Source organism: Ascaphus truei, chromosome 18 (genome assembly GCF_040206685.1).
Source record: "Ascaphus truei isolate aAscTru1 chromosome 18, aAscTru1.hap1, whole genome shotgun sequence".
In the NCBI taxonomy this organism is placed as follows: Eukaryota; Metazoa; Chordata; class Amphibia; order Anura; family Ascaphidae; genus Ascaphus; species Ascaphus truei.
The window spans coordinates 19,594,227-19,738,405 of record NC_134500.1 but is presented as its reverse complement, the minus strand read 5'-3'; the positions used below and the strand labels follow the sequence as shown (position 1 = coordinate 19,738,405).

At 42.4% G+C, this 144,179-nt stretch overlaps 3 protein-coding genes and 1 long non-coding RNA gene across 4 annotated transcripts in view; 1 reads left to right on the top strand and 3 right to left on the bottom strand.

Annotated features, from left to right (window-relative positions):
- LIPC (lipase C, hepatic type) overlaps positions 1–13,611 on the bottom strand; it is a 79,330-nt gene extending 65,719 nt beyond the window's left edge. The window contains exons 1-2 of the mRNA XM_075575795.1: positions 13,462–13,611; positions 12,808–12,944 (exon numbers count right to left, since the gene is read on the bottom strand). Of these exons, the coding sequence (XP_075431910.1) occupies positions 12,808–12,889 (82 nt within the window). The 5' untranslated portion in view covers positions 12,890–12,944; positions 13,462–13,611. The remainder of the gene's footprint in view (positions 1–12,807; positions 12,945–13,461) is intronic.
- A 23,658-nt stretch (positions 13,612–37,269) lies between these two features.
- Positions 37,270–81,548, bottom strand: LOC142469003 (tetratricopeptide repeat protein 24-like). Its single transcript, XM_075575794.1, has 9 exons — positions 81,442–81,548; positions 73,856–74,536; positions 72,847–73,062; positions 71,862–71,990; positions 69,350–69,471; positions 63,816–63,935; positions 61,415–61,479; positions 57,217–57,342; positions 37,270–37,886 (listed from the first exon to the last, which is right to left on the bottom strand). The coding sequence occupies exons 2-9, from the start codon at positions 74,517–74,519 to the stop codon at positions 37,784–37,786; spliced, it is 1,545 nt and encodes a 514-aa protein (XP_075431909.1). The 5' UTR covers positions 74,520–74,536; positions 81,442–81,548; the 3' UTR covers positions 37,270–37,783.
- Positions 64,376–104,773, top strand: LOC142469004 (uncharacterized). Its single transcript, XR_012788934.1, has 4 exons — positions 64,376–64,463; positions 95,732–95,846; positions 100,513–100,628; positions 102,223–104,773. It is a non-coding gene; the product is annotated as an uncharacterized LOC142469004 (long non-coding RNA).
- A 10,851-nt stretch (positions 104,774–115,624) lies between these two features.
- AQP9 (aquaporin 9) lies at positions 115,625–141,674 on the bottom strand. Its single transcript, XM_075575792.1, has 6 exons — positions 141,386–141,674; positions 131,447–131,573; positions 123,171–123,308; positions 120,824–120,942; positions 119,161–119,378; positions 115,625–117,551 (listed from the first exon to the last, which is right to left on the bottom strand). Exons 1-6 carry the CDS (start codon positions 141,542–141,544, stop codon positions 117,377–117,379), a joined length of 936 nt encoding a protein of 311 aa, XP_075431907.1. The 5' UTR covers positions 141,545–141,674; the 3' UTR covers positions 115,625–117,376.
- Between the last annotated feature and the right edge of the window lie 2,505 nt (positions 141,675–144,179).

Sequence of the window (144,179 nt, the reverse complement as noted above, 5' to 3'; positions counted from 1 at the left end):
AGTTACTGTAGGTCTTAATTTACGATCTACAACATGCCTCATAACACTTCATTACCCAAAGGAAGTCGAATGGCACTTCAAATCTAAAATAACATCATACTATGTGTGGGATGCCACTAATATCTCTTCAGTCGAAGTGAGAGGTGAGCAGGTGTCAAGGATCTTTCTTGTTTACCTACAGGGTATAGTTATTATTTTTTTTCATTTGAGAGGTAGCAGAGTAATATTCTCAGATTTTTGTTAGAGTACCACAGAGGTATTTTCTCGTCTCCTGTGCTCTACTCATAACTGTCTCCTTTCCAACCCTTCCAACTCTACTGCTCTCAGTCTCTCACCTTAAACCCCTTTCCCTCACTGCACCTACCCTGTGGAACTCCCTCACACTTGGTACTGTATATGCCAAGCACCCTCTCTCCCCAACTTTAAGTCAAACCTTAAAACTCACCTCTTAAATGAATCATCCCAACAGCCTGCACTCATGTCTACTGTCCCACACCCACAGTCACTCCTACCAACCATTGTGGCCAAGCACTGCCATCTACTGCACCTGCTGTCTCTCTATCTCTCCCAACATACCACTTAGATTGTAAGCTCTCCGGGGCAGGGATTTCCCTTCCTATTGTCTGATTTTGTTTGTTGCACTTATTGTATTATCATTTCCTGTATTGTCTTTTTTGTAAAGGGCTGAGTACACTGTGGGGGCTATATAACGAATGATATACATAAAGAAGCAGTCCCACCTCAAACCAGAGTAAACTACAGCAGTTCCGGATGTATGTTTAATAGATTAAGGGGGTCATTCTATAGAGGGTAAAGGCCATTCCGGCCATTTTCTGTCAAATATTCCCATAGATTTGAATGGGGATTTTCAGCTGAAAACGGCCCAACGGCTGCTTCAGCAGATACAGAATAAGGCCCTAAAACTAGGTTTGTTTTTACTTCCAGCTAAGGGTGATTCTCATTTGTGTTTGTTTCACCTCAGTGATAAAGTCATCAGATTTATGGCCGTCTATCCATTGCTGAGCAGTGAGCACCAATTAGGAAAGGAATGAGGGGGAGATAAGGGAGGGAGAAAGGCAGTAAAAATGCCCCCTCAACTACAGGTTTCCACATCTCCAAACAGTGTCACAATAACATTTCAGATACTTTAAAAAAATACATGTAACAGTGTTTCCCCCACCCGATCGCAGATGGGGAGCCATTACAGGGTGTGTGATGCATATACCTGCTGGCAACAGGAGGGCTGAGTCGTGCGCCGATGGTAATGGGGACACAGGATCAGGCTTCTGGGGTTCATACCCCATCATATCTCTTTAGCAGTGCAGCGCCTCCATCTGCCGTGTACTCCAGGAACTGAAGGTGATCTTCCACGGTAGAACTTATTACATCTCCCCCTCCCAGTAAGGTCACGCACCAGGCAGGAGGTATATAACAACAGGAACGGGTTTATTGTCTCTGTACAGCACAGCTTACACAGCAGGCTTCTGCCTGATGCAGTACTCTCAGTTCTCACTGAATGATGGTCCCTGGACCATCACTACAGGCCAAGGGCACCCGCAGCTGTCCTAGCCCTGGGACAAGGAAGGAGTAAGTTATATGTGCAGATGTCAGTGGCATCTGCACTAGGCCAGATACCCCCTATTATGCCCCAGCTAGGCCCCGACTCCCACATAGTTTGTGGCTGCGATAGGGACTTGTCCCTCAGATAGGGACCCTGCCCTGCTTCGCAATATTAGTGTTAGGGACACAGGGAGAGGACGCAGGGACACAGGGAGACGGTGGCTGCGGCCTGTGGTCCAGGACACAGATCGCCCTACATTAATAAAGACATTGTTTACGGTGGTACAATCCACGAGGGACCCACCCAACGTAGAGGCGGAGGCTTCGCAGTATCAGCATCGGATCCGGGGATCCCAGCATCGTGGCATCACCGCGCCCAGGTGTGGCATCACCCAGCAGGTACGCAATGCATCAGTGTACCAACTCAAACACTATAGTGGGGCAGCACTGGAATGAATACTTCCTAGTGCAGTACAGTAGGTGCTAGTTAGGAGCACAGAAGTTTGACCCTAAAGGCTGAATTCTATAGAAGACGTACAACACTCTCAATGGTAACCACTTAGGAGAAAGGAAGAGGCACACAAATTGTAGTGGAATCAAATGATTTCAAATGTATTAATGCATCAGAGCTAACAGTAGTAACGTTTCAAGACAAGCAGTCCCTTCCTCAGGACAAGCAGTCCCTTCCTCAGACCAAACACCTTTGAGGAAGGGACTGCTTGTCCTGAAACGTTACTACTGTTAGCTCTGATGCATTAATACATTTGAAATCATTTGAGTCCACTACAATTTGTGTGCCTCTTCCTTTCTCCTATTTTGCTATTACTTTGGATCCAGCTTTGGGACGCCAGGATCAACGGAAGGTGAGCACCAAATATAAACACCTTGAGAAATTATTTATTTAAACAGTGGTGTGCCACTTATTATCTCTTTTGTAATGGTAACCAATTGTAAGAGTTAAAAATATATTTGCATCTTTCTTCAGAACAGTAACGAGATAAAGATTTTACCTTATTAATATTAGTATGGTTTATTTGTAAAGCGCCAACATATTCCGCAGAGCGGTACAATGGGGGTTAAAGAGAGATGTAAATTACATAAACATTATTACATACCATATAAGGACAAACAAGCACAGATACAGAAAGGTAATGAGGACCCTGTTGGTGACTGCTTACCATCTACAGGGAATATGGGACCTCAGGGTGGAGTATGGTCCAGCCGCACAGTGGATCCCATTAAGGTTTGAGAGTGTGCATGTTAGATTGGTCCAACCACACAACTGGTTTCCAGTAGGGTTGCAGACGGGAGTTGGATGGTAGAGGTATGCCAGATAAGCTTCCTTAAAAACGGGAGTTTTTAAATATCTGAAAGCTGGGGGAGAGTCTGGTGGTGCCTGGTAGGGAATTCCAGAGAGGGGGCAGCAACAGAGAAGTCTTACATAAAGTGTGGCTTCATACTAGAGCACTAAATAGCTTCCATCTTTACCGCTCTGATGTTCTAATAATGCGATGTGCTGCAATCCATTATGAACTCCTGCCAAAGTGAAGAGGTTCAATGAGGACTTTAAATTTTTTTTTTTTGCATGTGTCTTAGGCTGCGCTTATAGTGCCGGCGGCGCGACGTCACAGAAAAACAAATGTATTGCCGCTCCCGTGTGCGCTTATAGTAGAAGCGGAGCGACGGCTTGGTCGCGATCGCTGGAAGTCAATTTGATTTTTCCAGCGACCGCAGTGTGACGTCACCTTCACCATCACGTCGCTGTCGCCGGCACTATAAGCGCAGCCTTAGAACATAGGTCCATAGATTCGGCTTCCTGTTGGCCGGCGTGATGGCGGCGCTTTAAACTTTAAATCCCAGCAATCTCAGCCGGAGCCGCTACCAGCACCTACTATGGGAGGTAGGTAACTCCAGAAGCTGGGGCTGAAATGAATGGGGGTTCAGGTCCAGAGACCCCCTGCTTCAATCCCAAGTAATAAAAAAAAATGTTTAAAAAAAAGAGCTTCGATTTCTCACTTTTTTTGTTTTTTTTTACATAGCTTTGAGTTTTTCTATAATAAAAGTAATGAAATCCAGGAATCACTGTGATCTATTGGTACTGTTATATAACATCTAAGGCCTTCATTAGCGAGTATGAATAAATGAATAACTTCCCTTTAAAGCAAAATACTAACAATGGATTGACAGTGGTATATTGAAAAAATACATATTTAGATAAAATGTGCTCGCGTCAGGTCTTAATTGAAATACTCCAAAATTACGAAATGACGAGCAAACGAATAGCAGTGATACATTCAGTAATTTAAATGTTTTGAAAGCTTTTATTATTCCCCTTGTTTCTGTTTGTAGGGGCTTCCTCTAAGGCTGCGCTTAAGAGTGCCGACGACGGCGACGTCAGGCTGCTGTCGCTGGAAAAATCAAATTGAGATGACTTCCAGCGATCGCGACCAAGCCGTCGCTCCGTTGCGTCGCGCTTACTGTAAGCACACACGACGGCGGCAATGCATTTGTTTTGACACAACGTCGCGTCGCTGGCACTATAAGCGCAGCCTAAATCTTCCGAAGTGGCAGATCGGGCTGTAATGCTCCTTACAAGGGCCCAATCAGCCAGTTCAGTGTAAATAGAACAAACCCCTTAGCGTGGCGGGTTTAGTGGGAATTCTCATCAAATCAGACGGAGCCGTGTCCTGGAGCTGTGAGTTCTTTCTTTATATTGGATGCTTTGCCTAGTGTGACAACAGGATATCTTGGGGGCAGCGGGGGCTGGCAGGAGCGGCAACGTGTGGCTCACTTTGTGGGTCTCTTGGGGCTTTCACTCCCTTCACATCCCCCTCCCCCTGACTAATCGGTCCACGGATTATATGGCTCATAAGAGCAACACTCACATTAACATTTAACTATTGACCTCCTGGACGGACACAGTATTGACTACTTGATGGATTGTTACAAATAAACGTATACATCAGGACTTGATATATATCATTTTGGGATCACCTCCCTTATCCTATTACAATGGTATAGTGGGGGAACTGGCTGGCAAACTTTGATCAATGACAATGTCATCTCACCATGCATCTCTTCCTGTTTAGACACCGGGCTACGAAAGAGGGTGGGATAATTCAGAGTGAAAATAAAATTGCGAGACTACTGGCAAACAGTACCAAAAAAGTGATTAAAAAGTAAATAAACCGTAAGCCTTGTCTATTTCAAATCAATCTCTTAGTTTGAACCTATCGAATACATCACTGTCACCACCCTGGTCCTGTGTGAGGGGTGCACCTTAAATAATAGGAATGTAATCATTTTGCCCAGAAAATAATCTGAGAAGAATGTGAACGGATTGGCATATGATCAACTCTTCTCACCCAGGCTTTGCGTTTGCAGGTGGACAGCCCCATATGTTCCCCGCGCCAAGTATTTCTTCTCCTGCCAGGAAATCTTTAGTTGTGTTTCTTGGAGGGAAAAAAAATAACTCGCTCCTCTACATCCACCTTCTGCCAGATCTCTGTATACATAGAAAGCCTCAGTGGGTTTGAGAAATCTTTCTTAGCATTCTTAAATAAAGAGAGAGACACACTCAGCAGCATTTTAAACTGGATCCGCGTAACACTGCAGAGAGGCACGTCCTGCTCTATTTGCTACAATTTGCTCATCTAAGCAAAGAACAACACGATGAGATAAACCTAATATAAATCCAATTTAACTCTGCAACCTTAAAAGTGGTGCAGAAATTTGATTGCACCCACAGTGAATATGTGGCGAATGATATTGTTCTTTTGAATTGCATCGTTGTTGCACATCTTGAAGGAAAGGGCACATTTAATGTGCATTTATAATATCCAATTAAATGCTTCAGTACCTTTATATATAATTCCCCAGCAGACAATGCATGTTTCAGGCATTTCCTCAGCCTAATAATTATCTGAAGGGGAGCAGTGGAAATAGCAGGAAAATACATTTAAAAACAAAATCCTAGTGGTACCCAGCAAAATTTGAAACGAGGTGCCTGCATGTTTAATTTCTTTACACTTGAAGAGATGAATAAACGACTGGCCTAAGGCCGCGCTTATAGTGCTGGCGACGCGACCGATGACGTCACCCGTCGCTGTTGCCACCAGCGAAAGTTGTCATTTTTTTTCAAGCGATGTTGCTGGCGACAAGGCCAGTGACGTCACGAAAGGGGGCGGGCCGCGGTCTCTGATTGGTTTAGAGACAGTCACATGTGGCGACTGTCTCTAAAAAAAAAAAAATCAAATTGACCCAGCTTCCAAATTTTTGGTCGCTCCGTCGCCGCGCGCATACTACAAACGCTTGCGACGGAGTCAATACATTTGTTTTGGAGCGACGTCGCCGTCACCAGGCACTATAAGCGCAGCCTAACGGAGATAAAAACAAGTTCTTTTTCTGGACATGATTTTGTGATGGGGGTTGTTACATTCTCGTCTCCAGGGACCTGCAGCAGTAAAGGAGACGTGAGAAAGTTTCCCTGAAGTCAAAACGGATCAGGCAAAATTTGCCTTTTTTTTCCCCCATGAGGAAAAATTGTATAAGAATCACAAGTTTTGTAATAATAATTTGCCAAGTATTAAACATCAATGTGCAAGGTCACGTGGCTTTTTTCTATAGTGCTCTTTTTGCTAACTTTTGTTAACATTTGGGCTAAAACTGGTAAAATTCTGAACATTCGTGAAAATTTCATAAAAACAATAAAAAAAGGTGACAGTGTGCTCATTTGCATGTCATTTCCCAGAATCCCTGGCGGCAGCAAAGCACTATATGCGTAAAGTTTTTAACCTGCGCACCCCCTGCCTGCTTACCTCCCGGCTTGCGCTCCCCCTCTTCCTCGGCTCCGGCGTCAAATGATGTTGCGGGGTCATGTGACATTACGTGACCCCGCTGCATCATTGGACGCCGGTTACCATGGCGACCCGTCACCAATGACCAGGTAGGAGAACCTGCAGAAGCATTGCGGCCATTAACTTAAATGCCTTGGGGGAGTGCGCGGGATCTCTGTAGCCACGCCCCTCCTGAAAATTCTCCCTCCCCCTCTTAGGGGGGGGGGGGCATGCCCCCCACTTTGCACACCCCTGTGCTAAGAGATAATGGGGAAAGGCCTGTCTGAGACATTTGCACATCTCTAAGAACACCCTGCTAGTGTGTGCAGATGGAATTTACGTGACATTTTATATCAACCTAGGAAGAGGGCTAGGATTATTTTTCGTTACATACTTTTTACTTTGATGTTGATTTGAGTTTCAAAGCAAATCAATGCATAATTATAACTTTGCCTCCAGAAAATCACTTTCACCATTGCTATAGCTCAGGGTTGACCAACTCAAGTCCTCAAGAGCCACCAACCGGTCAGGGTTTAAGGATATCCCTGCTTCAGCACAGGTGGCTCGGTCAAGGACTGAGCTACTGATTGAGCTATCTGTGCTGAAGCTGGGACTGATAGAGCCACCTGTGCCGAAGCAGGGATATCCTTAAGACCTGACCTGTTGGCGGCCATTGAGGACTGGACTTGGCCACCCCTGCTCTATGCCTATGATTTCGAATTCATTGACAACATGCAGCCAAATGTGACACTCTCCCTTTGTATTACACTGGCAATCTCATTTTAAAAATGTTTGCACATGGAGCTGAGAGCAATTTATTGAGATGCATAATAATAAACTTTATTATGCACGACAGCATATGCTTAATGATAATGACTACTGATGCTAGGGGGAGGGTGATGTCATATTCCAAAATTAGAAAAGCAAGTATGATGTCAGACCCATGTCAAATGTGAGACAAGACAGGCTGTGCCTGTACTCCTACTGTGGGATTTGAAAGCCTTTCTTATTGTATAGCATTATGATTATAAGCCTATTAAGTCAGAGTTATTCCATTACAATAGTATTATTTGGCGCAGACTTTCCAAACTCAATTGATCCCCTGAACCATAGACATAGTTATACAATAATTATATCTTGCAGTAAAATGCACATTATATTTCCAAAGTGCTTAACAATTATATTACATTCATGTAGCCAGCTCTGGGGGTAACACTGGCTGCATATATTATTGAAACCTGCAAAGAAGAGAAGGGAACAAGTAGATTAATTTTAAGCAATTACACATCGACAAAACCAATTTGGCTAATACAGTATCTCACATGAAGTGTAAATGGCTTTGGCTGAAATTGAACCCACAACCTTCTACATTCAGGATCAAAACCTTGACCACTGTTCCAAGCAACAAACACAGAAATAGTTACTCCTTACAGAGTAACATGATGCAGAACTTCCCACAACTAAAGCATTTTCTAAAAGTAGGAAAACATGGATCTTTCTTCATTGTCAGCAGCTCCAATCGACCCTTTGAATGCCCCCATCTCCCCAGGCTCGGACAACAAAGGGTTATATTATTCAACCATTTTTACACTTCTACAGACATTCTCTCCTTATCTTTTGTAGCAGCCCAGAGACCGCTGCTTGCATAATTTATGTTTTATATTTGTATATAATATCATTATCTAGCCGCTCAAAATTGCTGCAGCTTCGTCTGACTGCTCAGTCTCTCGCGTGCATTATATGATTCTACGCGGAATAAAAATTCGCTGACTTTCTATTTGAAGGATCGCAAGCATTTAACTATTAATGGAAAGAAAAGGTTGAAAAGCATGGTGCACAGAGACAGTGAATGTGATAAATCTCAAAGTAAGCTGAGTAACATGAACACCCCCCCCCCCCTCTCCTAACAACACTCCCCAAGTCACAAGTCAGGGCAGACGAGGACAAAATTGGAGCAAAATGCTTTGGATGGAAATAGAAGGGTGCTTTCCTCCCCCCCCCCTCAATTGCCTTGACACAGACCCCACAGTTGTTATGATATATAGGCTTGGAATTTAATAGAGGAGACTTTTAAGGTCTCCAAAACTCACATTGAAAACAATGACTGTGAAAGCAATGTCTTTTTAGACGTTCACACCTGTAAACAAATGTCTAGTTTTATCCATGGACCCAGCCTTAGAAATATGAAACGGTGCTTGTGATTTCCTTAGCTTTTTGTGTGCAGTAGCTGCTCTGTGTTCTCCGACATGCGAACATCACTTGATAGATTTGAACAATGTTGTACTCCTCCGAGTATTTATTTATTTTCTTTCAAAGGATCTTTCATTATCTGTTACAAATAAGCTTTCTGAGCAAATCGACCCGCAGTGGTCGTTCTTATGAAATGGAGTTTCTTTTCCAACGGCATAACGGAATAGAACTGGATGAAGAAGTAATTCACAAATGGAGTAGCCGTGGGGGGGAAAAAAACACCCTGTGTACACAGTAAGACTATTATGGGAAGTTGATGGGCAGAAGGACTGAATGCAGCAATCTCATATATTCCATCAATAAACATCAATCTCTTTAACCCTCCGAGAGATTCCACCGAACACAATGTTGCCTCCCTACTCATTACTGAAAATAGGAGAAGACGAGTGATTTTTGAGTGAGTCATTGTGCACCTTTAGGGCTTTATTCTATGTATGCAGAAGAGACAGTTGGGGCTGTTTTTGGCCAGAAATCCCCATTGAAATGGGAATTTGTCCCAAAAATACCTGAACAGCTGCTTCCGACTGTTTAGAACAAGGGTGGCCAACTCCAGTCCTCAAGGGCCACCAATAGGTCAGGTTTTCAGGATATCACTGCTTCAGAACAGGTGACTTTATCAGTGGCTCAGTCATAATGACTGAGCAACCTGTGCTGAAGCAGGGATTTCCTGAAAACCTGACCTGCTGGTGTCCCTTGGAGACTGCAGTTGGTGGCCACCCCTGGTATAGAATAAGACCCTTAGACCAGTAGCATGGATACACACAGAAATCCTTATTGCATGAATAGGGGAGTCTGCTAATCATCTATTAATCCCAGTGGTCATTTTTGCTACGTGTGTCTGCTCATCTAAAATATGAATGTGTCCATTTCTTATGTCCTTGCGAAACAAAAAATGGAAGATGGCATGGAAAACCAACAATTAACCCTTTCAGTACCCTGGTGCAATTCCAGGGACAGTACAGTTGATGGTCTGCCCACTGGACAGCTTGCCGATTTGTAGTGTTCTGGCACACACATGTGCCTGCAGAGCTACTGGGATGGTTTGAATGTGATAGGAGAACCTTCTCTTTCATCCAAGGTGTGGAGTGATGCAGTCATGTGATCACTGTCTCAGCAATCACGTGACCCTGTTGCCAATGTCTATGTGGTACTTTGTGCCGCAAGACATTGTAGCATTAAATTGCCTAAATACTACATTACTGGACTGCATCCATTGTTTGATACACCTATGCATTCCAACTGGTAAGTGCCAATCACCATGCTATTAATGAGTGGATCACGATCACAGAAGTTGCAAGGTTCTACTCTCTGGTATACAAGAACGTCAAAGATGATCTTCTCTTGAACCAACATACTCTTGTAGTATTAACGGAGATCGTGATAGACCGAGAGATCTTTGCCATTCGTGTAAACGAAAAGTGATTTGAGACAATGACAACTGATATACTTATCATAAAGCCTCCCTTACAGTTTGCTGAAAATGCATCATTTTCAGCGCTCTCTAAACTCAATGCAAGTCAATAGAAGGTCTTAATCATTCTTCCCCAAACCATACGAGTCTAGACATGCTGACCATCTGGGGGAGAGGGTTGCTTTACATTGCCAAGGCATATATCCTTATTATCATAATAGATGAGTTGATATATTGGTTTCATTAACATACTGAACATATACATGTAGCCATCTTGAATTTTTCTTACCGATGAGGCAGAATATCACATGGTAACGCAGAATATTACAGTTTCAATAGGATTCAATGGCAGTGATAACACAAAATGTCTCGTCATAATACACAAGCAGGAGCAATAACCATTACTATATCTCCCAGTGTTACATAGTTACATAGTTAAATTGTTACATAGCAGGAAACCTATTGCAAGAATGTGCCATATGGCACAATGTTACATATAGTTACATAGTAGAGGTGGGTGTAATAAAGACATATGTCCATAAAGTTCAAACTATGCTAAATTTAGCCATCAGATACTTATCCTATATTTGTACTTACAGTATTTTGATCCAGAGGAAGGCAAACAAAAACAAATCCCCCCGTGAAACATCATCCAATGATATCTCATCAGGGAAAATGTAATTCCTTCCTGACTTCAAATATTGGTGGCAATCAGATTTCAAACTGGGTAAACATCCTTCCCATGTTTACTTATTTGGTATATCCCTGTATACCTCTCCTTTCTAAAAATATGTCCAACCTTTTTTGTAAATATATTTATTGTATCTGCCATCACAGTCTCCATGGGTAATGAATTCCATATTGTAACTGCCCTTTCCTTTTTTGCTGGTGAAATCTCCTTTCCTCCAACCTAAAAGGATGGCCCCTGTGTCCTTTGCTCTGCCCTTGGTATGAATAGTTATTTTGAAAGCTCCTTGTATTGACCCTGAATATATTTGTATATAGTTATTATATCCCCTCTTAGACACCTCTTTTCTTATGTAAACAGATCTAATGTAGCTAGCCTCTCCTCATAAATCAGATTTTCCATCGCCTTTATTAATTTGGTGGCTCTTCTCTGCACTCTCTCTAGTTCCATGTCTTAAGGAGAGGTGCCCAAAACTTTATAGAGGGGCATTATTATGCTTGCTTCCTTTCCATCCATTCCCGTTTAATGCAAGATACGATCCTATTTACCTTTGCAGCTACTGCCTGACATTGGGCACTATTTCTAAGCCTATATATCTTTATTATAGGTGAGTTCACATGACTTTAACCCCTTCAGTACTCACTGAACTGGCAACTCCTTACAGTTTGGATTGGGTCCGTTCTTGAAATATGACCTCCTGTACTGATGAGAACAGAACAGTCTACTGTAGGAGTTTATCTTTTATGAACATTTTGCTGCACTTTGACACTGGGTAAAAAATGGCCAGACCCCTCCACGCTTATCTTTTCCAAGACACTATTAAATCTCCCTCCCCCTTTAGAGAAGCAGCCTGGTGGGTAGATCTCTACAAGGCATCCTAACCACTGGTACATACTTGTAAATGAGAGGTAACTCTCAATGTATTACTTCCTGGTAAACATTTTATAAACAAATAATAGCACAGCCTGTGACAGAATCCGGCTTCAACCCCATAATGTGGCATTTATAGCAGGGGCGCGCAAAGTGTCCGAGCTGTGCCCTCCCTGTGTGGCAGCCCCAGCGCTCGCCCCCCCCCCCCCACCTTTCCTGTGACTCGGCGTCAAATGACACCACGGGTCATGTTATGTCACATCACGTGACCCCACAGCGGCATTTGACAAACGTTACCATGGCGACGTGCGTGTCACATGACCCCGCGGTGTCATTTGATGCCGCGTTGCCATGGCGAGGTGTCCAGAAGCCTAGTGAATCCCGGTAAGTTGAGGTTGCAGAGGCCTTGCGCGGTCCCCCGGCATTTAACTTGAATGCCTCGAGGAAGAGCGCGGGGGCCTCTGCAACCGCTGCGCTCCCCCCCTAAAATCTCGCACCCCCCCCAGTTTGCGCACCCCTGATTTATGGGCTATGAAGGCTAAAAGGTTGAGCAGAGCTAGTATGCTGATCAAGTAGTATTTCCAATGTCTAGAAAATACTAAACACCAGAGTGTTACTACAATACAGTACCTACTCATGTAAAAGTGCGCTGGAGTCCTGCTATTTTAATCACAATGGAAGTAACATTGGTATGAAAATAGCCAACTGTCCCGTCTTGTACATTTCACAAATGGGTTAATTCCAGCAAATTCAGCTGTGAGACGAAATTCTCTGTTTAAGTTGTATAACCTGTCTTAGTTATCCAGAGCTTAAACAGTATATATTTCTATAGAGATTCCTCACAAATACTGTAACTTTACAATACTGTACACTGTATAGGCATAATTGTAGGTGTAGGGCAATGTACATATATTAAGGGTTACTGTCCCAGGCAGGCAATTAGACCATAGAATAATATATAGACACATGCTTCATACAATAATTATGGAGCGCAGCTTAATCTCATACAATCGACCCAAAAATAAGACTTTGACAGTATATTTAACTCAATAGTGTGTCACTCATTTGAATTGACTCGCACTAGTCCCATAGCGTTCTCTGATGAATTCACCTATTATTTACTATGCAATTTTGCTACATTTTAGTGGGATTTTGAGCCACGCTGTAAATAACATCATTATTGCATTACTTACCTTTTCTGTGTCCTTTTTGGGTCCACGTTTGTCCGGTGAGAAGTAAAATCAGCAAAAGTGAGAGTGGTTGAAAACGTCCCATGTTGAGTGTTGACCAAGGCCTGAGAACTGAGGCCAGGCAGCTACTGTATATCCTCCTGCAAACGAGAAGTGTGCATCAATCAGGACATTGTGGGAGATGGGCTTATGTTAACAATTAACCTTTAAACAAACAGCTTCAAAGCAGCAATGCCCCCCAGAAACATAAATCCATTGAACTCATATGATGTTGGTATCTTGCCCGCTGAGCATATCCTGCTCTTTGTTTTGTAATAACATTATTTTAGAATTCATAATGATAATTTGTTCTAATCGCTGGCTTTTCAGGTTACACGGTAACCATCGTACTGCGCAGGGCTCTGGGAGAGCTGCATTTTAACGTCCTGAACTCTTACTGCAATATTTCAAACGCTTATATCACCTGAAAAAAAGCATCAGGGTTTAAAAATAATAAGTGTTGGAAAACGCAAAAATATATATAACTTAAAGTAAGTAAAATGCTGCTTTAAATGTGGTTTTGCAAAGCTAACCCCAAATACCCCCCTCCCCCCCCTGTGCTTATACAAGTCCGAATCTTTGGCAGCAATTATTTGAAAGTAAATTGCGGATACCTACTTTACCGAGGAGGGATTGCAGCCTCAGTTCTGAGAAAAATTAAACGCATCAAGCCTTTTAAAATTTTTTGTGGAGGTCACGTGAAGAGATCACAGAGTTGGTTGACCAATGGTTCAGTCTGATCACATTGCGAAATGACCAAACTTAGACACAAATAAATAAATAAAATTCATGTTTCTGCAAATCTGCTATTATGCATCAACGCTGCATAGCAAAGCCATTCTGTCTATTACTTTAACCCTATTGGTGCTGAGCAGATCTGCAGTGTCATGCTATTCTGTCTATCACTTTAACCCTATGCTGAGCAGATCTGCAGTGTCATGCTATTCTGTCTATCACTTTAACCCTATTGGTGCTGAGCAGATCTGCAGTGCCATGTCATTGTATTGCTATCACTCTAAACCTATTGGTACTGAGCAGATCTGCAGTGCTATCACTTTAAACCTATTGGTTCTGAACAGATCTGCAGTGCATTACACAGCACTGGATGAAAAACTTTTTTACGTGCATATTTCACCCTTTATTAAGAATAAGCAATGCAATGTGAAGGGCGGCCTTAAGTGAACCCATGGCAGTGGCATAGTTTATAGTTTAAATGTAGTTGATTAAAAAAATTAGACTTGACAAAGGACCATTTTTAGCCCAAAATGCTGAGCCCCTTTTTTGCCGTGGAGTCAATACTGTGACCATTTCTTATATTGGTAAGCAGGGCCTTTTAGACATTGTGTAACACTTTGTGATTGTGTTTATTTTCCATATGACAAGCATTGCATAGCAATGTCCACTCTGCTGCATTCACAGTAATCAATCCCGACCTGCACTCTCTTACTTGCCAAAAGTATATATCCCACACTCCATTTCCCAGTCTCTACTTCAGGGGTAGCCAACTCCAGTCCTCAAGGGCCACCAACAGGTCAGGTTTTCAGGATATCCCTGCATCAGCACAGGTGGCTTCTTCAGTGGACTGCACCACCTGTGCTGAAGCAGGGATATTCTGAAAACCTGACCGGTTGGTAGCTCTTGAGGACTGGAGTTGGCCCACCCCCTGTGCTACTTAGTGCAGCATCCTGCAATCCGCTGCTTCCCCGTACTCACAGGACATAGATACTATAGTAGCGGCAGCACAGCAGGCGTGGCGTCCAAATATGGGCCAACCGTGTGGTTTAATCGATCACAAGCAGAGTGAAAGCGCGTGCACTGGGGATGGGTGGGGTATTCCGTCTCCCTTCGCCAGGTACATACTTTGCAGTTGACCTTTTTGATAATATACATTTCAAATACAAGTATATTTTCATATTCAGCACAATGAGGTCTCTTCATCTTTTATTGTGACACATGTGCCTTCGTTGCTTGAAATTTATATTTCTACACTTTAATGTCGTCGCAGTAAATAAATGCTTACAGTCTTTACCTAATCTCTTTTTTTTTTATACGACTGTTTGTTAACTCATGTCCATGCACATTGGGTAACCCACGCTTTTTAAAACATTTCTTCTTTAGTTATTTTGTGTAAACTAATTATGCTGCTATCATTACCCAAAAAGAATGACTAGATATGAGTAGAATTACAAGGAAATAGAAAAGAGTAGAAAAATATTGGAAACAGAAAACTAGTCATTTTTTACAGGTACCAAATGAGAACAATGTTCTTTAATATGTGCATCAATACAATCCACACAATGATAACTAATTAGCTAAGTTGCCAATTGATCCGTTCTCCTGTGATCGCTCGGCGAAGATTCGGCTCAGGGGTTCACTAAATGACTGTCGGTGCAGCAGAAGAGGTCCAAAGATGCAAAGTTCTGTGGGGAAGATCACGTGACCAGGCAGTCACTAGATACAATTGGTGACTGCTAGAGAGAGGTCGGGGCTCAATAAGGCCGTGCGTATAGTGCCGGCGACGCGACGTTGCTCAAAAACAAATACATTGCCGCCGCCGCGTGCGCTTATAGTAAGCGCGACGGCAACAATGCGACGGAGCGACGTCGCGTCGCGAACTTTGGAAGCTGGAAATATTTGATTTTTCAAGGGCTGTCGCCTCATTTGACAGCCCTTGAACACATCAAATACCAGTACGCCTGCGCCGCCGCCGCAAAGCGAAATATAACTGGTCGCGGGCACTATACGCGTGGCCTAAGGGTGTGCCAGAGCCTGTTTCAGAAGAGGAACGGGATCTGACTTTGTAAATGGTTGCTATAGAAACAAAAAATGCTTGTTACATTATAATACATGAAAAATTTAATTTACGGCTGTTTAAAACAAAATGCTACAAGTATTTTCTCCTAGTACAGAACTGATTTATTAAAAACCACACATGTAGGATATTGCTTGGTCTGCAGCTTTTAAAGGGGAGTGACTGTTTCTAAAGAAACCAGTTATATTGACAAGTTGTTTAAAATAAAACCTTTACTTTGCCCGTTATGTGGGATTTGCCATTTTCAGCACTGCAAAGGTTAAAGCGAAAAGCATTTCAGTGGTTAATTTGGCATTCATTAGAGGTAGTAAAGAAAAATCAAGCTCTGTAGCCCAGTGATTGTAGGTGTTTAATTCTCAGCAAGTGACCATAGAAGTCTTGTAATACAAAAATGTTTCATGTTTCAATGGCCCTTGTTATAGCAGAGATACCTGGGATTACATATATTTCTCCATTTGTTCTGCTGTGCTAATTTCTTTATTGGATGCAGCCCCTCTGCTATGAGCTGTGTGTGTTCAGTGAGATACACTGTATAAATCAGAGCTCTGGGTCATGGGGCTAATTTCCACTTCAAGCTCAGAGCAGACTGGCATTCGTGGTCCTATTCATGGACCCTGAACAGTAATAGATAACCACAAATTCACAGGTTACTTAAACGGGAGCAGTCTTTGTAGTGTGATTGCATATGGGTCCTTTGGTGACTGTCTATGGGTCCTTGTGGTTACTGCCTATAGGTCCGTGTTGTGGTGATTGCCTATAGGTCCTGTTGTGGTGATTGTCTATGGGTCCTTGTTGTGGTGGTTCCCTATAGGTCCTTGTTGTGGTGATTGCCTATGGTTCCTTGTTGTGGTGATTTGCCTATGGGTCCCTGTTGAGATTGCCTATAGGTCCTTTTTGTGGTGGTTGCCTATGGGTCCTTTTTGTGGTGATTGCCTATGGTTTCTTGTTGTGGTGATTGCCTATGGTTTCTTGTTGTGGTGATTGCCTACGGTTCCTTGTTGTGGTGATTGCCTATGGGTCCTTGTGGTGATTGCCTATGGGTCCTTGTGGTGATTGCCTATGGTTCCTTGTTGTGGTGATTGCCTATGGTTCCTTGTGGTGATTGCCAATGGTTCCTTGTTGTGGTGATTGCTTGTGGGTCCTTGCGGTGATTGCCTATGGTTCCTTGTTGTGGTGATTTGCCTATGGTTTCTTGTTGTGGTGATTGCCTATGGGTCCTTGTGGTGGTTGTTGCCTATAGGTCCTTGTGGTGGTTGCCTATGGGTCTTTGTTGTGGTGGTTGCCTATAGGTCCTTGTTGTGGTGATTGCCTATGGGTCCTTGTTGTAGTGATTGCCTATGGGTCCTTGTTGAGATTGCCTATGCATCCTTTTTGTGGTGATTGCCTATGGTTCCTTGTTGTGGTGATTGCTTGTGGGTCCTTGTGGTGATTGCCTATGGTTCCTTGTTGTGGTGATTGCCTATGGTTTCTTGTTGTGGCGATTGCCTATGATTCCTTGTTGTAGTGATTGCCTATGGGTCCTTGTGGTGATTGCCTATGGTTCCTTGTTGTGGTGATTGCCTATGGGTCCTTGTGGTGATTGCCTATGGTTCCTTGTTGTGGTGATTGCTTGTGGGTCCTTGTGGTGATTGCCTATGGTTCCTTGTTGTGGTGATTGCCTATGGTTCCTTGTTGTGGTGATTGACTATGGGTCCTTGTGGTGGTTGCCTATGGTTCCTTGTTGTGGTGCTTGCCTATGGGTCCTTGTGGTGATTGCCTATGGGTCCTTGTGGTGATTGCCTATGGGTCCTTGTGGTGATTGCCGATGGGTCCTTGCAATGGTGGAGAGTACAGTATCTTTGGACATTGGAACTGCTGATATCTCAAAGACCAGAAATTAAGTGAGAGTATTAAAATTACAGAGGATCTCATTCCATAGGCTTTGGTCTTTAATTATTAAGTGGTGCTGGAAGGCCCTCTCTGGCCCTTTCGAGTGAATGCACTATATGTACAACTATATGTTGCGCTCAAGAGCTGTATGGCGCTGATTTCATGGGTTGATATACAGCTTTCCAGTTGGGTTGCCACCACTTTCTCAATAACCTTCAATAGGAAATGAAAGGTTGATAGAGGCCTGTAATTAGCCTTGCAATCCGGCTCTAATTAATGCTTTTTTTAGAAGAGGTCAGATTACCGCTTCCTTCACCGATTCAGGAAAGATCCCCGTCTGCAAAGAGGACAGGACTATTTTGGCAAGCACTAGGCCGATGACATCAACACAGCCTAAGAAAAGGCGTGATGGGACACGGTCCAAATCACAGGTGGTGGGATGCAACCCCAGGATTGTTTGCACAACGTCTTCCACATCCAAATGATCAAAGCTAGTCTATAAAGCCAAAGAACCTGCATTTTCATGCTTGGAACCCTGATAGAACAGACGGGACCCCAGCCCGGAACCCTGATAGAACAGGCGGGACCCCAGCCCGGAACCCTGATAACACAGGCGGGGCCCCAGCCTGGAACCCTGATAGAACAGTCAGGACCCCAGCCCGGAACCCTGATAGAACAGTTGGGACCCCAGCCCGGAACCCTGATAGAACAGTCAGGACCCCAGCCCGGAACCCTGATAGAACAGTCGGGACCCCAGCCCGGACGGAGGTTACTTTATCAGAGAAGAAGAGAGCAAAATCATCACAATGGGATTGTGAAAAGGCGGCACCAGACTGCAGACATGCTGGTTTGCAGCGGCTCTGCACGAATAGCACTGCTTAGTAAATAAGCGCCTTTATATGTTTCTTGTTTTGGTAGCTAATCTAATATTTTGCGAGGCCAGGACTAATAGTTTTAAGGGCTTCATTTATAATTACTTGGCGAGTACTAATAGCACTGTTTAATTTGTCTAGGAAAAGTGACTAGAAATTGCACAATACTGCGATTGGCTATTCTGCTTGACTAATAAATGGTGCAAGTTATATCTGACTCACATTGATATCCAAATAAGCGAATACACTGCTACAGAATTACAAGATTTTCATTCATTCTCCTGTACATTCTGATGTAACCCATCAGGGCTGCCAACAGAAATCTTGGGGCACAGGACAAAGGAGCAGGACCCCCACACCGTTGATCCGACCACTCTATGGCACACTGGGTGTCCCTGAAGAGGGGAGGAGATGAGCCTGGAAGGGGGGGGGGTTATGGGAGGGGGAAGTTATAGACCTCAGGGGGGGGTAGTTATGGACATGGGGAGGGGTAGTTATAGACTGGGGGTTAGTTATAAACATTGGGGGGGCAATCACATAAACCGGGGGGGGGGGGGGCAATCCTCACATTGGCTTAGGAACCTACTATACAGCCTGGGATCCGCTATTAACAATTTATTTTGGTGAACCCCTTGGTGACCCTTATGAACCCCTAAGAGTTCCTTTCTAGAATAAATACCTTTTTCTTTCAAATAACTAGTGGAGAACATAAATAAATAAGAGTGAGTTGTTATTTTCATATTCCTCTCACATTCTTTCACTCACCCCCCCTTCTCTTTCTCAACCTCTTTATTTCTCTAGAAAGCCCAGCTACAGACGAGCCAACGAGTATTCTAAAACTTGCCTTAAACTTGCCATAAACTAGCCAGGTACATGCTGGGTACATGCTGACACATTTCAGTGACATTTCTGCAGAGGCTAATTGCCCATCGGATTAACACAGCAGGGGTCCCTGGCAGTCCCATTCAGTTTGAATGTGACTGCCAGGGACCCCCGCTGTTAATCCGATGGGCCATTAGTCTCTGCAGAAATGTCACTGAAATGTTGCAGCATGTACCTGGGTCTTTATGGTAATTGCCACTGGTTTGTTTTAGAATAACCGTCGGCACTACAGTACATACCCTCCCCCTCCCCCCCAACTCCCCCACAGCCAGGAAGTATGTGTTTCACTGCAGCAGTTTCATCTTCACCCTTAGCCATGTAACCGAATTACATCACAATGGGGTGGAGAGAAGGCCAGCCACCCAGCTACCGATAAAGGAAACTTGAGGCATAAATTATTTGTAATAGTAGAAGTGATCATGGCATTGTAAGGCAGTACGTTGTATTTATCAAAGTCTTCTTTGTTGCAAAACTGGTGGGAAAAACCCAGCAATATATTTATCAAAGCAAAACAATCCTTCTTTCAACTGGATTACTTTTTTTTACACGCCTGGTACTGTTTTGATAAATAGTATTTTGTGGAACTTTTTTCACCCCTATTGATATCATTCCGTTACTTCAATGACTTCACTTCTGAACAATTAAGTTAATTAAAATTCCTATAAAACAAGTTTGATATATAAACCCCATTGTTTTTGGCTTATCTCTCCTAGTAATTAGATGATATGTTTGATGTATGTGCTGTTGGGATTCCACCCCAGAGGTGGCTGCGGCTGACCTCATCATTGGATTTGATAGGTCCTTTATGGTATTTAATAGGAAGCTGTACACACAAGTGTAAGGATGACAATTTTATGTGTAACAATGTCTCATCTCTGCAGCACGTTCCAGCCTCTTCTTGAGCGAGTTCCTTCTCTATAGATTCTGCCTGTTCTGGCAGCTGCTCCTTCCACACGTGCCTCGTATGGATCAGATGCTGCTGTCTCTATAGCTTACTGCCCCAGAGTAGGGTTACCAGGTGTCCGCTTTTATCCACACATATATTTGAAGGGCTGTGACACCGGTTTCTGACAAACTCTCGCAGGCCCCGGGTCAGGGACATCTTCAGGATTTACAGGGAGGGCGCAGGTACCCTCTCCCCAGAGAGAAGTGCTGCCAGGCTGCGTCCTGATTGACTCCCTGCCTGTGTGAGATCAATGTGGAGAGGGAGAGAAGGAAAGTCAGAGGGTTAGGAGAGTGAGTGAGTGAGTGAGTGAGTGGGTGAGTGTGTGTGTGTTGGACTGTGCGTGAGTCATTAAATGAGCACTGTGTGAATGAGTGTGTGTGTGTGTGTTGGACTGTGCGTGAGTCTTTAAATGAGCACTGTGCGTGTGTTTGGGGGGGGGGGGAGGCTGAACGCTGTGTGGAGGACGAGTTCTGGGCTCTGTGTGTATATCTGTGCAGGGGTCAGTGTTTATTTTGTGGTCACTGGAATAATCAAAAAAAAATCATCTCTGCAGCACCTTCTGACTCTTCTTGGGCAAGATCAACAGCTACACATTCTGCCAGTTCTATAACAGGGCTCTCTAGAGCAGAGGTGTGCAAACTTATGATGCTGTGCCCCCCTGCATCCACTCCCCCCCGGTTCTCGCGCCCCCCTTACCTGGCTGTCGGCGTCAGCGGGGTCATGTGACGTCACGTGACCCCCGCGGCGTCAACGCATTATCTGAAGCCGGCTGAACCTTGGAAATTTCAATTGCAGAGGCCTCACACGATCCCCCGTCATTTAATTTAAATGCTCTCTGCAACCACCCGCGCCCCCCCCCAAGAAAATCCTGCGTCCACCTGGGGGGTGCGCCCTCCAGTTTGCGCACCCCTGCTCTAGAGTAGCAGCTGCTCATTCCACCCCTGGTTCATATGGATCAGGTGCTGCTGTCTCTAGAGCAGTGTTTTTCAACCAGGGTTCTAAGGAACCCTTGGGTTCCCCAGACCTCCCTAAAGGTTTCCCTGCAATTTTCTGGTTATTTGAATATTTTATCAAATATAGAAGAATTTACAATGCATCTAATCACAGAGTTGCTATTAAAGATGGTTGGGGGTTCCTCAGAATTTCACTTAGGGTTCCTTATCCAAAAAACGGTTGGACACCACTGATCTAGAGCTTGCTACATCAGAGTAGAGTTACCAGGGGTTAGTTTTATCCACACATACTCTTTAAGGGTCTGTGACATAGCCCGAGTGGATTTATGACAAACAGGTTTTCGGCCGGGCTCTATCTCCCAGGCCCTCCGGTCGGGATGGACACGAAGGGCACTGGTATGCTCCACCCAGAGAGAAGTGTGGCAGGGCTGCATCCTTATTGGCTTCCTGCCTGTGTGAGATCTCTGCCGAGGGAGAGAAGGAAACATCGGTGAGGGTTAGGGAAGTGACTGTGAGTATAAGTGGGCTGGACTAGGTGTTTTTAATGGGGAGGGTGTGTGAAGGAGGTTGGGGGGGGGGAGGGGACGGACGGGACTGAACTGTGTGTGGAGGAAGATGGATACCAAAAACAAACCCATTTGTTTGTGGGAGAAATTGCTGCTTTTAAGGTGCTTTTAATATTCAGCCAATCTATTAGCATCCATCACAAATTCAACATGCACACTGGCCTCCCATCACTTGTCCCAACTGGCCCTTGTTAGAATAAACTGAACTCACATCTCTCGGTGCCTCCATTGGTCATCAGGATGCTATTGATGCTGTTACAAGGAAACTCTCCTCCTCCTTTGCTCCATGGTGAGAAATGAATAACAACCTCCTGGCTTCAGCATTTATAGCTCCCCAACACTCAGTGTATTATGATGTCCAGATGAGCTCACGTGACCTCACAATGCTGTTGTCAGCTGCCTAGCTATCTAAAAGCAGACAGTATTTTGACCAATGAGTGATGGCTACTCCAGGCAAATGGCAGCAGCTTCAACTTAGCCACACCCTCCCATTCTGATGTCACTGATGACCTCACAGTGTTCTGGACACAATTTTCTGCTTAGATGCATTCCTACTTTATGAATTAAGTAGAAATAGCCATGTTAGTCCAGTTGCGACAGTGTAGAATAAATGAGTACTGTACTTCAGTATTAGGTGCTTTTTTATTTGGACTAACAATTGATATTATATAATAATTTAAATTGTTAGTCCACAATAAAAAAGAAAAGAATGTCGCCTAATACTGAAGTACTCATATATTCTGCACTACTCCTACTTTAATAATCAGGGCTCGAAAAATGCTCTCGCCCCCTCACCTGGGGCTAGTGGATTTTGTCCGCTGTCGAGTGCTTAACGGCGGCGTGGTGCGCCGTCTCCTTTCATTCTCCTGCAAGTCCTGTGTCTCCCCCCTACAAATCCCATGAAAATGGCTGCGAAGCGTCAAGTGACGCCACGTAGCGTCCCGTTGTCATGGCAACGCGGCGTCATTTGATTGGCCAACTTGATGGATCCAGCACCCTGACAAAGTATGAGGGATTGAGTAGAGCCATGTATTTAGCCAACACCGACGTAAACTCCTTTAGAGCCGGGCAAGGAGGGTTACGAGAAAATGAACAAAGTGAACAGTCACGTGGATTAAAGAAAATCATGAAGCAGAGTTAGGTTAGTACCTACAGTCCGTAGAGCAGTTTGGTCCTCTTTTATGCTGGTTAGTGAGTGTCCAAAGGATGAAGTTAGTCCAATAAAATAGATTCTATCTCAGGAAGTCGCTGCTGTTTGTTCAGATCCAATCACCAAAAAAGTAACAATGTGTCTATAAAAGAGTGCAAAGCAGCCTCCAATAGTGCATTAAAAGATTTATTACATCTTCTATTTGCATTGGCAATAGAACCATTAGCGGACAGTATTAGATTAGATCCAAATATTACAGGAGTCTAAACAGGCGACGAGTTTAGTCTTTTTGCCGATTACATATTAGTCACCATCACAAAGCCCTTAATAACACGTCCCAAATCTTTACTATACTTGAAATACATTTGAATCCCTGCCTGGTCTTAAATGTAACAGTAATAAATCAGAGTTCTTAAACATTAATCTACCCCCTGAAACCGTAAAATGCATAACAATAAATGTTGACTTTCAATGGCAAAAAGACCACCTGACCTATCTGGGCGTCAAGATAACCTCCCTCATTATACCATGCCAATTACCCCTTCCTTTTATAAAAAAAAATCTTGAAACCTGGTCGAAATAGTTCATATATTTGATAGAACGAATCTACTCAGTCAAGATGACGTTACTGCCCATGATCCTATACCTTTTCAGATCACTGCCTATCCCCCTGGTCAGATGGGTAGATATAGAAATATCTAATGCCAGACCAATAAAATTGGATCATATACTCCGGCTAAGCAAAAAGGATAGGCTACTACCACTGCCAACATTCCCTACTGTCATGCGTTCCCTAAAAATGTTGTTATATCCCCATAATAAAGATCAAGATGACCACTCCACCTAGCAACATGGCATCCCCGTTTCACAACCTTTAACAGCCTTTTTGTTGGGTCTGTCTACAGGTCATTTTGAATGGTGGCTGACAAAGGGTCTCACATGAGTAGAAATATCTTAGACAGGGACTAGATAAAGTCATTTAATTCATTAAAAGAAACCTATCAAATACCCTCCACTGAACTATACCAATATCTACAGATCAGACACTACACCTCCAACAACACCATGTATGAAACCATTTGCAGGGACGACCCAATGTCCAAAGGTCTGGTTTCCATACTCTACTGAGAATGACTCCCCCAATGAACAAACACAAATATGTATGGGACACATATCTTGGAATACCTCTTAAACCTGAGGATTTGGGAGAGATCATCCACTCCATCCATTTCTATCAATACCACTATAAAAGACTATAAACTACTTTGTAGATGTATCTCACCCCTGACAAGCTGCACAAAATAAACCCTCAGGCGTCATCATCACCCCAACCCTTTGATGCTTTTTATACTCCTTCCCTCGCAAAAATTTTTTTTAATAAAAATGCCAAAGTAAAAAAAAAAGTTATTAAACATATACAATAAAATAACAAGTCACACTCACATGTGGAACTCATAGGGGAAAAGCAACTCTGGAGCAGACTGGTTCGGTTCAGCGTAGATAACTGATGGGAACTCATGCACCCAACCCCACACTTTGTGTTAGAATCTATTTCCATTTTGACCACATTACCTCCCTAAGCCTCTCTCTCAACCTCACTCCCTCATGTTGCTATTTCCTCTCCTGCTTTTGTCACGCATGCTCTCATTACTTCTTATTTATACTGGACTATAATGACTATAATTACACAACTAAGAATATGTCTAATTTTATATATGATAAACAATGCTATAGTGAAGGGGTGGCAAACTCCAGCCCTCAAGGGCCACCAACAGGTCAGGTTTTAAGGATTTCCCTGCTTCAGCACAGCCACTGAGCCACTGATTGAGCCACCTGTGCTGAAGCAGGGATATCCTTAAAACCGGACCTGTTGGTGGCCCATGAAGACTGGAGTTGGCCACTCCTGCTATAGTGGGACATCAGTTTTAGTGCAAAAATAAATTTCACTGTATCTATTTTTGTTGACCACGCATATGAAGTTATGGAGGAGGTGCATTATCTTTGAAAAGTGGTTATTGTCCCCCCCCCCTTTTTTTTTTGTAAAATACATATTTTAATATTTACTTTTGATCTACATGTTTTCCACTAAAAACACCTTTTGCTAACCCGTTGGCTGCCAGGGTCCTGCCAGACATTGCTGCATAATGTCACGAGTCACTGCAGCTGTGAAGGGGTTACTATATGCAGCTACTGTAGATTTACTTTGATACAATCTGCTACCAGTCAGTACTCACTTGTCTGTGAAATAGTCCTGCGCACAGAGATGTGGAAATCCTGAAGCTTTGAACTTGCAATACACACACGATCTGCATTCCATTGAAAAACACAGCCAAACATTTGCATTACATTTCATTTCTCTCATCGCCATTCAAATCTTTCCCTGGCGGTAACCATAGCCACGAGGGGTTCAAAGGCTTTACCTGCTCTATTTGTTCCCATCTCAGGAAGACAATCAAATAATAAGCACGTTTCAAGCTGTTCCTCTACAAAGCTCTCTGAAGAATATTAGAACCTGAATAATGTGTCAAGTAGACAAGGACGCAAAAATACAAAATGCGCTTTAATTTGTGAGCCCATCAAAGCTAAACCGTTCGAGGTCGATATATCTGGTGCTACATTCTTTGTGAAGGGTCGTTGTATGTTTGGATGAAAAAGCTTTTTACGTTGTTTAATAAACCGGAGTATATCTATACAATTGTATATCTATAAAATGACTGTTCCTCAATTGTTGATTTAAAGGGATCAATGTGTATTAATGACAGTGATGTGGTTGATGCATTTTTTAAATTTTTTACAGAAATCCTATACCTATAATAATATTTTAAATAGTTTTTTTTTTTTTTTAAAGTTAGTCTGTAAACATGGTGAGCAGAGACACGGCATGGCTTAAGTTCTCAGGTTTCTCCTATTTGTGTGATTTCACTGGGTGTTGAACAAGAGTTTGCACAGGCAGAGCTCCCTATCGCTCCCTGCTTCCCTTTACTGGTCTCTGATATGGACAGATGGCGATGAGGGTAGACGAAACGCTTGATTAACAAATACAGATTGTACAGTAGGAGGGGTTATTGCATTAGCTGGCAGTGTTATGGTGGGGCATCTTGTGTAATTCTGCGTTATCAGTGCCAGTGAATCCTTTGGGAAATGTGTGCTATTCTGAGTTATAACGTGATATTCAGTGTAATCAGCTTGTGCAATAAGATTTGCTACATCTGTACTCTCCCATTCGGAGGCCCCCAAAGGAAAGACATTTGGGCTTCATTTTCCAAGAAACAGGGGAAGCCAGTGCTTTGCTTTAAGTTTGTTTAAAGGAGTCAATGAAATTGTCTAATTCTTTACAAAATATTGGCTGATTTTTTGGTCAGCTACCAGGGATTGCACCTTTATTACATTGTGTGACTGTAGGCGGACGCTCACAGAGGTATGCAAGGAAGTCTGGTTATAGTGAAATTAAATAAGGCTTTTATTGCGCCTGTTTCCTTAACATCAGGAAACCATCCAAACAAGGGGTAAACAAAGCTTCTATTCACTTGGGAGTATTTCTAGTGAAATACGATGCAATCCACCACTCCCTTTAGATAAGCATGTCTCCCAGCCCCAAACATATAGCATGAAATGAACAGATATAAAAAGTCTTGTAAATGAAAGTCTTATCTGTTAGATGGGCTGCTGTAGGGGAAGCTTCTCTGCTCTCTTGGAACCGCACCCTTGTGTGCACAGGAAATATCAGGCTCCAGGTTAGAATCTTGTCCCCTTTGTCTTGGAAGCAGCTCTGCTGTTTCTTCTGGCAGGGCTCAAGACAAGTTGTGAGAGTCAAGGACAATCTCTGCTCTGTCTCCAAGTTCAGCTCAGGTGTGAGCTAAGGAGTCTCACTTCCTGTCTCAAAGGACAGGCTTTTCTAAGCAATCTAATCAGGCAGGTGGTGTTTGTTAATTGGCTACCAGCAGTTAACCACCACACTGCTGGATTAGAGGCACATTCCTGAACAGGGATAACTCCCCTGTTACAGTGACCCTGCTGCCTTGGTATTCTTTCAGCAATATCAGCAGAAGAATATGTCTCCACTCTAGTGGTTGAAGTGTAGTGTAACTAGGGAATATTTACAAACCTAGGGGGTACACCATCAGAAGTCTGATAATGACTTAGCAAGTTAACTGAAGTCAACAACTAGTTAAGTGCTAACGAGGATCTTCAAGCTCACTAACGATGCGTTAAGTCTGAGCTAAACTTGGCGTTACCCACATCCAGACCCTGAAATAGGTCTTTCTCAGGGTCCGGAAAAGTGTAAGACCACAGTTAGGTCTGATTTAACTATCAAATTGTTATTTACAGGGTTTTTTTCTTCTCCTGTCTTCCCTTTTTTAACATTAATTAAACACCCATTCACGATCTGCATGGAAGTTTCGCCACCTTTGGTTAAGACAGGTTTAACCCCATGTTCTATGAAGCTGACGCAAGGCAGCGCTAACTTCGCATGGCGGTAAGCCTATGCTAATGAGATCATCAATGGCCGTCGGTTTTTCATATATTTAGATTTGTGGATTCCCGTTAAACTCAGGGAAGCTAACAGACGTTATCTATTTAGGTAATGCCAGGTCAGTAGTCCAGATTTAATGGACTACTGAGGTTCTACCCCTGGGAGTACGAGAACTTTATTTATCGACAAACCTACTGTCAACTTCCTCTCTGCTTTCTGAGCACCAATATGGTATAAATCTCCCCAAAATAAAGTTAAACTATGTTTTCCTCTTTGTTTGACACAATTACATTTTCTTGAAATCAGGCATTGCTACCACTTTAACACACAATCTATTTAGAAACTGCTCTTTCCTAGGCTCCCTGGGGCTCAGTGAGATTGGACACACAGGTAAACTCATCTCCTTCTTCATGCAGATAGAGTCCTTTTGGATTTCTGATAAACTTTATTATGGACATAAACAGAAATGAATAGGAACTTTTGGGATTCATAAATTAGGAGAAGGTGGAAAACCAATGATATCACAGGGAGAGCAGTTTGGGGTAGGCCATTCGCAATGGCTGCAAGCTTGAAAAAGGCGGAATCACCAGGAAATAGGGCAGGGCTATACCAAGTGCTGGGGATTCAGGAATCTAAGGCAGGGGTGCGCAAACTGGGGGGCGCGGGGTTTACAGAGGCCCGCGCATTTCCTGAAGGCACTAAAATTAAATGTAAGGGAAGCGGCTAAGGCCTCTGTAAACTAAACTGCACTTACCTTGGCTCAGATGGCTTCGGGAGACGAGTCGCCATGGCAAAGCGGCGTCAAATGACGCAGCGGGGTCATGTGATGTCACGTTACCATGGCAACGTGATGTAATGACGCCCAGAATGACGGAGCCGAGGTAAGGGGGGGAGGGGATGGGGCGCGAGAGAGGGACAGCTGGCAGGGGGGGCGCAGGAAAAAAAGATTGAACTCCCCTGATCTAAGGGGCCTGAGAAGGCGTTGCTAAGGCAACAGGCTGAGATAACAGTTTAGTACATTATACAGTAACAATAGACTAGGGCAAAGGTCACTGCGGCCATTGGAGAAAGAAAAACACATGCAGGGGACAGAACAGAAACCATAATCATGTTTTTTAGGTCTTTGTTCTCTAACCAAAAAAAACTTTACCCACCTGGAAGTATGCAGACTTATTCTGTACTGCTTTCAGTTGCAGCACGTTAATTCTCAGTGAGCAGTCTCTTATATTCATGTACATTGACATCACTATAAACGTTTTACATAAGTAGTAGTAATTTCTGAATCATTCTGCATCACAGTATTTATGGCCTATTTCCCTTTTGCACTACGTAAAGGAACCACTTTACATCAGCAATGTCATGCTCACGGCCTCTTCTAAATAGTGTTCTGAGTTGGTGACCCTAGGTGGTATCAACTGTGATATTTCAAACCCCAGGACATACTCAAAGTTAGAGACAGATCCTTTGGAATTGTTTCTCTTGCAAAGTTCCTCACTTCCATCCCAGTTCAGCTCGAGTACCATTATAAAAGCTTTGTTTTCTATAGAAAGTCAAGCCAAGTTATCGTGGGGCCACATTACATAGGAAGAATATATTCAGAACCAAAATATATGGCATCTGCCAACACTGTAGAAGTCACTATTTTTAGTAAGGGGACTTCTTAAGTTATTTATGTGAGTGCGGCCAAGTAGGCGCCGTTGGGGCTGTCAAGGACAACTCGTTCTCATGTGTGAGAAGTTTTGCAAGAGGCCACAAGAGATGTTCTTGCTAAATATCTGGAAGGGGTGTTCAGGCGAAGGAAGGTCAAGGATTGGATCATGTTCCCATGGCTACAAGAGAGCACGAGGAATAATGACATTTTATAGAAATTTGGCACAAGTTGGTTAGTTTTGGCCACAGTGAAGACTTAAAAATAAAATAAAAATAATGTTGCTTTTAAAGAGATTAAGTCAGGAAGACGAGGTCCATAGTGTAGAGATGTTTTGCTATTGTCACTTTGAGTGATTTTCCTCACAGCATGTCGGCAAATGGTAGAGTAAAGACCTCACCTAATGTTCAATGGCTAGCCCTTCACCAAATGGTGGAAAATCAATTACATGAGTCTCATCTCTTCTGGCAAATAAAAATATCACATGTGAGCACATTGATATGCTTTTCACCACTATCTTTTAGCATACAGTCCTTCCACTGCAGCCAGGGATTCTGGGAAATGACATGCAGATGAGCACACCGTGTCTCCTTTTGCTTCAAATCCATTTTAACATGGACCCCCTGTAAGCTTATGCCTGCCACATTACACAGAATTTCAGCAAGGAGTATTCCTTGATAAAGCACATTTGGTGTGAAATGCGTAGGAGGGTTCACACCTCATTTTTTGTCATGTTGGTTGGGTAATAAAGTCTTTATATTTTTATACCACCTGTTTCCCGTCTGGGCAGTGCGCTGCTTCATGCATTTTTTGCATTTGTTCCTGCTGTACATCGAGAGTTGCAGGATAAGCATATTCCCTATTAAATGTATATGCTTCTCAATTCATTATATACTGTACATAGTTACATACAGTATATAGTAGATGAGGTTTAAAAAAGACATATGTCCATCAAATTCAACCTATGCTAAATTTAGACGACAGATACTTTATTCGTACTTACAGTATATTGATCCATAGGAAGGCAAACAAAAAACTCCAGTGTCATATCATCCAATGATATCTCATAAGGGGAAAAATAAATTCCTTCCTGACTCCAAGAATTGGCAATCGGATTAATCCCTGGATCAACATTCTTCCCATGTTTATTTATTTGGTATATCCCTGAATACCTTTCCTTTCTAGAAAAAAGTCTAACCTTTTTTGAACATATCTATTGAATCTGCCATCACAGTCTCCAGAGGTAATGAATTCCACATTGTGACTACCCTTACTGTAAAGAACCATTTCCTTTTTCGCTGGTGAAATCTCCTTTCCTCCAACCTTAAGGGATGACCCCATGTCATGTTTACTGCCCTTGGGATGAATAGTTGTTTTGAAAGCTCCATGTACTGTCCCCGAATATATTTGTATAGTTTTCATATCCCCTCTTAGATGCCTCTTTTCTATTTGAAACAAATCTAATTTAGCTAGCCTCTCCTCGTAAATCAGATTATCCATCCCCATTATTAATTTGGTGGTTCTTCTCTGCACTCTCTCTAGTTCCATAATATCTTTTCTAAGGAGTGGTGCCCAAAATTGTACTCCATATTCAAGGTGTGGTCTTACTAATGCTTTGTAAAGGGGAATAATTATGTTTACTTCCCTTTTCATCCATTGTCTGTTTAATGCAAGATAAGATCTCGTTTGCCTTTTCAACTCCTGCTTGACTTTGGGCACTATTGCTAAGCCTGCTGTCTACAAGCACACCTAAATCCTTATCCACAAGGATTCCCCTAATTTATCCCCATTTCATTTGTAGGTCACACCCTTATTCTTTTTTCACAAATGCATAACCTTACATTTATCTGTATTAAACCTCATCTGCCATTTACCTGCCCAAGTTTCCAGTCTCTCCAAGTCCTTCTGGAGAGAAATGACATCCTGCTCAGATTCAACTACCTTACACAATTTAGTGTCATACTTGTTCAGTTGTTATTTGTCACTACATCAAGCTTTGGTAGTTGATACTGTAAATCAAATAGGGGTGAAGACTCGTAGAGGGGTGGAAAAAAAAGTCCCTTAATCCAGGGGAGCGCAAACTTTTTTCCCTGTGCCCCCTGCCGGTAGTTACCCTCTCTCCGAACCCCCCCGTCTTACCTCGGCGTCATGATGCCGCGTTGCCATGGTGATGCGTCTAAGAAGCCGCCGGAGCCAAATTAAAGTGCAGTTTACAGAGGCCTTCGCCGCAGACAATCTCCCGCCCCCCGTAGTTTGCGCACCGCTGCCGTAATCAATGTACAACCACTAAAGCCTCGGCCAGGGTGGTGCTGAGCGGGCGGGCGCGCTCACGCTGGCCGCAACAAAACACAATAAGGCAATGTGTGTGGCCAGCGTGAGCAAGCTGCTTGAGCAAGCAAATTTGAATTTGTTGTCCGCAAGCGCGTCACGTGAGCGGTTCGCCCAATGAGGGCAAACCAGCTCTGTGAGGTCAAGGCCGCGTCCCCAGAATCCCCCCCCCCCCCCCGTGCGCACCTAGCCGGCCACAAATCTCCCGGCCGAGCAGGGAGCGGGACGTCACCGCGCATGAGCGCCAGCACGCTTGCTCCCTGCCTGGCCGCAGCCTAAAGTTATATGATAGGCTATCAATGTAGATTTTATTCAGTATGTTAATAAAATAAACACTATCGTTTATTTTATGAACATGCTGAATAATGTCTACATTCAACCCACTCATATATCATGCAGCATCACTGCTTTCCATCCACACATTGGTCTTATTTTTGCATCCACATCTATAGCTATATCCAAGAGTTATTCCTTAGGGCCACTAGCCCATTCCCCCGATAGCCTATTACTGTATATATCTCCTTAGTTAAGGGACTATTTTTTCTTCTACCCCTCTGTGGATCTCTTCCCTATTTGTTCTCCAATTTCTCTTAGACGCATCCACTAAGCCCAATTAGGGTATCTACTTTGTGCTGAGCGGTGGGCTCCTCCATGTTTAGATTTGACACTGGGATATCCTGAAAACCTGGCCTGTTTGTGGCCCTCGAGGACTGGAGTTGTGCAGGCCTGCTGTAGATCCTGCAGAATTTCAGCAATTGAGGCTGCTAAATTGGCTTGAAATGCTGATAATGAGTCAAATGGGGAATGAAATGCAGTGTTGACTCACCTAGCTGAGATTAACTTTGTTTTGAATAGTGTTTTCAATTGTGTTCAACCAGACATTCTGTTTCATCCATTATTTCTTTACGGGGAAAGGTACTTTATTTTAATGGCATCTGCATTTGTTACAAACCAAAAAGGAAACATTGCAATTGCTTAGCAGAGCATCCAGGACATTTTAATCTGCCTACTTTTTTTTTTTTTAAATAGTTTCTGCTTCTGCTAATGTATTTCCAGTCGAACTGATACATACTTAATGTTAGAATGTAACCAACGAGCTGTTAATTTGTGAGAGAGGTTTATGTTTTCACACGCAGGTTTTGTACAGGGTTGTGACAGGCAGTAATACATCACAAATTATTGCTGGTTTATTTCTCTGTTATCTAAAAAAAAAAATAATAACTATTATTCTTGGATCGTGTAGTAGAAATGAGAAAAATATGTATTTTCTGGGTCAGAGTGTAGGTTATTATATATTGCAAACACACAGATTGCGACAGATCTAATAGAGAGTATTCTTCCTGGTATTGCCCAGGTAAATAAGAATAAATAAGAATTTCAATCAGATTTAGAACCATGCAGCTGATTATGACCGATCAATTATGATCATTCTTCCTAGTATTGTACAGGTTTTTAAGAATTTTAGTGTTAGGACCTGTGAATTATGGTCATGCCTTGGAGGGGCTCACAGGCTTACAATGCTTTGGCCAAAGTGTTAAACTAAATGACCCTTTTATTCAAAAAATATATAGGTATTTCACTGTGTATTTTTGCCATTGGATGTAGCACTGGGCTCTCTTTGTGTTTGTTTGTTTTATCTATTGCATTAATTTCCTGTAGTGTACAGTGAACATACAATGCAAAGTTAGTATTCCTAGGTCTAGACTAATAATATAAATAAGTTACTAGTATACATTTTGAATAGCAACATGTTGGACTCCAGCCAGCACCATCCCACTGTATATGATATTGTGATATGAGGTATTTTTTTTCTTGTATTCCATTGGCATTGTCGAACTGGGTATGAAAAAGAAACAGCTTATAGGGGCTGACCACAGGGCCGTAGCAGAGAACAGGGTGAAATCTCTGAACCGCGGCCATTATGAGATTGCCCCCTGCTTCAATACTATATATGTACCGTGTGCTCATTAGCATGTCATTTCCCAGAATCCCTTGCTGCAGTGGAAGCACTGTATGCTAGGTGATAATGGCGAAAAGCAGGGTTGCAGACCTGTCTATGACATGTGAATGTGCTCACAAGTAATATTTTTATTATATATATATATATATATATATATATATATATATATATAATAAAAATATTACTTGTGAGCACATTCACATGTCATATATATATATATATATATATATATATATATATATATATATATATATATATATATATATACACATATACTAAAGTGAACACTACAATTGTTCAAGGTGTAATATTGTAGTCATATCAATGAATTGATTGCCTCTGTGTGGGAAGGAGAGCTAGTGTGACTTAGACCTTTAGTACCATGTAAAAATGAAAAATCATCCTCAATGCGCCTATTAGATAAAAAAAAAATTCCCACCTTCTAAAATCACAATTACAGCCACATCCCAAAGTGCCGCTGCTATTAAAAGGACATTCTTCTATGTAAAAATCAGATTGCACTTGTGACAGGGTAGTTTGCTGCCTAATTACTTTGCATGTGTAGCTGCTGAATCCAGCAATGAGTTGGTGAAATGTCAGCCTGAGATAATTAGCCAGTCCTCAGCTGGATCACTAGCAGGGCTTAAAAGCTTGGAACGTCCTGCAGTCTTTGGCTTAGGCTGCGTCCATGGTTCCTCAGACTGCGCAGACGCGTCCGCACGCTGAGTGAACAGACTGCCTTAAGGCAGTGTTCGCGTACATGCGGCGTGCGCGCGGAGGCAGGAGGGGACGCGCGATGCACGAGAAATCAGTTCAAACTGATTTCCCGCGCGACAGGGCGGTCACGTGAGAGGTTCGACCAATGAGGGCTAACGCCCCAAGTTACGCCCCCCATGGCCCGAGTACTATGGCCAGGGAAAGCACCCGCTTTCCCTCAGCCTTAGCGAGTCACCGCATGGGCTGCGGCACTATGTCCGCAGCCTTACCATGGACCAGGAAACTAGAAGACAGACAGACAGACCTTGATAAAAGACTGGACCAGAAGAAACAAACCGAGAGCACAGCAAAAAGTGTGGAGAGGTTTCTCTTTTTAATTAGGTTATGTTTCAATAAAGTAAAGTACCCCATTCATTGAACTGTTTGCTGCATTATTGTTCATCACTAGGGGATTTGTCCGGCATTTCAGGGGTCTGCTGGTTCCCGTCGGGGGACCTCATGATCGCCGTGGTCAGCCTATCCCTGCTCTATGTGATTGCCTTAGGGGCATTACTCATTACAGCTACAGCTTTACCTGGTGCTTAAGGCTCTGGACTTCGGTATGGATAGGGTTAATATCGATGCCTCTGCGTGATGCACGCGTGTCTATTGGGCTAGTGGCGCCGAACATTGAGGTTTATTCCTCTATTTGCTAAAAGACTGGACCATTCTGGCAAAAGGCTCAGTCGTGCTCTGGACTCTGAGGCTGCGGCCAGGCAGGAAGCGGGCGCGTTGGCGCCTGTGCGCTGCGCCCTGCTCGGCCGGGTGATTCGTGGCCGGCTAGGTGCGCGCTCATCTGGGGGTGTGGCCATGATGTCACGGAGCTTGTTCTCACTCATTGGGCGAACCGCTCACGTGAAGCGCTTGCGAGCGGCAAATTCAAATTTGCTTGCTCTGCAAGCAGCTAAGCGACGTGCAAGCTCAGGCGCTTGCTCACGCTGGCCACACACATTGCCGCAATGTGTTTCCTCGTGGCCAGCATGAGCGCGCCCGCCCACCCACTCAGCGCCACCCTGGCCGAGGCCTATGAACGGTCTATGGTAAACTGCTGCAAATAAGCTCCTTTGTTTGGTTGCTTGTAATCTCTTTTGTGTTCCACATTTTTTAGGCTAAAATTAAAGCCTTATCCAGACAGACCCATGTGTCGTTGCATTCTCACTGCAACATTTGGTGTAAGTAGGGTGACCAGACGTCCTGATTTAGCCAGGACAGTCCCATTTTTTCGGGCTCTGTCCCGGTTTCTGTCCCACTGGCGAGTGCCGACTGCACATGCACGAAGAGCGCTTGCTGACCGCTTGTGCGATCAGCACTTGCCGACTGCTCTTGCGCATGCGTGAACTGCAATCTCCAAACGCGCATGCGCAGTCGGCAAGTGCCAATCGTGGATGCGCGCGGTCAGCAAGCGCTCTTCGCGCAGTTAGCGAGCGCCGACTATGCATGCGTGAAATTTGTTCCGGTTTTTGCAACAACACTCTTTCAAGCATGAAAGCAGCCATGAAATGTACAATGTAGAAAAAGCAATACATTCAAATTATGTTTTTTTTTTTTTTTCAAGTAGAGAATAGGGGAGCTGGTGTGTTAAATGACCTCCAAATATTCTGCCAATAGCAGATGGGGTTTGGCTTAATATGACCTAAATTCCAGGGTAGAAATCCTACTGCATGGAATGAGCACTTCTGTAAACATATTGTGCAATGCTTCTCTGGCCTTTCCTCTTACAAACGAAGAAAACAAGTCCCAGAAAAATCCGAAGCCAGCCTAATGTTTCCGCATGACCACACATACTTTACCTGGTTCAATTAACTTGATTTATAATAACGGCTACGAGTTATATCACACTTATTGCAACAGACTAACTGATTACATCGTTCTCTTTGCAATGCCACGCTATTCACCGGGACACTTTTCTTTCTAATTTATTTGGTAGAGCTGTACCGATTAAGTCCTTGAGCTCAGACAGTTTCCAGATTGCACTAGAATAAAAAGGGCAGATACATGGCTTGTCATGTAACGGAAGATAGCACCTCTCATATACTATCATTTTTTTTTTAAACGGAAGATGGATGCACATTCAGGGCGGAATGGGACAACTCGCCGACATCTATCAACTGCCTAGGGCAGCTTGCTGCCGGCCGTCTCACTGCTAAGGTAAGTTATTAAGGGGTAAGGAGTTATTTTAGTGTAAGAGCTCCGATGATGGTCTTGGGATAACGGGTTACAGTTTTTAAGGGGAATATCATTAGGGGTTTTAGAGTAAGGGGTTAGCCGTTGGGGTAAGGCATTAATGTTAGGGATTTCAGGGTAAGGGGTTAACGGGTAAGGACTTAACATTAGGGGTTTTTAGGGTAAGGCTACGGGGGTTATGTTCACGTCGAGCGGTGAGCTTCCCTCTGTGGCTGATCAGCTGCAGCAAGTCATCTTGGACCGTATTCAAGGTAGCAATGGTGCGAATAGAAAGCCAAAAGCCAAAGGGCACCACCGCCCGATGACATTGCAGCGTCTGATTGGCTGATTCCGCAGCCATCTCTGTTTTTCATGGCAAGTACTGGGACTAGTAAAAAAAAAAAATTATTTTGGTAATTGTGGGATTCCCCGAAGCTGTGGGTGCTGCGGTTCAGTTCTGGGGGATACCCTGGTGCATATAAGGTAAAGAATGAATACTTTATTTTTAAACTTTTATATTTAAACTTCGAAGCATATATTTGAATACCACTCCCCATGAAAACCCACATTTTACAATAAATAACTAATAAATCACTCTGTGGTGCTTTGCAGGCTCTATGATGCTTGACCACTGGTTAAATGTGATGGTACCTGATGATACTCAGTACCACTTTAGTTATGAATCCTAAACCTAACCTACCATTTATTTAAGCCTTTTGCTGCAGAGCAATGTGTTGCAGGCCCCTCTGACAGCGGAAGGGTTAAGGAGAAGGAATTGGGTCACTTTCAAATGGACCTTTCCATCTGTGTTTAGAACATAAAGAATCGATAACCCATTTTCACACGATGTAGCAGGTCAACGTTCTTAAATTGCCAAAAGAGATTTAATCCGATCGGTCCTTTTATAGGAAGGATTTAGGGTCATATCAATTTGAATTCTTCATGCCAGTCAGTCTCTTGATATAGGATATATAAAACCAGTATTGGCTAAACCCGTGCCGGCATTATGCCAGGACTCCATATACAAACACATTATGGAAGATGTACTGTACGCCAAACACAGGGTTTTATTACAACAATGAAAACCATATACATTCAGTATTATATTCATCCAATGTGACACAATCGGGATATATATATATATATCACCCCACAAAGATACAAATTATAATATACACACTAGAAAAAGAAAATATGATTTGGTTGATAGAAAAACAGAAATACAGCTTAACCCTGTTATAGAGCGATCCGTTACAACGCGAATCCGCTTATAACGCGATGCAAGCGATGCAAGCGTGGCTCCCAATTTTCGTATTCATGAATACTTTACAACACGATTATTGGTATCTTAAATACTTTATTGTATTCGCGATGTGATTCTTTGGACCCAAAGCACAGCGTTATAAAGGGGGTTGAGCTGTATTAACCCATCATCTGGTAATGGAGGAATTGTTGAACATGTTGCTTGGTTATTCACATGAGATCACTCCAGGGAAGCCGTTTCACCAGCGGTGTATTATTATCTTTATGACTGGTTGACGTTCTCCATGTATATTACCATCTATGAAATTGTGCATACTGTAGAACTTGTCTTCCCTTTGGTTTCCAATGATCTCTCAGGGGGATCAACTGTTCGGTCTTCTTGCTTCCTGTTACCTGCATGACTTGAAGAGAGGAATAACTGAATGAGATCTTGCACATATTTTAAGTGTTTATTTCAACATCTCTTCAATCAGAAAATGAACGTGGGTTTGTCTGTCAAGTATCTTTGTATATATCCAATCCCCAAATCTATTCCCGCTTTTGCGGTCCAACCCTGTCTTTCCCCATTATCGCTTGGCAAACCGAGCTTCCACTGCAGCCAGGGATTCTGGGTAATGACATGCAAATGTGCACAGTATGGTGGGTTTGTGTGCCCCTTTTATTTTTTTTTTTTTTTACCCACCATAACTTTTTTCATTTCTGGTTTTATCCAACCCTTAAAATGTTGGGTCATCAAAAAAATAGGTTGCACACCCTTTGCTAAGGGTTGTTACTGTATCTACTTTCTTTGGCTGAAGAGATTTTAAAGATTAAAACTTTAAAACCAGAACAAAGGAAAGGAAAGGTTTTTTTTTTTTTTTACAGTAAGGGCAGTTAAAATTTGGAATTCATTAAAATGTTGAACCTCTTTTTAGAAGGGAAAGGTATACCGGGATATACCAAATCAGTAAACATGGGAAGAATGTTGATCCAGGGAGAAATCTGATTGCCATTGTTGGAGTCAGGAAGGAATTTATTTTTCCCTTTCTAAGACAATCATAGGATGATGTTTCACTGTTTTTTGTTTGCCTTCCTCTGGATCAATATATTGTAATGACCAATATAGGATAAGTATCTGTCATCTAAAGTTAACATACTGTAGGTTGACCTCAATGGACATATGTCTTTTTTTCAACCTCAACTATGTATATGTAACTATACTATTATGTAACCACTGGTTTTCTCTGTACTGGACATCAATAGAGGGCAGACATTCCCAGTAAGGTTGGTAGTATCCAACATGTGTTTCATTGACAGAGCCAGTAATACTTGATTAACTTGTGGTCATTTTGTTTTATTCCAGTGCCTGCAAGGTTCTAGTTGTACATATCCTAAGTACCACGAGGCTCCAGTGTTAATATTAACGCAGTTGTATATTATTATTTTTTTACATAGGAATGAAGCGGGGCGTCTCCGGAACAGAACCCCATTAATTTCAGCTCTGGTGACCACCTGCTTCCCGAGGTACAACCCTCAGTATGGGATGTTGGTAGCAGCTCTGGCTGGGCTCACTGGGTTTTAAAGCTCCTGTGTCAGGTGGTCGAATAGGCAACCAAACCAGATGACATCACGGCTTCCTATTGGCCTGCAGGAGCATTGAAACTCTTCCATTACATGAACCCTGCTAGCTGAGCGGCTACTGGCACACCCTACAGAGCTCTGTATCTCTGGAAGCAGAGTAGCTACAGAGCTGAAATTAATGGGATTCAGGTCCAGAGACCCACTGCTTCAATTCTACGTTAAAAATAAAAAATAAAAAATCGGAAAAAATTAAATAAAAAAAATCACCCGGTTTGATTGCCTCTTTAAGAAAGAAAAACTACTGCTTTCAAATTGATCCCCAATGGAGCAACACAGTTGTCTAGCATGTCATGCTGAGGCCAGCTGCTCTTCAGCAAAAAAAAAAAAAACCTTTCTCCAATACTCACCCTGGGAAAAGAGAACACTTTCTCAAGTAAGCAGGGATATCATAAAAAAAGATGCTATATCAGATGCAAATTTATAGGACTTAATATCGATGACTCTGTACATCCCATTGACTAGTTTCTCACTAATACTCCAATCATGATTCCCATTCCTTGTCAGTACATTTTAATGATATGCTTCCTCTTCTCAAAAATCTGTTTTCTGTTGAATCCTAATTATTCTAACATCATGTATTATATGCACTTTTAAGCTTTCTTTTTAAGTGCAGGGTTGCTTTTTTTTGTGTGTTGGCTGTGTTTGCCTCCGGGGGCCCTGAGAACAAGTTACTAAGCTGAAAGTCAAACGGAGAGATGAAATTGCTGACGAATAAGTGCATACTCTGCTGTTCAGCTACCACTTTGTTTGCAGATCTGAAACCTCTGCTACTTATCAACATTGTACTGTAACCTCCAACGTAGGAACATCTTATAGGGAGTTCCATCTTAAAAAATGCTCAACCAACTTATTTTAAATGAAACAAGCATGTCAAGTCAGTCACTACTTTGACTTATGCAAATTCTTTATTGTTATATTAAAGCAACAATTTTCACCCCTGATCTGGAAAGGTTTCCTAGAGTATGACGTCCGGGAGCACCAGGTTAGACAATTTGTTTAACCATGTTTTCCCTGGCAGTTTTAGGAAATTTCCCATTTGAGCCAATAGTTAAAGGGACACCATCCTGTGTTTGGCCAAATGGCATTAAATCTTTATAAGCCATTTAACTCCTTTCCAGTTATAGGATCCTTTCACATCAGACACGGGGGACTCTCCATAGTCAGCATGGACTCCCCAGTATTTTCTTGAAAAATGAATTATTTTGATAACTGATCCCTCATCCCAGAGAAAGTTAAAGGAAGGGGTGGAGATGTCCACCATATTCCTCTCCATTCTCAAGAGTTGCCACATGTTGGTCATTACCTTCCAGATAAGGTAATTAACTAACCAATCATAATGTTGCAGGATTGTCCACCGTTTGTATGCCATGTCCTAACTCAGGGGTGCTCAACTGTAGTCCTCAAGAACCCCCAACAGGTCAGGTTTTCAGGATATTCCTGATTCAGCACAGGTGGCTCAATCAGTGGCCTTTGGGCACTGATTGAGCCCCCTCTGCTGAAGCAGGGATATCCTTAAAACCTGACCTGTTGGGGGGGGGGGGGGGGAGATGGTCTTGAGGACTGAGTTGAGCACCCCTGTCCTAACTCAAGCTGGTTGAGCAAGATTGACAGAGTTTGGGTTAGTTTGCCTTTTCCAAAAACCTCGCCAAATCCCCTTTCTATGCCTTACATTGAATGTAGTTGCTGTAGTGGAGATGTAATGAGATAGGAATTAACAGAAAGAAAAGGCAGTTGCTTAGTATTCACAGCAGGATAAACATTTGCTAGCCACGACTGTTAGGCTCAGCTAAATGCTTTTGCATAATGGGCACCATCAATAATTCCCTTAGTAACTCTACTTTCTGAGAGCTTCTTTTTGATAGCCGGGCTATTAAGAAACAGCACATCTGCAGCCTGCAGAATAAAATAATGTTTGTGCCCAAAAGGCAGTGTTACTTAACTGGTTGGTTGGCGCGATTGCTTGAACTTGTTCATTTCGCCAATAGATTTTTTTAACTGATATTTCTGCATGGAGTGAAAGGCAGGATTAATGGGACTCACCCAGGTATAAAATGAAAGGACACAGAAATGTATTATATTGAATTCAGTATCAGTGTTGTAAAAAGTGACGTTCTTTTCCATTAAATGGAAAACTGTGAGCAAAAGCTTCTGTTTGAAGGGAACATGGTTTAACCTCTGGTTTAACCTTTAAACCATGGTTTAACCTTTAACCTCTGCTTCTGGAAAGAGATGCAGATTTAGCCAACATTACTGCAACCCGTTACCCGTGGCATGCTACAGCGGCAAATACACAATGCACCAGCGGGACAAGCAACCATTGTTTCGAGTGAGCGGCCCTTTATTTCACTTGTGGAAGCAGGCAACGGATTGCAATGACATTGGCTACTTCTGTACGCTATGATTTCTGCCCCAAACTATTTGGGGTATTTTGTTTATAGTAATGTATTTTAGTGTATTGCTCTGTATTGATTATTTGAATGGGAAAAAGCGCTATTAACCATCTTTGGCTAATAGTACTTTTGCCAATTTCTGTGTGGTTATGGTGGTAGATGGGGTGGGTGAAGAGGGTAGGTTGCCCTGAGGGTGGGGGGTTGTTAGGCCTTAATTACCTTAGTGGTTGTAAGAGCTGAGATAAAGGAGGGGTTAATCCTCTCAGGAGGCCTAATCACCCTCCCAGGGCACCTATAACCTTTACCCACCCCCCTCTACTACCAACAAACCGGGTAGTGTTGGTTAACCCCTTCATTACCTTAGCGGTTAGACGCTAAGGTATGAAGCTCTGTTTTCATTTTAATAACATATAACTGGTTCCCTGCGTCCCGAGGTACAGGCCCCATTATAGGGTGCCGGTACCACCTGCAACTTTAATTCTCCTGCGTCACGTGACTTGGGACATTTAAACTTGCAGGAGATCCCAGCACCCCCTACGGAGGCCTGTACCTCGGGAAGCAGGGGAGAAATTAATGCGTTTCAGCTCCAGAGACCCCCCCCCCTGCTTCAATACTATGTTAATAAAATGAAAATAAAAACAGATCTTAGACAAAGAAACTTCTAAGTCGATCAGTATGGCATTTTCCTACCAAACGATATCTGGCTTGCGATAAATCTTTCTGAATACCGTGATAACACAAATGTCATACCGCGAGGTAGGAACGTGCCGTGATCTTATCGGAGCTACCTCGCTGGGCCCAATAAAGTGAGAAAGAAAAATGAAAACAAGAAATAACACGTAGTGATATGTTACTTCGGGATTTGTTTTTCATTATTAATTTGCCACAGCTGCTGGGGGTTTCGTAGGGTGCCAGCCTGGGTCTTAGGGCAAATAGTGGGATAATGCCCTTGGTTGTTTTGGGCAGATGACGAAATGACCAGTGGGTATAGATGACCATGGTGGCTGAGCTGGTTAGCTGACCAGCAGGGGGGGGGGGCTCACGAGTCACATGTAAGCGTGCGCTCAAGTCTCGGTTTAGTGTGTGTAATAAAAGCTGTGGCAGTTATAACACATAAACAGTGTAGTGTGTTAAGTCTGTCTGTTATTGGGTGGGGGGGGGGGTCATCCATGTGTCATGCCTCTCTGCTGTCCAACGGTCACTTCTTGTGATGTCATGGCTGGCTTTGCCTGTGAGAGTGACCATTTGGTAACAGCAGGAGTGTCTGAAAAAGTGTCATTTAACCTAAAGTTCTCATTTGAAACTGAGTTTCTTTAGCAGTAATTTATCACCATCGTTAGAAGCATCTCTTCTGCGAGATAATGCAGTTACCTTGAATCTTCATGTCAGATTTGGAGGGGTAAAAGTGATGTGAGATTACATTGAGATCTATGATACCGGACACTCCCTTTACATTAGGTTCTTACAATTTCTCTACAAACTCCCAATAATAAAACACATATTCCAGCCTTCATTTGTCACTGCAGTCTAACCAGAAATAACACACAATTTCTTTAAAAAATAACTAAATAATGTTTGAGATTCCAGCCCGTGAAAACCCCCCCCATATATTCTATTTCGCCAAAGTTTCAATGCACCGACAATATTAAATTGAGAAGAAATATCCCGCATGAAAAATGAAAGATCTCCGCAGTGAGTAAGTACATTGTGTTCACTGAAGGGAATCTTAGAACATACTGTAGTCGGGAGGAGGGAACAGGAATTACATTGCTGTTTGTCAACGTGCTCCGATATGCTGCTGTCCTGGGGAACGTACTGTGCAGCTTTCTTTAACACAATCCAAGGAATTGCACAGATACTTGGCAGATATAGGCACATGATAATCGAGGCACATTTATCAATGTAAACTTGAACTTTTGTTTGCCTTCCCAACTTGCTCATTCAAAAGAATGGTGCAGAAATGTCTCTAAACAAGTGGGAGATGGCTTCACAGCAATATGTGCCAATAAAAAGAATAAAACACTTTATAGCAACGTCCATCTCGCTTGTTGGCTTGTCAGCATCATATAGGTGGTTATTTTTCTTCACCAAAGGTGCTATATCTAGCATCTATAGCTGCTGAACCAGGGGGCCCACAGTGCAAAGACAGGAATGGTTCTACTTCCAGAGTCCTCTGGTTTATATATATATATATATATATATATATATATATATATATATATATATATATATATACTGAGTTAAGTTATTGTGAGTAAAAAAAGTGACAAAAACCCTCCACAGGAAAGCAAATATGCAAATATAGCTGTATGCTCATCTGTATGTCTTAGGCAGGTCTGCAACCCCGCCTTTCCCCATTATCACCCAGCATACAGCACTTCCACTGCAGCAAGGGATTCTGGGAAATGACATGCAAATGAGCACACAGTGTCACTTTTTGCCTCAATAACCATTTTTAACATGGTTCCCTATAGGCTTAAGCTTGCTGCATGGTCACAGCTTTGAGCACAGCCAGGGTTAAGGTTCATACCCAGAAAACCACCCACAGACAGCTGTTTCGACCTTGATGGGTCTCATCAGTGTGGGGTTGATTTTACTGGGAATGCAAGAGAGGCTATAATATATATATTCACATTATTATGAATGCCAATTATTGTATAATAAAATGTATTTTAATAATACTCTGTTGATCTACTAGGATGGTCCCACGAGGGAAAACTAATATCCCTGGATAAACATATCCACCACATACCGTATGAATGCATGAGTGCAAACTAGTAGGGGTTTCTTTGGATTAACTTCATGTACATATATTCCCCCTACTGTATTCCCCCGAGTTCACCTTAATGATTATTCATTAAATGTTAATTAGGTTGAACAGCTGGTTTATCGGTGGATCAAATATACATAAGACAAAAATATATCTTTGAAATTATTTCCCTTATTTGTCGATTAAAAAAAAAAAAAAAGACCTTTTTAAATTATTTCCGTATCATATTTTCAAAGGAGTGAGAATTAAAATCAGAGAGAAAAAAAATAGTTTTCCATGAACATACGTGGATCGCTTGAATTGGGTTTCGTGATGGTGGTCTCAGTTGATTAACACTAGAAAAATAGAAATAGAGACGAATAGCTGTGGGGAAGAAACCAGAGCACCTTACACCGATGTTATTGATTTTCTTTTACAACTTCTAATTGGACAAACATAGGAAGTGAGACACAGATGTACACTGTACAGTATGAGATGTTGAGATCACACATCAGAAGCTACTGTTTGTGTTTTAGGTTTATTTTTGCATTCTGCCCTGTCTTGCTGATTTATACTTTAAGAAGAGCAGCCTGGAATTTGCAAAGGTTTGTTACCTTACTACCACATTTGTACCCGCCATAAGTTATATAAAGTGCGGTCGAAACCTATTCCAGCTTCCCATTGCAAAGCCAATATAACCAGCCTCACACTGATGACACGCAAAAGGTCAAAATAGCTCTCTGTGAGTAGGGTTACTTGCTTTGCACTTTAACCCAGACTGTGCTAAAAAGCTGTGTAATACGGCAGGTATACATTTATGGGACAAAAAAAACAAATAGTAGCGCTAGTTTGTGATAGAAATAACCGTGATGTGCAAAAAGTTATAAATGTTTAAGAGGTGAAGGTGAAGTGCAGTTAATATTGAATATGTAGATGAAATATTGATGTTAGCATAGGAACAGTCTGTACAGAAGAGGCCTTGCTAAATGGTCAAGCCTGACCATAATAAACTACAAACCAAAAAAGAAAGAAGCGCCAGTTCCGTACAATGAATAATATAAACTGGAATTTATTAATAACCAGAATAGTCTCAAGAACAATGCAAAACTGGCGTGTTTAAAAAGCAATATTGACAAAAAAATCAAATGAAATGGTTAGCAGCAATATGCAAGTGACATATATGAGGAACTTGTGAGCGAGGAGGCAATTGATGGTAAGGAGGAGGTAACCACTGGAGCATATAAGAATAATTGTAGTCTGTGTATTAGCTTACAGCTAGAGAACAATAGTCACCAATTAGAGAATGACCCATCTCAGAAGTAAAATAGGTGTATTGTAGGCAGACCTGATGGTGCACGGAGTAAATCCTCTCAACGTGCAGTCTGATTCCGCTGTATAACAGCGCTCACTCCTAGAAGAAATCCCTCCTGTGATGTAATGAGACCCAGCTGTTTGCCAAATCTTACGGAGAGATGGTCATTTTCTCCGTGTCAGACCTCATAGGTAAAATTCCGGTGTGTGCCTCTTCCTGAGATGCAGAGTAATATCCTGTGCTCAGTGCACCTCCGTGTTAAGCCTCGCTCTGTCGCAAAGTGTACAATTACAGCGTATATCCAGATAGAGAGCTGAAATCTGTACGTTTATGGAGCCTATATTAAAATGGATGTAAAAGTGCTTATTTGCCTGTCATTACCCAGAATCCCTGGCTTCAGTGGAAGCACTGTATGTGAAGAGATAATGGGGGGAAAGCAGCGCTGCAGACCTGTCTGAGATGTGAATGTGCTCACAAGTAGTATTTTTATTTACTGTACACTGTATGCTGCAGGGTATTTTACTATTTTTACCCACCATAGCTTATTTAATCAAAGGTTTACTGGGTTATTGCTGAAGGTTCATGATGACACCGTAGAGACAAAGGCTAACGTTTTGGTTACAGCACAAACTTCATCAGGGCAAGTATTACAGAATAGTACCAGGGAGATCAGTGCCAGTGGAGGGTAGGCATGTATGTGGGCATGTATGTGCTCTGCTACTAGTCTGTAATAATAATAATAAATAATAATTAATAATAGCATGTTCTTGTATAGCGCTGCTAGTTTTACGTAGCGCTTTACAGAGACATTTTGCAGGCACAGGTCCCTGTCCCGTGGAGCTTACAATCTATGTTTCTGGTGCCTGAGGCACAGGGAGATAAAGTAACTTGCCCAAGGTCACAAGGAGCCAACCAGGTTCCCCTGCTTCAAACTCAGTGCCAGACAGTGTCTTTATTCACTGAGCCACTCCTAATAAACATCCTGAGGAAAGTAATTCTGCAGTTACAAGGTTGGTTTTTGACACTACCATGTTATCATGAAGTTTAAGCAATAAAGTAGTATGTTTTTGTCAATTCTGGAGTACTCTGCTTCTTGTAAAACTCAAAACGATGGCACGGAGTAAGGTTGGCAATAGCATATTCGATTACAAAACTGAATGTCTTAATAAACATACCATTGGCTTTACTTTTCTATATATTTGCAACATTATTTCATTGTTGTTCTTGTTATGAGTAATAGATTTCACTTATTTGAGGGCCAAGTATTTCTTAATCATGGTTCACCTCTTAAACATTGTACAATTTAGTACATTGGAGATTTAAATCCTGCTGGTTGCAGAATAGTGTTAGGGGTGTTTTGTTTTAGATTTTTACATTCCTAGCATTTGCAGTAACTCCAACAAATATCACACTATGGTAACATACATATGGATTGATGCTTTTAAAGTAATTGTACGTATTACCTTTTATATATATATATATATATATATATATATACATATATATATACATATATATATATATGTGACAAACTAAAAACCCTGGTGGTGACGTAGCTATCTGTATCTATCTTGGAATCAACTTCATGTATATACTTATGTATTTTTGGTAAAGTGTATATTGCATTTTTTAAGCTTCTATCTTCATAAATCCAACAGAAAACAAGTTATGGCGAGTTAAAAAGTGACAAAAACCCTCCACTGTAGAGTGGTCAAAATAGCTGTCTGTGAGTAGGATTATTGGCTCTGCACTTCATTAACCCAGACTGTGCTGAAAAGCTGTGTAATACGGCAGGCATAAGATTATAGGGGTCTATGTTAAAATGGACAAGAAGCAAAAAGTGACAGTGTGTGTTCATTTGCATGTCATTTCTCAGAATCCCTAGCTGCAGTGGAAGCACTGTATGCTAAGAGATAACGGGGAATGGCAGGGTTGCAGACCTGTCTGAGACATGTGAATGTGCTCACACGTGGTACATCTTAATAAATAGAAGCATATAAAACTCTGGATCATCTTACCAGCTACAAAGGGGCAATTCATTTTTGGAAACGTGTACTTGGAACATCAACAGATCAATGCAACCCTGAATATAATTGTAACTGCTGAAACTCGCTGAAATACCTTCCTGTCAATTTCAAGCTCTCTCCTTTTTGCAATTTGTTTTCTTCCAATAACCTTCCAGGCATTTTTTACTAGTCATTTTATAATGAAGTAGTTATTAGTTATATTTAATTACTTTGCAAAGTCAGGTCAGAAAACCGAAGAGTGGAACGCATATTTCATAAATAATATGAAGAATTCAATTAATACAATTTTTAATAACTAGCTGTGGGCTCATGAAAACCAGAAAATATTACAGCAGTAAATCCAAGGTTACAGGCACCGTGGCTTAGAGGTCCCTACAAAAATAAGGTTTAATATAAATATTTCTCAGTATGATTCCACTATGAGCCTTCTTCAATACGACATGAAGCTGCTTCCCCATGCTGCAGGGATTTAGGTCTTATTCATTTGAATGGCGCTGGTCTCTTCCCCAGCACTGTGAAGCTGCCTAGGCTGAGGACCCGCTGTGGTCGGCGGTGTGCGCGTCACTCACCTACCCATGACTTCCTCCCGAGCCGGCCCCAGTCCCTTCTCACTGCCAGGTTCCCTACGCGCTGTGAGGCGTCAGCCGCCAGGGGATGCAAGAGGATTGTGATCCCGAACGGTGATGCGTCACGTGGTCCGCTGGTGAGCCTATCAGCACCGGGGTTGGAGCTGTCGGAGCTTACACCCACCTCCCTAAGTTATGGCGGGGGAATTGTGTGTATGTATTTTTATATGTGTATATATAATATATATATATATATATATATATATATATATACTGTGTGTATGTGTGTGTTGTGGGTTTTCGCACAGTCCGGGGGACAGGACGACAACGACGGGACATGCGGGGGGACGGGATGACTCTGCCCCCTTGTATCACCCAATCCTGGACCCCCCCCACTCCTCCCTCTCCTGCAGACCCACAGCCTCCTCCACCCCTCTTCCTGGGCTCAATTGCCGCGTCCCCATCCCCTCGCGCCGAAAAAAGTTCACTGCAGACCGCAGATCGCGGTGCAGTGACTTGCACGCGCTGCCGGCAAGCAAGGCGGTCGTGCGGACGCGTGCAGCGGGCCTCAGCCTTAATGTAGTGCTGAATGTTGTAAAAAAGTGATTATGGACTGGCCTGTGGGATTGCACCTTTAACATTTACATGGGCATTTGGTACTAAAAAGGTTACAGCAGGGGAATTGCATTGGGAAATACAAACCAACCTCCCAAAGTGAATTCATGGAGCTATTTGTCTACATCAGTGTCCTGCTTCTGTGCACTCATGACAGTCTCCATTCTCTTGTTGAATCATTCAAGAATTCATGTTGTCTACGTTTTTCATTTTGCAAAACAGAACTATGAAAAGAAAACTAATTTATATTAGACTCCCCGGGGAGAACCGCAAGAGACATTGAGGCTTGTACTACTGGTACAATCTTCTTATGAATGTTTGATGAATATAGCCGCGACTCATACAATATATATGGATAGTAATATTTGTCCTTGCTTCTTGAACAGTAATTATGCCTGGAGAGCAGTTAGGTAATAATATAAACTATTATGCTTTTCCCATTCACTGCCGGAGGGTTGTTCAAATCACTAATCTGCCAGGCGAGTCAGGCTCCTCTCTCAGGAAAAGGTGATATTTTGTAACATACAACACAGCGGATAATGTAAACACAGCCAGAGATCTGTCACATCCCTTATTCATAATGAGTATCTCCCAGTGGTAGTAGTCACTCAGATCCATCATCAATGGCCCCTTAGATTAGAATGTAGTCTAACTCCTCAATCAAAACGTCACCATTACTGTGACAACGTTTGGTCCAGAGACCTCAATTATATCCCATATCCTGGTCCTTAATACCTGTACAAACAAAGGGTTATGTGAAGATGATGCAAAGAATAAGCGACGTGTACTGGCATTAATGGTACGAAATATGTTTTGAGTGTAACCTTCTCTGCCCGACTCTTAGCGCGTTTACACCAGTGTCTATGTTATGGCTACCCAGGATGCATTACCTTGTGCAGGCTGGGTATTGGGAAGCAATGATCGGCGCCAGGAATTTTATTCACTGAAACAGCAGATGTATTGTTTTTTTGGCACAGTCTCACATTTGGTATACATAGGTCATCTTGTATATCCAATTGAGTGTCCTTGCCCTTTACTGTTTGCGTGGCTTCTAAATTTTCCCCATGTAGGCCCTTTAGTTAGGATGTTGCTGAGGTTTTATCAGTACCTATGGAGTCCTTCTGCTCTGCAGTGTTGGTAGCGCTCCATATCCATGGGGCCACTGATGGGCTGTGTGTGTGTGTGTATCTGTGATCAGCCTTATTTCAGGCTGGCCTGCCACTAGGTGGCCTTCTGTGCGAGAGCCAGTGATGGACCCTCCAGTGGGGCTGGTTAAACTATGCCTAGGGGCTACGGCTTGTGGAGCCCTCTCTGGGCATAGTCTGTTTCTCTATATACCGTGACAGTCAGTATCTCTGTATGCTGCTAGTGTGCTTTCCAGCATGCAGACAGTTAAATTCCTCCTAGAGAGGCTAGATGCAAGTTCAGCTAATTAACTAGACTAGAATGAACAGGGGTTTAAAGGCAGGAAGGAAGCTGCCACATGGAGAGCTTGTTTTCCCCAGGAGGGTAGAGATACTTCTCCACAGCTAGGAGATACTGGTTGGTCTGACCCATAGGTCTGCAGGGTCTTTGGACCACCTGGGAATCACACCCAGGAAACTGAGTTGCTATGGGCGTGAAGAAACGGCTGGACACAGCCCTGCTCCAAGGAACCAGTGTTCCAGACCTAAGGATGAAGTGGAGCTCTTATGTGACCAGAAGGATTGCCTGGGTACATAGTTCTCCATCTAACAGATGTGTGTTTTGGAGCTGGTAACTGGCTTAGCTGGCCAGCCAGGTAGATAGGGCCTAAATGGTCTAGTTAGTCTCTCTAGGGGAGTAGGTTATTTTATGGTTTTGTTTTCCAGAAAGGGACAGAGGGCCTATTATTTAGTTGTTGTACAGAATAAGCCACTGCAGTTACAGCCTAACCCACTGTTTGGCGTCTTACTGACCCTGCTGTGAGGCCATCCTGCCACAATACCTTGGGAGTAGGGTAAGATCATCTTGGTGGGACTCTATATAAACAGGGTACTTTCCCTAACTATAACACAATAAAAGGGAATCCTTACTCTATCCTAAACATAGGATCCCTAGCGATACTATAGTGCTACTTGTATTGTATTGTATTGTATTGTATGTCTTTATTTATATAGCGCCATTAATGTACATAGCGCTTCACAGTAGTAATACATGTGGTAATCGAATAAATAACAGATAATATAAATAACAGATCATGGGAATAAGTGCTTTAGACAAACATAACATTAAGGAAGAGGAGTCCCTGCCCCGAGGAGCTTACAATCTAATTGGTAGGTAGGGAGAACGTACAGAGACAGTAGGAGGGAGTTCTGGTAAGTGCGTTTGCAGGGGGCCAAGCTTTATGTATCATGTGTTCAGAATGTCCACAGTGCTATTCATATGCTTCTTTAAGCAAGTGTGTCTTAAGGTGGGTCTTATAGGTGGACAGAGAGGGTGCTAGTCGGGTACTGAGGGGAAGGGCATTCCAGAGGTGTGGGGCAGTCAGTGAAAAAGGTTTAAGGCGGGAGAGGGCTTTAGATAAAAAGGGGGTAGAAAGAAGACATCCTTGAGCAGAACGCAAGAGTCAGGATGGTGCATAGCGAGAAATTAGGGCTGAGATGTAAGGAGGGGCAGAAGTGTGTAAAGCTTTAAAAGTGAGGAGAAGAATGGAGTGTGAGATGCGGGATTTGATTGGAAGCCAGGAGAGGGATTTCAGGAGGTGAGACGCGGAGACAGATCTAGGAAAGAGTAGAGTGATTCTGGCAGCAGCATTTAGGATAGATTGTAAGGGAGACAGGTGAGAGGCAGGAAGGCCGGACAGCAGGAGGTTACAGTAATCAAGACGGGAGAGAATGAGGGCCTGAGTCAGAGTTTTAGCAGTCGAGCAACAGAGGAAAGGGCGTATCTTTGTTATATTGCGGAGGAAAAAGCGACAAGTTTTAGAAATGTTTTGAATGTGAGGGGCGAATGTGAGAGAGGAGTCGAGTGTGACCCCTAGGCAGCGTGCTTGGGCTACTGGGTGGATGATCGTAGTTCCAACAGTAATGTGGAAGGAGGTAGTAGAGCCAGGTTTGGGAGGAAGTATGAGGAGCTCTGTTTTAGCCATGTTGAGTTTAAGGCGATGGAGGGCCATCCAGGATGATATAGCAGAGAGACATTCAGAAACTTTGGTCTGTATAGCAGGTGTAAGGTCAGGTGTTGAAAAGTATATTTGTGTGTCATCAGCATAGAGGTGATATTTAAACCCAAAAGATGTTATTAGGTCACCTAGAGAGAGAGTGTACAGAGAAAAGAGAAGAGGTCCCAGGACAGAGCCCGGGGCTACCCCCACAGAGAGATCAATAGAGGAGGAGGAGGTGTTAGCAGAAGAGACACTGAAAGTACGATGGGAGAGGTAGGATGAGATCCAGGATAGAGCTTTGTTCCGAATACCAAGAGTATGGAGAATGTGAAGGAGAAGAGGGTGGTCCACGGTGTCAAATGCTGCAGAGAGGTCGAGTAATATGAGCAGAGTGTAATGACCTCTGTCTTTGGCAGCATGGAGGTCGTCAGTTATTTTAGTGAGGGCTGTTTCCGTGGAGTGAGCAGTGCGGAAGCCAGATTGTAGAGGGTCTAGGAGAGAATAGGTGTTGAGAAAATGGAGCAAGCGAGAGAATACAAGACGTTCAAGGAGTTTAGAGGCAAAAGGCAGGAGGGAGACAGGTCGATAGTTAGAAAGACAGCTAGGGTCAAGCTTGGTGTTTTTGAGTAATGGTATGACTGTTGCATGTTTGAAGGAGGATGGAAAGGTTCCAGAGCAGAGGGAAGAGTTAAAAATGTGTGTGAGCGTAGGGATTATAGTAGGAGCAAGAGGTTTTAGGAGATGGGAGGGAATGGGGTCAAGAGGGCAAGTGGTAGAGGGAGAAGTGGCGATCAACAGCGACACATCCTCCTCTGAGACAGTGGAAAAAGAGTCAAGGAAGGAAGGAGGAGAGTTAGGAATTGGTGTAGGATGGGAAGAAGAAACAGAGGGGATGTTCTGACGTATGGATTCCACCTTTTTCTTAAAATAGTCAGCAAAGTCCTGAGCGGAGATGGAGGAAGGAGAGGCAGCTGAGGGTGGTTTGAGTAGAGTATCAAAGACAGAGAACAGTCGGCGTGGGTTAGACTTGTGCATGTTTATTAGTGCAGAAAAGTAGGCTTGTTTAGCTTGCGAGAGGGCAGAGTTGAAACAGGATAGTATAAATTTGTAGTGAAGGAAGTCTGCGAGAGTGTGAGACTTCCTCCAGAGGCGTTCAGAGGAACGAGTGGAGGAACGCAGCATGCTTCATCAACTTCCTTGAGATCTGCAGCCTATTACTGCACGGGGCATTGAAGACCGTGGTAGAAGTGTCTTCATAAAGTACTGATACTGTGCCTGTTTGAAAAATGCATACATTTGAGGGTACAACGTTTTGGACTTAATTGTCATCATTCCTTTATCCATGGGAAAGAAAGTAGAATTGTAAGTTTGTAAATAAAAAAAATACTAAAAGTAGTGGTACTCTGGGTGTAAAAATAAAAAGGTAATGGTACTCCACCCCAGTATCCTCCCACTTCCACCAACGATTATATGTAAACCTTTTTACAAGTTAGGAGCGAACACAAGGCTTGATAATGCCCCCCTTTCCAAGGATGCCAGAAATGGAAGTGTCCATTTCGATCTAGCAGAGCAGTCAGCCAGAGCAGCCCCTGAAAAATGAGTACCTGGTATGACGTCGTTAGCACTGTGAAGGTCAAAGGGACAAATATACAGATGCAGCAAGACTTGCTGTACTCGGCGATGCGGACAAACTCTGGGACCGGGGACAGTATCTGCCACGATGGAGCTGTGAGGGTCTATGCATGGGACCTTCCGCAGCATTAATGCTTCTGTGCCGCGACCTTGCGTAGCAGCGGCACTGAGGACAGTAAGTCTTGCTACATCTGTATGTCAATGCATTAAAAAAAAATGATGAGCAAAGGGGTCAGAATAGCATTTTCATGTAATTTATATTAAATTTAATGAGACATAAATGTTACTATGTTTATTAGACGTCTTAAAAGAATTGCCACGCAAGCTTATATTTTCATTTAATTAATGGCTCAAAAGTAAGCTAGAGTGTGAAAAGTGACACTATGCACCTCGAGCCACCGGATAAGGTTAGGGTGGGATCCAAGCCCTGCTGGGAGAATAAAGCGCTGGAACAAACTAACTTCCTAGATGTAGTGTGTAATTAGACTGTTGCAGAGACAAACGGGTTAAACAAAAAAAATGGTTGCAGGGACTGTGGGTGGCATTGGCATTAGAATCTGCAAATATTTATGGATTACTGCTGTTGATCTTGCAGCTTCTTGGCTATTTTATTATTCATACGCTTTTATTTTCTGATATATTTTATTTATTCCCATCATTATAGGGTTCATTTCCTGTATATGATCTGCAGGGCTGCAAATCGCTACTTCCAATGTGATGCTCATTTCTTGGATATGTTCTTGTCATGAAGAACACTCACCGAATTTGGGTCACTGTTAAATTCAGGACAGCGATGTAATTTGAGTGAGTAGCACTAAAATCCATTTAGCACATTTCCTTAATGTATCCCCTTCAGGGCAAACCTATTCTAAATGACACTTTTAACATATTTTCAGTGAAGAATATGACCAAATATTCCTTTAAGTAAATTTTAAGTCAGTGTGCCCATACCAACGTACATCGACAACTCAACATGTTTCCAAAGAAAAAGCCTTTTTGACAGCAGCGAGAGACTAGCTATAACTCAGAGGCGCTTGTTCGAAGTGCGAAATCGCGGATCCGATGCTATTTAATGGAACGTACCATTGACCTTCATGGTGCTTTCCATGCGCTATCACTGGATTGGCCTTCATTCTATTGTGTGATCGTGCCAACGTCCCTCTTCAGCTTTGACCTATATCTAGTAGTAGAAGACACTCTGAACTCCCAAGGTAAGACCTTCAATTATTCTTGGTGGCGGCGTATTGAGGTGCAGTGTGATGGTTTTGGGGAGAGGGCCCTGTGGGAAGGTAAATGAGCCGGCACGATAGCTGGATGTATTAACCCTTTTCACAAACACACATCCCGTGCTCACAGGTGTGGCATACATGATACCACCCAAAACAGGTCTACCTCTTTCCTCCATTGATTGCACTTGCTTAGCTATGCATTTCAGCCCAAAATTACAGCCCAGAGATGTATAGCACTGTGATTGCTCAGCGGTTTTTAACCTCTCCATAATTATAGGGAGCACATTCCCTCACTATCCTATAGCAGCAGTGCTCAACTCCAGTTCCCAACCCCCCCCACCCCCCCAACAGGTCAGGTTTTTAGAATATCCCTGTTTCTGCACAGGTGGCTCACTCAGAGGCTCAGCCTGATTGAACCATCTGTGCTGAAGCTGGGATATACTGAAAACCTGTAATGTGGGGGCTTGAGGACTGGAGTTAAGCACCCCTACCCTAGAGAAAGTGCCGCCAAAGGGCATTTTCCCTAAAGAAAGGCCAAAACGTGTTTTATACCAGCCTATTTTTAGAAAGCATTCCAATTTCCAGTCTGTTATTACATTGTGAATGTCTCCGTGTTTAGTCATTTGAAATTGTCCTGCCAGACCGGCTGCCAAGTACCCCCCAAATCACTAACTATAGCAGCACAAATGTCACATCCATTATTTGTCTGGGCTATTCGTTTCTTTGCCGTGTGTATGATGAATGACGAATCCTCCTTCATCCCCACACTAAGCTGGCTACAGAAGGTTTCGATACAAGCAGAACAGTTTTCTTTTCCACCCCCCCCCCCCCCCCATGATATTAAGTTGGGAAAAGCTTAGCTCACACTATTTATTTCATGCCCTGGAGTCGCAGCAAGCAGCTAATTACGAATCATGTCAGCTGCAGCAATTTTGTTGAACTGGTGCCTGCTACTGTAGCTGTGATTCACCTGCACGCTGAATGCCACCATGAAAGATTCTGACCCACTTGACAAGTGCTTATTAGAAAGTACACTGTGGTGTGTGTGTGTGTGTGTATGTATGTATGTATATATATATATATATATATATATATATATATATATATATATATATATATATATATATTTATATATATATATATCAGCTTCATATTCAGGGAGGAAAGATCCCCCCCCCCCCTCTAACCTCTGAAATAGAACATGTTGCACTACTTAATGATCCTACTGTACCTTCTCTATGAAATTCCAGCCCACAAACCTCCCTCTAGAGAACGGCCTGACTCTGTTCACCTATAACACTTAATAATAACTAACAAAGAAATCATTTCCTACAATTGGTTTTCGGAGAATGTTAAAGGGAATTGGGTGTCAGCAGTTGTACAGTAGTTGTAGAATGTCTAAGATAGTCAATTCTACTAAGTAAACGAACCGCCAACGTTTTCGTTGGGCAGGCTACACAATGGTTTTTGGAACATTCTCTAACCCATCAAATTGTATGAGATTGGTTTTGTTTTGCACTTTAGCTTTATAATGATAAGCATCTTATAGTCCACTTTATCTACACTCCAGTTTATCACGTGCACTGCCATGCTCTTGCATAATGTCTAGAAACCAAGTATATCCTGAAGCCAGGGTCACGAATGGTGTATGAATGACTCCAGGTAGCTTAACTCATGTCTCACCTCTTCCAAAGCACAAACAAGTCCTTTTCTCTTTCTTGATTTTATTGAGGGAAATCACAGGGAGATAGGTGCTTGGTGATGTAATGTAGATAGAGAAGGCTTCTCTGTCTGATGTGCAGTGTATCAATGGTGAGACAGTGTAAAACAAAAAGGCCTTGCTGGGGTATATAGCAGGCAGTTACTCACTCAGAGTCCAGGGTGAAAGGAAGTGAGGAGCAGTGTGGGTAAAGGGAATAGCCTTGGGACAGACTATCTTAGAACAAACAGGAGGGGGGGCATACTAGCCCATACTGGGGAGAAAGGCTGTGGCTGCTATGGCAACTCACAGAAATGTCTGAGGGAACTACAACATGTAGCAATAATGTTGCATTCTACATGCAGCGTGGCTGCTGGGACAGGGGAAACTGACAGGCAATTAAACAAGGGAGAAATGGATCCCACAAACTAAAGGAAAGACAGAGGAATATGGAATCTAGTTCCAGGACAAAGTAATATGGCTGAAAAATTGGACATCGGTCATTCACATTACATACAAAGATATTAAATGTATTTATCTTTTTTTTTTTTTTTTTTAAACCCCTCTGACGCTATTGGGGATAAACCTAATTCATGAAATGTTTTGGACACAATACAAGTAAATCAGCCATAGTAACCATGCTTGGGGGGAAAAGGCCTGAACAGTAGTACATGCATCTTGATTTCCACTCCGAATTTACTGTCAGAGACAGATCCATAAAGGATATATTATAATGGATTCCACCCGACAATGTTTTACATACTGTACCTTCTGTTAAATTGTTGATTGGCGCCAACACGTCTAGGCGGTGATATCTGTGACTGCCCTCTGTACTGATCTCCGTATTCTTTCTGGTCATCGGAAGTGCCAGAAGCAGTGGGGTCATCTTTCAAACTGAACAGAACAGAACAATAGGTTTCAGTTTTAAGGTTGGGTGTACAGGATGTTGTCTCTTTCATCTGCTGTTGGGGTAGAGTCTAATCACAGATCCATGGTAGAACTTCATACTGTACTATGTCATATCTCCCTTCAAGAATCTAGCAATAATATATGAGTAAATGAACATGAGTTACATTAGATTGGTGCCAGGGTTCCTCTTGGTCTTATTCCAGTGCCAGATTGTAGGAGTGCCTATAGCAGCTGTGTTGCTCAATTTCACAGCATTATTACGTTGATCAAGGAGACATGCTGCCCAAAAAGCCACTTCTTATGTCACTCGTCAATTATGTAAACATTTCTCTGCCCAGCTAATTAAAATGCAGACAAATGAATATGTGCAATGTGTAAGGTGGCCAGCTGGCTTCTCCAAAAATACTGGACACGATGAAAGATGCGATGCGACACACACACACACACACACACACACACACACACACACACACACACACACACACACACACACACACACACACACACACACACACACACACACACACACACACACACACACACACACACACACACACACACACACCTTCCCCCCTTTCCCGTCCCTGCTGTTTCCTCCTCTCCTTGGCCATCCCCAGGTTCCTGACAATTCCTCCTCCACATACATGTCCAGTATTATCTCTAATTTTTTACTAAATCCAGTTCAATACTGGACACCTGGCAGTCAAAAGTATTAGTCACTTGTAATTTTTATTCCTCGAAAGGTAAAGGCAGATTAAATGTAATAGGATGAGCCGGAAGAAGCCTCTGACTAGATTCCTAATGGTTTCTCTATTTAACTCTAACTAGCTTTGCAGAATCTTCAGTATATTTTTATGATTGATCTAGAAGTGAAAGAATTGGCATTTTTGAAGGCAACATAGTGTCAATCACATTCACTAAATCACTCTTTTCATCTGGATCTCATGGCTGTGTTGCACCATCCATGCTACAAACATACATTACAACACAGCAGCAAAGCAACCCATGCTCCTTATTGTCATACAGTATGTAAGTGCTGAAATGGTATTGCTACATGTATGTACATATGGACTGGGTCAGCATTGCTAGGAGGTCTCACATGGATTTAAAGAGGCAATCTAAGTGGGTGATGGGACGGTAGGTGTAAATACAGTAATATATTCCTCATGGTAGAGACAGGGTTAAAATAGACAAAACCGAGTGTGTTCATTTGGCAGCAGAGCTGAGGAGTGATAGCCGCCTGCCATCTGTGCCCTGCAAGATGCTTTTTGTGGCCCACTTATCACCAAACTACAGTTTGCAGTATTTACAATAAAATGGACAAAGACATAACTAGTGGCACAGCAATATGCAAAATAGCGGAGGGGACGACGACGGACACTTTTGCATTAAGTCGTACCAATAAAGAGCTAACTGCAAGATCTTCTGTCACTGACACGATAGCGATGTGCTGACCACATCTATGAAATGTGTCTTCACAAAATGTTGGAGTGAAAGCTATTTATTAATTAGTGGATTTAAAAACGGGTACTTCTCTTATGCGAATATTGGCAACGTTTGCCGAATGTTACAGAATACTCTAACCATTTTTGTGATGTATTTGCGCCTCTCCGCTCCATGCTGTTTCCTCCTCTCTTTGGCTCCACCTCCAGGCTCCTGACACCACCTCCTGATTGGTTGCTGCTGGGTAATGCAGCCAATCGGGATAGACGAAGCTGCCCAGCCCCTTTGCAACAGTCCCGCTCGGGGAAATCCCACGGCACCCCAAGCCGGTCAGGTCACACTGTCTGGAGAGGTAATACCGGACACATACATGTCCAGTATTACCTCTCATTTTTACTGGTCCGTGTCCAAACACAGGACAATCCGGTTCAATACTGGACACCTGGCAACCCTATGATACAGTACCAGACTTTAAAAATACATTTCCAGCACAGGATAAAATGTTTAAAGTATCATTCTTTGTTTTATTCTTATGTAGAGAAGAAAGATGAAAAATAGGCAGAGCACTGCCAACAAAGCAGGAGGAGGCTCAAGGGTTAAAAATAAAAAATCATTTAAAAGGATTTTTTATTTTTAACCCTTCAGCCTCCTCCTGCTTTGTTGGCAGTGCGCTGCCTATTTTCCATCTTTCTTCTATAGCCAACTTCATTGGTGGATCTCACGCTGTTCTATAAGGATACACCGCAAAAAGAGGGCCACACTGATAAGAAGATACTACTACTAACTGTGAGTTACATTGTGGACTTATTGTTTATAAAGCCAGCGTTTGAGATATCGTTGTGCTGTATATGTGTGCCTGTGAGCACTAGGCACTATCTCTGTTCCCTGCAAGGGATGCTGCTTTATTGAGTATACACAGTGCCAAGGTCCAGGCGGTTACTAAGTTCTCTACGGAGGGTCTTCTTGGTTTCTGAAGCACCAGCCATCTATATTCATGTAGAGAAGAAAATGTATTAACCCATCTGCTGTTTCTGGTTCCTTTTAATCTCTTGGCTGTCAGATGGGATGACCACATTGCAGAGCGGTCCCCTCTGGCAGCGGTCATCTGGCAGTCAATGGGTAAATGGAAAAACTAAATTTCTATTGAAGTTCTAATCTTCTCCATTCATCAGGCCAGAAATCCGGGAAATGTTTTATCAATATGCAATTTGTTTAGTCTATTAAAAGATTATCACAAATAACCGTTTGATAGAACGAATACATATACTACATTAATTGCCCCATATTTTATTCTCCGTACTTGTCACTTTAGGCAAACAATGACACAATGTTCTGAATATTCTGCTTCACTTGAATTATACTTTGGAGATTGTCATCAACCAATGATCCAAGCAGATGATAGTCACTTAAAACGGGGGTGCTCAACTCCAGTCATCAAGACCTCCCCCCCCCCCAAGTCAGGTTTTCAGGATATCCCAGCTTCAGCACAGGTGACTCACAGAGGCTCTGTGAAAGGCTGATTGAGTCTCGTGTGCTGTAGCTGGTGTATCCTTAAAACCTGTCTCTCACCTTGACAAAGGCTGTATCTTACAGCCAAAACGTTGGACCATTTGGCACAATAAAATGTAGCATTACCCAAGTCTGTGTGCCTGTATCACTCCTCCTCACCTCCAATGCTGTTACTGGGACTTCTGGCTTCGGAGCACTGGCTGCAAAGTATTTTGTTCTTCTCAACCGAGTGCTTGCATTTCCTTCCCTTATTGCATATCCTGAAAACCTGACCTGTTGGGGGAGCTTCAGGACGGTAGTTGAGCACCCGACTTAAAATATGGAATTATATTTCGGTGTTGTGCTAATGGAGAAATGACCAGCAGAGAATCTGCATCTGTGTGATAGCGTTTACAACTTAAAGCTGCAGTTCAGTCTTTTTTATTTTTTTTTATTTTTTTTTTTACTTTAATAGTTTCATGTGGGCAGTCTCTAATTACCTAAAGAACTGCATAGCTGCCGGTCAATTCGTTCTCCGTCTATTGATCGGCGACATCTTTAAATATGGGGAATGTAAATCGTTGCTATAGGAACAAGCATGCTTGTTAAAATAGAATACAAGAAAATTGGTCTTTCAAAGTTGTTGTTTTTTAAAACAGAAAATGCTAAAACTATTTTTTCTTACTACAGAATTGATTTATTAAAAAAAAACACATATGCAGGATATTGCCTGAACTGCAGCTTTAACTTCTGCTTCAAATGTCTCTGGAACCACAATGGTTTTTTTTTTTTTCCCAAAAAGGCTTTTATAAGGGGACACCTAGTGGTTACAAGAAAGAGTTGCATAGTATCCATAAACTTCATTCTACAATTCTACAGCTGTGCAATACTGATTATATCTTGTATCCTTTAATCTGCTCTGGATTCCAGCTACACTATAGAAACTGGACTGAGACCACTGGTATATTTAAGATCTCCAGACAGCTGTAAGACTTTAAATCACAGTTGATCTAAGCTGGCTTGGGAGTTTGTGACCTGGAGCTCAGAGACTCTAAATCTCAAGGTTATTTCCAAGCCACCCGGTTCTAAGAATTTATTGCTTAATAGCTGCACTTCTGTAACTCACCAGAATTCATGATATTGAGAGGTGACTGATTTGTAGGCATCATTAACACCGTTGCTAGGAGATTGCTGTGGAAAAGCAAGGTTCAAGCTTTATCATTTGGCAGGCAGCATTAAATGCAATTAGAGTTCTGTAGTCATATTGTTTTATATGTTGGTTTCTTGTCATTTAAAAATTAAGAATATAAAATATTCGATTTACCATTGGAATATTCCAAAGTTCTACTAACTGCATTGGTCCTGGGGAAGTCTGGGTTAATTGTAGGTGGTAATACCCTTTAAAGAGGCAATCCATGCTAGCGATTTGTTTTAGCGAATTAAAAAAAAAAAACCCATAGGATTGAAGCAGGGGGTCTCCGGAGCAGAACCTCATTAATTTCAGCTCCGGAGACCCCCTGCTTCCGGGGATATCTCCATAGGAGGTGCCTGTAGCCGCTCGGTTTCAAAGCTCACACACGCTGGGGCCCAATAGGAAGCTGTGATGTCATCCAGTTCGGCTTCCTATTGGCCGACGTGACGCGGGAGCTTTAAACTGTAGAGGGATACGCCTGCTTTGGAGGTCTGTATCTCAGGAAACAGGGGGTTCCCGGTGCTGAAATGAACGGGATTCAGCCCCAGAGACTCCCTGCTTCAAACCTATGTTAAAAAAATAAACAAACATGCATTGCTCCTTTAAGGGACAAAAATGTAGAGTTCTTCATGGATAAAATGTACAGTGCATAGCGAATTCTCAGTCTGTTCATGTATAGTCTCTATTATTATAATTCCATCTATGAAAAACTCATGTTGAACCCGAAAAGGTATCCCAAAATGCAATTAATTTACAACTTTGTAAAAATAGTGTATATATATATAAAACTATACTTTGAATAGACCAACAGCAAAGACATGAATCACAATTCAATTTTTGTACATGATACACAGGAAGATAATGCGACCTGTATGAGGCCTGATGAAGCTGGCATTGCTTATCAGGCAGTCTCCTATTCCAAAGACCCATAACTTAACTACAACAGAGTAAGAGGCTCGTGGAGATGAATGTACTGTCCTTGGTCAGGAAACCTGTTTGGCCAGTCACTTTTCTACCGCGGCCTCACACTACAAATTAAATGGTCTGCTGTCCGTCGCTCCTGTAACTGTGTCTGTATGCAGAGCAAAGAACGCTATGAGAACGATAACAAAATCCCGTTCATTGGTATTAAGGCCATTACTTCTCCCTGTGGCACTTGAAAGTTGTTTTTTATTCATTGCAGGGTGTTAACTCTTTCTTAGCAATATATTGTGTGTTGGAATGCTGTGAAGAAACCTCCAGCACCCAAGAGGTTAACATCACATCCTTTTGTTGATGGTCTAGATCAGGGGGTGGGTAACTTCAGTCCTCAAGGGCCACCACCAGGTCAGGTTTTCAGGATATCCCTGCTTCAGCACAAGTGGCTCAGTCTTTGACTGAGCCACGTATTGAGCCACCTATGCTGAAGCAGAGATCCTTAAAACCTGACCTGTTGATAGCCTTTCATGATTGGCGTTGCTCACCCCTGGTCTAGATGAAGACGCTACTGGGTATATGTGTATAGAAGGGGTCAATGTGAGCTGTGCTACGTTACGTCTCATCTAATCTTGATTAAAGCAGAAATGCCCCTACCTAATCCCCCTTTTTTTCCTGTAGGATGGGAGCCATTAGGTGCCTGGAGAGTTATTTTCAAACCCGGGAATCCCTTGGTTCCCAGGATACATACTGGTAAAGGTACTGGCGTTACTTACTCGCCCATTAAATCTCCAGCATCACACAAGCTAATGGGAAGCTGCCCTGGACTTGGAGATTTGACCTGCCATTTTGTTTTCCCTGGAAGGGACTGAAATACTGGCACCTTTACCGGTAAGTATCCGTGGCACCCCGCTGGTTCCCATCCTGTCAACAACAAAAAAAGTGTTAACAAAAAAAAAACACACCCAGGATTGCTGCATTAAGGCAACATGGGCCGGACCATCCAAAGCAAGACGTACGTAGAACATGTTACAATGACTTGGCAAAGCAGTTCCAATCCATGTGCAGGCTTTATGGCTTAATAAAAGCCCTGCCAATTATAAAGGGTCTGGAACCAAGAAGAAGATTCTCAAATAAGACATTTTCACACTTCGTTGCTGATGGGAAAGCATTTCTTTGGCACTACAGGTGGCAAACAGTTCTCGTCCAAATAACAGTTGATCATCACATCACATTGAACTTGCTTCTCAAAATGGTAACAGTACATTCTGGCACATTAGTGGAAGGATTGCATTGTAACTGTATTATACTGTATGGGTGATGGCAACATAAGGGAGATACAGTACAAAACAAGATGACTAGAAGGGTTCAGTTGTTGTCAAATTTGGGTTTCTCGTTGGATTTTTATTTTTAAACTCACATCTGGTCTTGTCCTAGTAATGCTTTCCCCCTGTGACACAGCATGTTGCTGAGTTGCTTTATAGTCTATGGCATCTGTAAGTTTTCCTAAAATCCTCTCTCTGGGGATGTCAGATGTTTCCTGTAAAAACAACAGCGTTAAAATATTAAAATACATCCCTTGACGTCATTCTTTGGGTGTATCTACAGCAGCATTGATTTAGTATACAATTCTCGGAGTATGCCTATACATGTGCTGAACTGTTGTGGGCGGAACTGTGCATATAAGCCATGACATTTATACATTGACATAATGTACACTTTAAGTGAAAAGCATAAAAAATACCATTTCTGTTGGATACCCAAAATCTGTCAAAATCAAACCTGCACGGAATGAAGGTTCCTGTTTTTCCCTTGTATGGTCAGGGGCAGCGTCTTCCCGTGTTGTAATTAACCCCCGCACTTATCCACATTGTTTTTCCTTGCCCTGTATTGTCATTTTGGAAAGTGCTGCATAAGGCCCGTTCTATAGCGCCTGCGCTTGCTGCGCCGTGCGCGTGCGCGACATTTATAGTTGGCTGACGTTAGTTAGCCTTTCTATAATGGCGCCGCGCGCACGGGGGGGAGATGGAAAAAAGAAAGAATTCACGCCGCTACCGCCGCTGAAAATGTAAGTATATGTGTGTATGTGTGTTTTTGTATGTGTGTGTGTGTGTGTGTGTGTGTGTGTGTGTGTGTGTGTGTGTATGTACAATGATATTAAAAAAATTATTAAAGGATTTATTTGAAAACACACACACACACACACACACACACACACACACACACACACACACACACACACACACACACACACACACACACACACACACACACACACACACACACACACACACACACACACACACACACACACACACACACACACACACACACACAGTCATACACTCGCGCACAGTATACACACAAAGCGTGTGCGGCACGTGCACACACCGTCGCACAGGCACGCACGTGCGCACGGCCCCACACAGTATATAACAGCCCTAAACTGTTGGGCTATATAAATAAAATTATACGTGTTGATGATAAGGGTTGTTTTTCGCAATAAGTAGACCAGTTACTATGAAATTCATTTTGAGCTACATAAATCTGTTTGAAGCATCTTTTCCACAATAATGATGCTTTATTAACTCAGATCCTATAACAAATATGAAGATAAATTGTGTCATTACAGCCAGCAACACTCTGGGAAAAAAAATTCTTAATTGAAGTATGTAGAAGTGAAACTCTGTATATAACTAAAAAGGCTTCACTTCGGTTTCACTTCTATGCAGGTACAATAATGCATTGGTTGGTAGATATGTTGCATGCGTCTTATACAGGTAGGCGGGATCCTGATTCACCAACATTAAAAAGGCTAAGATACATGATACAAATTAAGAACATAAAATATTAATTGTGCCATTGTAATATTGCAAAGTTATACTAACTGCATTGGTCCTGGGGAAGTATGGGTTAATTGTAGGATGTAATTCCTTTTAACGGAGTTTAGATAAAATGTATAGTGCATAGATATTTCTCACTGGTCTCTCCAGGTATGGTCCCTATTATAATTCCGTCTATGAAAAACCTCTTATATTGAACCCGAAAATGTATCCCAACCTGCAATTAATCTACACCTTTGTAATAATGATAAACAAATATTTTATATATCACTGACAGTGCACTTTGGATAGACCAATAGCAAAGATGCCTTTAATGAGTGAACCAAAGAACTCACAATTCAAGTTTTGTACCTGATGCACAGAAAGACCTGCATGTGACCTGCATAAGGTCCCATGAAGCTAGCATTGCATATCAGGTGGTCTCCTACTCCAGAGATGTTTGGTGCCATACTTTCAAAGTTGTGTTATTCCATATGACACCTTCCAGCCCATTCACATAACTGGGCTGTAATGTCTCTTCTGGCGCATTGAGATGTCCTACGGAATGTCATTGATTTGTCAACGTGGTTCTAGGTCAGTACTGGGGTCCAGTTTTTCATCTTGACATAAGTACAGTAAAACAATATTTGCTTTTGGATCTCAGAAGAACTGCAGTTTGGACCATGAGCTTACTAGAGTTGGGTAAAGAATCTAAAAACTGCATATCTACAGTAAGACCGAAAGCACACCAAACATCATGCAGTCAGACAACAGATGCCACCGTAGTGTTAAAAGAACACAGAGTTAGAACTTGAAGTATTTATTGAATGAGAGGTTTTTTGATTTATGAGGCTCCGGTACAAGTCAGGCTTAAATCTCGTGCTTGGGACAGGGACTGAGGAGGGAATAGTGAAGGGAGCTAGTTACAACTGTGCTGTCATATTAGACAAGAGAAGCCGGACTCAATGGAGTGCTTAAGAAAGGGAAAGTATTCATAGTCAGGCCCACACAATCCAAATCTTTATCCTTTTAAGAGTTTGCCTGAGTGGGCTGCTACAGTTCTTAAACCCACTATTTGCTAAGGAATCCCAGGTTTATGATGGCTAAAGCCCTGCTATCTACTGCTACTGGCTTAGTCACTCATCTCCAAGTGGCCCACTAAGTGGAACTGCTGCTGTTTCCTTTTCATTTCACATAACTGCTTCATTAGGCATATCTTCTGATTGGGTACCCGACACTGGAAGCATGCTGATGCATTAAACTCGCAACAATCCTATTAAGCATGGTTTATCTGAAATAACAACGAGGATTGTTTGCTATGTAAAAATAATTCCCATTCCCATCACAGCAGGTCTGTTGTCATCCAGATAAGAAGCTCAAATATACAAATCTATTGTAAACCATGTCTGGTTATGGAGGGATACTGAATATTATATCCGTTTTATTGTGTTTTTTTTAAAATCCTATTAGTATGGAAATAAAATAAACTACCAGTCCATCTCAGATTACCATGATGCAGTACAAATTTCTATATGAAATTATAGTATTTGCGAGCATTTTATTGTTTTAGGGGTCTATTTTAGTGACCTGTTCATGCTCTACTCTTATATGTAGATGTTCCATATTTCTAGGAATAAAGCAATTCCATCTTTTAGCAATTTTGCTAAGAGTAATACACCTCTATACATGTTCGGCCTTATGGCACGGCGAGCAACGTGGTTGCCTTGGGCCTTGCGCCTTTGGGGCCCCCGGCACTCCCTCCACCAGGTGTGTGTTTGTGTGTGTGGTGTGAGAGGGGATCTTGCCTTCTTCGGAGCGGACCTCCTCCCGCAGCGTGGCAGTGCCATGACAACGTGATGCCGCGACGCAACAGTAGATGGGCTGCTCTCCAAGATAAGAACCCCCCGCTACTTCAACGGGAAGGGCCCTGCTGCCAGCGTGCCAACTTGAGCCCCCCGCAAAAAGCTTAAATATTTCTCTCTCTGCGGATTCATCCGTGTGCAGACAGATTTTGGTGGGGGCGGGAGGGGTTTGGTCTAAAAAATCAGGGAAATTCCAGAAACGGATTTGGACCGGTTTGTCTATCTCTAATTGGTGAGAATATTTCACCCAATGTTATTTTAAAGGAGCAATCCAAGCAGGACGTTTCTTTTAATTTTAATTTTTGTATTTATTTTACATAGGATTGAAGCAGGGAGTCTCCGGGGCTGAACACCATTAATTTTAACTCCCCTGCGCCCAAAGATACTTACTTCCGAAGGGGATGCCGGTCGGTATCTCCTACACATTTAAAGCTCCCGCGTCACATGGACCAATAGGAAGCTGCACTGGATGACATCACGGCTTCCTATTGGCCCACAGGATGCAGGAGCTTTGAGAAGCGGCCATTACGTGAACCCCAGCTAGTGAGCCAGAGTGGCTACCAGCACCCCTTACGGAGGTAAGTATCTCCAGAAGCAGGGGGTCTCTGGAGCTGAAATGAATGGAGTTCAGCTCCGGAGACCCCCTGCTTCAATCCTATGTTAAAAATTTAAAAAGGAAAAAAAGGCCACTTTAATTCCACTAAAGGACATTAGCTGTATTGTATTTAAAGAAGAATTAATATTTATGTTATTTAGGAATATTAGGAGCTATGTAGAAGGCTATTTGCATAGGTAGCGAGACTTTATTTTTGTTCAAACTACTTGTAGATTTGCTGTAGGCTTTGATACCTACAACAATATAGTGCAATAGGTACAATATAGAATAGTATCGTATAGACCTTTAAAAAGCTCAAAGACCTCTTCATGTGTCCACCTACATGAGGAACCTGTTTGGTTTCTTAATCTCTGTCCAATATAATTGAATCTATGAAGAATTATCATGTTATTATTTCACATTCCTCTCCAGGACCAATATTCAATAGAATAGAATTGCCAACTAGAATTGGGGAATTTTATTATTTATGTGCAGAAATTGCAATAAAAAAACAAAAAAAGTGTGTGTCCCTTATTGACATTAACGTACTGCAAATATGCAAGGCAAGGCTGAAACAAACGACTTCATTTTAGTGGGTGTGACACTTCGATAAATAAACTGTTTGTGGTATATGACCATTCGGGTTAACAAGACTTAGGCCGCGTCCATGGGTAGTGCTTGCGGGCGGAGGCGCGCTTCCGCTCGGCACTGAGCCCCTACAGCCGCAATGAGAGCAGCTTTAGTAGGCGCTCAAGTGACCAGCCCTCTGCCAAGCGCGCGCTTGCGGAAGTGTAGGTCTTAGGAAAATTGTAAATCATCGCGCTTGCCGGAGCGCAGGGCCGGTCACGTGAGCGGTTCGCCCAATGAGGGTGAACCAGCTCCGTGACGTCACTGGCCCGCCCGCCGACACGCCCCCGGACGGCGCGCTGTCTAAGGCCAGGGAAAGCACCCGCTTTCCCTCAGCCTCAGCACGCCTCCGCACGCCAGCAAAAACCATGGCCGAGGCCTAAGTCACACGGAAGTCACTTTCTTCTACAAGTCTCATTGCACGATAAGGGCTAGAGCCACAGAGGTCTGCTAGGTGCTGAGAGAGGGGGAGGGAGAGATCTTTGTTAGCCCAAATTGCTTAAATAGCACCCCAAACACACATTTATACAACATGTGGCGATACTACTGCATACAAAAAGGAGCACACCTATCTGAGAGTTTGAATATCCATATTAGCAGACATCTCAGTTGTGTTCCTTTCTGTGTGTCTCCATGTGTTGTGTATATAGTTGTGTTTGGGGCACCGGGTGGTATATAAGAGAGTCTCTCTCCTCTCTCCGCCGCCCCCCCCCCCGTCTCACCAGGGAATCTGCAGATAAACAGATGTATGGACGTTTTAAATGTCATCTTTTAATTCAGTTATTAAAGATTTATGCATGCAATAAGACATGGTCGACAACACCATAAGTGCAGTACGCTATAAAAGTCACCCTGTGCACTACTGTTTACTGTTTCTTGGAATTAGATGAGGTCATGCATATGATGAAAAATCCCATTTAGGCCAGAAGGTATCAAACATGTGTCTTCACATCTTTTCTATGTATGTTTCATTAGGAAGCTGAGAGGGTTTCACACATTCTACGCTGTGCACAATTCCAACCAAACAAGTTGTACAAACACAAAGTACCTTTGACTTTCCAAACAGAGTCAGTGCCTTTTTGTAGTAGAATATGGCCTGATCCTGGTTTCCTAGGCAGAAATAGGTGGCCCCTAATCCTTCACTGACCTGCCACTGTCTGCGCATGTCACCTGTTAATACATGTGTAAACACTTCTTTAAAAGCAATGTTACTGTGATAAAAAAAATAAAACGTTTTAATCAAACTATGTCCATATTGTTTTCAAAGTATGTGAGTGTTGATAGCTAATTTATATTATTGAGGATTCATTTGCAGAGGCCAAAGATTAACCACCAAGGAATTATTTGCACTACCATTATTGATCAGTCACGTGCCTTTCCACCAAACAGAAATGCTTCCTCCCAATGAAGTAGGAATCTGTTCTTTAGCATAACAAGATTTTCACATTGGCATCTGAATAGCAGAATGCTTTGCGCCGGTTCCAGAACCTGGTGTGGTTGTGAAAGGCTACCTTCTTCAGCAAGAACAATGAATCCATGAACACTGGGCAGCTCTGCTGTATGCTCAGGCTAACTGAAATTAACTAGGAAACTCGTACACACCATTATATTGGGTGGTCTATTGGATCAATGGAATATGATGCACATTGCATTACTAGATCAACCATATAAGATACCAGCGATGTGACAGGCCTACAGAGTACAATACATTCTGTAGTTAATCAGGAAATAGTGGATTCAACGACCCTACTGGGGCTGACGTGGCATTGGCAATAGTTGTCAAGTAATACCAAACATGCTTTTAATTCTTATTACTTGTCTCTTAGACCTAGCTACGCCATACGTCTTTACTTCATAAAATACTTTCCACCATGCTGCAGAGATCCAGTGAATTCACGTGTTTAATCACTAAGGGTTGTATAAGTAGATCTATTCATGTATAAAAAAAAATATGTATTGGTTGTAGAATAAAATATCCTAATGCACTTGGACCGTGGTTATTTTCACAAACAGAAACAGCCATGTGGTCGTCTTGCGGTCTGTGAATATGTTGATGCTAACTGGGTATCTGCTCTTGTGTCTGTACCCGCTGTGCTAGTTACAAATTGGCAGAAATAATTGTCTCGTTAAACCAAAAATTATTTAAAAGTCAGCATTCGCCCAAATGTTCTCAACTTTATACACAGCAACAAATGCCACGATGCATCACAGACAACAGAAAGGGCATTTGGATGACCTCAGGATGACTGCGATCCAAAATATTCCTGCACTAAATATGGCAAGAAATATATATATTCTGCGGGGAGGCGGATAGCCCATGTTGTTTTGCTTTGCAGTCTGTGTTCTGGATAACTTATTCTAGCTGTTCCAAGGGGAGATTCAGAATAATCTACTATTGATCTGAAGCGGTATGAAGTTGTATCTTGTGAGGATTTACTGAGCTTTCTCAGTGATTGCTCTTGAATAAAAATAGCATTATACCCAGATACTTGTTTGAAAGTGTTTGCTTTTTTTTTTTTCCTGTAGCCTTCGGAGTGTGTGTAGGCATGTACTGTATGAGAGAGGTTGTGTAGGCTCAACAGTCAAAAGGGCTTTGTCACCTACAGTATTTCTTATTTGGCAGACATCAAAGTAGATTTTTTATAGAGATGCTGGACTCATTAGTGCCAACGTTGCATTTTACATTATTAGTTTAAATCCCAAATTCCTATACAATGATCAAAACATATTACAGGCATACCCCGCATTAACGTACGCAATAGGTCCAGAGCATGTTATGTAAAGCGAAAATGTACTTAAAGTGAAGCACTCCCTTTTTCCCACTTATCGATGCATGTACTGTGCTGCAATCATCATATACGTGCATAACTGATGTAAATAACGCATTTGTAACAGGCTCTATAGTCTCCCCGCTTGCGCACAGCTTCGGTACAGGTAGGGAGCCGGTATTGCTGTTCAGGACGTGCTGACAGGCGCATGCGTGAGCTGCCGTTTGCCTATTGGGTGATATGTCCTTACTCGCGAGTGTACTTAAAGTGAGTGTCCTTAAACCGGGATATGCCTGTACAGTAGCCAAGGAGAAACCTGCACACAGACATCCCAAGTTTAATCAGCTGGATGACATTTTAATACCTGTTAATGGTCCAAAATGATATTTTCATACGTAGTTGTTCCTTTCAAGTCACTTTTCAGCTGTACAGTACTGTGTAGACGCAAAACCTTGTGTGCAACATCTATGATGGACTGTCACAATGGGCCATTGTAAGGTACTACATTCAACTAGATGCCTTCACTTATGCAGTGGAAAGTTTCCTAATACTGTATATACATAAAACTCTTACACAATCTATTGAACGCAATATTCTTCTGAATTTCACTTCTAAACTGTACAGCTGATAATTTGAGATATTTCTGGAAATACACCCAATATCTTGTGTTTAAGTATTTTGTATACATACTACCAAAAATTAAAAAAAAAAATATATATATCTAAATGTGTGTATATATTCATGTATACATAGTGTATGTATGTGTGTGCATCATCTCTTGTATATGTTTACCTGCATCCACAAATGCATTCAGTGCTTGGTGATAGTAGAACTCTGCCATTTCATAGTTTCTTAGCTGGCTGTAGGCAAATGCCAAATTGCAAAGGCACTGTCCTTGAGCATTTCTTTCTCCCAAGGTTCCTAAAAAAAAAAGGAATCTATATAAGCCAGGTAACACTATTTGTTTCTTTTACTGTATCTTGCAGAACATATCACTTGAAGAGAGTAGTGTTAGAGTTCATTTACACCATCCTTATTCCTGTTTATTTGATGTCCTGGGTTATGTGAATATTCCACTGTGTTATGGTACAGTCTGGCCTTCGCTATGTGGACCTTGTACAGTAGGAAGATCTACAGTATAACATGAAAGCCCTTGATCTTGTTATCCATACAAGGCTTACTAAGCATCAGCTCTTGGTTTTTAGTGTAGGGAAGACATGGAATACCTTCAGAAATGTTCATGCAAAAGTATAGCCCAACGGTGGCTATTTGTCTATGATATACGCATAGGGGAACTTCTGCATTTATTGATGGAGACCAATTTCATCCTATGAGATAGGACTACAGTATGGACGTCAGTACCAATAGGTTCCCAAAAAAATAAATAAATTAACGCTATAACTCTATCACTGTTTTTAATAATATCTAGCTGGAAAGGAAAATGATGTAATCTATTTTATAATGTGGCATTGATTATTGCATTTATAAATAATTGCCCGATTAGACCTTGTAATGCCAGGAATATTTCTGGGTCCTTTGGAAGTAGAGGAGTTAAATTTCACTGGCACTATTAGGGGTTTTTAATGGAAATACCTCATTCTTCTCTATTTATTTCGGTACCTTCATTTTATCTTTAGTGCTATTAAATCACTTTAAAAATGAGATGTAAAACCTTGTTTATTGGCCAATGACTCATGAGCTTTTAAATGGAAATATTGATTGATCTAGAGGGCTGCTTTGATTAATACACATAATGAATATGATTCTAATATCTTACCGTACATATCTGCTGCTTCAGCGTGGCATCTTAGGGATTTTTCATATCGGCAAAGAGCATTGTCAACTGCTCCCAGATTTTGGAGTAACACAGCCATTTTTCTTATTGAAAATTGTTTTCCACTGCACAGATTCATACTTTCTGTAAAGCACTTCCCAGCCTGACTAAAGCACTTCATTTCAGCATAATGTAGACCAAGGTGATTGTAGAGTGTTCCTATAACATGACATGAAAATAATGAATAATAAATATACTTTATGCAGGGTATGTAGTTATGTGTCTGTGTAAATTCCACCATAAAATTATCTTAATTCCCAATGAACACAGCTAAAAAACAACAACTGTGGTTTGATTGCAAAAGGGAATAGGCTACTAAAAATATATACAAATGGTTGGAATTGATCATCAAACTACAGTAGTCATCCGTCAAAGCAATGAATCTTCTTCCATCGAGCCCACATATGAATATAACTAGACTAATCGAAGGAAGAAGCAAAGGAAATCTAGACTTGGCTGAAAAAAAAATAACAAATCTCTGCTCCCTTAGCCTAAGTACACATAGGAAGTGCTCATAAATATTGGATAGCAGACTAAAGAGCAATGGCAGTTTTAACTCCTTGCAGGTTGTAGATTAGCCTTCTGCCGTGTATGAGGCCATATGCCCGTTTGGTTAGGTTGGATCCACATTTCATAATCTATGTCTAAAACACAACCATATACCACCAACTTCAAATGGTCAAGTAAGTATAATTGAATGCAGTGGTGGCCAACTCCAGTCCACAAGGGTCACCAACAGGTCAGACTTTAAGGATATCCCTGCTTCAGCACAGGTGGCTGAGTCAGAATGACCGAGCCGCTGATTGAGCCACCTGTGCTGAAGCAGGGACACCCCTAATACCTAGCCTGTTAGTGGCCCTGGAGGACTGGTTATGGCAACCTCTGATTTAATGGCTTCACATGGTTCCCGCCCTCCAATCCTAACCTAAGTTTTCAATGTGTTGAGACTTACCCATCAGTTGCTTTTCTGTCACTCCTTTACATGATTGAAAGCAAGAATTCAAAGTCTGGAGCACTTCAGTTTTGGAGAATGTTTGGCTTTTGATCATATAATTAGCTGCCTCTCTCATGGCCATTGCTGCATCGTCTGTTCTATGAATCTTCTGGTACGAGTGGTCAGCAAGTCTAAATGAATGTGCAGCAGAAGGAAGGTCCCCAACAGACACAAAGCAATACCCAAGCTTGATCAGGGCATCTGCAATATTCTTCATCTCATCAAATCCATATTCATTGATGGCTTTTTCATAGAACTTCACTGCTTTCCTATGCTCTTTCATTTCATCATAAGCAGCTGCTATGTTAAAATACAGATCCCCGTCTCTCTCTTCCAACTGATTGGTTCTAGACTTAATGAGACACTTTAGTGCTTTCTTTGGTTTCCCCACAGAGATGTAAGCTGCACCAAGATTAAATAAGCAGGACTTCTGGATTCTTCTGTCTGACCACTTACAGGAGAAAAGATATGCTTCTTTGAAGCTGCTCAATGCTGTGCCAGTGTCATCATTATTCAAAGACTCAATCCCGACTTTGCACAATGAGTGTATTGTAGCATGGACAGCTAGATGAGGGTTAGGATTCTCTTCTTCTGCTGCTTTTGAAACCGCGATGGTTGTCATTGTTATTTTAACAAGATCTGCAATACAAATAGTTGGACAACAAGATGTAAACTAACTTGCCCTTAGGCAAGCACTATTAGTGCTGCCCCCCCCCCAATTTTTGTGTTCCCCCTAGGTTTGAAGCAGGGGGTCTCTGGAGTTGAACCGCATTGATTCCAGCTCCGGGGATCCCCTGCTTCTGAGATACTTACGTGGGGGTGCTGGTATCGTCATCCCTTTCGGCTTCCTATTGGCCTAAGTGACGCGGGACCTTTAAACATGAATGAGATACTGGCACCTCCTACCGAGGTCAGTATCTTAGGAATCAGGGGTTCCCCGGAGCTGAAATCAACGCGGTTCAGCTCCGGAGACCACCTGTTTCCCACCCATTAACAAATAATGTCACCAGGAGTGGCCGCCCCCCTGAGGCATGCCTCCCCTAGGTGGTTCCTTACCTGAGGTATGCCTAGGGTTGGGCCTGTCTGCGTGGATGCATTACAGACGTTTCCGAGCAATGTTATGAGAGGAAGAAACACATATGGTAAAATAACACAATTCGTCTCTTGTGTTGTTTTCCATAACATTTCTCCACTCTGTTTAAGTAAAAAATCATTTAAAATGTACAGGTTAATAAAGGCTTCAATCAGACTTAGAACTTTGCAACTAATATTGACAGATTTACTATAAATCATTCTTCCTGTTATTATACAGGTTACTAGGAATTTATATTAGCGTTAGGGACCCCTGAATTGTGGTCTGCCGTGAAGTTGGCTCAGGGGCTTACAACAATTTTGGCCAAAAATGTCAAACTAAAAGACCATTTTACTTAATAGATATTTATACATATATATTTAGGCACTGTACCGTGTATGAGTTTCACTGGATGTGCTAAAACTGAGCTTTGTCTGTGTTTTATGTTCTGTCTCTGGTTTTAAATATATATTGCCATGCTCAGTAGCACTCCTCTGTGACATTCATATGCTTATATATGTAGCCAGGTCTCCCCAGCGCTACCGCACCCCCCTCACCTGACTGCCGATCGCGGGAGCCGCCGCGTCCAATGGCGGCTCCGTTCGGCAGTGGCAGGGGAGAGGGCGGTCAGGTCCCGGCTCGGGGGTTGCCGGGGACGCGTGCGGCCGGTTGCCAAGGCCGCACGCGCATCTCAGGGCTCCCGGCGCTCCCGGAGCCGGGCGGATAGGGCGCCGCCATTGCGGAGAGACTCGCGCATGCGCAGTAATCGCGCGAGGGCAGGAGAGCCCCAGATAGGTCGCGCATGCGCAGATAGGGGTAGGGAGCTAAGGCAGCTCTTAGGAGGTCGCGCGAGGGTAGGGAAGCATAGGGAGAGCTTGAGGCGGCCATTAGGAGTTAGTGTAGGCAGAGGGGAGGAACGCACGCGGTCCCAATGTTATTGTAGGGGCCTCGGGACTCCAATTCCCATGAGGCATAGCGAGGCAGGCACCAGGTGCTTGATAGGAGCCAATAGGGATGTAGGACTGCCCTGGAGGAAAAGAGATACATTTCCCGGGCTTTGCATGAGTCACGTCAGTCAGGAAGAAGCAGAGCAAGGAGGCAGACAAGGGAAGGAGGTAGGGTGCAGGAGAGAGGGACTCCCCTGTATTAGGCCAGCACCCCCTTGGTCAGAGATAGCTCAGCTCCCCAGTAAGGTGAGTGTTGCCAGGGGCAGCCCTCAGGTTAGGGACCCTGCCACTTACATTAGTGGGAGCTGAGATAGGGAGGTTATAAAGAGTTGGAGCAGCGGAGCTGAAGGGGAAGGAAGGATGCAGGGAGTGAGTGCAGCTCCTGCATCCTGATAGGTACCCTCACCCTCCAGGTAGGCCCCAACTCCCCACCAGGGTAGTGGGTAATTTATAAGGGACAGCCCTCGATAGGGAGGTCACCCTTAGTGTGTGTAAGGTGCAGGTTTGGCAGTGCCACAGCGGGTAGTGCTGTGCGCACTGGCAAATAGGCACAGCGTGCGAGCAGTGTGTTTGCTGCGGGTTCCAGGTTGCTGTGTATGAGTGTCGTGTGTTGACGTTGCATGTGCTGGGCGCAGTGTTATGTGCAGCGTGTGTGAATCCCTGCAGGCTGACAGTGTGAGCTGTGTGTCGGCTGCAGGTGAGTTAGGCTGTTAGGATTAGCCAGATACAGATAGGACTGGGTAGCTAGGGGAGGGGGGGGCAGGTTATGGTTCCACAGGCCCTAGGAGTTCTCCCCAAGCCATCCCAGGTTGCGGTTCATCAGGGACAGGCCCTAGGTTAGGGTTGCTGTCACTCTAGGAGTAGTTAGTGATAGGAAGGGATAGCGGCGGTTGCTGTTCCCATGCGGTTGGTGTTGCCGTGATCCGGTTGTAGTTCCCGTGGAGCGGTGGGACCCTCGTTGGGGTCTACCGGCAGAGGTACCTGGAAAGGATCAGACGGACGTCTGACCCTTTTAGAAGAAAGTTGCGGTCCCGAGCATCGGAGTGCTCGGAAGGTATCTCAAGTATATAAGTGCACCAACTGGGCCCTAGCTTAATTTAGTGACTGCGCAGTCACCCACGACCTTCTGTAGGAGTACGGGACATTGGGTGTGGGGGTTTCACTGGACACTGGGTGGGATCACCTAGTGTGGGGGAAACGTCCTGCGAGACGTCACGGGTAGTGTCTCCTCGTGAGAGGGACACAGGTTATGAGGTTATGTGACTGATTATGATATTCTCTATGTTCATAGTAAAGCCCTTAGTTATATAATCACTGACTGTGTGTGGGGTTTCTAATTGGGTTCCTATGTAGGGTCATTCTACACGTCCATAGAATCCTACATAGGTGGAGGCGCTGTAAAAGAAGATTCGTTCCAGAGGATTCACCCCAGGCTCTCATTAGCGGAGGCTCAGACCTCCTGTGTGCCTGCAGGTATACGCACCACACCGGTAACACTACATGTTCTACTCACCCACACTACATATGAGATTGGGTGGGGTGGAAGACCCGTTACATATATATGTTGTGGTTATTTTGGGGGTTCAATAGGAGCTTGTTAGGTGTCCAGTATAAGTAAAAAATCAGCCTCATTGAACGTTGTCAAATTTGGGAAACTTGTTTAAGACGTTCCTTACATTTCATATAATCCTAATAGATATAGAGCCTTGACAAACATCAAGCCACAGATTAACAAAGCCTAATAAATAGGCCCTATTGGTTTTTATTCCTTACTGGAAAATCCTTCATAAGTAGCTTGAAAGAGCTATTTCCCATTTTTAAAGTAGCAATTCATGCCGTTTAAATGTGTTTTTTTTTTAACACAGATTTGAACCCTGCTTCCAGAGATACTTGCTTCCGTAGGTGGTGCCCCGGTAGCTGCTACGGCTGAGCTAACTGGGGTTTAAAGCTCCCGCATCAGGTAAGCCAATAGGAAGCTGAACCAGATGACATCACGGCTTCCTATTGGCTTGCAGGGTGCGGGACCTTTCAGCGTGAACTCTGTTAATTGAGTGGAGCAGCTACCGGCATCCCTGCCCCATCACAGTTAAATATCTCTGGAAGCAGGAGCTTCCCGGAGCTGAACCCCGTTAATTTCCCTTTTTTCAATCCAACGTATAAAAAAATGGAGAGAAAAAAAAAATGGCTTGGCTTGCCGCTTTAATGTGATTGCACTATTCTACCTTACTACTACATTTACATTCACAAATGATCATAAAACACGTCTCCTCATCACTGATTCCTTTAATGTATTCCAGTATACGGCATCCGGAAGCATAAAAACACTTCCTACATTTAAGGACTTGCTTGACTGCAAAAAGTATGCAAACACCGTTCTGCAATAAGAACATTGCCTGCAGATTCTGCGGGTTCTGTTGTGATATTGGTTTCTGCTACCCAGGGAGCTCATTATCTCCTCATTAAATGTTTGATATAAACATACCACATTTTATGGCACTAACTCTGAAAAGAACCTATAACAATTTGCCACTGAGTCAGGTTCTACAGTGGTGAGTTGTGCTATGCAAATAGAAGCGTAATTAAGACATTGTAATTGATAAGAAAAATAAATATAAAAGCGACAACAGATTTCATTGTTCCCATGTGACCACATGTAATTTTGTCTTAACATAAAACAAAGCGTTACAACACTTGTGATGCATTTAGAGCAGCTTATTGTGGCTCAATTTGCCCTTTTAATGCTTCCTCCTGCATTATTGTATATCCCAATAGCATCATTTTATTGTCAGCTCAGTTTGGCTCAGATTAACCTACTACAATGTGTAAGATGTATGGAGATGTGAGTATTTTGAGGAGTCCAAAAATAGCTCTGTGGATAGTGATATGTTTTATTCTAAGCTGCTAACTGGTCTGGTATTTTCAGAGCCATTGCATTGTATTGTATGTCTTTATTTATATAGCGCCATAATGTACATAGCGCTTCACAGTAGTAATACAAGTGGTAATCATATAAATAACAAATAATATAAATAACAGGTCATGGGAATAAGTGCTTCAGACATAAAAGTAACATTAAGGAAGAGGAGTCCCTGCTCCGAGGAGCGTACAATCTAATTTTTAGGTAGGGGAACGTATAGAGACAGTAGGAGGGAATTGTGGTAAGTGCGTCTCAAAGCTATTTGCTATATATGCTATATACTCTAGCATTCTAGAGTATAGATTCCGGATTTCTGACCATTCTGCTCACAATAATATCATCTTGTCAAAAACCGGTATTTATAAAAGTAGACATTAAATTTGCTACTGAATGTACAGTACCTGTTCCCCACGTTAAAGGACACTCCATTAGAGAAAGTGTTGACCTCTGCATCAATGCAGATCACCTACTGTGTGTTAGTGGAGTAGTGGTGGACAAAGAAGGTTCATTCTCACATGAAAGCCCTGTTCTTCAAACTGAAGCAAGGACAGCAACCCCAAAGAATTCAGTACAAATGAACGGGGTTGATCTCTTCTCATACTCCTGGTCTCATTCTCTTCAAGAGTTATTAGGTCATCAAAAAGGCATTTTTGTACGAAGTTGATCCAAGTTTTATTTTGTGACATATACTGTAATTCTCTAGTAGTCCCAAGTTTTACTGAGCTATATATCTATTTTCTATTTCGTATATATTAATGGGTCTTGTGAATGGACCCTAAACCATCCTTGAAGGTCTATGAAAAATGCCTCTTGGGGCCACTTAGCTGTTTATCATATAATGCCTATCACAGAGACACCCCCGGCGACACTATTTTTTGTTGTAAAACTAAAAAATAGGTTTGAAGCAGAGGGTCTCCTGAGCTATATACCGATCCGGGGACCCTCTTCTTCCCGAGATACTTATACCGAAAGGGGCTGCCAGTATTGAAATGGCGGCTTTAAATGACCGACGTCCTGTGAGCCCATAGGACGTCATCCCTTGCGACTTCCTATCGGCTCACGTGACGCGAGACATTTAAACTGCGCAGAGATAGCGGCAGCCCCTTCCGAGGTAAGTATCTCAGGAAGCAGGGGGTCCCTGGAGCTGAAATTAACATGGTTCGGCTCCTGAGACCACCTGCTTCAAACCTATAAAACATGTTTTAAGGAAAGGAAAAAAACAAAAAAAACGGGTCTCCAGGAGTGCTCCTTTTAAACCTGTAGACAAGCAATATCCTACATGTGTGTGTTTTTATTTTATAAATCCGTTATGTACTATTTATTTTAAAACAACTCTGAATTACATTTGTTTCATATTATAATGTAACAAGCATTTTTTGTTTCTATATCAACCGTTTAAGTCACATCCTCTTCTGAAACACTCTGGCACACCCCTTTTTGAGCCCTGCCCTCTCTCTAGCAGTGCATCAATTGTATCTAGCGACTGCCTGGTCACATGATCTTCCCCACATAACGTTGCATCTTTGGTCCTCTTCTGCTGCACTGACGGCCATTTAGTGCAGCGGTGCCCAAACTAGGGGGCGCAAGATTTTTTTTGAAGGGGCGCAGGCGGTTGCAGAGGTCCAACGCTCTTCTCCAAGGCATTTAAATTAAATGCCGGGGGACCGCGCGAGGCCTCTGCAGCCTCTACTTACCGGGATTCAGACGGCTTTAGGACGCGTGACCATGGCAACCCGGCGTCAAATGACGCTGCGGGGTCATGCGACGTCACGGTCGCCTTGGTAACATGCGGGTCACGTGATGTGACGTCACACGACTCTGCGATGTCATTTGATGCTGCGCGAGGTAAGGAGGAGGAGGAGGAGGGGGGGGGGGGGCGGCGCACAACGGAGGAGAGCAGGCAAGGGGGGGGGTGCAGCAAAAAAAGTTTGCGCGCTCTTGATTTAGTCAACCCCCCGGAGCCGAATCTTCGCCGATCAATCACAGGAGAACAGATCGATCAGCAACTTAGCTAATTACTTATCATTGTGTGGGTTGTATTGATGCACATATTGAATGGAATTTTTTTTTAGATGGCTGCTTGAACTGGTCCTTTATTGTACAATAATCTAAGGTTATTTCAAAAGGGCTTTACATTTTTTAAATAATAATATCAGTTTCAAGTTAGGCGTATTGGTACCGTAGAAATGTAGGCATGTGTGTAGGTTGTGATACTTTTTAAGGGACCAGCATGGTTTTTTTTGTAGACGACTAGAGTATGTACAGTATGTATACCTTTTATATAGTGCCACACATATATAGAGCACTGTACAGCAGTGACACAATAGGAACAGGCATTTCATGCATAACGGTAGTCATTAGGAAGAGATCCTGCCCCGAAGAGCTTACAATCTAAGTGTAATTAACTCTGTATTTGAAGAAATACTATACTAGGTATAATATAGAACAGATCTTTGAAAACAACCTTAAAATCATATACAAGATAATTATGTTTAAAAAAAAAAAGCATAACATTGATTTTAAGAAACTTGTCGCAGCTCATTAGAGAACGAGAGACACAAGCATGTTACAGGGCTGTACATATTAGAAAAGGTCATGATTAACTCACCATGGAAGTTTCCTTAGGTTGAACACACATTACACATTGCAGTGATCCTAATATGTGTGTTATCCTTTAGAGAGACTCTATCGTCTATGTGTCCCAGCCTTCCCCTAGATTCTTCAATGAAATGTTTATGACAGCGCCCTTAGCAACTAGTCAACTCTTACTGGTTCTAAGCCAACACAAACACAAAACATACTTGTGTAACACACCTATCTACCCGGCTACACAGATAGGGTGTACATAACATAACATTGTCTCTGATGTTTCCGTAACCGGGTTTAGACCCGTGTATCGGTGTTTCCACCCCCAATCGCAGATCGGGGCCATTACTGGGTGTTTGTGGTACATACCTGCTGGTAACAGGAGGGCCGAGTCGTCTGCGGTAACTTTGGGACTTCAGGCTTCTGGGGTCCATACCCCACGATATACTTAGCAGTACAGCGCCTCCATCTGCTGTAGGATCCAGGGATATGGAGGCGATGTCCGCTGTAGAATCGTATCTCTACCCCCCAGTTAGATCACACACTAGACAGGAGGTATATTGCAAAACAGGAACGGGTTTATTACTACTTTTAATGCAGTAAGGTACAGGTACTCAGCAGTCACCTGCCGGATCTCAGTCTCGTATATCAGCTCTCAGGTATCACCGGAGATAGTCCCTGGACCGTCACTACGGGCCTAGGGCACCGCAGCCGTCCTAGCTCTTCCCCACCTCCCTAGCGGAGGCAGAGGTATAGTCACACTACTCCTCCCCAGAGGGAAGAGCACATGGTTAGGCCCCAATCTCAGGCTCCCAGTCGTGACCTGCCTTCCTCATGGGGAAGAAACAACAACAACCCAACTTTAGGGCGGTCTTGCCCTTAAGTACAGCAAGGGGGCGGGCATCCCGTTGGCCCAGCCACAACAGGATATGCCATCCCCTGCCGTCACTCAAGTGCAGTACCAAAGGATGAAGGGGGAAAACCCATAATAACTACTGGCAGACCTGTGAATACCTGGGTTTACTGCCAGCCCATAGGGTAGATTTAGTAACCAGGGGGTACCCCGTTACACCTGCTTTACTAGAGTTTAGCTCAGTGGTTTTACCTTTTATCTCAGGGTCTCTCCGTGGGTCCAGGCCTGGCCTGTAGTAGAGTGGATAAGTGCAGGAAAAATAGGAAAGGGGCCAGGAACTTTTAAAATAGTGGTGATCTTTATTATTGGTTCAGCATACAGGGCATTCCGCCATAGAACAGATGTCAGCAGTTATCAGGACAGGTTTTCAATGATGATGGCATCCGCCTAGAACAGTAGCTATTCCCCCTCCAGACAGGAGTTCCATGTAGTCAATGTAGAATTGGAACCTCACGCCTTCCATTGAATGTGGGGTCTGGATTCACCACCCCCCTCACAAGAGTAGCCTCTCTTGGTCCTCAATTCAAGTACCCTACATTTCAGGAATCTCATCCCTGTCTGTTATTACAAGAAAGGAGCTTTCTCCTTTCTTCCTGCCTGAAGTCATTGAAGCTGCCGTGGGTGCATTCCCTGGGGTCACTTTATGATAAAAGGGATCCCCTATGCAGGGAACTCCTATGGGGTCCCTCTCCCCTTGGATAGTCAAACTGGAACCACTCATCCCCAGGGGTCCGGCCCCTCTGGGTAGAACTAAGGACTCACCCCCTTGGGGTCGGATTAGGAACTCAATCTAATTTAGAGGGATCCCTATTTTTATACAGGAGGAGCGGCCATGAGTCTGCCCCAGTATCTGGGCAGATCTTGCTGTAGCAAGGCCCTCATCCTGTTAGGTGATCCAACTGCTCACAAGCAGGCATGTGACATCACAGAGCTGAGAAAGTCCCACGGGACGCGTTGGTGCATTTGTGCTCTTCATCCTCCTGTAAGCTTACACAATAAATACCCTTAATTTTTTATTATGGAGTTGCCCTATATTATTCCTTTTTTTTTTTTTTTTCTTTTTTTTAACTTATGTAAATATTTAAAAAAAAATGTTTTACTTGGAAGTCTTTTTTTTAGTATTGACATTTGGAGTTTAGGGTGTTTTACTACCCTTATCCCTTCCCTTTGTCACCCCTTAGCCTATCTTTCTATAGGTCCTTTTACAGAAGAGCGTTCGTAATTGTAATTACGCACCTCTCTGTAACGGTAACGATGCACGGAACATGCCCCCTGCGGCGTGTTCCTTCCGTACCTGTTTACTTCTGATCGCCGCCCTCTAGCTGCGAGTCAAGATCCTGTGTCTTTAAGGATTCTGAAGCAAGCAACACCATCTTGCTTCCTGGCAAATCCTGCCCTTTTCCTCCTGACAGGAAGTAAGCCTCTCTTTGACTTTCTCTTTGCATTTAGTCTTTTGCAGCCTGCACTGGTGCCTGCTAGTATTCATCGCATACTGTTCCTGCCTGGACCTTTGCTTATCTCCTGTGGATTCCGAAAGACTGGGACAGTCACTCATACTACTGAGGTTAGTTTACCGTCGGGTAGTGTAGGTACCTGCTTAGTAGGGTTCACCTTGACGTGGTAGCAGGCTTATAATTCCTTAGCCATTGGATTAGACTAAGAACCCTTATGTTATGTTTAGTTTCGCTACACCTTGCGGTTTCTGTCACTATGCCTTTAAGAAGTCTGGACGTTCTCCAAGAAGCAATCCTTCTCTGGATGTTACCTTGTGCTCTGGACTCCATGCCCATGTTCCATGTTCCTGTTTTCCGTTTCCAGACTCCCGTGCTGAAGCCTTGGCTTCCCACACCCCCGCGTTGGTGCCTGAGAACGCGCGCACTCCCGCTCTGCTGTCAGAGCATGCGCGCACATGCAGCTAGATCACTCGTGTCTCTGAGTAGGCACTGCACCTCCGTACGCGTCGCGCATTCTGATGCACGCGGCGCGGTCACGTGACTACGTGTGCCGATCCCCAGCTGCACGGCAATTCACTCCCTTCGTATCCCCTGCGGCCTCCCCACCTCACTAACGGGTCCTTCCCTTTCCCTGCGCTTGTGAGGAGAGCACAAGCATGACACTCTCCTTCCAGTTGTATATGAAAATAAAGTAGCATTTCTACGTGTTTAAAATTTTCGAAACACCTGATTTTCTTTAAAACAAAATATAATTTACTAAGATTACATAAAATGTTTAAAGTTGTTCACTTTTGTCTTAATTGTGACTACATCCTAAACCCCTTGGGGTTGCTGTCCCATCTGGCAGCAAAGTGGGTTAAATATAGCCTAGATTTGAATGTCTAACAAGGTCATATACATGAGACAAACACAAAATATCCGTTCCCCGGCGCTTAAAAAAATTGGTAAATAATCTAATTACCGTAGTCCAAATAACAGTCCAGAGATAAGTAATGAACTCCAGATTAAGATGTTAGATTGTCCCAGAAAAAACACAGACAAATGGGAGTGTCCTTGTAGGTGTCTCCTAAGAAATAAACAAAGAGCACACCATTGCGCAGTATATTGGAACAGGAACACTTATCTAAAACTTAAAGAACCCTACTTACAGGAATTAATCTTGCTCAGGCATGGGATAGAAGCTGTGCTTGTGCCACGTCTTCACCTCGATCATCCACGGAACTCACGTGGTGTGACCGGATGAAATTCCCTCAGATGTTGGTCGGGCTCGCACAACGGACCAATACCGGTAGCGCCCGATTGGGAAGGGAAAAAGACATAGCACTAGTGCAATGCGTAGCTACACTTTTAATAAAATAAAAACCAACCAACCACACTTACAATGTGTCAGTGGTAAACAATCGACTCACGAATGCCGTACACAGCCTGTATCCCACCCGAAGTACCCGGGAATCAACTGACCAGCGTGCACGGGATCTCTCACGGCTCGCTGGTGATGATGTCACTTTCCGGTGTGTCTCTTCTGGTGTCGGGCGGTTACGGCGTCGAGACTGGCATACACAACACTAAGCTCCTCCTCCCTACGCGTTTCGTGACCGTACGTCACTTCCTCAGGGGATATAATTTGCACCTCACATTGTCTAGTTTAGGTTAGTGGAGATTCTGCACGAAGCAGTGTAGCAGAGCACAGCCCAGTAATGATCAGGATCACTTCTTTGCATACTTGCATTAGCTGCTGATTACTGGTATTAAATATCTGTATAAATTGACAGTATAGTATACATAACGGGCCACATTGATTTCCGTTTACAGAGTTCCTCAGATTATTTGTTCTTTGTCTTGTTCTATACATATCAAATGTTGTTTTTATTTACCACCGTTTTTATATATTACTGTATTGCGGGGTTGCCATGCTGGGTCCTCCTTGCGATTTAAACTTTCCCTAGAAGCCTAGAGTCATGACGCAGCCGTATCCATGACAACTTGTTGTGTTTGTAAACAATTGCACACTGCATGGAGCCCGTTATGTCACTTCCGGCTTTCACATATCCGGTTTTGTCACTTCCGGTTATGAGAGCCGCGGCTGCTGGCAATTTCAAACGCAATCAAATGGGCTATATCAAGGGGGACCCAGCATATCCTTTTTACTCTCTGACGAAGCGCCGCACAGGCGTGAAACGCGTAAGAGTTACCCTCCATTCCTGTCTGCACCATGGTGTCCAAATAAAGAAGTTTTTTTTTTACTCCACTGCTGTGATCCTGATCATTACTGGGCTGTGCTCTGCTACACTGCTTCGTGCAGAATCTCCACTGATCTACTGTCATCACAGATGCACGCCCTAAGACAAGAAGAACACAGGCTGTTTCTCATGTGAGTTTTACCATTTATTATTGGGAGGTATCAACAAGGTGATTGTAAGCGTGTGTAACATTGTCCCATTGGGTGTGGTGTGGTGAAGCCAATTATTCTCCATTCACAGCACCCCCAGGACCTTATGTGATATGTCCAATACATTACGCTCACCTATATACCCTACACTCACCTAATTGTGACTTGCCTGTCTGATTTCCTTCTTCAATCAAGAAACCCTTTATATATGTCATTTGGATTGTTTGTCTATAGTCATTTGAGCACTATTGCTGAACTTTGTTCTCCTATTCTAGTTTAGGTTAGCGCTTGTAGGGAGTTTATTTAGTTATTGTGTTTGTGAGGAAGGTCATATACATAGTTAATATAAATTGCAGCACAGAATGTCCAACCGTTTGGAGATATTTTCTTGGGCTTTTGACCTGAACAGACTGTGACCAACTTAGCAGTTGAGCAAAAGGCTCTGTGGTGCCACTACGGGCAGGAACCATGGATTTTATTTATTTTATTTGATTGAATCAGATGTTGCAATTACTGCGTGTGAAAGCTAAATAAAATAAAAACTGTGCTGGTAAAACATTTGAAAGTAAAATGTAATCACATAAGTAGTTTCTAAGGATATTGGCTTGACATTTATCTCTGCATACTTTTACATTTCATTCTAAGTATATATATATTTATAGACGCTTACCTTAATGAGATAACAAATCCAAGCAGCAAACTAGCAATTAATTTGCACCGTAGGCTCTTCTGATTTCAGCAGTAACCAAACGGACTAACCAGATGTTATCTTATGCTTTGAGCTCTGAACAAAGTATTACAAATCAAGACCCGCTGACACTAACCAATAATATAATCACCAAATCAAGAGCTATTTTTTTTATTCTGCCTATCGACATAAATCCTTCAGCTTCTTATAACAATTTCCCATTCAAATGTTTAATTATTCCCATTGCTGAATATATTAAAAAAGTGAATACTATAGTTACAGACATATGTACTAAGTGGTATGAAGCTGTAAGGCATCTTGCAGTCCATTCAAGGGAATTCATTATTATTACACCCGCGACCACCGCGTTATAAACGGGGTCGCGGAAAAAAAATGGCCGCCGAAAAATTCACAGTGTGCTGTGAATGTATGCGTGTGTGTGCAGTGTGTGTGCAAAAAAAAAAACTTAATTTTTTTTTTTAATTTGGGGTCCACACTCAAACCGCGTTTTAATTTTTTTAATTTTTTTTTAAAATTTTTATTTTTTTGGTGGTACCGTGTCCGCCGGAGGGGAAAAGCTGAGAACTCTCCCAGCATTCCCAGACCCGGTGGGGCAACAGCACACAGCACTTACCCGGCATATGGCAGCTCTTCTCCCTGTCTCTGCTTCCTGCTTCTGCTTCCGTCTTGCGAGAGCAAGCTCCCTTAAAGAGACAGTGTGTCTGTGTGTGTGTATTTGTGTGTGTGTGTGCAGTGTGCTGTGAGTGTGTGCAGTGTGCTGTGAGTGTATGCTGAGTGTGTGCAGTGTGCTGATGTGTGCAGTGTGCTGTGAGTGTATGCAGTGTGCTGTGAGTGTGTGCTATGAGTGTATGCAGTGTGCTTTGTGTGTGTCAGTGTGTGTGTGTGCAGTGTGCTGTGAGTGTGTTTGTGTGTGCAGTGTGCTGTGAGGGTGTGCTGTGAGGGTGTGCAGTGTGCTGTGAGTGTGTGCAGTGTGCTGTGAATGTATGCAGTGTGCTGTGAGTGTTTGCAGTGTGTGCAGTGAGTGTGTGCAGTGAGTGTGTGCAGTGTGTGTGCAAAAAAAAAACTTAATTTTTTTTTAAATTCGGGGTCCACGCTCAAACCGCGTTATAAGCTGATCCGCGTTATAGCGGATCACGATATAACGGAGTTGAGCTGTATTTCACACAGAATTATTGTCTCGTGGCAGAATGTTCATCTCAGAAATATCCCAGTAGCCCTTGCTCCCAGCCTGCAGTTCCCCTGCTCATCCACCGAGACTGCTGCTCCTCCTGCTAAGTGCTGCCAGAGAACCTTCTAGACTCTTTAACCTACCCTGCACCTTTTCCTCTGCCTCCACTCTATCCTATTTAAGCCTTCTTTTCCTATTTGCCTTTGTATATTGACCCGTACCTGTTCCTTAAGTGTGTTTTTGCTTGTTTGACGGTTAAATAATAATCTAGGTCCTTGCCCGTAATCTGCCTTGCCCCTTTTTGCCCTGTTCCTGGTGAGTTTCCAGACCGCGGCTTGTGACCCCCGATTACTCCACTTTGCGGCCTGCCTTGGACCTCTGCTTGTGACCCCGACGTCACCACTTTGCTGCCTGCGACCTGTGCTTGTGATCCTGTTTACGCCATCGCTTCTTGCCTCACTGTTGCAGCCACTGGGGTCCACTCCTGCAGCAGAGCCGCACCTTGACACTTACATTGGTTGGCTACATCCAAACACTGGTCTAGCTGGTGTTATCCAAGGATATGGTTGAAAACTACTGTCATACAGGAAATGTCTTTATTATGGATGGAAGTGAAAGACCTTATGAGGTCACACAGTCATGTACACCAATATTCCTGAATGACTTTACTGCTGTCCAATGAAATGCATCACTGTACATTGTGACATTAACCCAGTTTTTTTACAGGACAATCATCATCATCATGACTAAGAATGTACAACACATTTGATGATGGTGCCTTAGAAGGTCCATACATGTATATTGCTTTGTTTTAATCACTCTCGTCTTCCACGGAGTCTGGAGTCCTGACTTGCAGAGCTAAGATTTACTTACTCAGCAGTCTAATATAGACTTCCCTTTCAAAGGTAATTTACATGTACAGTGTGTGTAGTGTTGTAAGTTACACGAAGTGTACAGTTCTCAAGTTTGGTGATGAACACATCCCAGAGGAAGGATTCTGCTGACAAACTGATAGGTGAAGAAGACATGTGGGCTTTGCCAGGAATCAAACCGGTAGTTGTCTGGAGACAATAGTCTGGCTGGGTTGAGACTGTGCTATGGCAAGGGAAAAACCAGCTGCAAGTGTAGTGGGGTTTAGAAAATGAGAGGAGAGAGGAGAGAGACGAGAGAGAGAGAGAGACACTAAACGGAAGTGGTATAGTATAGAGAACTGAATCTCCTGAGTGGTGCTACCAAAATATATGTTTTAAAGCGTCAGTGACGGCGGGAAACGCGTCAGAGGTGCTCCTGCATTTCTCTTCCTTCGGCACCATGCCATAATAAATTTGTTTTTTATTTTTATATGATCCAGCCTCCAGTTCTCTATTTTTGCAGTGCTCCTTTGCTCCCTTTTTTTTTTTGCTTCAACTAAACTGAAGTGGTACTGGGTGCAGGAATTTGTAAGCACTGTAGGTGGAAAGAGATACTCTTCGCTACACTGATAGTATGTAATTAGCGTGATTAATCGTATTTAAAACAACTGACGGCAACGTCCGGATTTAAGGTAGAATAGTTGCAAATACGACCTCGTTAGGGTGCTAAATGATGCATAGGTTGGATCACAAAATAACATTGAAAGGATTGCTCTCAATGAGTGCGACTGATTTATACATGCAGCTTGATTTCAAGGAATAAGGCCTGGTGCCCGCTGGCTACTGCAGCGCCCGCTGTTGCGGTTGCTGCAGGGACGAGAGCCCTCCCCTCAATGGCGCCGGGCCCGCTGCGAGGGGGGGCCGCAGTGCTGTGGTGAGAGTTGCTCCTGCTCTCAATAGAAGTTAGAGCAGGACTCGCGACGGAGCGCTAAGCCACGCCCCCCGGCGGTTCAGCCAATAAGGGCGGACCTGCCGGGTGACGTCATGGCCGCGCCCCGTCACTCCCCCGCCACGCCCCCCCCTCCGGTCTCTCTTCCTGCAGCTCACTGTAGACCGGGGAATCGGCTGCACGCGCCGCCAGTCTCGCGGGCGCGCGTGCAGCTGAGGTACTGGGGCCTCAGCCTAAGAGACTAGCTTCCTTGGCTGAGAGATACACTAACTAAACGAGACTTCAAAAGTCTGCGAATATGCATCACATGGGTTTCTAAATAGGATTGTTCATGGCAAAAAATGCCCCAAGTCAATCGTTCTTTGATCGTAATTTGAATTCATTACCCATGGAGACTGTGTTGGAAGATACAATAGATTTGTTCAAAAAAAGGTATGACGTCTTTTTAGATGTGAAAGGTATACAGGGGTATACCAAATAAGTATACATGGGAAGGCTGTTGATCCAGGGAGTAATCTGATTGCCAATTCTTGGAGTCAGGAAGGAATTTATTTTTCCCCTTATGAGATATCATTGAACGATATGTCTCTGGGGTTTTTTGTTTGCCTTCCTCTGGATCAATAAGTATAGATATATGATAAAATATCTGTTGTCTAAATTTAGCATAGGTTGAACTTGATGGACGGAAGTCTTTTTTTCAACCTCACCTACTATGTAACTATGTAACTATGTAACTATGTGACTATGTTCTGTTGACTTTTTGCCTCACCCGAGGGTCTGCCAAATGCTAGGCAGCCTTCCGCTGCAAAATGTGACTCTCAGGGCAAACAACATGATGGCACGTGTAACGGGTATTCCACCCCACCCAATCTCATATATAGTGTGGGTGAGTAGAACATGTAGTGTTACCAGTGTGGTGCATATACCTGCAGGCTCACAGGAGGTCTGAGCCTCCGCTAATGAGAGCCTGGGGTGAATCCTCTGGAACGGATCTTCTTGGTTCAGCGCCTCCACCTATGTAGGATTCTATGGAAATGTAGAATGACCCTACATAGGAACCCAATAAGAAAATACACACACAGTGATTATATATATACTAAGGGCTTTACTATGAACATATAACACATTACATAACCTTATGCATCTCAGGCCCAATGTCTGACGTTCCCACCCAGTGTCCTGTAATCCCCCACCCACATGTCCCGTACTCCTACGGAGGTCGTGGGTGACTGCGCAGTCACTAAGTTATCTATTAGGCCTGTTGGTGCACATGTGTAGAAATACCTTCCGAGCACTCCGATGCTCGGGCCCGCAACACACTTCTCAAAGGGTCAGACGTCCGTCTGATCCTTATTCAGGTACTTCCGCCGGGGACCCCAACGAGGGTCCCACCGCTTCACGGGAACACAACCGAATTACGGCAACACCAACCGCATCACGGGAACAGCAACCGCCGCTATCCCTATCTATCCCTAACTAACCCTAAAGTGACAGGAACCCTAACCTAGGGCCTGTCCCTGATGAACCGCAACCTGGGGTGGCTTGGGGAAATCTCCTAGGGCCTGCGGAGTAATAACCTGCCCCACTCCCCTAACTACCCAAGTCCTATCTGTAACTCCCTAACTACTCCTAACACTAACACGCCTGCAGCCGACACACAGCTCTCACAATCAGCCTGCAGACAGTAACACACGCTGCACACACACTGCACTCATTACATGCAGCGTCACATGCAACACTCATCACAGCAACCTGGAACCCGCAGCAATTAATCCACTGCTCGCACGCTGTGCCTATTTGCCAGTGCGCACAGCACTACCCGCTGTGGCACTGCCAAACCTGCACCTCACACACACTAAGGGTGACCTCCCTATCTAGGGCCGTCCCTTTCCAGTTACCCACTAACCTGGTGGGGAGTTGGGGCCTACCTGGAGGGTGAGGGTACCTATCTGGATGCAGGAGCTGCACTCACTCCCTGCATCCTTCCTTCCCCTTCAGCTCCGCTGCTCCAACTGACTTGACCAAAGCCCGGGAAATGTATCTATTCTCCCGGGCTGAGAATCCTCCAGCCCTATTGGCCGCTATGAGGCACCTGGTGCCTGTCTCCCTATGCCTCCTGGGAGTTGTAGTTCCCAGGAGGCTGCTATAGCGTTGGGGCCGCGTGCGCGCTTCTCCTGCGCATGCGCGAACTACTAATGGCCGCCTCAACCTCTCCTGCGCCTTCCCGGCTAGCCCTGCGCATGCGCGACTCAGCCCTGTCTCTGGGGCTCTTCCTGGCCTCGCGCGATCACTGCGCATGCGTGAGACAGTCCTCAATGGCGGCGCCCTGCTCTGCGGCCGCCGGGACCTTAGAGATGCGATCGCGGCCTTAGCAACGGCCCGATCGCGTCCCCGGCAACCGGCCGCAGACAGGAGAAGCCGCGCTGCTCCCTGCTCCAGCCCCCACCCTTGGAAGCAGCCGTCGGGTTTTTCAATACCCGCGATCGAGCTGCGCCAGGGAAGGGGGGTCTCCAGGAGCCACGGGAGCTCCAGGCTATATTTTTGCCTCACCCGAGGGTCTGCCAAATGCTAGGCAGCCTTCCGCTGCAAAATGTGACTCTCAGGGCAAACAACATGATGGCACGTAAAACAGGGACGGCAGGTGCTTTCCGTTAAAACCTTATTCACTAAGCTATTTATATGCAAAAATAAAGACGTTATTGAGCTCATTAGCATAGTGTTAACATTGCAGTATCCTGAAATAGCGTGTTGTTATCGTTAAATAAGTTGCTATTATTTATGCCTTTGCCTTACTTCCATTCTGACCCTAAAATAGGGCTTTTTGAGAGGCGCAATGAAAAGCCCTGTGATATTTGTCAATCATTTTTTTTTGAGACGTCCTGAATTTGGAGATATTTATCACTGTCCGGCAGCGGCGAATGAGACGTTTATCGCACTTCGCAAATGCATATATCATTCTTATTGAATTGGATGATAAAATCGCAGTTTAGCACTGCGGGGCTATACGTTTTGGAGAACACTGTTAAAGCACTGTATTGCAACCGGAAATCTCTCGCCTCCATTCCCTCGCTCCCTCTCTTGTCCAACAAAAGCCCTATTTCAGGATCTGGGAGGAACGTCGGAGTTAGTTAGGACTTAAATAAAGTAGCGGTATTTCCTGGCGTTAACCTTAGCGGAGCTTCGTGAATCATTTAGGCCAGGGGTGCGCAAACTTTTCAGTCGTCTCCCGCCTGCCTGCTCTTTCCCCCCCCCTGCTCGCGCCCCCTCCTTACCGTGTCTCTGTAGTCAAATGACGCAGTGGAGTCACGTGACAGTGATGTTGCGTTGCTATTTGCCATGGCAACACGTCGCCGAAGACAAGGTAAGGGAAGTTTCAGAGGCCTCACACGATCCCCCGGCATTTAATGTAAATGCGTTGGGGAAGAGGATGGGGCCTCTGCAACCGTCGCACCCCCTGGGGGGCGCACTTCCTAGTTTGCGCACCCCTGATTTAGGCTATAGTGAGCCCATTTGCATGTCATTAACAATAATGGCCATTAAAAATGACGTCAAGATATTTGCTTCAGTGAATACCGCGTTCTGATTAACGGTGTTAACTTAGATTGTTTTCTAATTTTTTTTTGCTCATGAAATTGCTACACAACAATTTTGATCTGCATAAATATGCAGGTTCCTTCATTGATTTATAATGTTGGATATGTAGTTTCAAAGTTTCACATTAGTGGATTGTATAGAGCTTAATGCTAAACTTATCAAGTGTGACTTTTTCTCATTCCATGTCAACTTTCAAGATATGTTTTTGTGAGACTGTCACTTTAAGATGGAGGGTATTTAAACTTCCGGTTTTCTCTCCACCTGTATGGGACCTCTGATGAGGCGCTGTGTACAGCGTGAAACGCGTCAGGCTATTTTTTTTTCTTTTGTTGGATCCATGTATACCGTTTTTATCAGATGTTTTGCAATTAAAGCGTGAAGATTTCATTATGGTCTGTCTGGGACTCCATGATGTTCAAAGTTAGATTAATGTCACGTTAAATATTGTGAGTGCATCTCTGAGCCATACGTAGCAGAAATCATCAAGATGACATTATACACTCAAGAATATTTCAGTTTGTTTGCTCTGCAGTAGATCAACTATTCTATGATTGCACCTCCCAAATAAACCATCCCATCATCTTGCATTTAATTTTGTAACCATGTTTTTTTGTTTACAGCTCTGCAGTTCATTTGCCCTATTACTGCATCCATATCTCCCTGAAGACCGTTGCTGGCAATAAAAACCCAGCACAGAAAGCCAGTGAGATAATGACTGGGGAGGGTACGGAGCTGATTGAAGCCCAAACAAGTGAAATATCAGTGCTGGACCATTAACTTACCAAAAATAGTTGTCTGTATGAGACGTTCTCTCCTTTCTGGGGGTGAAGCAGCCCACACTCCAATCAAGTCCTACTTCGATGGTTCAATCTTATTTATTTTTTGTTAGAAAATGATTATTTCCCTTTTAATCTCCATCACATACTTCGATTTTAAATCCTTCTAAAAGTTGATGTAAAACTACTATTTGAAGGTATTGTCCATATGGCTGCCATTGTCAAAAAACGTTAATAACTCCTCCGACAGACGTTTTGGAATAATTGCAGCATTACAAAATATAGTATAATTTCTTAATTAATCCCTTTCAAAAGCAGATTAGGTGAAAACAAATGATTTCCATTTATTGATGGTTTATTATGTAGACAGCACACCACCATGTGAAATACAGATATAAGAATACCCACCTGGACATGGGATAAGATAATAACATGAGCGGTCATCAGAAGTTGACAATATAAACAGAGGCCCATATTTACTGAGCAGTGTCATAACACACCTTCTGCTGCTGGGGAACATCTTATATTCCATTCACATGAATTGGCTGGAAGGTATCTTAATTAGGATAGCACCGCTTAGTAAACATGGGCCAGAGTATAATCTGAAAGTCCACATAATGGCGGAGTTGTTCCAGGGAAAATATATAGAATATACTTGTTTTTTTTTATTATTTGAAATTTCTAGTAAGCTTTAAAGAAACAAACAACAAAAGGAAATCAAGGCCTGCTCCGAGCACAAACCGGCCCATTGAAATGACATGCGTGTCGAGGCTAAAATCCAACCTTCGTTACGTGACTGATTGTGACGTTAACCTAACTTCACGTTAAGCCTAACCGTGTATCTTCAATGGACCATAACGTTAAATTGTTTTCTCCCTTAAAGAGCATATAATGGCCGTTTAGGTTAAGATGGAGATTTAACGTTCCGTTAGTTAGGTGATACCTAAACTTGGCGTTACTCACGTCCCTGAAACAATGCTTTGCCAGGTTCTGCGTGGGTGTAACTACACAGTTATGCAGCCAGCCCCCTCGCCCCCAACGGGTCAGGTTTTCAGGATATCCCAGCTTCAGCTCAGGTGGTTCAATCAGTGGCTCAGTCAAAGACTGAAGCAGGGAATGAGCCACCTGTGCCAAATCTGGGGTATCCTGAAAACCTGACCTGTTGAGGGGGCTTGAGGACTGGAGTTGAAGCACCCCTGAGTTAAACAACAGGTAACACAGGATCTGGAGTGCAGAGAATATGTGGAATAAAAACAGCAAAATATAGTGCAACACTGTTTAAATAAGGTTTTGCTAATTAGGAGTGATTGTGGATTATCTCACTCATGAGAGAGTGAGAGATATTCAAGCATTAACTTCTTTGGACATGTCTAGCACTTCGCTTCTGTCCCTGGGTGGGCTACATGCTTATTTGCTACCTCCATGTGCGACTTGAATACTTTTTTAAGCTGATTTTTTTTTTTAATATAAAGCAATAGTGCACTATTCTGTTCTTTCTCCATTTTTTAGGTATTTGGGAGCCACTTCCTATACTTTCAGCAATTTATTGAAGATCCGCAGTCTGCCTAAGGAAGTTGTTAATGCAGTACAAACAAATACTTGACTACAGTATCTCCCTCGACACGTGAGTGAGATAATGCCCACCCACTCTTACATTATCTGAACCCCTTATTGAAATAGTGCACTTATATTTTGCGCTTTGTATTCCGCAGATTCTCTGTGGCACTTTGCGCTCGGGCTCCTGTTTTCTCTGCACTTGCCAAGACGATTGGAAAATACCCTATTTCCTCAATTCTAAGACGCACCTTTTTTTCGATTTTCACATGTCTGAAATCGGGGTGCGTCTTAGAATCGATGTATTGCAGATGGTTGAAGGACAGGTTGGCGGCGGCAGGACAGGTCATAAGTCTGCAGGTGAATGAAGATAAGAAGACAGCAGGTGTGCGGTGGCAGAGGCGGCTAATAGATCATAATAGCAGGAGCAGAGCGGCATAGGGGAACAGCTTGGAAGGTGCACACTGTAACACAGAAAGTTGACCGGTGTCTGACTTCCGGTTACAGTGTGCACCTCCCAAGCCGTTCCCCCTATGCTGCTCTGCTCCTTCTCAGCTCTCCTGCTATTATGATCTCCTGCCACTGCACCCCACCGCACGCCCTCTGTCTTCTTATCTTCATTCACCTGCAGACTTTGGACCTGTCCTGCTGCCGCACACCCACCCGCTGTCCATCTTCAACCATCTGCAGACGTGGGACCTCTCCTGCCGCGCCGCCCGCTTTATCCTCCGCTGACATGGGACCTCTCCTGAAACATGGTAAGTGAAAAAGTTATTTTCCTGGATTGTAAGGGCCAAATCGATGGTGCGTCTTACAATCGAGGAAATACGGTAGTCTTGTTTCTACAGAGCTGCACTACTCTCAAGGATTGTCATTTTTGCTATTCCTTTTCCGAGCACTTTTGCACTGAATAAGTATATTTATTTTCACACACATTATTAACTATTTCAGAAGTGGCATTTGCACTTGAACATGGCAATATTTCCAGTGTTATTTCTATGCCCTCGCCTCTCTCTTTTTCAACGGGAGTTAAACACCTATGTCGAGGATTGGATCGGATTAACCCCAAGACACATTGACCCTGTGACATCACGTTATTGGAAGATGACATTGCAGTATCAATTCATACAATAACATGATGTTAAGCCTATGCTAATGATATATCGAACAGCTGTTGCTTTAGCATATAATTAGCTTTGTGGATATGCATTAACCTTGGAAAATAAATGTCCGTTGCTGGTTTTGTCATGGAGTCCAATACTCATCAAAGAGGAGGGAGCTAAAGTTGAGTGAATATTGATTATTGATCGGTTGGATTGAGACCTAGCCCAACGAACCGCATGTCCACATTCTCTAGAAACCAGGCGATTGGGGAAAGGAGCAATTGCCTCATAAATAATTTTTCTCTTCTAGAATCTAAATTAAAGAGGCAATAAAAGGGGGTGGATTTTTGGGCTAAATTTATTTGTATATAGCATTGAAGCAAGGGTCTCCGGAGCTGAACCCTGTTTATTTCAGATCTAGGGAACCCTGCTTCCAGAGATATTTACCTGCGAATTAGGTGTCGGTGGCTGCTCTGGCTCAGCAAGCCGGGTTCACAATATGTCCGCTGTTCAGAGCTCTCAGGTCCTGCGGACCAATAGGAAGCCGTGACATCATCGGTGCGGCTTCCTATTGGCCCATGTGATGTGGGAGCTTCAAACCTGAAAGCCTTGCTTGCTGAGATACAGGCACCTACTGTACTTCAGAGGTAAGTATCTCCGGAAGTAGGGGGGCCCCGGAGCTGAAATGAACAAGCTTCAGATCCTAGACCCCCTGGTTCAAATCTGTTTTTAAAAAAAAGAAAAAAATAGCCATCTGGGATTGCTCCTTTCAAAGAAGCATTAATCTATGGCCAATAAAGAGAACAGTAACTTACTTTATCTGCTTGTAAAACAGAGGTTGGGACAGCGGATATCCTTTCAATTCACTATAGCTTTCTTGTTACGGTCAGACTTAAATTCACTATCATAGGTACATTGTGAGCATTTTCTGCTAGTGATAATGGAAAACGGTCTGCAGAGTAACATTTGGTATTTTGAGGTTTACAGACTAAACGAATACCCCGCTAGACGAGGTAGCTACAGTCGGTGGTGCTCCCTAGGTAGGTAGGCAATAGCACTAGATCAAGAAAAGAAACCCAGTTTGAGCACTCTTCCAACTTTCTGGATGATTAGTGTACGGCTTAAAATATTTTAATGTCAACAAGGAATGTTAAAATATAGGGTTTTATAAAAAAAAAGCAACAAGGACGCAGCTGTGATCCGAGTACGAATGCTGTGATAGGACTCTGGATCCAAATAGATGCGTATGGTTGACAGAGTGTTTCAGTCACCACTAGTAATCCAAGGAAATAAATTGGCTTGATGTCTGTCCCCTTAAATAAGGGGAAACAGAACATTATGAGGATTTTCGAGGTTTTACACATTTCTAAATTAAAATAAATAAATAAATAAGCAATTAACAAGCCCTACGGTTCGGAAGTTTAATGCTCCTCTTTGGAAAATGAGTGAAATAAAATGTTGCTAGTCCCACCCTTTCCACGCAAAGAAGTTCCTCACCCCCATCTCTTGCACTTTTCCTTGTGCCGTCCTGATACTATCTGATGCATTCTCCTCAGCCTGTAGGGTGAGCCGTTCCAGAAGATAGATTATTCTCTCCGGGCTCACCGACTTGCTGCTTCTTGATCGGCGGAGCAGGGTTGCATTGCCGCAGCGCGTACACCGTGGACTTGAATGCAGCCTTTTTACAACTTGCTGTATCTCGCTGCCACTTAGCATTTGATGGCCCAATGGGAAAGGAGCAGGAGAGATGGTGCCCCACGGTTTCTTGGACATTCTGCTGAGGAACAACAAAAATAAAACGCACGTCTCTCAGTTCTTTGGACCTCTTTCTATTCAAGCCCCAGGTGACTGTTCCTCTGTGTTCAAAACAACAAGGTGGTTTCTTGTCACTGTCTCCATCCCCATAATGTAATCTTATACTATAGAGCAGGGGTGCGCAAACTTTTTTTGCTGTGCCCCCCCCTGCCTGCTCTCCTCCGTTGTTGCGCCCCCCTTACCTCACGTGACCCGCGGCGTCCTTTGACGGCACTTTACCATGTCAACCGTGATGTCACACGACCCCGTAGCGCCATTTGACGCTGTGTTGCTATGGTCATGCGTCCTGAAGCCGACTGAATCTTGGTAAGTAGTGGTTGCAGAGGCTTTGCGGGGTCCCCCGGCATATAATTTAAATGCCTTGGGAAGAGCATGAGACCTCTGCAACCGTTCACGCCCCCCCCAAAAAATCCGCGCCCCCAGTTACCGCACTGCTGCCATAGAGGGATGGCCAACTTCTGTCCTCAAGGACCACCAACAGGCCAGGTCTTTAGGATATCACTGCTTCAGCACTACGACTGAGCCACTGATGGAGCCACCTGTGGTGAAGCAGGGATATCCTGAAGACCTGTTGGTGGCCGTTGATGACTGGAGTTGGCTACGCCTGCTGTAGAACTTACATATAATAACATAGCATCCCCAATGAGGCTTTCCTCATAGGCGGCGCCTAGACCGCAACAGCAACTAACCTTATACCTAATGTTGGTCTTATTTATATTTACTGGTCACCAGTTCTGTCGTCGCTTTTAAGGACTATCTATTTTTACCCCATATATTTTATATGTTTTGTACCATTAAAAGTGTTGTTATTCCCGGACATAACAAGCTAAAGACGGGAGTAATTTTGTTTCTTATAGCTTAGAGGGTTCTAAAGGAAAAAGAATCCCAGGAACTCACTCACACCATTTAAGAAATGATGCCTAGAGGCAGCGAGCACAATGGGCTTGATCTCATCCCTTTATGATACATTGGTAGCCCCTTCCTGAATAGAAATGCCAAGTTTATAACAGAGCGGGAACAAGATCTTGGGGAGGTTCTGCGGGGCGAGGAATGGGAGGAAATTTTGAAGTGGTGGCAAAGAGCTTGATTTGCACCAACTTGAAGGAAAATTCCTGCCAAGCCTTGTACCGGTGGTATTATATCCCCGCTAGATTATCAAGGATTCACCCAGGAACCTATATCCATATGTGGTGGGACTGTCCCAAAATCCAAAAGATTTGGTACGGTGTGACGAGGATCCAGAGAATGACCTCTCAACCATGTGATCTGGACCCATGGATGCTCCTGCTTTGTAGACCATCGGAACAATTCCGCAGAGACGAAAATAAACTAACCGTGCAGATTGCCACAGCCACTAGTTGTGTAATTGCGGCTCTCTGGTCGAAGCTATCGGTACCATCCATGTCCCAGGTCAGGAATAAAATATGGTATGCAAGCGTGGTAAATAACTACCGCAAATACTCTTTGATTTGCAGCCCTGGCTTGACTTTTGTAGGGACACAGGGAGGCCTCCTCCGACCAATTAGCGCCCCGCTTTATCGGCCCAAAATAAAGAAAAAAAATCTGGGAATGCAGAACCAATGGTTTTTAGCCATTAATCAATGCACTTAGAGATACGTTTCAACATTAGTACCAATCATATTGCCCCCACAAGAGGTCTTATTTGGGCCCAAACCAAACCTTATCTTTGTCGTCCTCAATTTTCACCTTGTTCATTGTATGTGAGTACATCGACAGTATAACTACCGGTCCTCTACATGTGGCAGTGGACCGAAAAAATGTAGAAGGCTTATACCCACCTTTTGTCTGTCTTTCCAGGCTGGTGGAGGGGGTAGCTAAGGTGACACGTGCAGTGTCTTGGTGAGACGATCAGGTATTGCCCAGGCTCAACCTGCCAGCTATATTGAATACTTAAGGACATCATAGAGACACAGGTGCATTTATAAGTGGGGGCTGCGACTCCTTGAAATATTCCTCTAGGAGTGTATCTATATATTGCCAAAAATGATTAGCTCACCCAATCACCCAATGATCACTATTTCTTAAGATATTAAAGAAACACGTTAATATAAATACTTAGAGCTTTATGAGAAGAAACATTTTCCTCCAACCTACCCCCGTCCCTCTGTTGTGGTACATGCCGTTGCCATTGGTTACTGTGATGTTGACAGTTTGGGATCAGTCACGAGTGAAACTGGTTAGGGTTAAAACTACTTGTATACATAGGTGCTACAATGCATACATAGTGATTCTGTCCCTCTAATGTACACCTTTTTACATATTATTTTCCAATCTGCTCTTATAATAGAAAAACCAACAACATTGTAATACAGATCAGTGCTACAGAACCTCATATCTTTACAATGCCACTCGCTCAATGGAATTCTCACCTCCTGCCTCACTAATTAACACTGAATATCACTGATTAATGTGAGCATATCATTATCATGTCTTGATGGGCACTAGAGGCCGTTAAGGAACATATTTGGTAAGAACTGTTGCTCCAAAAAAACTCACTACATCCCCATTCAAGTGAAGGGCTCTGTTACTAAGCCACACTGAAGTGTGTTTTATAGAGTAGCACTGCTTAGTAATATAGCCCTAAATGTCACTTAGATTGTAAGCTCTTTGGGGCAAGGACTCCTTTTTCTAATGTCTACGTTTATGTTGAAGTACTTATTCCTATTATGTCACGTGTATTACTGCTGTACGAGCGCTGTGTACATGGAGGGCGCTATATAAATAAAGATAGACATACTTTGTTTAGCGGTATATGTAAGGGGAAAAAAATAGTTTGGAAAAGGACTGTTTCCCCAAATCAGTAGAACCGGAAATTATTTCCGTAATTGGTTTCGTCAGTAGAATTCGATACATATATAATTAAAAACAGATGTGTTAAGAGTACATATATACAGTATTATGTAATACAACAAATAGTTAAATATGGCATTCAAATATATATGTACTGTAGCTCTATTCTCAAATAAATTGGATTTAATTAATAATAAAACAAAGCTTAAAATCTACTAAATAAATGTATTTACATTTTTTTAATCAATGGTTACAATAAGGTAGACACTTATTTAAGAGGGTGGGGTAGAGTCTCTTTCTCTGGAGTTTGTCACATTTAGTTCCATATTTACTAAGCAGTCTTCTATTATAAGACCTCTTCCAGTGCTGGGAGACCCCTTGCTGCACATTGAATTTAATGGGCTCTAGAGTGGTTTCCAGCACTAGAATATGTCTCAAGAGCAGCCCCCCCCCTATCTTCTCTCCCTCTTTGTCTTTATTCTTGTAAACGTTACTTCCCTTTTTCTTTCCTTTCCTATCTCATCTTTTGCTGTATTCAATAGAATGTTCCTTTTCTTTTACTTAAATCCACTATTCTGTTTCTCTCCTGTGTCCTCTCTCTTTGGACACTCGGCTTCTCTTCTCACTGTTCCCCAATGGTTGTCATTTATATCTATGTCAATCTCCTCCCCTGAACCTGCTCTCTTTGCATGCTCACCCCATAGTTTCTCCATATAGGCCTTGGGCTGTCATTGAAACCCGATGCTGGATTTGCTTCTCCGCACATCTTCAGTTACTAGCAACGTTACAACATGGTGGTCCAACAATGCTGCAAATGGTGTTGGGTTGCCCTAGCAACTCCAAGGGTTCCACGGAACCATGATGAGGAGCATAGTGCAGCATTATAGCACATGGGAATGGGAGACATGGACATTCAACCTCCCATACATGGACCACGGCAGCTGTGCATCCTGTATCGACTGTACTTAAGTTGTGTAGTTAAAATCTTCAATTGGCGAAATTCATCCAAATACAGATTGTTGCTCTCATGGAATGCTGGAAGTTTATTCATAGTATTTTGTTACATTTTTAATTTTTATTGAATGCTTTTCTGGCATTCCAGGAGATAAAAATGGCCACATGACCCATACACAAGTATACGCTGATGGAGTTTCCGTGAGCTGCGGAAGCCATAACCTCAGAATTAAATGTCAAATAATTTTTTTTGCTGGCGCTGTGGAAAGAAATACAGTATCTGCAGAAGTGTATCCAAGTTAGTGAAGGAAAAATAACTTTGGGAATCAGAAAGTACGCAAATATTTCCTATTTGAAAAATGTCTGTTTGTCAAGTGTGATACGTTCGTTCACAAAGTTTCTTAATATTTTAGCCAGTAAGTATATATATATAAATATATATCAAACATGAACACAAAAAAAGTAGTGCTAATCTAATGTGTTAACAGTGTGAATAGGGATAACATGCTGATAATTTATAATTTAAGTGTTAGTACAATGTGAAGTGTATATAAATGTTAATAATTGTTAAGAATAATATGAAGTGTAGAAAGTGAATACAAATGAATCAAACCAGTCCCAATAGAAAATGCGTGATGAAATGTCCAGATCCAGAATGCAGTCCGCTATGGAGTAGGCTGTAGATTCTTAAGTGATCTAGCCTGATCACATGGATACCTACAAAACAAAGAAGAGAAGATGCACCAGCTCCATAGCACAATACTGTATACAATTTTTTTTTAGAACAGAGAGTAGTCACCAGGACTTGCACTCACATAGTGGGTTTAAAAAAACTTTCAATTGAGACAAGCTGTAAGCTGATGTCACCAGCTGGAGGGCGGATCTGGTAGAAATCCACAAACAGTGAATGCCAGTTTTGCTCGGGCTTCAGGAAAATACTCATCTGGGGCAATAGAAGTCCTCAGCAAGGCTCCTGATTCTCCCCACTTGGAGAGTGCTATTGTGAGATCTTGCTCTGTCACCTGTGCTAATAATAGATGTGGCAGGTCAAGATGTCTCATGTGTAAACACATTACCATCAATAATTCCTTTTTGTCCTCCTCCAATGGATCAGTGCATCCCATTAAAAGCTCTATAAATTGTCTCACAATACATGTTGTGTATGCTTTGTCTTGTGCCTGCAATATTCAGTATATTGGACGCACAAAACGCTCTTTATGTATTGGGTTCCTTGAGCATCGCCGGGCCAAACTAAGAGGTGTCCTTACACATAGTGTTCCACGACACTTTTCGACTGTACACTCCAGAGATCCTACCAGCCTTAGAATTATTGGCATTGAATCTGTCTCCAATTCCAAACTTGGGGGGAACAGGTTCAAGCCATTATGTATTCGTGAATCCTATTGGATTTATCGTTTAGGTACTTTGGCGCCACTGGGACTCAATGAATGCATTGATACCAGCATCTTAGTGTAGAGTCGTTCATCAATATACTCTGGGTTCTTGCCGCTTCAGTTTAGTCTCCAATTGCCGCTACTTGTAGCCTCCTAAAACACTCATCAATATAGTACATTAACATTAACTATAATATTGGTGAGTGGTCAAGCTCTAGGGCAAATACTCACATTCTCAATGTTATGTATATTTGAAATATATGTTATATTTAACACCTACCTGTCATATTATATTGCATCAGTTTATAGTTTCATGCTATTTTAGATTTTTAAATCATTGACACTTAATATACTTTTCCCTTGGAACACATTTATGAATTCATCATGATGCACATTATGTTGTTTACCTTGGGAGATTTAAGTGTGATTGTTATGTTATTTTATTATTATTCATTATATTTTATGCATTTTATTATTGATCAGACATAAATTGTATATATTCTTTTATCTCAAGCTGTCACACAGAAGACAGCTTAATAACATTGAGTTTGAAAAGTCTGCGTTATTGTTCATAATCTCTTCAATGTTTAACTCTCTATTTATGGACTCTCAAGCTCACTCACAACGTATTGGCAACAGCTGATTATCACACATTCAGCTACTCACAGCAATATTGTGCTGACTATTTAAATCCATCTATGCTGTGAGCCAATCATCCCCTGAGGAAGTCACTCACGTGACGAAACGCATCGGCACCACAGAGCTGAGGTGCGGACCAAGTACCGAGAGTTTGCTTTGCTTGTATACCAACCACGGTACATCTGAGATGCCGGTCAGGCAAGATTAATATCGTTTGTACCGGGGAGAATCAGGAGTCTTGCTGAGGACTTTTATTGCCCCAGATGAGTATTTGCTGAAGCCCGAGCACAACTAGCATTCACTGTTTGTGGACTACTACCAGATCCACCCTCCAGTAGATGACGTCAGCTTACAGCATGTCTCAATTTAAAGTTTTTTAAACCCACTTGTATGTGAGTGCTTGTCCTGGTTACTACTCTCTTTTCTAAATACATTTTGTATACAGTATTGTGCTATGGAGCAGGCACGTCTATTCTTCTTTGTGATATACAGTATAGAGAGATAGAGAGATAGAGATAGCGATATAGATAGCAATATAGATATCTATAAAGATATCTATATAGATTGATCAGCAAAGATTCGGCTTGGGGATTCATTAAATGGCCGTCGGTGCAGCAGAAGAGGACCAAAGATACAAAGTTCTGTGGGGAAGATCATGTGATCAGGCAGGCACTAAATACAATTGGTGCACTGCTAGAGAGAGGACCGGGCATAAAAAGGGGTGTGCCAGAACCTGTTTCAGAAGAGGAAGGGGATGTGACTTTGTAAATAGTTGCTATAAAAACAAAAAATGCTTGTTACATTATAATACATTAAAAATGTAATTCAGAGTTGTTTGAGAAAATATTTGTAGCATTTTTTTATAGTACAGAATTGATTTATTTAAATAAAAAAAAACACATTCAGGATATTGCCTGGTCTGCAACTTTAATTTTTTTTAATTTTTTTTAGCATTTGTGTAAAAACCATGAACTGTTTTTTTTTTAACAGATTTAATAAAGACAATTTGTCATAGATTTCATAAAAATAATATTTACGTAATTTAATTTCTGGCAGATTAAAAGTCATTAACAAAGAGGAGAAAGCGTTATATTGAATTGTGACAGCAAGAAAAAGTTACAAATAAGAGAAGACGTTAAATTATTACCTATTACAAATCCTGTTTTACTGTGGATATTGTTTATTTCTGTTCCTCCTTGTTTTACTCAATTATTTTTACTATTATGTGCAATTTTTTGACCAGCTCATTATAATTATGCTGAAAATGTATTACAAATGCATGCACTGTGATCAACTTGGACTTGTCTGCACCTGCCTGAATAAAAAGAATATAAATTAAACAAACATAGAAAATGAACTAAAGTTACAAACTGGAACATAGCACATTATGTGCTACAAACCACGACTGCCAAAAAATGCAGCCTTCCCCCAAAATAAAGACACAACACGCAGATATGTAGATGGTGATAAGGCCACATCACTAATTTTAAGCATAACAACCAATGACTTTGCCAATAAACATGTTCAAACATGAGTTCACATCTATAACTTTTAAAATGTGTCCCCTAGTCAAGTGGCCAAAAATCCATAACATAAACATACCTCCCCCTCAACCACAAATCCCAAACTATTCAATTACTTCAACTCATGCATAACAATTCCCTTTTCACTTAAACCAGGCAAAGTCCTCTCCTGCTGTGACAAATATGGTAACTACCAAAATAGTATATACAATTGCCTGTATTATTATTTTTAGACCTTTTGCCATGATAAGGCCAGAAAATATTCCGGATTGAATAATCTGGCACACACACAGTTAACTTGTTACAAGTACACCTTAAAAATACATGTTTTGTTTATATTGAGGTCGAGACCTGGCCTTGTTTTCTGTGTTTGTCTAGGAGTGAGGTTATCTGGAGCCAAATCCTGGTTTTGGAAAATGGGGTGATTGAACCCTAAAATCACAACTCCTACTGACGGTAAAAATAAGCAGAAAAAGGTTAAATATAACTTAAAAGGAATTCGTTGAGTGTTCTGGACAACGCCAGAGGGCGTGGCTTGGAAGATATTCAATAGGATTGTGTACATTTACTGAATACAAAATGTCATAGTTCTGACAACGATTTGCAAGAATAACAAATATATCTTTGAAACATTTGCAATCTGATGAATTAAATGATGCTAAGCAATCCATGATTGTGAGGGTGCAAAGGTCAGATATTCGTTTGTCTCCCACAAGTACCATTAATCACATCAAGCTTGATATCAACACATGTATTTTAATTATACAACCGCAACAGTGAAGATGGCATTCTTCTAAGTATTATAGAAAAAAAAGATAAGGGACATTTTGTATATTCAAGCACCTTTTGATTAAAAAGGAAAGTAATTTTTCCCCTCAAGCCATACAGGCAGATTGATGAGGATTAAGGACATGCCCAGAAGGTAGGCTTATCCAATTTTCAATGCAGGAATTTTAGGATAAAAACCATGCACTGGGGATATGAATTTGGAATTCGACATAGAGGGTGTCTTATGCCAATTTCACATAGGAATTTCCCTATTTCCAACTTTGAGCCTATTTGATATTGTTATGTGTATATTAGATTTTTTTTGTTTATCCTATTATTTTGATGAAATGGTCTGCATATATTGTACTGTATGTTGTTGTAATAATCTTTTTTTGTAACCTAAGCACTGTATTACTTTTGTATGTTAATTTTAAAATGTAATAAGTATTGTCTTTTGGGCCCTAATAGAACTTTGCACGTTTTAAAGAGTGATTATATTTCCGGACACATTTTTCTACAATATATTTTTGTGTGCTAATTACATATTTTTTTAGTGAATGGGACCAAGGACCCCAATAGCTACAATATTTTTCTGTATCCTTGGTGGTGGCTGCGTTTTAAGGTATATTTATGACGGTTCGCGGGGAGATATTACTCATTTAAGGGACCGAAAGTGAGGCAGGTAGATAGCAGTGTGTATTAAACCTTGTCACATATACAAGTCACGTGCTCACAGGTGTGCCGTCCGTGACATCTCTCTCTTTTTGTTTTTTTTAAAGAAAAGGAAACTATATATATATATATATATATATATATATATATATATATATATACATGTGTATATATATGTATGTGTGTGTGTGTGTTTATTTAGTGAGGGTTGGGGGAGGGGACAGGCTGCCGATTTACAGCAGCTGCCTGACCCTCGCTCTGCCTCTCTCTCTTTAAATAGCTCCTCGCCAAGAGCCACCTGGTACCAAAATAAATCTCCAATCAACTGCTTACACATAGCTTACACATAGCTTACACATAGCGAGCAACAGCTGGACCCAGACAGCAAATTTCAAAGGGGGGGGGGGAGTAATTCATGGAGCCAGTGCAGTCATTTGTACAGGCTTCCCCCCGCCCCCTTCTCGTCGGCTCTGTCCCTACCTACATTCCTCATTAAAGACTTTTTCCTAACTGCTGTAGCTTCTTGTGTTTTAAACAACCATTGTGCTGCTGGTACAAATAAAGGAATCAACATCCATTGAAGCAAAATACCCTGATACATTAATGCAGGGGTGCGTGGTTTTTTTTGGTGGGTGGGCTGAGGCTGTAGATACCCCGCACTCTTCCCCGAGGCATTTAAATTAAATGCCGGGGGACCGCGCAAGGCCTTTGTAACTCACTTACTGGGATTCAGAAGAGTTGGTGTGACGCTTCGCCATGTCAACACGGTGTCAAATTACGGGGTCACGTGACATCACATGACCCCGCGGTTTCATTTGACTCCGGCAAAGAAAGTAAGGGGGGCGTGAGCACAGAGAGGAACCGGCAGGGGCGGGCGCAGCTCCAAAAGTTTGCATTCCCCTGCATTAATGCATAGTACAATCCCTGCATCCTGCCTTGAACGATTATTCTTACATTGTGTCCATGTGTGAGTTATGATATAAAGAGCCAGGCATCTGTTAAAAATGAACCATTGGGGGATGTATTACAGCAAACAGTTTATTGCAGGATATAAAATAATAGTACTCTGCTGAAAGAAATTTTTTTTATTCTTCCTAAATGAATCTGCCACGAGCACTTTCAAAAGTGGGAACAGATAGAGAGCACATTTAATTGAGTGATATGATGTGATAGCATGTTCTTTGTTGTGTAATTATGTACACCATGGAGAATTAGGCATGAAACTATAGGCCAAGTTCTGTGCAAGATGATAATAAATTGCAAAGCTTGTTCCTTTTCCTGATGATTCTTTTTGTAGTGTAAAGCAGAGGCTGTCTTCAAATGATTATATTTAGGTTGCTGTCCATAATAACTCCTTTTTTTCCATGAAATACTGATTAGGCTACTTGAGATTTCAGAAATAAAGGTGTTATTTTTATGGTGATGTCAAAAAATAGAAGCTTTAGGCCGAGGGCATGGTCAGCGCTTACCTGCTGACCCGCGCTCACGCTTACCAGTGAGCCCCTGCAGCCGCAATGAGAGCGGCTTTAGCAGGGGCTCGCGCACGCTTCCGCAGGTAGAGGAGACGGTCAGATTTAAATTTGTGCGCTGACGGGAGTGGAGGGCCGGTCACGTGAGCGGTTCGCCCAATGAGGGCGAACCAGCTCCGTGATGTCACTGGCCCGCCCCCAGACACGCCCCCGGACGGCACGCGGACTAAGGCCAGGGAAAGCACCCGCTTTCCCTCAGCCTCCACGCGCCTCCGCATGGCTGAAGTCCCTATGGACTCAGCCTTACAAATGCTAAGCATTGAAATGTTAATAGAGAAACCCAAACATCAAACATAAAGCATAGAAACATTGTGCTGAAGGTCCATTTTTAAAATAAATTCAAGCTAATTTCTTCCGTTTAAATTAATTATTTGGATAGTTCGTTTAGTTATGCAAATTAATAGCCGGCACTTGGTGACAGATTGAAGAATTTATTGAACAATTTATTAACTAATCAGATCAACGCTTTGGTTCCTTTGTCAAGACAAAGATCCTAGTAGGGACCGAAACGTTGATCTAATTACTTAATAAAGGCTGCCATTTTTCACCGAGTCCTCTGGAGTGCCGGCTATTAATATTTTTTCTGATTGTATGCTGCTTGCTGCGGCAGTCTGAGCACCCGTGGCAGCTGACAACCTGGATACATGTTAGTGCCCCTTTAAAATATAGCAACAGAGGCGAACCATAACTTGGGAACATTTATCTTGGTTATTTTATTGATATTTAGGAGTATATATACAGTATGTAGCCAGGCCTGGTTTTACTGGCTACCAGTCTGCCCTCCTCCTGGCGGTAAGCCCTAGTAGAGCAGGCCTGCCAGGAGTAATCATTTGTTTTTCCCACCTCCTGCAGCTTCAGTGAGTCACAGGGGAGTTTTGTTTTTTTACTCCATAACTTGGTAAAAATCCCAAACCAAACAAATTGCGTTTTGGCAAAACCAGAACACCAATTATTTTGTAGTAACCAAAACACGAGTGAAAGAGCCTACCCTTCAATCCGTGTAATGCAAGCCATAACTTCCCCTATAGCAGCTATCTGTGTTACGTGGGTTTCTGCATGCAGTTCTCCTAAATAATTGGCCTGCCGGGGACATGATCTAAGTGACCGCTATGTTACCCTTCTGTGCAAATTGTTAGCCATGTGATTTCTTGGCTGAGCAGCAGTAAGTACAGCTTGTGCCATTGGGGTGTCACCACTCTCCAAAGTCTATCTCCTTGTGCTGATAGCAATTAATATGCCAAGTCACAAGCATCTTACATTTGCTACTCAGAAAAGATCCTCATTAGCATGTGACGCAGGGTGGGAAATGTCATACAGTTGTTTAGTGCCCTGTCAAAGTTGTACATGTCCTTTTACTAACTAACTTGGTAAAACTCTATATACTGTAGGGTCCTAAACATGTCAAATTCAAAGAAGTTCAGACTTGTTAGAGAAAGCTATCAGGTCATGATTGAAAAATGAACAATATGCTTTCAAAATGTCATGAAACATTAATATGGAACATTTGTAAATTGTATTCGTTACTGATTTAATAAAGCAAGTTACATTGTGAAAGAGCTTAATGTCATTTTGCCTGAGATAGTGCACGATTGGGAAAATTGGTGATATCATTCCTCAACACATTTTAAACAAAGCAATAGCAAATCAAAAATAAAAACATTGAACGCTCTATCATTGTTACAAAAAAATTCCTTAGAAATATATTTCACATTTGACCAATTAATGGACAAACAACGGCTACTAATGCCAATTATAGACTATGGGGACATAGTATTATGAGGTTTATAGTGGGGATATCCATGGGGAGAGCCAATAGTATAGAATCACCTGGTAATCCCAAAAAGCTGGAGTCAGGAGGTGCAACGGGAAGCATAGAGTTTCCGGGAGGAGAAAGCAAAAGAGGTAGTCAGGCAAGCCAGGGTCGAGGCAGCAGCAAGCAGGAGAAACATTGGACGAACCGGGGTCAAGGCAGGCACCAAACAGGAGAATCGTCAGACAGACCTGGGTCAGGGCAACAGCAGGCAGTGGGAAGTCAGAGGTAAGCCGGGATCAGGAACCAGAAAGTCCAAGGATAGGAAATAGCAGGTAATGCCTCAAGAGAGCAACACAACCTCACTCCAGTAGCAAAGCTGTTGTGAAGCAAGGAATCTTGGGAAAGGTGTCTTCTCATAGGCCATGAAGGTCTTGTGTTGTAGTCAGCACAGTTGAGTGCTAAAGAGCTGCTAAGAACGAAGCAGTCCCTGTACGAGGGTTCTGACTAGTATATGGAACAGCACCCCATGCTCACCTTAGCAAAGTAAACACCCTCTACAACTCAATATGCCGCTTTGTCCTACAATGTAATTACAACACACATCACTGCAAAATGCTCCAAGATCTAGATTGGCCATCACTTGAGACTAGGCGCAAAGTTAATAGCTACTGTCTTGAATTCAAATACTTTCTGGGCAAGCTACCCACCTATTTAAACAAGCTCCCCCCTGCCACACGCAGCTCTTATCACCTGAGATCTGACTCCAAAAGACTGTTCACAGTCCCACGGTTCAGCAAGGAATCCGGCCGCTCCTCCATTTGTTGCTGTACACCTCACAACTGGAACAATCTACCGGAGACTCTCAAAGCTGCCTCCAGTTTAAGTAATTTCAAGACTTTAGCTGTGTCGCATTTTAATCTGGTCTGTAACCGTTACATACAGTACGCCCATACCCTATGTATAACTGTTCATGAAATGTCTTTAAATATAATGTATAACCTCTGTTCACTTAATGTAACCATGTATTGTCATCATAACTCTGTGCCAAGGACATACTTGACAACGAGAGGTAACTCTCAATGCATTACTTCCTGGTAAAATATTTTTATAAATAGATAAAATTATATCCCTTACAAAAGAAATTGTAGCCATTTAATCTGGATTAACATAAAAAACGCATTTGAATGTCATGGACATTATGTAACTAATTATGTAACTAAAACCTCACTGTAAATGAAATATCAGAGAGTTAAAGATGTACACACTTTTATGCAGCATTATAGAGTATTAAGTACTAAGAGGCAGTGGAATGTTGGGTTGTGTTAGCTTTTTTGATCACTTCAACAGCACTGTAGCAAAATGTATACAACATTGCAGGTATTATATGTGCTGGGTGATCTTACAATCACATACTGTAGTTCTAGATTTCTATTTATGGAAGCGTGGTGATCACTTTCTAATGGATCATGTTCCCCACTCACCTGCTCCCAGGTGATCTGCTAATGGCCAGGTATAAAAGATCTTTCAGTTTTGAAGTCGGAGAGTCTTCCTCCAAGAAAAGTTAGGCGAAACGCAGGAAGAAATCAGCTCAGAGGACAAGGTAAAATAAATATTTAATTAGGAGTCAGGCCTGCTTTGGGGTTGCAGCATACAAGCCAGATGTGTGGGGAACACCGGAGCCCCATCAGTTGTGATACCTTCTGCTTGAAGCACTAGAAATAAGCCTAAGGCTGCATCCATACAGGGGCAGACCGCACGGACGCGTCTGCACGCTGAGCGATCAGACTGCCTAAAGGCAGTGATCGCGTCTATACAGTGTGCTCACGGAAGCGCGCAATGCACGTGAAATCAGTAAAAACTGATTTCTCGCGCGATAGGGCGGTCACGTGAGCGGTTCACCCAATGAGGGCGAACCAGCTCCGTGACGTCACTGGCCTGCCCATAGACACGCCTCCGGATGGCGCGCGTACTAAGGCCAGGGAAAGCACCCGCTTTCCCTCAGCCTCCACGCACCTCCGCATGGCTGCAGTCTCTATGGACGCAGCCTTAGTATCAGTACTTTCTCTTTTGAAACTCCGGATTGGACTTTGTTGGATCATTTTTGCTAGATAATTTTTTGATCTGATTGAGGGAAGCGCTACATGTTATGCATGTAGGAATGGCCCAGAAGAAAGTGTTTATTACCCTGAAACGTTAACATTGCCCCCCCATGACACTTATGTGAATATTATTGTGTTATTTTTCTTATTTGTCCTCCCCCCCCCTTATTTTTCCTTATTCGTTTGTCCTTCATGTTCACACTATGTTTGATTGCTCTGTTATCTGTATGCTTACATTTGACATTATTTCACTTTTATTCTCATATTTATGAGTAAAATATAGTATTTTGAAGTATTTCTGACGTAAGTATTTTTGAGTGCGGGGTTGCTATTTGTTTCACTAGTTTATAACTGTTTGTACCACTGGGTGGTGCTGTTGTAGTAGGATTTACTTTGTGATTAACTGCTTATTCGTTTTGACTCTTACAAGGTAATTCTATTTCTCCCGAAGTGACAGTCCATTTTCGACACAAAAATCCCCAGTGAAGTTTATGGGGAATTTCAACCGTACCATCGAGATATATAGCCCTGGATTCACTAAAGGGTGCTAAGCTTGAGCACACTAAGTCCTAATTAATTAGATGGCTGTGTGTCCCATCTTAAAGTGTCATATTTAAGTGTTGGGTAGAGTTAACATTGGAGGTGAAGATTGAGGAAGATCTGGACTCCACACAACAACTTTGCAACTTTGAGAAATTAACTTTCCAAAAGCTGTGATTATTTGTACTCTTCCTATCCTCCAGTACCTGGGAAGTCTCTCCTCCTGAATCTCACTATGCCCTCCCTATTGCTTTTTCTGTTTACTGTTTCCTCACTCCTTTGTGAATGTCTCTGTTCTCTCCAACATTCCCACTCCCCACAGCACCATTATTTATACACCTCTCTCCCAACAACTTCTTTACCCCTCAATAAAAAAAACCACCCACACAAATCCTCTATTCACACCCTTTATCTACTCCTTCCTGCTGCTGGGGATCTCCCTGAAGCCAGACATACACACTTGCTCTCATTCATGCCCCACTGCCATCTCCTCCCATGTAAATGGTGTCGACTTTTTCATTTAATACTGACTAACCTTAAAACTCGCCCCACAAACCAAGCATCCCAACAGCCTGCACCCATGGCTATTGTCCCACACCCAGTCACTCCTACCACCCATTGTGGCCAAGCACAGACATCTACAGCACTTATTCCCTCACCTGTTGTCTCTGTAAGTTCCCCTCAAACCTTAGATTGTAAGCTCTTTGGGGCAGAGATTTTCTTTTCCTATTATCTGATTTTGCTGCACTTATTGTATTATTATAATTCCCTGTACTGTATTCTTTGTGAAGCGCTGAGTACACTTTTGGCGCTATATAAATAAAGACATACAATACAATGTACGACATGCTAACGTTTAGCACCATTTAGTGAATCTGGGCCTTACCAGAGTCATGGGAAGCTAACCAGAGCTGAATGCCCGGGAGTCCTTCGCCCTTTGGCAGAGGTTGCTGATGAAGGGCATACTCCATGGTCTTACTAATACTGTGCTTGTATCCTTTGTTTAACCCCTCACTTGCAGTAACAGGGACGGCCTTAGGGCAAGGCAAGCAAGGCAGTTGACTTGGCTTCTGTGCCTTCAGGGTGGGGGCGTGGGGGTGGTAGGGGGGGGTCCTGTGCTCCCTCTTCCTTTCGGTGCCAGTGTCCAGATTCCGCCCGACAGGAGAGAGGAGAGCTGGGGAGTCCCCGAACTGCGCAGGACCGCACTGCTGCTCACCCCAAGGTAGGTAAGGGTGTGCGTGCTTCCTTCCCTCTGCAGCGTCTCGTTGTCATGACGTCTGCAGCATCCGCTGTGATGTCATGACGCTGCAGGAGGAGGGGCCCTGCTGTCAGCATGCCGCCTTGGGCCCTGCGAAAGGTAAGGCCGGCCTGCAGGATGCTGGTACCTCTGGCAGTAAGAGCTGTCATTGTATTTTATATTTAAATGTGTAACAAGCCTCTAGCAATAGAGGTATTCATTGTATTTTATATCTTGTACGGTATTACATTTTAGGGAGACAAGTATGCCATGTTTATATAGTTCTCCATCTCCAGCAGAGACAGCAACATTTGGCAACAGATGCCAGGTTTAAATAATAGGTGTGTCACCTGTATACTAGTGTGATTGATTTTATAATGGCAAAATACCAGCTCAAAATGCAGAAATCTTATAATGTGTACTAAGGACATAAAAGACTTTCATTGTTTATTTAATAGCCATTATTTACTAAAGGATCTGCATTATAATATATCTGCATTATAATATACTGTAGATAAAAATATAGGCTAAGTATCTGTCGTCTAAATTTAACATAGGTTGAACTTTTTTCAACCTCAGCAACGATGTAACTATGTAACTATGTAACGTTAACTGATATACATATAATAAGGTTTGAATTTTGTTCCGTTCTTTCGCATTACCAAACTCTACCAGGCCTCACTTTGGGTAACTTGCTCTGACTAATGGTTCCCTTCAAATGTAACGCACTTGATTTACATTTCGAGCAAACAGATGCAAAAGAAATAATAAAAAATACTGGAAAACGACACACCCGTTTCAGGAGCTTGACCTTATCCAGGAAGTAGAAATAGCAACACTGGCATGTTTTTGACAAAAATATATTCTAAATTCACAATTAAAAAAAAGCATGAAAAATATTTTCATCGAGTGCCACGATTAGTTAAAATATAGAATCTGAATGTGTGAGCAGTTTTTTTTTTTTTTTGGCTTGTTCTAGAATTCTTAAATTAACGAAAAAACATAAGAATATAGCATTTCATTTTTTGTTTTATTTATAACCCATTAACAACCGGGTAAACAACAGACATTGGTTTATTTAGTATCAACGATAGAGAGCATAGAAAATACAGTGATTTTTATAACACTGAGAGTGTAACAGACGTCAACACCTAACTAAGTGACCTGAATATTTAATGCAGGGGTAGCCACCTCCAGTCCTCAAGGGCTAACAACAGGTCAGGTTTTCAGGATATCTCTGCTTCAGCACAAGTGGCTCAGTCAAAGACTGAGCCACTGATTGAGTCACCTGTGCTGAAGCAGGGACTGATTGAGCCACCTGTGCTGAAGCAGGGACTGATTGAGCCACCTGTGCTGAAGCAGGAATATCGTGAATACCTGACCTGAGGACTGGAGATGGCTATCCCTGATCTAAAGCAACAGTGCCATTTATTCAGCCTTCTTGATATTATATATGTAATCAATTAGACACTTTAGTATTCAGCCCTTTGATCTGCCAGGGCCTCCTAGAACATCTCAGGGGCCTGGGATCAATAGACCAATGACCCATTTCCTCCGCAACCAACCACCAATAAGAAGCACTCAAGCGGCCACCACTTGGTCTGAGTGTAGTTCGGGCATCTAAAGATTGAAGGACCGTGGTTAAGTGGCCATATGTCCATCTCTCAATAAATACAGACATACCCCGCATTAACATACGCAATGTGACCGGAGCATGTATGTAAAGTGAAAATGTACTTAAAGTGAAGCACTGCCTTTTCCCCACTTATTGATGCATGTACTGTACAGCAATCGTCATATACGTGCATAACTGATGTAAATAACACATTTGTAACAGGCTCTATAGTCTCCCCACTTGCGCACAGCTTCGGTACAGGTAGGGAGCCGGTATTGCTGTTCAGGACGTGCTGACTGGCGCATGCGTGAGCTGCCATTTGCCTATTGGGCGATATGTCCTTACTCGCGAGTGTACTTAAAGTGAGTGTCCTTAAACCAGGTTATGCCTGTACTGGATAAGTAGCATGGTGCTTTGATAACAGAGAAAGGAGGGGAGTACAAAACGGAAAGGTGGATGAAAAAGATCAGTGCAAACTGGCATAAGGATGCTTGCATAATTATAGATTATCAGGATAAATAAAAAACGTAAGTAGTCATTTCCCAACCTTGTAGCTTTGAATAACCCTGAGCATAGCATGTTTATAGCTTCCCAAATTGACCCCGATAGCAGCATAATTGATGGCAATGTATAATACATTTCCTTTTAGATGGGGAACAGCTTCCTATTGAAGCAAAGTTGCTGGCCCCGGACAGTAAAATCATTTTAACACATAGCATATTTTAATGGTATTGATGATTGATGACATTTATTACACATTAATGCCTGACAAGACCAATTACCTGCATACACCTTTGTGACCCAGTATATGGTCCATTAGTGCTTCATTAAGAGAGCTGATTTATGTCTCAGCAATTAAGGAGCCATAACCATATCCCCTGGTAGTTTCATCTGGGAGAGTGATGTTTCAGGATTAAAACGAGCCATTTCTTTAAAAAAAAAAAAAGAAAAAAAAAGACTCATCTTCCATTTCATATCTAAATGATAATATTGCAGAAAATTAGCTGCACCATTTCCCCCAGCGACAGCACCTTAAAACAATTAGAAAGGGCACATGTTTAAATGTGAGGAACAATCGGTTGGCCAAGCATGGCACGTAATGGTTGTACAAATGTTACTCGTTTGCTGTCAGACAGTCACAGAAAGAGTTATAGTTTCTTGGTAAGCTCATGTTTCTCATAGGGTTCAGGTTCCAGGTTATTATGCTTGTCGACTGGGTCTTCATCATGATGGGCTTCAATGCAGATGATATATAAGCAGGCACCAATGGCCGCTCCAAGCATGGGCCCAACTACTGGAACCCACCACCAGTTATTTCCAGCTCTGCAAGGAATACAAATAGGACATTGTTAATGTCATCTCCGTCATTTAAAACCCTTCACTGTGTTACTGAATAGATTTGGGGGGGGGGGGGAGGGGGGGACACAGCAAACCGGCAACAAATGTATTAGACATTACTGTTATTTTGGCTCCCCAACTTCATTATGATTCTTTGTGGTAATGTTGATGATTAGCCCAACATTATTCATTCAAGGCTGGGACTAGGACTAGAACCGAAGACTATTAAGATTGAGGTTGGAGAACATGGTCAAGCTGGCATTTCAGACTATATTTACTAAGCGGTGCTACTCCATAAGATACCTTTCAGTACCAGAAGACCCCTTACGGCCCATTGATGTCAATGTCTGGTTTGTAGTGATTAAGCCACATGTAAGCTATATTGGGTAGAAAAATGACACAAATCCAATTTACAGTAAAGACAACAAAACACGCAAGACTCCAAGTTTGCCATGACTGTCCTAGTTTTGAGAACATCAGATCAGTGAAAGAAACGTAAACGCTACATGATAAACATTGCTACTATTTACAAGACTGGAACAGACTTGGAGGCCATTTGTAAAATATGTTTATTAGATTTGTCATGTTTAGTCATTCAATACACACACACACACAGTGCGCAAACTAAAGAAAAAAGTGTTTACAGCGCTAATGCTTGGAATATTATAGTATTACTAATACTAAAGTGATTACAAAAATAAACCTCTACATTTAAAAGGTCTAGGCTGCCTAGAAATTATGACCGATACAGGTCAACATGAAACATAAAAACACGAAATAACTGGCGCCTAGATTTACCATACAACATCTAAAGTGGTCACAGATCAATGGTCAGACCAGTCCTTAGTGTCCAATCAAAATCAGATGATTCTTGATGTCATGAATCGCTCCCTAGGGTCGTCTCAATCAACGTTGCTCCCTTCCTCCGTTAACACACGAGAACACTTCTATGCTCCCGGGATCACAAGCCGAGGTTTGGATCCTGCATGGAGCTACCAATGCAATTGGCAATTGGTTGCATTGGTAGCTCCATGCAGGATCCAAACCTCGGCTTGTGATCCCGGGAGCATAGAAGTGTTCTCGTGTGTTAACGGAGGAAGGGAGCAACGTTGATTGAGACGACCCTAGGGAGCGATTCATGACATCTATCAAGAATCATCTGATTTTGATTGGACACTAAGGACTGGTCTGACCATTGATCTGTGACCACTTTAGGTGTTGTATGGTAAATCTAGGCGCCAGTTATTTGGTGTTTTTACACACACACACACACACACACACACACACACACACACACACACACACACACACACACACACACACACACACACACACACACACACACACACACACACACACACACACACACACTATTTATTGTATAGATAAATCACGTAGAAAAGGATTTTTTTTGTTTGTTTTATAAGTTTTTTTTGACCTTGAGTAACAGTGACTGCACCGGTCCAAAACCACACTCCTAGTCAGCTATACGCACTAGCACATAACAGCTATTCCTTCCCGAGGTTCAACATTTTCCCGTATGTTTTCCTGTGCTACAAGCCGTTGTATAACAAGGGGTGATTATAAAACGTACGTGAATACTTCCGTGCCCCATCCAGCCAGTGATGTGAAGATCCTTGGCCCCAAATCTCTAGCTGGGTTCATGGCACATCCACTGTTGAACCCCATTGACAATCCTAAAACCAAAATGAGGAGGCCAATGGCGATAGGTTCTAATCCCTTTGGAGCTCCTAGATTTTTGCTGTCAAATATCGCAAACACCAAGATGAGCATGAGAGCAGTTGACATCACCTACGAAAAGCGAGAGAATAAACATTTAGCCTCAGGCTACTTTTAAGCAATTGGAGTATCAACGTTAATTGCTATGTGCATGTGGTGATATTTCTGGAGAATAAGCAATAACATGTATTATAACCATCTTTAACATTAATAACCGTAAAAAAATGCTGTCTTTTGTGCATGTTTTTTGCCAACGTGTTTTTTAGGGCTGATTAATGAATAACCTCTGTGTGCTGATAATGTCCCCACATATACTTCCACCTGCAAATTGGATTTATTTGTATTGAAACCGTTGGCATTCAGTGGCTGTCTTGCACTGTCTTTTACTGTGATGACCAGGCATTTCAATGGCAAGCAAGATGTATATATTACTGGATCATTCTTATTATTCTAATATTCCTCTCCTGCAAAATAACCGATATTTTGAAAAATTTGTCTTCTACTTGTTGATGCAGCAAGAGTATGGTGGGCACAATAGAAATGTAATGACACACGGTGCATACTGGTGTAATGCTGAGCTTTTTTTCAGTGTCTCAGGAATCATACCACCCAGAAAAGACCAAGTTCAAGTAGGGACAGTGATATTTCAATAGCTTAAGGATGCAATCCCACACAGTCAGACAGTTGAATTTATTGGGGGGCCTCTGAATCGGGACGTGTTTGTCAATCACGTGTTTTCTTTCCCCTTATCCCACCTTGTCCGTATCAGACAACCAAGAAGGATGAGGGGAGGTGAGGATGGGGGGCTCTGGCTGTACAAGAACTTGCTGATCACACGGTGACATCACACAAAAAGGGGAAAAAAGTAGCAGGATGAGGAATTCAGACATTACAAAATACATTAAAAATACTTGATACTTATAGGTGTCCGCTTTGGGTACAAAAAGGTATTAATTACCCCTAAAACATGTCACTGAAATTAGCTCACTTTGGTCCTATGAGGGATTGCACCTCTAAAAGTGAAATTGAATCAGTGATCTAATTGCAGTGACAAATGTAATAGATCATAATCTATATTTGATAACTTTCAAAAACATATCTAAATGTTTTTTTTTTAAGTCTGAAAATGTTATCAGTTATATTGGGGCTTATGATGCGATTGTCGATCTTCTTTACTCTACACTAGATCCATTTTACTAGAGTCCCAAGTGATATATATATATATTTATATATATATATATATATATATATATATATATATATATATAATATAACATATATATGACACCCTCAATCAACATGTGGTGAGACACCAGTGCACACAAAGTAGCACACCAGAGATCCCTGGGATTAATGCTAATAGGAGTTATTAGAATATGCTTTGCATATTCTATTAGCATATCTCCCAAGTATCTCAGGTCAACAGTGTTGAGTTACTATTTGTTTATGAAGAACACCAGTCACTAAGCATCATTTAAGCCCTTGTAACATTGTTATGCTGTTCGTTGTGCACTTACTTGATCTGCAAATCCATTCGTAATAGACAGAAATGGCGATGGGTAGGTGGCAAAAATGTGTGCTGTTGCATTTGGGCCTTCAACAGTGAGTATACCACCTGTGTACGCTTTAAGTGCATCTGCAAAAGACAGTAATGAGACTACTAATTAACAGTGAGTCCAATCATTATTATATATATTTTTTTTTTAAACATTTGTCACAGATTGTGAGAACTTTAATGGACCAAGTGCAGATATCTCCATGGACATTACAATGTGGAGAGAGCCTTCTAAAACTCACATGTACACACATGAACGATAGACCTATGAGGTTTGTTCACGAGCTTTATATTCACTCTTACATATGCAGAGAACTCTTTTTGTGATGCATTAAAAGGTTTTGCAACTATGATAACCTCAGAACCGGCAAACCCACATCGTTGGCCAGTTTCATATCTTGGGGGACTTTGAATGGTGACATGTTGGTCAATCAAGTGTTTTCTCTATCTTTATACCACCCTGCCATTGCTAAAGAACCAATTGTGAGGAGGGGGGAACTCTGGCTGTACAAGCACTTGCTGAACACACAGTGACATCACACAGTGACATCACACAAAAAGGAGCAGCCTGAAGAAATCAACCCCATCCCAAGTCTAATTTTAAAAAAATACCTACTGTAGACGTGTTTGATTTAGTTAAAAAAAGGTATCAATCAGATGACACCGTATAAACATGCCACTGGAATTAGTTCACATTTCCTAGGCGGGATTGTCCCTTTAAGAAAATAAAGATTTAAAAAAAAAAAGGAGCAAAGACATACTCAGGGGGCCGAGATACTATCATTATACGAGTTAAACACATATAGACATCTGGGCGGTATTATTTAGCTAATAGATAACCAACACACTTGCAGTGAGTCTGCATTGTTTTTCTTTCATTAGTCATTATCACCTGCCTAAATGAAGGTTACGTGACAAGGTTATTTAAACCCCTTTGCTGCTACAAGAGGCAGAAGCAGCTCACCCCTCTGCACTGGGTCCACCAATTTGTAAACTATGTCAAACATATCTACTATACATGGAAAATATTGAAAATGAAGCCACACCTTCTGCAGTCCTATGTGTTCCAGATGTAGCCATGTCTGATTTTGGCTACTAAACTGCCCTGCCTAGTATGTAAATCCTGGTATCAGTGCAGGCAGTGCTATGCCCAATCCGGGGATTTCAGCTGCAGTGAGCAGCTCCCTTGAGTGACGGGGGCGGAACAAGGCCTGTGTTCTGCCCAGTCCTGGACTCAAAACTTGGACCCTCCCCCAGGGCTGCACATGTAAATGTAGTCAGTGTTCTCTCCCCTGAGAGAGTCTGTCCCATGGAAGTGTGCACGCGGGCTCTGGCCACTTTCCATCCCCTCCCTTAGGGGAGTGGGAGTGAGGACTATACCTCCTACTCCACCAGGGAGTAGGGGAAGAGTTGGGACAGATCTTTGGGGCCCATGCCTGGGGGTTGAGTGAAGGCACCATTCCTTAGGCTTGGAAGACAAGTGAATCAGTTAAAGACTGGATTCTGTTGCTGTATCCTGTGAGTTGCAGAATAAAGCTGTTCTCCTGTTATAAAATATACCCCAGCCTGTGACTAGAATCTATCAGGGGGAGTATCAGAGGGTTCTCCTGCAGGGATTGTCTCCGGCACTCCTGGAGCCTACAAGCGATGGAGACGTTGAACCACCGAGAGAAGAACTAAACATCACCCCAAAAGCCTGTCCTGTCTTCCCCATACCACCGGCAGAAAGCTCAGCATCCTGTGAACCAACAGGTACCCAGCAGTACACACTCTGTAATAGGTAGATCTCCTAGAGGGCGGGGGAAGCAATGTTACACAGATATAAAGGGCTACGTTTACTAAGTGTTATTCCATAAGATACTGTCCAGCGCCGGAAGCCACCCCATGGCCCATTCACCGGAATGGGTCATAAAGTCCATCCCGGCATTGGAATGTATTTTATGCAATAGCACTCTTAAGTACTGTAGATATGAGCCACAATGCTCTTATCTACATTTATTCTTTTTTCTTATACTCCAACACAATGTGTCCATAGAATTTTGTTTAGCCACAATAAGTCTTTGAGCAAAAGAACATAACAATTTAGTTATTGTGCCTGAGGCTCAGTGAGATAAAGGGCTATATTTTTCTAAGTGATGCTTAGTCATAAGGCATCTTATGACCCATTATAGTACTGCTTAGTAAGTGAGGCCCAAGTGACTTGTTCAAGGTCACCAGCAGCTGACAAGGTTATTGGAACCAGGCTCCCCCCTCTGCAGTAACAGTCTTATCGAACTCCTTGTTAGACATTATGTTGAAGGCTTGCTTACCGTGATAATTTCCAAAAACCAAAGCTGATCCAGTGATTGCCCCCAAAAACTGTGCGCTGACGTAGAAAGGAAATTTAGCCCACTTTAATCTTCCAGTTAAACACATGGCGAATGAAACAGCAGGATTTATATGGCCACCTGAAAGACAAGAACATGTAAAGAATGTAGTCTCAAAGTACCCTTTGCCTACAAATGTAGCCGAAATTAATGCCCTTGTTAACGCAGCTGCTGCGTGATTACCTGGCTTTTTACTGTGAGCGCCGCTGAAAACAATGAGTCATCCCGTTAACGCATTCCATATTTCCTGCGTTATTTCCGGCGTTATTCCGCGTTAATGTTATGCGCGGACGGCATTTATGGAGCTCCTTAAAATGCGGCTCTATGTTAAAAATGAACTCAGAAGCCGGCAACTTCGGATGCTCAAACAAAGGGTCTAAAGTCTCAAGGGTACTTACTCTAGTCAATTAGAGAAGTCATAGCAGCATTCAACATTTTGGTGCGTGCATCAGGGCGAGGGTGCTTGCGTGCATCAGGGCGAGGGTGCTTGCATGCACCGGAATGTTGGATGTTACTATGACTTGTTTGAGTTATTAAAATGACTTTCGTTTGATTTTGCTAACTTCCCCCTTTTTTTTGTTGCTGTGCTTCACTTGCCTTTTCTACAGCTGCAGCGGCCGTTATTCAAACATATCACGGCGCCGTTTTCGTATGCGCTGCTGTACTCCACGCAGCATGAACGTAGCCCAACGCCCCAGGCACCCGCGCTTATTGCGATTGCTGTGTTTGAATTTCATGGATTCTGTTTCTTTGGGTGCAATGAAATTAAGGAATTGCAATGTGTACAGTACTGTGCTACTGTGTCAATTTCAGGTGTTTAAACACCAGAACACTAAAATTCCATTTTCTGCACTCGCGTCTTAAGGCGGTGAGGTTGGAAGACATCCCGCGTCATGACATCGGTATTCCGATGTACACAACGTGTGATTTGTTTGAATAATGACCGCTGCAGCTGTATGTTAATAACAACATCAATATTCTGAATAGATTTACACCAGCCGAATATCATCTTAAACAGGCGTGCGCAACTCCAGTCCTCAAGCCTTCCCCCCCCCCCAAAACAGGTCATGTTTTCAAGATATCCCTGCTTCAGCACAGGTGGCTCTGATTGAGCCACCTGCGCTGATGCAGGGACTGTCTGAGCCACCTGTGCTAGAGCTGGGATATCCTGAAACCCTGACCTGTTTGGGGGGGGTGGGAGGCTTGAAGACTGGAATGGAGCACCCCTGTTCTAAAGAACATATTTAGCATGAAAGCTTTTGATATTAAGTCATTTCTGTTTGAACGTTGGTTTCTATTGGAACACTGGTACTTTCATACAGGCAGAAATATTTGACCTTTTAATTTATGAGTCATATACAATATGCACAGACAAAATATACCCAAGGACAACTTCATTCCCAAACAATTTTACAACAATGTTAGCAAGGCTAATAAAAGTAAACTAAAAAAAAAGAAAGTAAGTAAAAATGTTCAGAAACATCGAGTACAGTACACAAAAGCAAAAATATGACAGTATTAAAAATGTATTTCTAAATAAAATGTTATTAGGACTTTTAAAAAAGCCACCATGAAATGTCGGCCCATGCTGTCTTGGCAGTGAATATTTGTATAATAATGTATATTTGTAACTATGTAACCTTACTAATATAATATCCGCTGCAGCATTTCACAGACTGCAGCACAATGTTAGAAGGCGGCCATTTTGTTAGGCACACAATCAGGATTTTGACAGATTTATAACAGGAGCACCAAACGATTGCTAGCTTAGGTAAGGATGTAAAAGTATACATTGTCACATGCTTTATATGTAAAAATAAGGGGGGGGGGAGAAAGCATTGCTGCTTTAACTTTCAACAAATAGGAGACTTTAAGTCAGAGTAAGAGGATCATAATCATCATCATTTATTTTTTGAGTAAAAACATACCACCTCTAAAGGGGGCACCAAAAGACTTTACAGTTAAACAAATTAAAATTATATACCATAGTTTTTTTAGACAGGAAAGTCAGAAGGAAGAAATAAGTCTCACAGAGAGCGGGAAACAGTGGCAAAGTCGGTATACACCTGAGCTCTGGACCTCTGAGGCTGCACATGAGAAGCGGCATCACGTTGCCGTGGTAACGCGGCACCGTGTAGCGTTCCGTTGCCATGGCAACGCGACATCGCAGTTAGAGGATGAGTTGCAGCAGGATGTCGGGAGACGCCGCCGCAGCACGCTGCCAAGTAAGGGAGTTTTTTATTTATTTTTTTCCCCTCCGGGTTGGCCAGCAGTTGAAGGTGGCCACCCTGCTCCCTCTCCCTAAGTCAGGCCGCCATGTTATTTGAAGTTAATGCCGTTAAGCCTACGCTAATGAGATATACAGCGGCCGTGGTTCGTGCATATAATTAGCTTTGTGGATATGCGTTCATCTCAGGGAAAATAAGGTCCGTTACCGATTTTTATAACGGCCCGGTGTTAGCACTGATATATCGGACCTCGTCGGATCTGGGCTGCTAATGACGTGAGCATGCTACAGCGAAACTGTGCTGCAAACTGTGGAAACACCCTAAAAAAAACACTGTATGCAGATACAGACTTCTATTAATCTCTTTTGATATTAAAAAAGAAATAAATGTTAAAATTAAAACCTTTTCCCAGTTTCTGTTTTGACACTATTGAAATAAAGTAACCTTTGGGTTGGAGAGCTGAAAGTGACCTTGTGAACTGTGCTGCTGTTTGCTTGATCCTAAGGTCACTATAGCAGTGCCCGGGCAAACACAGATAACATGCCTGGTGATGCAGGAGGCCTTATTTTTTCTGAATAGCACTAATGAAAAAGCAAGCTGATTTTGTTGCACTGCAGAAGGGTGCATATGATGGCTTATGTCAAACAATTACAGAGAAAGAGAAGCTGTGAAGAAACATTTCTGGGACTAGGTCATTTCTGTTATTATGTCACACAATGGCCCCTAATGGAGATATGCTTGTCACAGCCATCTTCTCCTTTCCAGGAAAGATCTTAGCCCCTTGTATTTGAATAGAGCTAAAATCTTCCCTGACACGAAGACTGCTGCATGGACTATTGAGTCAGTGCTGTAATTAATCACTTTGAGAACCAATGCTTTATATCCTTGCCTGTGTGGTTAATGATAGCATAATAATGATATTCTAATGAGCACAATGGAGACAGCAAGGGGGTGACTACTTGTCAGTAGGAGGATAGGTTACACCCCCCCCCCATGGTCACCCCAAAAAATACTCTCACTTGGCCCTTATGTAACATGTAAAACCTCCTAAGACCTTTGGACTTCTCTATGTATTAATTTCTAGTGCCCTATTTGTTTATCCTAATAATACATATTAACTGTTTGCTGTGTATTGTATAGTAACACATTGTCAGTCCCTCATGTGACCAATCATACAACCTAGATTGTAAGCTCCCCGGGGCAGGGATTTCTTTTCTTATTGTCTGATCTTATTTATTGCACTTATTGTACTATAATTCCCTGTTCTGTATTGTCTCTCTTGAAAGCGCCAAGTACAGCTGTGGGCGCTGAATAAATAAAGATATACATACATGGAGTCATGCCTTGCTTAATAAGAGTCTGGAGTAAAGTAACGACTGCAAAACTGATAAGAAAACGGCACCAGATTTATCAAAGACATTGAAAGCAATGGAGCTTTCCATTTGTATAAATATGGCACATTTTGGTTTCCCCAGTTTGGCTGCCAAGAGTCTTTCATAAATAGACTCCAAGATTTTTTTTACTTAGGCATATGTTAGATCTGCGTAAAAATGTAATGAATTGTTTTATTTTGAATTACGGTTCATTTTATATTAAATGATTAAACACGATATAATGTACCGGCAATGAATTTTTATTTTGCAATATCAATTGATCTATTTTATTCTTTTTAGTCCTGCTCCCACTGGTATATTAGGTAGGTAGATCATTCCCACATAGTAAAGAAAAAGGCCAGACTTGCTAAGCAGTGTTCTGTTATAACACGCCTTCCAGCGCTGAAAGACACATTCAAGCCCATTCAAAGCAATGGCCACCGCAGGGTGTCTACTTACTGTAGTAAATATAAGTCTATAACACTTCCGTGGAGACTCTGAACTTCACTCCACTCAGTTATAATTGTTATTGAAGTACTGTACATTTATAATGCCAGTGTCATTCTATCTTTGTTCTTAGAAAGTAGACTGGGCTCCAAATGCTTAGAGGTTTTACTGACTAAAGTGTGAAAGCTGTGAGCAATTGTTAATGGATTGTATGTACATTCACCCAATGATAAATATTGTTTAGAGTGATTTAGTGAATATACTCTTTAGGGCTTTATACTAAATAGTCAGAAGCAGTCATTCAGGCTGTTTTCGGCCAAAAATCCCCACTAAAGTCAACTTCAGCCGAAAACTGCCATAGTATCCACTAAAGACTATATAGAATGACCCCCATAGTCCTGTTGCTTGGTCATTTTGTCATGAAGACTTCTAAAACTGCGAGCTTCTTTTAACCTTGTGTAGTCTCTGATCTACTCCGCTCCCTTCTCTTTAGTATTTACTTAGGGTTATCATGTTTTGCGAAAAAACAAAAAAAGATTAGAAAGAACACCTTGGGATAATACGCTTATCCTTTCGTTTTACTCTTCGTTTCCTTTATTGGCCTCGGGAATTGTTATCACAGTCACCAGAATCCAGCTTCCTGGTGGCCATGGTGAGAATGGGCTTGACTGTGAACTCTAGGTGGGGGGTACTGACTCGTATGTAAATGCTGCCTAGATGTAGACACCTTTGCTGAGCCTACCGCTATAACTAAGCAGTGGGTCCCATGAAAGTAAACCACCACTTAGACTTACCTACATCTAACCAATGGATGCCTCCATCCCTATATTACAAGGCATGCTCTTTCACTACATTCATCCTTAAACTCCAGTGAGGCCTATTTATTAAGCTTCACTAAAAGCCATTGTGTTGTAAAATTGATGGGCAGAAGAGTAATAAATTCAGGCGTCTTGCTGCGCCAATGTGTAAAAACGGGTTTGGAGGTGTTGTGCGGCACGTAACGTCCATCTTTTTATTTTCACTAAGAAAACGGCGGCTCCAATTCCAGTCCTCAACTGGCCACTAACAGTGCAGGTTTTAAGGCAATCCTCTCATTAGCACAGGTGGCCCAATCGTTGTGACTGAACCACCTGTGCTCAAGCCAGATATCTCCCAAATTATCAAGGACCATATGGGTTTTCTTTAGGGATAGAATATTGAAAATAACGTTTACACTAAGGCTAGGCACTTTCGTTGGTGATTCTGTTCTGAAATATTTTGCTTTTGGATTTTGTTATAATTATGGGGGGGAACACGCACTATAAACATGAACATTTTATTGACCTTCAAAAATGTTTTAAAAAACTGTAGGCTTTCTCATTTGCAAACGCCAAAATTTGGCTAATTTCGTAATATTTGGTGGTATATCCCTGTATACCTTTCTAAAAAGATAGCCAACCTTTTTTTTTTAACAAATCTATTGTATCTGCCATCACAGTCTCCATGTGTAATACATTCCATATTTTAACTGCCCTTACTGTAAAGAACCATTTCCTTTGTTGCTGTGAAATCTCCTTTCCTCCAAACTTAAGGGGTGACCCTGTGTCCTTTGTACTGCCCGTGGGATGAATAATTATTTTGAAAGCTCCTTGTAGTGTCCCCGAATATATTTGTATATAGTAATCATGTATGTATTTTATTTATTCTTTACACCTATTTTGAATTGTTTGGGAAGAAAGGATTCTTACTCATCCAAATCCCTGCAACGTTGGAGTCTGTGCTGCCTTCCTTCCTCATTTGGGTGTGAACCATCACTTACCTTTATCCCTTGTTGTTGTGCTTTTGTGACTACGCTTCATAAATGTATCTTAAACTACTGTGTGAATGACTAATTCATTAAACTACAATAGTGCCGCTCGAGGGAATGTGGCACAGAAACGCCTATTGAAATCGGAGGGATCTTCCGTGTGATTGTGCCCCAATCAGCACATTTGTGTTTAATGAATAACCCCCAGTGTGTCTCATACCTATGCTTTATACTGGGGCTTTAAAACATGACCTGTTCTATTCATTAACGCAATTAGATTTTTGACCGTTATTGATTGTCTTTGCTATTGAAGGCCATCTGCTGAGGCTGTTGTACGCTTGACACGATCCATAAACTCATATTCTCTGTTATCTGAAAAGCCACGCTACAATACCAATCACAAGCTGTTTGGTTTCTCTCGGAGAGGCCACTAAATTATGATTTCAACTAGACCATAAAACGATTGTGGTTGATTGAGAAAACCAGTCCGATGTAATTTGTTTATATCTTATCCCACCAAACAACGCTAACTCCTTAGGCATATTTCTGATTCATTGATGACATTATAGAGGAGCTAATACTTGAAGTAGCACTAACCAATACACCTCGATTTATTTGTGCAAAACTACATTTCTCTGTATGATGAAAAGCAAAACGGCGCGGCTCCAGGGACAGTAAAAGCCACGTCCGCCTGCAGGAAGTCTGGTCTTAAGAGTGGGACCCCCCCCCCCCCCATTCCCATGAAGAGACATTTTCAGCTTCAGCTTCAGAATTAGTTGTTTGTTTGTTTGAAACTAATTTTGATGCATTTCATCTTGATGAAAACCTGATTCATACAATTTAAACAACACCAGAATTATGTGTATTTTTGTATTTATAACCAGTGTTCGCTATGGTAACCATATTTGTTTAGAAATTTTGGGTCTCATCAGTCTGAGGCTGGTTATACTGGCTTTGCAATGTGAAGTTGAGGTAGGTTTCAACCCCCACATTATATAAATTATTGTTGATTTATAGCTCAGTAAATGTGGCACATTATTAATGACTTTTTACATTTGTTTGTATGTGGTTAGCTATAAAGAGTTGTGAATGACAACATACAATTGTTTTATTTAACCTTTATTTCATCCAGTGCCCTTTAAAGCCTGTGATGTCATTTAAAGATGGAGGCATAGAGATGGCCATGCTAGTTCAACTCAACACGTCAGGGCACATAATGCCACCAAACGATCAAGGCATTGTGCTTTTAAAATCACCTGGAGCTGAAGTTTAGATTAATTAAGCAAATCTAGTGCAGGTTTCCAGCAATGACAGCAGAGTCAGAGGCTATCGACTAAAAAAAAGGGTACGTATTTAACAGACTCGCATATCTCTCTGTGGCTATCCAAAACGTAATCAATTCTGATCTAAACCAACATTTGTTGGGGTGTATGTATCAACACAGAGGAAAGTGTGTGGGTTAAAAGACAGAATGTTTGGCCACCATACATTGCTAGATTGTTTTGGCACAGATTTTAGGGAGAAAAGTGATGCACAGAGACGTACAACTGGATAAATCTTCTAATCTGTGTCAGTTAACAGCTCTATCTCTTCATTTTTACACTACACCAATTGGAAGATGACACAAGTCGGGCAAAAATGGACATTGAAAAGGGGTTATTCATTATTAACCTTAATGGGACATTCGGTTATATAGTACCCTTATTAGCACTATCGCACTTTCATGAATAACCCCCTAAACGGCACTAAATAAAAATGATGCTTTATGGGGCTTATTAATTAAACGATACTCAACACTGCTTGAAAACAAGTCTAATTTCCTTCCAGGTGATAGCAAATATGTGTATGGTGGATGATGCTCTTATGCAAATAATTTTCCTTCACCTCCCTTCCTAAAACCTACTTCCATTTTTTTTCAGGTTAGTGAGTGTAGATACGCTAAATATACTGTAGGTCGCTCACAGTGATTGCATTGTGGTTAATGCAGAAGTTTCTTCTTTCATGGCAGTGCTCACTGAAATGACATTGACTTATAAATCACTTAAGATTCCAAAGCAGATTGCTCTCAAGTACCGACAAATGGACTTAGGCAATTAAGTTCCTAATTTATTTTGGCTTTCCATCACAGGATGATACCGGACGGCTATATGTAAAATAGAAAGGAACCTTAGAGTCATGGGTTACAATAAGATGACATTTTGTGATACAGTATGTGCTTTGGTAATATAGCATGGACAGGACATCAACGTATAGATCAGTGGAATGGTTTGGAGTATGACCACTGACTCATGTTGGGTCTTTCAACCAAACCCGACTGCATGATAAATAAGAGTCTAAAATCTGACTGCATTTTATGGTAAAAACCCGGAACGATGAGTCACTCACCAGAGACGCCTCCAGAAACATAGATTGCCATTGTCACTGCCATGGCAAAGCCAAGGTTAATGGTTAGAAATCCACCTTCGGTCCCTCTGCTCAGAACAGTTTGGGCGACACAGCCACAGCCAATAGTCTGGATGTTAAAAAATAAAATACCGTATGAAGATCATTTAGTATTTGTAGCTATATTAACATAAGTTTCAGTAGCATTAGGTTTGAATATGCGCTATGGACAGGAGACTTGCAATGAGTTCCATCTCCATCTGTAAGGCATGTATTTAAAAGGCTGGGGGAAGGTGTTAGTTCCATTTATTTGAGCAGGTCAGAACTCCTCTCTGGCACTGGGAAGCAGCCTTTACGTAATATTAAATACATGCCTTAGAGATAGAGCAATGCTTTGCTGATCTCTCTATTATTTATTGCAAGCCCCGAAAGCAGGGTTGGCCAACTCCAGTCCTCAAGAGCTAGCAACAGGTCAGATTTTCAGGATATCCTTGCTTCAGCACAGGTGGCTCTATCACCATAATTGAGCCACCCCTGCTGAAACAGGGATATCCTGAAAACCTGACCTGTTGGTGGCTCTTGAGAACTGAAGTTGGGCCGCCCCTCCTCTAAAGAAACATTGCAATATGAATGAATAATACTTGATCTCAGTAAAGTGCACAGATTTAATTATTTGAGCATACATTTCCATTGTTCATCATGAAAGAATAAAACCAATACGGGTGCCAAAAAATATGCGACGTAGATTTTTTTTTATCAGTCCCAGCTTCAGCACAGATGGATCAATCAGTCCCAGCTTCAGCATTGGTGGCTTTGACTGAGCCTCTGATTGAGCCGCCTGTGCTGAAGCTGGGCTATCCTTAAAACCTGACCTGTTGGAGGGGGGGGGGGGGAGGGGGGAGGAGGGGGCTTGAGGACTGAAGTTCAGCACCCCTGCTCTACACTAAGGGCTGTTCTATACAGCATGCGGCCGTGCGTGCCTATGCGAAAGCGCATGCACGTGCTGCATGCTTTTTGTATGTATACTGTGTGTGTGTGTGTGTGTGTGTGTGTGTGTGTGTGTGTGTGTGTGTGTGTATGTGTATGCATGTGTAATTTATTATTTATTAAAAAAATAAAAAAACATTGGTAGAAATAATATATTTATTACATTTGTGTAGACACACACACACACACACACACACACACACACACACACACACATTTAGAGCCGGTAGTGGCGCAAAAAGAGAAAAAAAATTCTCATCTTCGCCGCTGTCTGTCGGCTCCCCTCTCCCTGCCGTGCGCGCACACGCGGCCCTTGTATAGAAAGGCTGACTAACGTCAGCTAACTAAAATTCCGCGCGCGCGCACGGCGTAGCACGCGCCTGGCACTATAGAACGTGCCTTAGGGTCTTGATCTATATTCAGCCAAGTTTTTTTTTTAATTTTTTTTTTTTATTACAATTGGCCCCTAAAAGGTTTTAATCAAGTCTACCACACACCATCGTGTGCTGTAACCCGAATGAGCAGGACGGCTGCTTTTCCGCTAGCTGAGCACAATGCTGACTTAGCATGGATGCAAGTCATGTTTGATTTAGATATGGGAAAACCTTGAGTGAATCATCCAGATAAATGTGTTTGCTCAGTTCCCTTTCCTGTCTTACTTAATGACACGCAAGGGCGAGTAGTCAAATATTATTAGAGGTGCCGTTGGGTGCTACCGCTAACAGCATCACTTAAAATAGTGTAAGTATGAGGATTAATAGAGGGAGTTATCAGAAAGGACCCCCCTGACAGAAAACTGCAATTTCTTCTTGTTTTTGAAACAGTTGCCCTAGTTTTGCTGCTCACGTTTGGTTTTGCCTAAGTCAATAAAGAAGTTGGCCACGGTGGTGCACTACAGTACATAAGTGACACAAAGTTAATTCAGACACGTCATCTCTCACCCATATCAACAGTGTTGTAGAGTGAAAGGGAGTCCCAGTAATAAAATAAATTAGTACATTCCATAAAAGTTTCCATTTGTTTGGTCCAGAATTCCAAAAACTCACTGATACCCTTCAAAATTGGCAGAGGGTTAACATTTCCAAAACTGTCTTAAACATTCCTACTTGTTTTAGGGTTGCCAGGTGTCCAGTATTGACCCAGACTGTCCTGTATTTGGATACTGTCCAGTAAAAAAATGAGAGGTAATGCTGGACATGTATGTGTATACAGGTATTACCTCTCTGGACGTAGTGACCTGACCTGCTTGGGGGGCCGTGGGATTTCCCAGAGCAGAGAGAGAGAGAGCAAGGCTGTTGCTTGGGGGTTGGGCAGCTTCCTCCATCCTGATTGGCTGCATTACCGATCAGCAGCCAATCAGGAGGAGGTGTCAAAAGCTTGGGGGTGGGACCACGGAGAGGAGGAAACAGCTTGGAGCGGTGAGAGGTGTATGTCTGTGTCGAGAGAGCATCACACCTATTTGTAGAATGAATAAAAGAAGAATCAATATGAGGTAATACTGACAGCCATTTAGTGAACCCCAAGTCCGAACCTTGATCGATCACAGGATTGGTAACTTAGCTAATTGCTTATCATTGTGTGAATTGTATTGATGCACATATTTAGGGGGGGGGGGAGACTGGCAGCATCGACTGCTGTGTTAAAAGTTCTGAGAATACTATTAACCTTATTTTAATTAATTCTGCAGAAATTCCAAATGCTGAAATGTACAATTCTCTCCAAATTGTGCAAGCCCCTCCCCCCAACAAACAAACTAGGTCAGGCATGTGAAATACTTCTAGCACTTAAAAATAGGTTTGTACTATAAATAGCACAATGCTTTTAGTCTTGTGATGGGGAATCAGATACTGTAGTTATTAACTAGATAACAGGAGCATGCGCTGGACCAATGCACAGAGCTGTATTGCAGTTCCAATTGAACGTGAATGGAGGGGCACGTCCGCAGGTTCAGAATGCAAAGTCTGCGGATTGGATTTTCATTTCCAGGCCGAGCAGTAGCAGAATTCAAATAAAAACACACAATAAAGCTCACCGTTTCGTTTTTGTTGCTTATTGGTATCCGATTTGAAAGGATTAAATGTTCCAAAATACCTTCACATTTTCGTCCAAAATTCAAAGTAAAATAGTGAACAATTTTTTTTCCGATTTCCCCCCATCCCCCCCGCATAATTTTGGAAACATCCAAAACACCATTCTTCTTTTAAACCAAAACACTAGTGAAACTGTGCACCCTTGGTGCCCTATGTACATATAGTGGAAGTCAAAAGGGCCAGTACTCCACTGGCCCTTATGATGCAGCCTGTACTTCCTGGGACTATGCTAATTGTCTAGGGGAAGATCGCGATCAGCGCTCTGTTGGATCTGCACGGTAAAGGAGGATTCTTCCCATTGGTCAACGTAATCGAAATGATGTTGAGATCATGTGATCGCTCAGGAACTATTTCATGATCAGGAAGTGCAAGACAGTCTATGAACACAGAGGTAGCAGGACTTCCAGGCACTGGAGGATTTAAAGCGGCAATCCCCTCAAAAACACAGGATTTTTACAGGATTTGAACCAGGCGGTCCTCCGGAGGGGTATTGCGTTGTCAGTTCCTGGTTCCTGAGATATTTACTCATGTGGTTATTGTACTAGTGCTTCCTCCGGACATTTAAATGGCTATCCAATAGGAAGCCACTTGCAATGATGCTGGGGCTTCTTATTGGCCAGCGGAACCCACGTGATTTGGTACCCAAAGGGAGCAGAGACGCTGGTAACTAGACAGGTGAGTATCTAGGGAACCATCGGGTTGTCTGGAGCTAAAAAATAACCAGGGTCAGCCTGGGATAAACCCTCGATTCCAATACTGAAACATAAAAAAAATGAAAAATCAAAACAAAGATTTGCTTTAAACATGAGAACAATATTCATGACTTTAGTGGGACGCTGAAAACCATCAATAACAAAAGGCTTTTCCTTTACATATCTCCTGTGCCTTGTGAAAACAGACAAGGGGTCAAAAACCATTCGCAACCTTGTTTCCACTGATTGCACAATAACAGCTCATAATGTGACCAGCTATTAAATTCATGCGTACTGTAATAATATAACTGACTTATTGCAACACTGTAAGTGGAACATTGTGTATTTTGGACACACACATAACCAGTATAAACAAAATTATTATTTGTCTAGTTTATTCCTGAAGACCTTATTACTTATATTAACTCCTTGTCCAGCAGAGAGGATAACAAAGCAATGCAATGCTGAATAAGCTAGCAACAAGTGGATTAAAAATGTGTATTAATTGAACTGTACCAATATATTCTTTTTTGACATCTCATATATTGTTTTTTGATACTATGCTAAAATGCGGAATGTGGGGTGTATCAAGTTTCAATTCTGGTGCAAAAACTTTGCTACAGATAGCCTGGACCCATGGCTACAGTTCCACACCCACAGTCACTCCTACCAACCATTGTGTCCAATCACTGCCATCAACAGCACTTATTCCCTCGCCTGCTGTCTCTGTAAATCTCCCAACATACCACTTAGATTGTAAGCTCTTCGGGCAGGGATTTCCTTTCCTATTGTCTGATTGTTGCAATTATTGTATTATAGTTCCCTGTACTGTGTTGTGTCTTTTGTAAAGCTCTGAGTACAGCTGTGGGCGCTATATAAATAAAGATAAACCTTCATACAAAACCCCTTTTAATTTGAATTGTATGTATTTCTATTATACATAGTGCAATTGTAATTTTGGCCCCCAAATTGCACCACTTCTGCTTAGATACAGTACCTAAAGCCCTTTACATGTTCTATGTACTAAGATCATATTTATTTGTGGTAGTAAAAACCTTCATTAAAATGTGTATCATATGTATGATATTGTTTGAAATGAAGTTTGACGCAATGCCTTGTATAACGAGTATTAGAAAATATACATTTAGTGTAACATTATTTATAGTAGCCGTAGTGTGAAAATAATACATTTTGTTAATCTATATAATGAAACATCTGTGCTGTTGATACATAACAACTTCATTCTGCTGCAACACTAGTGTAGGAGGACATGTGCAGAGGTACATAATGGAGACTGTTTAAGGTGAAATTAAAACAAGGCTTTATTGTGCCTGTCGATTTAAACACAGCAAAAATCAACATCAGAGAAATAGTGAGCCCAATAAAACTTGCTCCACTTTGGCATATATGTATCCTTCTATTTCAGCCCCTTTTAACTGGGTGGCTACCCAGGCTATTCATCAGCCCAAGTCATATAGATATATATATATAGACAACAGTCAATGGAAATTAAAGTCTTATCTGTTTCCAGGGTTGCTGCCTTTTCTCCAGATTATCAGCATCCAGGTTTAGAAGTCTTATTTGTCAGCTCCAGAGATCTGTGTTCTCTTGGTCAGTCTCTCCTGGGAGACTCAAGAACCTCTGCTCTGTTTCCTTGTTCAGCTCACACGTGAGCTAAGGAGTCTCACTTCCTGTCTCTAAAGACAGGCTTTTCTAAGCAATCTAATCAGGCAGGTGGTGTTTGTTAATTGACTACCAGCAGTTAACCACCACACTGCTGGATTAGAGGCACATTACCTGAACAGGGATAACTCCCCTGTTACAACTAGTAATAGACTTTAAACTTTTTTTTGACACACAGACATCATTTTTTAGTACATATTATTAACATCTGTATGCCGAGCACAGTCCATTCCAGTACAACCCAAAAAAGGCGCAAATTGAAAAATGTCAGGTTAGTACATAGGGTTATCCCAGCTCTGCCCCTCTGGCGGACGTGGAACTCCTGATTGCGGCGGCCATGGTTTTTTTTTCAAATCGCGATCCCGGTTATAACGCGGTCTCATTCAGTGGCCCCCGAGCACCACGTTATAACGGGGTAGAGCTGTATATACATCAAAATTGTAGGATTCGTAGATTACAAAAATACATTTGATTCTGTCTACAAGTCAGTGGTTTGAAATGCATTAAGCAGACAAAGTCTTGAAGAAGCGTACATTAATGTATTATAAGTGTAACCCCTCTTCCCGGCTCAGAGCGCTCCATCCAGGTATCTCCTATACAGTGGTGCTCAGCATCTCTAATTACCTTCTCAGGGTGCTGGCATCCAGGCTGAATGGGCGCGTGCAAGAAGGTGGCAATGAAGGGCGCCAGGAACTTTATTGGTAAAAACAAGAGCTCCATTGATTTTGCTCCACATTCGACGACATCTTCATTTCAGACAATAATGAGTGGCAAATAATACAGATGCATTGGGTATTCTTCTCTGGTGGCTCTCACCGCCATCCTAGGGAGGTTCTGGACTTGGTACCCTTAGCACTGGATCTGCATGATATTCGCTGTCCCTGAGTTTGGAATTGCTTCCTTTTCACAAAGACCCGTGGTGGAGATACTTCCATCATCAGGGATACATGTTCTGCCACTCTAAGGAGGATCCTCCTTATCCCAAGGCATCAGAAGCGGCTCGCATTTAGAACTGGTCAGTATGGACCAACCCTGCAGTGCTCAGGAACCTTTTGTTTAAGATGACTCCCTCCGGCGTAACATGCATCCTCCTCTTTCAGGTTAGATAACCAACCTCGGACCAATGATATGGGCTATGTCTAGTAGGGGCATGTTCCCTAACTATAAAATAATAAAGGTGACCAGACATTCTTAAATATATAGCTCAGCACATAAACATGACACACTATATACAGTGAGATCCCTCTTCTTCAACTTCACCTGGGACCTAGATCCAGAACTTTCTACACCTACGATATATACTTACTAGTGTCATCACTGGTCCCCATGCCTACAGGGAGAGTGGTTTGGATTATACCTTGTCATCCTGTACCAGGTGACAGGCTGGACACCTTTTAGAAGGTGGGTGAGGTTAGGTTTCTGCCTAGTCACCCTGAACCATATGATGGGCGAGGGGCGTTACACTTTCTAAGCACATAGAGTTAACCCTTTAAGACCCTTAACCTTTAGTAGTCCCTAACAGGGGGCTACTGTCATGCTTCCCTCCCAAAGTATTCCTCGCAGACCTGTAGGGGCGCACAGAGGAGTTAGGTTCAAGGTCTGGGCTGCTTAGAACCAGAACTGTCCATGAGGCCAGCTGCCATCTTTGTTTGGGTATAAAACCCCACCCCGTCTTTCTTTGCTTGTAAAACTTTCTGTTTACATGTCAGCAGTCAGGTTTTCATTAGTTATTTAGCACTCCGTCTTTCCCTGTTTCCCCTTCATCTGGCTTCTAGTTCTGCAGATCTACAGGTAACTTCTTGTCTTTGTCGTGCATTCCCGTTGCACTTACAGTACTGTCCCGTTTATTATTTGTTTTCCATGATACTAGTGCTTTTGCAAGTAGCACTCCAAGCTTGCAGCTAAAAAGAGGAACGTTTTCGACTAGTGTATTCTGCCTGTGCTCACGTATGGATGTGAAATTTGTACCCTAAAGGCAAAGATAATTCAGAAGCTTCAGACAACACAAATAAGTATGGAGAGATGTATGCTGGGTATTACCCGAAGAGAAAAGAAAAATAACGAATTGGTTTGAAACCAAAAAATGTCTGTGACATCATCAAAACTGGTGAAGAAATTAAAATGGCAGTGGGCCAGCCAGTATGCAAGAAGACATTACCATCGTTGGACAAAGATGGTACTCAACTGAATTCCAAAGGAAATTAAAAGACCAAGCTAGACGATGACCAAAAGTAATATTGGAGGATGAGATCAGAAAATTTGTTGGAGCGACATGGATAAGTGCTGCTCGCAACTGCAGTACCTGGAAGATCATTGGGGAGGCCTTCATCCAGCAGTGGATCGATGAGGACGGAAGATAATTATAATACATAAAAACAGAAACAATGATAACTTCCCTATAACCCACTGATCATTGATCAAATCAGTCATTGATCTAATCATGGCTGTCGTAACTAGCTGAAGGTTCAGAACTTCATCCAATAGGAGGCAGGCAGTGAAGCGCCCATCGCTATCACAGGCAGGCAGAAATGGATACAATAAGTACACCTTGTTTAAATAGGTACAGGATATAAGCAATAGGCACAGTACGTGCACAATACATACAGTTGGAGGATATGCTTCAGTATGCACAGGACTTTCATACATCAACAGTGAGAGACGCAACATGGACCTTTTACATCCAAAAAGAGCCATTTGTTCTGCTTAATTTTTGGTAAAACATGATTATCGGCAGACTAGGCGACCCAATGGCTGTTAACTGCTATCATTTCCCACTTCCTCTGTTTCCCACTTAGGTCCCTATTCAGTATGTTTTTGTTTGTATTGACTCATAGAAAGGGACCTTCAGAACATATTTCAACATGTTTTTGCAAACGTTTACATCTGTGCCAGCAAAGCATAGATCGCTGGGGATTGTCATTAACTATTCAGCTAACAAAACATTTAAAGCCAACACTGTAAATGTTATTCTACACAGGGATCTACAAACATATATATATATAGGGGTGTTATATACTGTATATATATATATATATATATATATATATATATATATATATATATATATATACACAGATATATATATTATATAATATATATATATATATATATATATATATATATATATAACACAGTATACCCATATAGCATATATGCAGGCATACCCCGCATTAACGTACGCAATGGGACCGGAGCATGTATGTAAAGCGAAAATGTACTTAAAGTGAAGCACTACCTTTTCCCCACATGTTCTGTACTGCAATAGTCATATACGTGCATAACTGATGTAAATAACGCATGTGTAACAGGCTCTATAGTTTCCCCGCTTGCGCACAGCTTCGGTACAGGTAGGGAGCCGGTATTGCTGTTCAGGACGTGCTGACAGGCGCATGCGCGAGCTGCCGTTTGCTTATTGGGCAATATGTCCTTACTCGCGAGTGTACTTAAAGTGAGTGTCCTTAAACCGGGGTATGCATGTATGTATATTTTATATACACACACACACACACACACACACACACACACACACGCATACATACATATATATATATATATATATATATATATATATATATATATATACGCATACACACATATATATGTATATATATATATATATATATATATATATGTTATGTATATATATACATATATATATATATGTTATGCATACACACACACACACACACACATAGTGTGTGTGTGTATGTATATACGCATACACACATACATATATATATATATATATATATATATATATATATATATATATATATGCATACACACATATGTATACGTATACATACATACATACATACACACACAATGTTAATTCTACCCTCAAGTAACCACAGAGAACGGCAGAGCATGTGACAGGACCATGTTCCAATATAGCTTTAAATCAACAAAATAAAACGCTTACCTTGCATAAATTCTACTGGATGCATTGGCAAATCCTAGAAGTGTTAAACTGCAACATTTCATACAGTTTATGTAACCGAAAACATTGCAATACACTACACTCTAAATATGTGTTTGTCATGAAAATCTAAATAAACTCCCCCATAATACATCAAAAAGTGTTTGGATAAATGTCCATTCAATCTGCAATCAAATAATCCATTGGCCAAAGTGACTTAATAAAGTAGTTCTAATGTGTCTCATTTCAAAAAGATGCACATTGGGGCAAAGCCCCTTGGACTACAATTTAGAAAGATTTCTGCAATATTTATGAGAAAAAGAAAAAAAAAAGAGAGAGAAATCCCCTTTCTAAAAAAGAGGAATTGTGCGTTTGTAAATATTAAAAGTACTCGGTACTCTTGTCTAAAAATAGATAAACTGTGGTTATCCATAACCCTTTGTATCATCACGCTTGTGCCGCTGTTTAAAGTAATCGAATACATTAGCCAGATGGCAAGTAAAATCAAGACAGCAAAAGCACACATCAGCACAATTCCACATACAGAAACCGGAAAGCAGCTGACACTTACTATTAGTAAACATGTGGCGAAAAACTCAGAGAGGGCTTCTTTTGCCAAGCTGTTCTTCAGTGCTATTTTCTCCTTAAAACTTCTGTTCCCCTTCATGGTTAAATTTGAATACTTGCTGACCCTCCTATTGCTCTTCTTGGCGTTGCCCGTCTCAGACATAGTCTATTTCTGCTGTATAGGCTTCTCAGATAAACTTTAGCACACTTATCCCCACATGGAAAGCGTGTGCTTTTTGCATCTGCTCCACTGAAAGAACCGATTCATATATTGCCAGGAAAACCCTGTGCCTGCACTGTTATTGGTTGAGTGACATTACGCAAACTAACAGCTCATCTTGAGAGATTTCCACCCTGTTTTTTTTTTTTTTTTGTTTCAAATATTTTTTTATTGGTTGTTCACACGGTACGAATAGCAGATATCAGATATCCAACAATATAAACAGCAGAAATATACAGATAGAATAAGTGACGACGGTATCAGTAATATAGAATAAGATGAGAATACGGGTCATTCTTGAGTTCTTGCTTATGATCTGGTTATAATATCAACTGCAGATGATTAAACATTGATTCGATGTTTAATATTTATACTATGTTGAAAAAAGATAGAGAGAAAGGCAAAAATAAGAAAAGGGGGGTGGGGGGGAGAGGACATACAAGACAGACCAAGAGGGGCAGAAGAGAGGGGGGAGATAAGGGAGAGGAGGTGTGAGAAGGGGTGGGGTGAGGGTTCTCCTCCCCCCGACCACATAGCTTTAGTTTTTAGGTTAAGACAGAAACAACCCAAACAGTTTACATCAAATTCAAGGTGGTTAAGTTCCGTTCCCTGCCCCAACCACGTGTCCCACGTTTGATAAAATTCGTCGGTCGAATGCTTCAATTCCACCCTTTTTTTGTGTGGTTTTTTTTTCGCTTCTTGTGCCTGGATAAAAAAAAATATCTCTTGAAATGGTGAATGTGCTTGTCGAAATGTACAATACGGACCACACCTGTACTTACCTAATATGGCTATTTTTTTAAAATGTCTAGTAAGGTTGAAATGCTTAATATAGACCAGATCTGTAGGTTACATATGTGTGCCTTCCCCTGTAATAATAACCATTTTATACCTTAGCGAGACACGATTTCTGAATATACTCGGTGAGGCTCATTGAGTGGTCCTGCCCATTGTGTACCATTCACAAGGTCACGGAGGTCATATGCGTATCAACACGTATTAAGTCTGAAAGTCCATCCTATTTCTTCTCGATGCGCGTACAAACCTTTTAATGCAGTATTTTGACAGATTAATCATTACCCGAATTTGCAAGGCTTTTGTCATTTTGTCCTGGGATATGGTGCACACAAAGACACCTGGTAATCCACACGGGTAGTTTAATTTATCCCTTTGAGTGTTGGAAGATCGGCAGCACCCCGAACCGACTGGTGTAGCGATTACGCGTCTCAGCCGGCGCCCGAGGACGTGAACAGAAGTGGATGATTTTCCCACCTACAAAAATAGGCATTTAATGAAGGAAATACTCATATGAGCAGGGGTGGCCAATTCCAGTCCTCAAAGGTAACCAACGGGTCAGGTTTTAAGGCTATCCCTGCTTCAGCACAGGTGGCTCAATCAGGCTTTAAGGCTATCCCTGCTTCAGCACAGGTGGCTCAATCAGGCTTTAAGGCTATCCCTGCTTCAGCACAGGTGGCTCAATCAGTGGCTCAGTCATTCTGACCCTTTGGTGGCCCTTAAGAATTGGAGTTGGCCACTCCTGGTCTACTCATTTAAAAAATGTTAACATAAGCAGCAATCACTCTTACTATTGTACAACATCCTGTTTTTTTGTTCCCTGTTTTGTTGGTCTATCCCAAAATATGCATTTAAATCCCACAGACATCACTCCTACTATTTCTGTGAGAAAAAAATGGCAGCCATTTAAAAAAAACGGTCAAATGGCTGACAATTTACAAACACAACTCTCTAGAATGTTTCAGCGTAAAACGACAGCAAATATTTCCCTGCAGATAGCGTTCAAAAGTTTGTTAATTAACTGCAAATTAATAAATTGACCGCACTTTTACCCCCTTCACAGGAAAAGGCTGGTAACACATTGTAAAGTAATGCGTTTCTAGGTAAGTGTGTTTTATGTGGTAATGTGTTTCTAGGTAAATAGGGCATTGAGAATAACATCGTATTATTAATTCCACAGGAGAGAACTGCTGCATTACACAGTTTTGCATTTAAGGGGTTAAGTCAGCAGACAATGTACCTTTTTTGTTCCGCAAGGAGAGTGAGATCAGAAGGTTGGATATATTTTTAGGTGGTGACTGAATATGCTCAGGCTTGCAGGTTTGCCATGTTCTAGGTTTACTACAGTACATGCTTTTGCCTGACAGAATGCCAATTCTCGTGTCTGGGCCTCTATACTTTTGATGCCAGAGCAATCAAGCAAGACAAAAGAACTTACACTTCGTATATTAGTGCTTCTGTTTGCCCTGTTACGGCTCGGTGATACTGCCATGTTTTGCACAATGCACTTCACCTATAACTTTGTTTATGTGTTGCTATAGAGGATATTTGTCGGCAAATGAGTAAAATCAGTAATTCAAGCCGGTAATTTATTTATTTTTCAACATTTTTTTTTTACAGTTTGCTGCAGGGGGTCTTTGGAGCTGATCCCCCTGTTATTTTCAGCTCCGGAGACCCCCTGCATCCAGAGATACTTACCTCCGTAGGGGGTGCAGGTAGCCGCTCTGCTCGGCTTGCAGGTATCATATAATATCAAAGCTCTCGTGCCCTGCGGGCCAATAGG

Bases quoted from the DNA above. Each gene is read 5' to 3' on its own strand.
- LOC142469003 (XM_075575794.1), bottom strand. From the start codon at position 74,519: ATGACAACCATCGCGGTTTCAAAAGCAGCAGAAGAAGAGAATCCTAAC. The intron at 71,991-72,846 runs GTAAGATATTAG...TTTTTTTTTTAG, and splicing joins TGAAGCAGCAGATATGTACG to GAACCTTGGGAGAAAGAAAT. The intron at 63,936-69,349 runs GTACTTTGTGTT...TTGTTTTTACAG, and splicing joins CTCTGTTTGGAAAGTCAAAG to GAAACATCTGACATCCCCAG.
- AQP9 (XM_075575792.1), bottom strand. From the start codon at position 141,544: ATGTCTGAGACGGGCAACGCCAAGAAGAGCAATAGGAGGGTCAGCAAG. The intron at 120,943-123,170 runs GTAAGCAAGCCT...TGTCTTTTGCAG, and splicing joins GGTTTTTGGAAATTATCACG to ATGCACTTAAAGCGTACACA. The intron at 119,379-120,823 runs GTAAGTGCACAA...CGCTTTTCGTAG, and splicing joins CGAATGGATTTGCAGATCAA to GTGATGTCAACTGCTCTCAT.